Source organism: Anser brachyrhynchus (assembly GCF_964034855.1).
Source record: "Anser brachyrhynchus genome assembly, contig: SUPER_30_unloc_1, whole genome shotgun sequence".
Taxonomy (NCBI): domain Eukaryota; kingdom Metazoa; phylum Chordata; class Aves; order Anseriformes; family Anatidae; genus Anser; species Anser brachyrhynchus.
The window spans coordinates 112-132,199 of record NW_027664146.1 but is presented as its reverse complement, the minus strand read 5'-3'; the positions used below and the strand labels follow the sequence as shown (position 1 = coordinate 132,199).

At 62.5% G+C, this 132,088-nt stretch overlaps 15 protein-coding genes across 42 annotated transcripts in view; 7 read left to right on the top strand and 8 right to left on the bottom strand.

Annotated features, from left to right (window-relative positions):
• The window catches only part of LOC308184310 (uncharacterized protein), a 7,282-nt gene extending 3,045 nt beyond the window's left edge, over positions 1-4,237 (top strand). For 2 of the 4 annotated variants that reach the window (XR_013942627.1, XM_080608308.1), the window contains one exon: positions 1-688. This exon is cut by the window's left edge. The gene's annotated coding sequence lies outside the window, so the exon portion shown is untranslated. Of the gene's footprint in view, positions 689-1,844; positions 2,187-3,095 lie in introns of those variants that run through there. The other 2 variants (XR_013942625.1, XR_013942626.1) reach the window with 2 other exon arrangements.
• A 1,536-nt stretch (positions 4,238-5,773) lies between these two features.
• Positions 5,774-16,432, bottom strand: LOC308184309 (uncharacterized protein). 5 transcript variants are annotated; one of them, XM_080608304.1, is made up of 5 exons: positions 16,099-16,432; positions 11,157-11,954; positions 8,253-10,584; positions 8,095-8,134; positions 5,774-7,473 (listed from the first exon to the last, which is right to left on the bottom strand). In XM_080608304.1, exons 1-3 carry the CDS (start codon positions 16,328-16,330, stop codon positions 9,764-9,766), a joined length of 1,851 nt encoding a protein of 616 aa, XP_080464430.1. In that variant the 5' UTR covers positions 16,331-16,432; the 3' UTR covers positions 5,774-7,473; positions 8,095-8,134; positions 8,253-9,763. The 5 variants fall into 5 exon arrangements, with proteins under 5 accessions (XP_080464430.1, XP_080464431.1, XP_080464429.1 ...); XM_080608305.1 differs by having other exon boundaries at positions 8,507-10,584; XM_080608303.1 differs by having other exon boundaries at positions 8,095-10,584.
• Positions 16,433-20,146: 3,714 nt separating this feature from the next.
• GABBR1 (gamma-aminobutyric acid type B receptor subunit 1) lies at positions 20,147-36,557 on the top strand. Of its 4 annotated transcripts, XM_080608302.1 has the most exons (24): positions 20,147-20,204; positions 22,591-22,662; positions 22,794-22,863; positions 24,119-24,322; positions 24,412-24,600; positions 25,208-25,225; positions 26,467-26,627; positions 28,089-28,223; positions 28,778-28,948; positions 29,419-29,520; positions 29,839-29,904; positions 30,454-30,645; positions 30,758-31,000; positions 31,205-31,268; positions 32,269-32,346; positions 32,456-32,606; positions 32,885-33,017; positions 33,523-33,639; positions 33,716-33,826; positions 34,083-34,176; positions 34,421-34,548; positions 34,629-34,757; positions 34,910-35,053; positions 35,487-36,557. In XM_080608302.1, the coding sequence occupies exons 2-24, from the start codon at positions 22,627-22,629 to the stop codon at positions 35,733-35,735; spliced, it is 2,985 nt and encodes a 994-aa protein (XP_080464428.1). In that variant the 5' UTR covers positions 20,147-20,204; positions 22,591-22,626; the 3' UTR covers positions 35,736-36,557. The 4 variants fall into 4 exon arrangements, with proteins under 4 accessions (XP_080464428.1, XP_080464427.1, XP_080464426.1 ...); XM_080608301.1 differs by lacking the exon at positions 20,147-20,204 and having other exon boundaries at positions 33,719-33,826; XM_080608300.1 differs by lacking the exons at positions 20,147-20,204; positions 22,591-22,662; positions 22,794-22,863 and having other exon boundaries at positions 22,885-24,322; positions 33,719-33,826.
• Positions 36,558-37,380: 823 nt separating this feature from the next.
• On the bottom strand, positions 37,381-38,722 carry RNF225 (ring finger protein 225). Its single transcript, XM_080608312.1, has 2 exons — positions 38,171-38,722; positions 37,381-37,972 (listed from the first exon to the last, which is right to left on the bottom strand). Exons 1-2 carry the CDS (start codon positions 38,212-38,214, stop codon positions 37,384-37,386), a joined length of 633 nt encoding a protein of 210 aa, XP_080464438.1. The 5' UTR covers positions 38,215-38,722; the 3' UTR covers positions 37,381-37,383.
• Positions 38,723-38,814: 92 nt separating this feature from the next.
• On the bottom strand, positions 38,815-40,928 carry RPS5 (ribosomal protein S5). Its single transcript, XM_080608313.1, has 6 exons — positions 40,835-40,928; positions 39,747-39,852; positions 39,447-39,656; positions 39,242-39,370; positions 39,024-39,122; positions 38,815-38,930 (listed from the first exon to the last, which is right to left on the bottom strand). Exons 2-6 carry the CDS (start codon positions 39,849-39,851, stop codon positions 38,862-38,864), a joined length of 612 nt encoding a protein of 203 aa, XP_080464439.1. The 5' UTR covers position 39,852; positions 40,835-40,928; the 3' UTR covers positions 38,815-38,861.
• A 1,327-nt stretch (positions 40,929-42,255) lies between these two features.
• FLOT1 (flotillin 1) lies at positions 42,256-49,147 on the top strand. Of its 2 annotated transcripts, XM_080608311.1 has the most exons (14): positions 42,299-42,316; positions 42,354-42,445; positions 42,542-42,617; positions 43,201-43,291; positions 43,779-43,922; positions 44,223-44,342; positions 44,702-44,797; positions 45,242-45,394; positions 45,763-45,944; positions 46,624-46,669; positions 46,774-46,911; positions 48,441-48,605; positions 48,702-48,757; positions 48,793-49,147. In XM_080608311.1, exons 2-13 carry the CDS (start codon positions 42,403-42,405, stop codon positions 48,732-48,734), a joined length of 1,287 nt encoding a protein of 428 aa, XP_080464437.1. In that variant the 5' UTR covers positions 42,299-42,316; positions 42,354-42,402; the 3' UTR covers positions 48,735-48,757; positions 48,793-49,147. The 2 variants fall into 2 exon arrangements, with proteins under 2 accessions (XP_080464436.1, XP_080464437.1); XM_080608310.1 differs by having other exon boundaries at positions 42,256-42,445.
• Positions 49,148-49,492: 345 nt separating this feature from the next.
• LOC308184311 (tubulin beta-5 chain) lies at positions 49,493-55,723 on the bottom strand (the record flags this gene model as incomplete). Its single annotated transcript, XM_080608309.1, has 4 exons — positions 49,493-51,318; positions 51,937-52,047; positions 52,307-52,415; positions 55,466-55,723. The coding sequence occupies 4 exons, from the start codon at positions 55,721-55,723 to the stop codon at positions 50,261-50,263; spliced, it is 1,536 nt and encodes a 511-aa protein (XP_080464435.1). The 3' UTR covers positions 49,493-50,260.
• Positions 55,724-55,895: 172 nt separating this feature from the next.
• Positions 55,896-65,200, top strand: MDC1 (mediator of DNA damage checkpoint 1). Of its 8 annotated transcripts, XM_080608296.1 has the most exons (14): positions 55,996-56,017; positions 57,400-57,448; positions 57,579-57,641; positions 57,764-57,798; positions 57,884-57,929; positions 58,019-60,630; positions 61,155-61,214; positions 61,292-61,656; positions 61,760-62,053; positions 62,370-62,444; positions 63,177-63,362; positions 63,835-63,960; positions 64,093-64,203; positions 64,862-65,200. In XM_080608296.1, exons 4-14 carry the CDS (start codon positions 57,777-57,779, stop codon positions 65,174-65,176), a joined length of 4,212 nt encoding a protein of 1,403 aa, XP_080464422.1. In that variant the 5' UTR covers positions 55,996-56,017; positions 57,400-57,448; positions 57,579-57,641; positions 57,764-57,776; the 3' UTR covers positions 65,177-65,200. The 8 variants fall into 8 exon arrangements, with proteins under 8 accessions (XP_080464415.1, XP_080464421.1, XP_080464422.1 ...); XM_080608289.1 differs by lacking the exon at positions 57,764-57,798 and having other exon boundaries at positions 55,896-56,017; XM_080608294.1 differs by lacking the exons at positions 55,996-56,017; positions 57,764-57,798 and having other exon boundaries at positions 57,294-57,448; positions 61,295-61,371; positions 61,423-61,656.
• Positions 65,201-65,300: 100 nt separating this feature from the next.
• LOC308184307 (uncharacterized protein) lies at positions 65,301-69,611 on the bottom strand. Of its 2 annotated transcripts, none has more exons than XM_080608297.1 (3): positions 69,182-69,611; positions 67,749-67,903; positions 65,301-67,269 (listed from the first exon to the last, which is right to left on the bottom strand). In XM_080608297.1, exons 2-3 carry the CDS (start codon positions 67,788-67,790, stop codon positions 66,238-66,240), a joined length of 1,074 nt encoding a protein of 357 aa, XP_080464423.1. In that variant the 5' UTR covers positions 67,791-67,903; positions 69,182-69,611; the 3' UTR covers positions 65,301-66,237. The 2 variants fall into 2 exon arrangements, with proteins under 2 accessions (XP_080464423.1, XP_080464424.1); XM_080608298.1 differs by lacking the exon at positions 69,182-69,611 and adding an exon at positions 68,938-69,129.
• Positions 69,612-70,342: 731 nt separating this feature from the next.
• On the bottom strand, positions 70,343-77,073 carry LOC308184301 (uncharacterized protein). 3 transcript variants are annotated; one of them, XM_080608280.1, is made up of 5 exons: positions 76,868-77,073; positions 75,029-75,083; positions 74,784-74,928; positions 72,206-72,588; positions 70,343-70,949 (listed from the first exon to the last, which is right to left on the bottom strand). In XM_080608280.1, exons 4-5 carry the CDS (start codon positions 72,585-72,587, stop codon positions 70,516-70,518), a joined length of 816 nt encoding a protein of 271 aa, XP_080464406.1. In that variant the 5' UTR covers position 72,588; positions 74,784-74,928; positions 75,029-75,083; positions 76,868-77,073; the 3' UTR covers positions 70,343-70,515. The 3 variants fall into 3 exon arrangements, with proteins under 3 accessions (XP_080464406.1, XP_080464405.1, XP_080464404.1); XM_080608279.1 differs by lacking the exon at positions 76,868-77,073 and having other exon boundaries at positions 75,029-75,143; XM_080608278.1 differs by lacking the exons at positions 74,784-74,928; positions 75,029-75,083; positions 76,868-77,073 and adding an exon at positions 73,759-73,917.
• An 87-nt stretch (positions 77,074-77,160) lies between these two features.
• CCHCR1 (coiled-coil alpha-helical rod protein 1) lies at positions 77,161-83,991 on the top strand. The gene is made up of 15 exons (XM_080608277.1): positions 77,161-77,181; positions 78,253-78,295; positions 78,381-78,441; positions 78,962-79,175; positions 79,668-79,751; positions 80,369-80,506; positions 80,614-80,724; positions 81,509-81,594; positions 82,223-82,335; positions 82,921-82,984; positions 83,098-83,162; positions 83,271-83,338; positions 83,452-83,494; positions 83,725-83,830; positions 83,941-83,991. Exons 2-14 carry the CDS (start codon positions 78,262-78,264, stop codon positions 83,817-83,819), a joined length of 1,176 nt encoding a protein of 391 aa, XP_080464403.1. The 5' UTR covers positions 77,161-77,181; positions 78,253-78,261; the 3' UTR covers positions 83,820-83,830; positions 83,941-83,991.
• A 2,058-nt stretch (positions 83,992-86,049) lies between these two features.
• Positions 86,050-89,147, bottom strand: ZBTB9 (zinc finger and BTB domain containing 9). Its single transcript, XM_080608314.1, has 2 exons — positions 89,077-89,147; positions 86,050-87,503 (listed from the first exon to the last, which is right to left on the bottom strand). Exon 2 carries the CDS (start codon positions 87,485-87,487, stop codon positions 86,078-86,080), a length of 1,410 nt encoding a protein of 469 aa, XP_080464440.1. The 5' UTR covers positions 87,488-87,503; positions 89,077-89,147; the 3' UTR covers positions 86,050-86,077.
• Positions 89,148-90,163: 1,016 nt separating this feature from the next.
• Positions 90,164-120,636, bottom strand: SYNGAP1 (synaptic Ras GTPase activating protein 1; the record flags this gene model as incomplete). Its single annotated transcript, XM_080608288.1, is given in 24 exon segments — positions 90,164-91,906; positions 96,339-96,426; positions 98,657-98,868; positions 99,634-99,807; positions 100,565-101,323; positions 101,325-101,397; positions 102,152-102,193; positions 102,391-102,566; positions 103,016-103,217; positions 104,230-104,466; positions 104,551-104,695; positions 105,168-105,312; positions 106,320-106,874; positions 107,852-107,950; positions 108,028-108,181; positions 111,249-111,373; positions 113,329-113,426; positions 118,332-118,344; positions 118,346-118,378; positions 118,380-118,439; positions 118,886-118,973; positions 118,975-118,997; positions 118,999-119,012; positions 120,615-120,636. Coding segments are annotated over 24 exon segments (3,681 nt in total). The 3' UTR covers positions 90,164-91,762.
• Positions 116,100-117,956, top strand: LOC308184302 (uncharacterized protein). 2 transcript variants are annotated; one of them, XM_080608281.1, is made up of 2 exons: positions 116,100-117,655; positions 117,818-117,956. In XM_080608281.1, exon 1 carries the CDS (start codon positions 116,617-116,619, stop codon positions 117,265-117,267), a length of 651 nt encoding a protein of 216 aa, XP_080464407.1. In that variant the 5' UTR covers positions 116,100-116,616; the 3' UTR covers positions 117,268-117,655; positions 117,818-117,956. The 2 variants fall into 2 exon arrangements, with proteins under 2 accessions (XP_080464407.1, XP_080464408.1); XM_080608282.1 differs by lacking the exon at positions 117,818-117,956 and adding an exon at positions 117,712-117,766 and having other exon boundaries at positions 116,100-117,641.
• Positions 120,637-124,297: 3,661 nt separating the features above from the next.
• On the top strand, positions 124,298-128,619 carry CUTA (cutA divalent cation tolerance homolog). Of its 6 annotated transcripts, XR_013942624.1 has the most exons (7): positions 124,298-124,403; positions 126,593-126,759; positions 127,196-127,255; positions 127,689-127,734; positions 127,827-127,876; positions 128,012-128,394; positions 128,519-128,619. XR_013942624.1 is itself a non-coding variant. In XM_080608285.1 (6 exons), exons 1-6 carry the CDS (start codon positions 125,798-125,800, stop codon positions 128,109-128,111), a joined length of 447 nt encoding a protein of 148 aa, XP_080464411.1. In that variant the 5' UTR covers positions 125,119-125,797; the 3' UTR covers positions 128,112-128,619. The 6 variants fall into 6 exon arrangements, 5 of the variants coding, with proteins under 5 accessions (XP_080464413.1, XP_080464411.1, XP_080464412.1 ...); XM_080608285.1 differs by lacking the exon at positions 124,298-124,403 and adding an exon at positions 125,119-125,821 and having other exon boundaries at positions 128,012-128,619; XM_080608284.1 differs by lacking the exon at positions 124,298-124,403 and adding an exon at positions 126,145-126,173 and having other exon boundaries at positions 126,559-126,759; positions 128,012-128,619.
• Positions 128,620-132,088: the final 3,469 nt, after the last annotated feature.

The following is a 132,088-nucleotide window of genomic DNA, read 5'->3' as shown; positions in this document are numbered from 1 at the left end:
TCAACAAGCCCAGTGACACTTGGCAAACTTTGCTTGCAATGACTTAGAACCGTATGAGATGCTGAGGTTATCGACCCCTTCTTTGGGTTCCCACCAAGCTGGACCCATGGTCTGTTATCCCATGGATCACCAGCAGGGAAGGAAAGGATGGTGACTGGTAGATGCTGAAGATTGCATTCCCAAGTCAAGAGTTTGGGTGTGAAAGGAAATCCTGTCAAACCCCTGATCTGTGCCTTAATTCGCTTGGGGGAATCCATCCCCGTTGTGTCCCAGCGATCCCACCGAGACGACGTTGCGTATGTTTACAGTCTTTGGATTGTTTTGGGTGTATTGACTCTGTGTAGCCATACTACAAGTGTTCTTCTGTGCTTCCATAAGTTTACTACCCAACCTATTTGTGATTTTAACTGCACTGCTCCAATTACCACTTATCAAGCACTGCCAACTATACTCTCTACTACATATCGCCCCTATCCGTATGAATTTCTCCCTAATTGAACAGTAGAGAAAGGTCCAAGTCACTCAGCCAATGAAGCCCTGATAACCACGGTCATGTAAGTCTTTGCATGCCCAGATATTAATTTTAGCCCGGCATTAATAAATTATTGGATTTTCTGTTGTTTCAAGCCAGAAAATTATGCGACTGTTTCTCATGCTGTTATTTTGAAATAAATAGTTTGTTCCTAAAGCTGTTGGTCTGGTGTCTTTTACCATATCCCAAAACTATAACTCAGCAGGGCTGCCTCAAGCCCCCAGAGCCTGGCTGTGGGGAGAATTCATGGCTCTGCTAATGAGCAGGGACTCGTTTAGCCACAATAACTCTTTTGCTCATCTATCATGGTACCTCCAGCAGCCAGCCAACAGGTCTGCTAACTCTGGTTTCCATGCCAAAGCTTCCAAACAAGAATTGCACTTTATAATCTGAGCTGCATTTTTTTCTGAAGAAAAGCTAGATGCAGTAACTAGAGAACAAAACCACAATTTTATTTGACAAAATAGCTCATTATCTAGGGGGGGAAAAAAAAAAACAGGACTCACTGCAAAGTGTCATTCAACACCTCACGGGATGTTACAGTTTCATTAATTTCACCCCAAATCCTACACTTGTCACTTTGCTGAAGCAAAGCCACCCAAGGAAGAGCCCCATAGGAGCCACCAGCCCTTGCTGAGTGTAAAGAAAATAATAATAATAATGCAGCTATTCCAAAACCATCTTCAAAGTACAAAAGTAGATAGATTTTTCCTCTTTTCTAGCATGAAAAGCAAACAGAAACCTTGCAGGTAGAAAAAGCAAAATGCGCTGAGCCCCTCAGCATGTCTTTGGGTGTGATATTCCCCTGTAACTATATCCATACAGATATAGGTTCCCCCAAACCCACTCCATCCAGCTCAGAAGGAGCAGGATGAGGCCAGTGGTGCTGTCTGTGTTGGTGTGGATGCTCTGTGTGACCAGACACATATATGTATATACACACGTGTATATGTGCCTACTGACTGCATTTTAAACCTTGTTACCAGTTGGACCCTGGGGCATGGGGTCGAATCTGTCGTGATGTGTTTTCCTCTAACAACCCTCTCCCTTCCCTCTTCACCTCCAGTAAACTCAGTAAATTCCCATCTCCTCCAGTAAATGTCCTGAAATTCAGAGATCTGGAGACAAAGGGGGAGGAATTTGGGAGGGGGGGGAAGCTGCTCAAAAGAGCCCCAGAGATGCGCAGCCTGGATTTTGGCTCAGCACAAGGAACCAGGGCAGGGCAGTCGGGTGCAAGCATCCCTTCAACCCCCCACCCCACCCCAAATAATTATTGACAAAACAACAAATTATTGACACCTTTCTCTTTCAGAGATGCTCCAGTGATGCTGGGAGGAGGAACCGAGCTCTTGGGCTCTGCTGTCGCCTTTGTTTCAGGCACAGAGAGATTCTGGGCTGCCAAGCAAAGCTGCAGATGCTAATCCTGCCCTTCCAGCAAGGGGAAAACTGCGCCGTGCCCCGGCTCCTGTAGGATTTGGTCCAGGATCTGCCCTTAGGATAACTCAGGGCAAGGGGACAGCGGGGCCTGGGGGTGGTTGCAGCCCGGCTGCCTGCACAGAGGCACAGGAAGGGGCTGGGACAAAGTGAGAAGCTGGGAAGAGAAATGTGCAGCCCTGGGCTCAAACAAAGACAAGCCCCGAGCTGGAGCTTGCAGGTACTGTGGCTGCACTGGCCTCTCCTCCTGTATTTTTTTTCCCAGCTCTTTTCCCCTTTCTGTGATGCTCCGGGAGGATTTGGGGGAAGGATGTGTGTCACCAGATGGAGGGTCTGGCAGAAGAGTCGCCCGAATCCAGCTGGGTGGGAATATCACGCAGATCCTCGCTACACAAGTCCAAAGCCCCAAAACGTGATGTCGGGAGAAGAAGCAGGCCCACAAATAACCCACTCTGGTCCAGGTTCAGCCAGACCCACCCTCCCCTGCACCCCAGGCTGTCTCCAGCACCCAGCATCCATCCTTCTCACCCACACGCTCCTCGTTTACCACCCACACCCATGGGTGCAGCGTACCCACTGTATTGGGGGGCATCGTCCCCACTGTGTCACCAAATCTGGGGGTCCGGCCCCATTGATTAAAGACTTCAAGCCCAGGGCAGCTGGAGACACCCCCCCTTGGGGACACCCTGGTGTGTCATCCCCTGCTGCTCAAAGCCTTGGGGACTTCTCCCCATCCCAGGTGGCTGCTTTTGGGGATGGGGGATGGGGTTCATCCCCACCCCGTTGGGGGAAACAGCAACCATGACTCCACCAGGCAGACCCTGGTTTCAATGGGACATGGGCAACTTTTATGGGGTTTTATAGCCCCAGACCAGTGCAGGAGAGGTGAGTGGCTCTGGTCTTACTGGGTGGCAAAACCAGGGTGATCCTAATGCTCAGAGACCCCCCAAACCCTACAGGGATGCACGTAGCTCTGAAAGCCTCCAAAAGGACCAAATCTCCTTGATTTTTCTTGGCTTTCATTTTTCTTCCCACCCCCCACCCCCCCCACCCCACTCAGGGAAATGTCTGGGTTATTCACGTGCCTGCTGTTTCCCAAAATCTTCCCTCCCGTTTCCCCCTTTCCAAGCTCTCCTTCCCCTGCTGCGACTCCTCACCAGCTTCTCCTCCCTCTCTTGCGGACAATCCCAATGGAGCAGGGGGATTTGGAAGACTCACCCCAAAGGGGTGAGACCGAGGAGAGCACCGGCACGGCATGGTGCTGAGGAGGACCGAGGTGGCCGTTTGCCCGAGTGCCAAGCTAGGAGAAGACCCAGAGGAGGAACCCAGGCCACAAAGACCGAAGCGAAACCGTGCCAGGAAGGTGCAGGATAACCCCGGTGAAATCCGTTCCCAGAAAACCGGGATCGAGGCCAGGATGTGCCGCAAGGACAAAGCGTGCGGGTGCAGCAAGTGTGGGAAAACCTTCAATCAGAAGAACAACCTGAGCCGGCACCTGAGGACACACATCGGGGAGCATCCCTACAAGTGTTCCGAGTGCTGGAGGAGCTTCAGCGACCATTCGAACCTCATCTCCCAACAGAAGCTCCACCAGGGGGAGAAACCCTATGAGTGCTTGGACTGCAGGAAGTGCTTCAGCCAGAACACCAGCCTCCTGGCCCACCACCGGATCCACACGGGGAAAAACCCTATGTCTGCTTCAGCTGTGGGAAACGCTTCACCCAGAGGCAAAACCTCACCATGCACCAGAGCATCCACACTGGGGAGAGACCCTACTCCTGCCAGGATTGCAGTAAAAGATTCCGGAGGAGCTCCGACCTCATCCAACACGAGAGCCTCCATACAGGCGAACGGCCCTACAAATGCCCCGACTGTGGGAAGGGTTTCACACGGAGCTCCAAGCTGATGCAACACCAACCACCCACACAGGGGAAGCCCCCTACGGGTGCTCAGTGTGCGGCAAGCACTACAAGGCCAACGTCTCCTTGAGGTCCCGTCTGAAGCTGCACACGTGAGATGGGCTCACTGAGGGGCTGGTGGGGCCATGTCCTATGGGGAGATGGAGAGGAGGAAGGTGCTGTGGCCAGGGAGGGCCTGATGGGTGGATGGTGGTGAGCATAGGACCTGGAGGTAGATGGGCTCGCTGCTGAGATCGTTCCCGAGTAGTGATTCTTTCCCTTTTGCACATTAGCATTAAAATATTTTGGATTTTCCACTGTCTGTGTGTCAAGTGCTGGTTGAAACAAAACACCTTAGCTGGTTTTGGAGGTCCTGATTTCCCAAAACCTCCCAACCGCCACCATTTCTGCCTGAAATACACTCGGGCTTTTCTACTGCCACAATACCTTCTTCCACTTTCCTGTCGAAACTTCAAACCTGCATGTAAAACCCTCTATATCCCTCCCCTTCCAGGCAGGGCTGCCTACATAAGAAAAATCCCCTCTGCGGTTGCCTCTCCCTCCAGGAATCAAAATCTCTCCTGAGGAGCTTCAGGTTCTTCCCACCTCCCATTTTTCCACGTTCCTTGTTCCTTTTCCCAGCTGGTTTGGAGGAGGATCCGTGCATGGCCATGGACCCTATTCATGGGCTGCCTTCCCAGCTCATCTCCTGCCCATGGACCTCCCAATGCTCAGGGCTGATCCTGCCCTGCTCCCCTTGCTTTACTTAGGAGTAACTGCCCAACCCGAAGAAAAAGCATCACCCAAAGCTCTCGTGGTGATGTTCTAGTGAAAAAAAAAAAAAAAAAAAAAGAGTGGAAAAGCTTTTTCTGATGGGAAAAGCTTCAGGGGAAGGCCAGATCCTGCTGCACACCGGGAAATCTTCAGAGGGGATGAATTCCAGGGCTTCCAAATGCAGGAAGGGCTTCGGTGCTGGTGTGCATGTTAGGAATGACCCCAGTGCCTCCATGCTGCTATTAAAACCTTTTAATTAGCCATGGGAAATGGCTTGGAGCAGCCATTTGTCTGCCACGAGGATGTGAGGGCTAACGGAGCGTGCTGATGACCTGCCAGGTCTCTGAGACCTTAATATCGGGGGTCCTCATGGGGAAATCAAGCATGGGGAAATTAATGGGGCTGTGAACCAGGTGCATTTCTGCACCCACGGAGATGGCATCCGCACACTTTTGCTGTTTTCCATGCTTTTTGCACGCTGCCCAGGCACCAGATTTTAGCAAATCCAGCCCTGCCTCATCAATGCTTGCTTTTTCCCTGATGCATCTCGCACCGAGACCTCACAGCAGAAGACTTGGCCTCAAACCAAGCACGTGGGATTCACAAAGGACGGCTCCATCTGAGCCAAAAAAAAAAATACCCAGAAACTCTCTCATAGATCAGTCAGCCGTGCTGAGCTCAGCTCCATGTCGTCCCCCATCAGCTGAGTATCTAGCAGCCCAAAAACACCTATCCATCCGGATTCCTCCCAAAAGAAATCAAGGTGAGAAGGTGCGAGTGTGCATAGCCAAGGGTGCTGGGCTCACCCTTCATCTCACCCCCGTGTGCTCCCCCATCAAGTTGCTCCCCATAGAGCTGCTCTGTGCTGCCACATCTGCTGCCAACAACTCGGCGGTGGGTGGCGGGATGTCTCCTGACTCTTCTTCAGTGATGGCAGATGGTTTAGCAAATGGTTGAAATACTGTTTTTTTTCTCGATTGCTCACTAGCTTTCACTTGCTTTGAGAAAAGCCGAGGCTGGTGGTGGCATCTGGGAATCACCTGCTAAGCACAAACACCCACGCATAACCCTAGAGATGTTCTGTTGCAAAAAATAATAATAATAATAATAATAAATAAAAGCCCAAGTGGAGATTTAACGGGACTAAAAAACGGTTTTATTATTTTTAAAGATGAGTTTCAGTTGCTCCTGAACAGCCTAGCAGTTAGCAAACTGACTTTTGATGAGTAATTCCTTAAGAAAAGGAGGTGGAAAATCATGAGGTGTGCACACAGCAAACTCTTTTAGGGGAAATCAGAATTTCTGCCCAGGCTTTGTCCTGAAGATACCAATCAGAGAGGGGGTTTTATATGCATAGACCAAAAATAAGGGCTTTTCCACCCACTTTGCATGGCTCTGACTAAACCCAGCTTGAAATAAATCACTATGAATATTCAACACACTGTGGGAGTGCTGGGTCCTCGCCGCAGAGGGGCAGGAACCCAGGACAGAGTGGTGCAAGGATTTGGTGTTCAAACCTGTGCGATGGAACAAAGTTAGGTGAACCTGCCATGAACCAACGTGAAAGGTGAAAAAAAAAATGGGAAAGAACACTTAAATAGGAGGAAAAAAAATCTTTAAAAACTTTAATTCTTAGTAAGGTAAAAATGTGCTTTTCCTCATCCTACCTGTTGACCCCTTCCCTAGCCAATGTTTTAGGGAATTCAGCTGTTCTTTACAAATATAGGAAGAAGAAAAGCAGCTGAAACTGCGGTCTGGGAAATCTGTATCCCTCAACCAAGGCAGGATTTTCTTACATCAACAGCATCGCTGGTGGAGCCCTCAGCTGCTTTTTTTGTGCTGATGTACAACCAAAGAGGAAGAGGCCAGGAGGTGGTGGCAGGTCTGGGTGCAATCCAGACCCCACAAATGTTACCTGAAGAAGAGCGGGTTCCTTTCCTTATGAAGTACTAGTGGTTTAAGGTTGGACTTTTAGGTCCTCACCAGCTCCGGATGGGCTGACCCCATTCTTGCACAACACTTTCTCCTCCACATGCAGTTTCTCGTGGGACACCTTTGCTTTGTAGGTCTTCCCACACACTGAGCACTTATAGGGAGCTTCTCCCATGTGGCTCCTCTGGTGAGTGAGGCACTTGGAGCCCTTCCCATAGTCAGGACATTTATAGGGTCTCTCCCCGCTGAGGGTCCGCTGGTGCTGCACGAGGTCGGAGCTACTACAGAAGCTCTTCCTGCAGTCCAGGCAGCTGTAGGGTCTCTCCCCGGTATGGATTCACCAACAAATAATAAGGCCGGTGCTCTGGGTGAAGCTCTTCCCACAGTCCAAGCAGAGATAAGGTTTCTCACACATAAGCAGCCTGCTGTGCTGGACAAGCACAGGGCTCTGGTTGAAGTTTTTCCTGCAGCTGAAGCACACATGTGGCCACTCTGACCAGTGGATCCGCTGGTGGGACATGAGGTTGGAGCTGTCATTGAAGCTATTCTCACACTCGGGACACTTGTAGGGCCGCTCACCTGTGTGCAGGTGCTGGTGTTGGATCAGGTTGTTCCTCCAGTGGAAGGTTTTCCTGCAGTTGGCACTCTCACACGTCCGCCCTTCAGCACAGACATTTTTAAGGACATCGGTCTTCCTGGGATCCTCCAAAGTGTCTCCAGGAGCATCCAGCTCCTCCTGCCCTTGCCCAGGGCATGGCTCCATTTCTGCCTGCTCTTTTAGGGCCTCATCCTGCTTGGGATCCTGGCACGCAGCCCCTTCCTCCGTCCTCACGCTGGGGCCATTTGCTTCTGCCTGCTGAGAGTCAACTGGTTGGGGCTTCTCCTCTTTGTGGCCACCAGCACCTGTTGGTGGAGAACAGGAACGAGATGGGAGTTGGCCCACAGAAAATCAAGGGTCTCCACATCCCATTGACCTTCCCATCCCATTGGCCTTCCTACCCCATTGGCCTTCCTACCCCGTGCACCTTCCGATCCTATAGACCTTCCCCATCCCATTGACCTTCCCCACCCCACTGACCGCCTCCCACATTGAACTTCCCCCTCCATTGACCTTCCCATCCCATTGATATTTTCATCCCATTGGCCTTCTTATCCCATGCACCTTCCTATCCCACTGACCTTCCCTCCCATATTGGTCTGCCCATCCCATGCACCTTCCCCATCCCATTGATCTTCCTACATCTTTGACCTTCCCATCCCATGAACAGCTTTTACCCAATTCAACCCACAGAGGTTTGTCAAGGACAGACCCTGAGGGATCCTCAAGGGTTGGGGAACAGCACAAAGCTCCAGATGCCTCATGGTTACATGTGGGACCTTAGGAAAGCAGCTTGGGAACCATTTTCTGTGCGTGGCCTCATTCTCCCTCTTCCCACAATTCGTGACCATGATGCAGGAAAGGCTTATCCAGGGAAGGGAGAAATTTGGAGGAGAAAACACCGATTTTGAGTAAAGGACGGTTACCTAGTGAGGCCGTGGTCTCAGAGCTGTTCTGCTGGGTGTCCTGCAATGGAAATTTCAGCTTCTCAGCCTCTTCCCCACTATGGACTCACTGATGCACGATGCAGCAGGAGCTCATGCTGAAACCCTTCCTGCACTCAGGGCACTTGTAGGGCCATTACCCCATGTGCAGGTGCTGGTTTCAGGTCCAGTTTCTCCTCCAGCTGAATGAGGGCCCACAGTCAGCACATCCATAAACCTTTTTCTGGGAGAAAACTGGTGTCTGGGGCTCAGTTTCCCTAATGCTGCCTGGGCTTCCCCCTTGGTTGACGCTTTCTCCCCATCCCTTCCCCTTTTCCCTGCTCTGGTTCTCCAAGGCTCCATCATGCCCCAGCTCCTCTCCATCACCCCATATCACCCCCATGCCTTGTCCCACCTTCTCCTGGACCTTCTCAGGATTTCTCTCTTCCTTCTTGCTCGTCCTCCCCATACCTTCAGGGACCCCACAGCCATGATGTGCATGCAACCCTGCTAAAACACCAAAGGAAGGTTTGGCCAAGCAGCCCTGTGCACCCAAGGTGCAGGATGAAGCGAGTGACGGAGGAGCTGCAACCTCAAACGAAACCCTTACAGGGGGAAAAGATGGGAAGGGGCTCAAAGACCTTGCTGGATCACCCCCCCACAAACACAAATTTATTGCTTAGGCCATATCCTTTCCCCAACCCCCCAGTCAAAATTAGACAGGGTGCTTCTAGGAAGTTACACTTCAGGGGGATTTGGTTCAGTTTCTTAGGAAAACAGGGAAGAAATCAGTGTGGGTTTGCATGAAGTTGCCCACCCCAAGCCCTGGGCTGCTTCCCCAAGCAATTCCCCAACCCCAGAGGCTGCAGCTCCTTCCCTCTGCACCCCCAAAAAGGGTCAGAGTGGTCCAGCTCCATCCCCATGCAGAGCCTGTGCTGCCCACGCTTCACAAGGAAACCCATCAGGATTTTATTAAGTGAAAAAAATAAAATCTAAACATAAAACAATGATAGTGAAAAGAAGAACATTCGACCCTTTGCTTGGTACCAAGAGGGTACAAAAATGGCATCCCCCTCCCGCCATGGAGCAAGAAAATCCCCCCCACTGCCTGAGATTTCAACAATTCCTCTATCACTGAATGCTTGAGCACTGCTCGTGAGCATTAAGCCCAGCCTGAAAATGAGGGGGGGGGGGAGGAGAATTTGACTTGCAATCTGCTTTTTTTTTTTTTTTTTGGCCCAGAAATGCCCAACAAGGTCGGCTTGATCAGACAATGAATGTGATCCTTCTGCTGCAGCTGTCTCACTGGGCGTCCCTGCCTCCTCTGTCTCACGTGGGAGGACCAGCGTGACTGCCAGCAACCCTGGGGAATAGCATCGCTGTTGCCAGGAGGACAGCTTTGATAAAGATTTCCAGCGTGCTGATCTCCCTGCAGGTCTCCCAGCCCTGCAAAGGCTTCGGGAGCCACACAGACCCGCTGCAAACAAGAGGAGACGCAGCAGGGAGGATGCTTTCTGAGGGGGACTCCCTGAGCTTTGCCTTTGGCCCCATTTCTCTGCTTCTGGGAGGCTTGGGGAAGAAGAACCCTGTCCCAAATGGTGCTGGAGCATCCCCCAAAGCTTGTCCTTATAGCAAATTCTCCTTGCAGAGCACAATCTGCTCCTCTCGCATCCTAATGCATGTGCATCCTCATGTGGGACATCAGGGAGATCTTGGTCCTGTAGCAATTCCCACACTTGGAGCACCTGTAGGGAGTTTCTCCCGTGTGGGTCCTCTCGTGCTTCAGGCATTTGGTGCTCATAGTGAAGCCCTTCCCACACTCATGGCACCTGTAGGGTCTCTCCCCGGTGTGGATCCGATAGTGAATGATAAGGTGTGAGGTGTTGGTGAAGCTCAGCCCGCACTCAGGGCATTTGTGGGGTCTCTCCCCAGTGTGGAGCTTCTTGTGCTGGTTGAGGTTGGAGCGGCGACTGAAGCACTTCCCACAGTCAGAGCAGAGATAGAATTTCTCGGGTTTGTGCACCAAGCTCTGCTTTCGGAGCTTGGTGCTGTCACCGAGTTTTATCCCGCTGTCGGGACACTTGCAGCACTTCTCCAGCTGGTGGGAAGCGAGGTCAGAGCTGTCATCAAAGCTTTTCCCACACTCGGGACACTTGTGGGGCTGCTCCACCACGTGCAGCTGCTGGTGTTGGCTCAGGCTGTTGCTACAGTCAAAGGTTTTCCTGCAGTTGGCACACTCGTACGTCCGCCCTTCAACACGGATACTTGGATGGCCGCCTGACTCCTTGGGATCCTCCAAAGTGCCTTCAGGAGCATCCAGCTCCTCCTGCCCTTGCCCAGGGCATGGCTCCACTTCTGCCTGCTCTTTTAGGGCCTCATCCTGCTTGGGATCCTGGCACGCAGCCCCTTCCTCCGTCCTCACGCTGGGGCCATTTGCTTCTGCCTGCTGGGAGTCAACTGGTTGGGGCTTCTCCTCTTTGTGGCCACCAGCACCTGTTGGTGGAGAACAGGAACGAGATGGGAGTTGGCCCACAGAAAATCAAGGGTCTCCACATCCCATTGACCTTCACATTCCATTAACCTTCCCGTCCCATTGACCTTACCCACCCCATTGACCTTCCCATCCCATTGACCTTCCCCCTCCATTGACCTTCCCATCCCACTGACCTTCTCATCCCATTCACCTTCCCATCCCACTGACCTTCCCATCCCATTGACTTTCCCATCCCATTGACCTTACCATCACATTCACCTTCCCACCCCATGCACCTACCCATGCCATTGATCTTCTCATCCCATTGAAATTCCCACCCCATTCACCTTCCCACCTCATGCACAGCCCCAGCTCAACCCACAGAGGTTCTCAAGGATAGACCCATTATGGGGAATGGAGCTTTGCTCATGGGTACGTGCGGGACCTTAGGATAACAGCATGGGAACCATTTTCTGTGCATGGTTCCATTCTCCCTCTTCCCACAATTCATGACCAGGATGCAGGAAAGGTTTATCCAGGGAAGGGAGAAATTTGGAGGAGAAAACACATATTTTGAGTAAAGGGTGGTTACCTGGTGAGGCCGTGGTCTCAGAGCTGCTCTGCTGGGTGTCCTGCAATGGAGAATCCTGATGGTCAACCTTCTCCACAAGATGGACCTTTTTATGCGCGTTACAGCGGAAGTTCTGGGTGAAACCCTTCCCGCACACAGGGCACTTGTAGGGTTTCTCACCCGTGTGCACCGTCTTGTGGCGGACAAGGTCGGAGCTCTTGCGGAAGCTCTTCCCGCAGTCCCGGCACTCGTAGGGCCTCTCACCTGTGTGGACGCGGCGGTGCATGATGAGGTATTGGTGGCGGGCGAAGCGCTTCCCGCAGTCGGGGCACACATAGGGCTTCTCTTCAGTGTGCACAGACTGGTGGGCGATGAGGTGGGAGCTCTGGATGAATTTCTTCCCGCAGCTCAGGCACTTGTAGGGCTTCTCTCCCCGGTGGAGCATCTCGTGGATGAGCAGCGGGGAGCTGTCGTTGAAGCCCTTCCCACACTCGGAGCACTTGTAGGGCCGCTCGCCCGTGTGCAGGCGCTGGTGACGGACCAAGTTATGCCTCCAGTTGAACGTTGTCCCGCACTCGTTGCATTTATATGCTCCCTTCCTGCGTTTGGCTTTCACCCGTGGCTTTCTTTCACCACCTGTGCTTCCCTGCTCGCCTTCTTGCAACCCCTGCCTGGCTTCGTGTCCTTCCCAGCTTTCTGAGCCTTCGCCGTGCCCCAGCTCCTCCTCATCATCTTCTATCACCACGATGTCTTCCCCCACCTGCACATGCACTGTGTGCCTCGCCTTCCCATTTTCCTTCTTGCTCATCCTTCCCATCCCTGCGGCAACAGAGAGAAGACCTTGATGCAGCCGTGCCCGCTCCTGCGACACACATCCTTCCAGGCGCTCACTGAATCCCTCCCCAAGCCTGCCATGCCACAGCTTCCCCCACCCCATCCCCTCCGTCCTCACCCCTCCACCCCCTTAATTTTTTTTTTTTTTTTAGGGGGGGGCTCAACCCACCTGCAAGGTGTGCTTCGCTCCACACCCGCCCCGACACGCCGTTCATGATGCAAACGCGTGGCGGAGGGGGGATGCATGAAACCAACCCGTTCCCAATGGGATGGGGGGTCAGGGAGTCCTGGAGGACCCCAACCCTGTTCCGCCACCCCCCTGCTTTGCACCCCCAGACCCCCTCTCCCCAGCTCTCCACCCTCCCCCGCTGCAGCCTCCGCTCGCCCTTGTCCCAGCCCCTTCCTGTGTCTCTGCACACCCAACCGGGCTGCAACTGGCCCCGAGCAGTGCTGCAGAGGGGGCTGCGGTCATGAGGGGGCTGCGGGGGGGCCGGGCATCCTCCCTGCTTTGCTTTATCCCATGCACAAAGCCAGGCGGGAGAGCAGCTCCAGGGGGGAGAATCCTTCAGTGTGCAGCCCCCATCGGGGCTTCCTGAAAATTTTGGTAAAGAAATGAATTTAAGTGACAGCTTGCATCTCACACGGGGTTTGCATTGGTGTCTGCAAATTGAATTTGCTGTTCGGGCTGGATTTCGTGATATTTTGCTTTTAAAAGAGGCTCACAAGGGATGTCAGGGCAAGGGGGGGTGACACCAAATTCCATGAAACCAAAAGCAAAATAACAGGAGGCCTCAATTGGAGAAGCCAAAATGTGGTTGGGCTTGTGGAAATTAAACCTTGAGTTCAGTTTATTGGGATGAAACAGGAGAAGAAATCCCCCTGGGTTTGCAGGTGAGGAAATGCTGGTACTGACAGAGATTTGCTCTCATGGAGATGTTCTTTAGGATAGCCAGAGCACGGGGTAAGGCTGGTTTCGAGCTGGGAATTTTGTCATCGTGATTTCTAAAGCTGGTTGACTTGTTCTTGGATGTTTTACCCAGAGATGGGCTTGGGTTGCACACCAGCATGGGGTGCACGGGTGGGATAAAGCAATTCCCTGACCCACAGGCTGCATCTCCTCCCCTTCCCTGGAAGGGCCAGAGTGGGTAATTGGCAAGGAAACTCATCAGGATTTTATTAAATATAAGAATACATAAGGCAGTTAAGGCAAAAATAAGAGAAAGAGGAAAAAAAAAAAAAGAAGGAGGAAAAAGACAAAGAAATAATGTTCCCCTCTTTGCTCACTACAGAAGGTACAAAACCTGGCTTCTGCCGGGGAGCAAGAAGAAAATCCCCTAAATGCTTGAGATTTCACGAACTAACAGCGCCCATGAGGTTTAACCTCAGCCTGAAGCCAAGACAAGGAGAACATCACTGAAATCAGTCTTTCTGGCCCCAAAATGCCCAACGAGGTCACTAAGATGGGACTTGTGTTGGCTCCTCATCCTTGTCCTCATCCTCCTCCTCCTCCTCGTCCTCATCCTCATCTTCTGCCATTTCTTGTTCCACCTAGTCTTTGGGATTTCCCTTTCCCTTCTTGCTCGTCCTCCCCATAGCTGTGGGGATGAGAACCCTGCCTGCAGCTGTGCCCACTAAAAAGTTGGATTTGATGATCTTAGAGGTTTTTTCCGACCTAAAATTCTGTGATTCTGTGGAAATCCTGCAGGAGGGCTTGGCCATCCAGCTCCACATGGAGAAGGTGTGGGGTGGAGGGCCTGCCCCACACCTGGACCTCAAGCCCTGCTCCACCACCTGGTGTTGCTCCTGCATGGGCTCTCCCCTCCCCCCCCCCCCCAAAAAAAAAAAAAAAAAAACTCCTGGGGCTCAGCCCCACATTTGCTGCTTGATTTGGGACATCAGCATCCACTGAAAAAAGGGAGAAAGGGGGGAAAGGGGGGAAAAAGGAGTAAAATGGGGGGGCAAGGGAGAAAAATAGGGGGGAAGGGGAGGAAAGGAGGAAAAGAGAGGGAGAGAGGAGGGGAAATGGTGAATAGGATGGGAAAAGGGAAGGAAAAGGAGGAAAAGGAGGGGAAGGGGGAAAGGGAAGGGAAAGGGAAGGGAAAGGGAAGGAAAGAGGGGTGAAAAGGGGGAGAAGAGAGGAAAAGCGAAGGAAAAGGGGGGAACAAGGAGGGGAAAAGGAGGAAAAATGGGGGGAAACTGGGTAAAAAAGGAGGGGAAAGTGAGGGAAAAGGGGTAAAAGGGGAAAAGGAGGGGAAGGGGAGAAAGGAAAAAAGGTAAAAGGAGGGGAAAAGCAGAAGAAAGGGGGGAAAAGGTAGGGAAAAGGGTAAAAAAAATAGAGAGGGAAAGGGGGGAAAGAGGGGAAAAGGAGAGAAAAAGAGGGAAAAGGAAGGTAAGGGTGGAAAAGGGAAGGAAAAGGAGGGGAAAAGGGAGGAAAAGAGGAAAAAGAGGGGAAAAGGAGGGGAAAAGGGTGGGAAAAGGGAAAAAACGGAGGGAAAAGGGGGCAAAGGAAGGGACAAGGGGGGCGGAAGAAGGAAAAAGGGGGCAAAGGAGGGGAAAAAGGGGTAAAAGGGTGCGAAATGGGTTTGGGGTGGAGGGGGGCAACCCCTCTGCTTGCCCCCAGGGATGGGGGCTCCCCCCAGTCTCCACCACCCCCTCACCGGTCCCCGTCGTCCTCCGCCGCTCGCCCTTGTCCCAGCCCCTTCCTGTGCCCCCGCAGCAGCAACCGGGCTGCAACCGGCCCCGAGCAGCACTGCGGGCACGGGGGGGAGGGTACAGAGGGGGCCAGGCATCCTCCCCGCTTTGCTTTATCCCGTGCACAAAGATCCCTGGGGAGCATCCCTTGGGTGAGCATCCCAACAGCGCTTTCTCGCTTTTGGGTTAAGAAAGGGGGAAAACCGACATCCGCGGAGCTTTTTTTTTTTTTTTTTTTTTGGGGGGGGGGGGGTGGGGGGAAGTGGGATCTTTGTAACGGAGGGATGCTCCAAATTTCTTGCGTGGAGCTGAACGTGGAATAAACAGAACTGCCATAATCAAAGAGCTTGGGAGACGTGTTTGGGATTTAAGGGGATCCTCCAGCAAGGTTTGTCTCCAGCATTTAGAGTTCAGAATTGGGAAGGGTTTGGATCGAGGTGGTCATTGGGGAGAAGGGAAAGACCCCCTAGACCCCATCCTCTCTCATTTAATGACATTGTGCAAACACCATCGGGCAATAGCTGAGCCATCCCCACGTTATCAGCACTCACAAACCAAATCCACATCAGCACGGGGCCGCCAGGAGAAAAATTCTGCAGCAAAACACGTGAAAGTGAATATTTGTGTCGAAACAGAGTGATGTTTTTTGCGCTGAGTGGAAAGAGGAGGACGCTATGTTGGAGGGAAGTGAGAGTGTCAAGCAGGACTTGGAGTAAAGCTGGGAAGTGAACAGTACATGAATCTGAAAGGCTGGATGGAAAATTATTTTCAGCATTATTTTATAGAGAAAATAAAATACAGAGTGCTTCTGTTTACTAGGCAGCGTTTCCTCCGTACACCCATTCTTCTCTGCACGGACCCTACGGAGATGCTGGGAGGGTCTTGGATGTGATGGTCCCATGGGCAATGCAAGACCCCTGCCTCCCACCAAAGGCACCTAGGGCAATCTCCTACATGGCCACATCCATACTTAAGACCCAAAAACCCTCGTTCTACCCCAAGAAACACCTTCAAGGGGCATCAGCATCCCCCAGACATGTCCAAATTGCCCTCCTGAGGTCACCAGCCTCACAGGAGACCAAGGGGGGGGCACCACATCCCCGAAATTCCTCCCCCTTGGCGGTGGGACACCGTGACAGGTTGCCCAAGGAAGCCAATGGGTGGCCTCAATGCTGGAAGAGCTCAAGGTTGGACGGGGCTTTGAGCACAGAATCACACGAGATGTTGGGGTTGGAAGGCACCTCCATCTGCTCCCAGCTCAACCAGCATCAGGATGTCCACGTCCAGGTGGCCTGGAGCATCTCCAAGGTGGGAGACGCACCCGGAACAGCCTCATCATGTGAAAGGTGTGATCTTTAAGGGTCCTCCCAACCCACCCCATTCTATGACCCCACGATCCGTGGCACATCGTCCCCCCCACACACACCCTGCTCCTCACCACAGTACAGCACTCGTACAGCCGCTCTTCCTTGTGGGTGCGGAGGGGGGTGACCAGGTCGGAGAACTGGCCGAAGGTCCTCCCGCAATCCAGGCGCTTGTAGGGTCGTTCCCCGGTGTGGCTCCGCTGGTGTCACCTCAGGCTGTTTCTCCAACAGAAGGTCTTGCCGCACTCGGAGCATCAGTGTGGCTTCTGCTGGCTTCTTCTGCTTGGCTGGTGGCTTTGTGGGCATCCTCTGCACCGGCCTCCTGCCTCACCAGACTCCACTCTGGTGTATCAGTCTCCAAGTCCTCCTCTGGCGCTTGGTTGTGCTCCGCTTGGGTGCTCTGAGTGCCTGTTGGGAGAAACAAAGCCATCGCCCTGACTTGTGTGAGCAGAGCAGGATGGAGGATTGGACCTCCACGAGCAAAGGATTGAATCTCCATGAGCAAAGAATTGGGCCTCCATGGGCAAAGCATTGGACCTCCAGAAGAAAAGCACTGGACCTCCACGGGCAAAGGGCTGGACCTCCACAAATAAAGGATTGGGCCTCCACAAGCAAAGGATTGGGCCTCCACAAATAAAGGATTGGGCCTCCACAAGCAAAGGATTGGGCCTCCACGAGCAAAAGATTGGGTGACTGATCCACACCATGGTGTCACCCATTCCCTTGGTATCACCCATTCCCACAGTGTCACCCACCCCTTGGTGTCACCCAACCCATGGTATCATTCTCCTTTGGTGTCCCCCACCCCTTGGTGTCAACCCATGATGTCACCTATCCCCTTGGTGTCATCCAATCCATGGTGTCACCCAACCCATGGTGTCACCCAACCTATGATGACAGTCTCCCTTGGTGTCCCCTACTTGATGTCCCCCCCCCCATGGTGTCACCCATCACCAAGCCTGCCTGGGCAGCTCCCAGACTCCCCCTGAATTGGGGGGGGAGGAGCCCCGCCATTAACTAGGGGACACTGCCCAGACCCCCCCCCCAGTTACCAACAGGGAACTACCAAGTGCCCCCCAAATTCTAGCAGCAGCTACCCTGGACTCCCCCATTATTTCCAAATCTTGCCCAGACCCCCCCAAATAAAAACGGGGCACTGCCCAGACCACCCATTACCTATGGGGACCTATTTGGGACCCCCCCCCATTAACTATGGGGCACTGCCCAGCCCCCCCAATTACCTATGGGGGGTTATTTGGTACCCCCCGCATTAACTATGGGGCACTGCCCAGCCCCCTCATTACCTATGGGGTCCATCGGGGCCCCCCCATTACCTTCATTGCCCCCCCCGGCTCCACCCACCCGGTACCTGCAGGGAGCCCCGAGCCGCAGGCCCGCCCTCCCCCCCCGCACCTCCCGGTTGGGCTCTCCCGGCCCCTTCCCGCGGCCGTGCAGGCGCGGCCGGTCTGCACCAAGGCGGCGGGGCCGGGGGGGGCCGGGGCTCCGCGCCCCCAGCGGGGGAGAGAAACGGAATAAGGAAATTAAATTATTAAATTAAATTATTGGTTATTTCTTTAAATTTAATTTTAGAAACATAGAAAAAAATAAAAAGAAGGAAATTCAGAAATAATAAAAGTAGTCAAAAAATAACTCCCCCAAATATTAAACGATGAAAAATATAAATGAAAAAAAAACGAAGATAAAACAAAAAGAAAAAGAAAAAGAAAAAAAATAAAAACCGAAAACAAAATGTAAAAACATAATAAAAATAAAAATTTTTAAAAATGTAAATTAAAACAAAATGTAAAAATAAAATAAAATAAATAAAATAATAAAAATAAAATAAAAATGAAAATTAAATCCCCCAAATTAAAAAAATAATAAGATGAAACACCCAAAATTAAAGAAATAACAAATTTAAAAGGCAAAGAGAAAACCACAAAAAAAATAAAAATAAACAAATTATTTAAAAATAATAATAAAGAAATTACCAAATAAAAAATTTAAAAGTGTTTTTAAAAAAAATCAAATGCAAATTAAACAAATGAACAGAAACCCCCCGAAAATAAAGAAATAAGGAAATTAACCAAAATTAAAATTAAAATTTAATTTAATTAAAAGGCCTCCGGCCCCAGGGTCCCAATTTTGGCACTTTCTGGTTGACCAAAACCCCGGGTTTTGAGGCAATTCTGCCCAAATGGACACAGAGCTGCGAGGGGGGGTGGGGGGGGGTGAGAAAGGGAAGAAACACCCCAAAAGCGGGTGAATTGTCCCCAAATTTTTATTTCCTTCTGAGGGATGAAATAGCTTCTCCTCTCCCACTCTTTGGGGTGAAAACAGCCCTTTTATTGAGCGCTCAAAAATCCCCCGAATCCGGCCAAAATGGGAATTTGGGGGGGGGGGGGGGGGGTCCCCGAGTTCCATCCAGCAGGATGGGTGCTGAGCGCGGGGTGCCCCAGGATGGGAGCTGCGCACCCTGCACAGCACCCAGCAGGATGGGTGCCCAACAGCACCGCCCCCCCCCCCCCCCCCCCGCGGCTGCACCCGGCCGCATCCTGCACCCACAGCCAGGACTGGGGGAAGGTGGGTGCCCCCCCCCAAGTGTGGGGCCAGCAGGGTTCAGCTCCCCAGCTGCGTCATCCCGTGGGCAGGATGTGCCCCCCCCCCCCCCCCGGGTTGATGGGGATGAGCGCGTGTGTCAGGGACAGCAGGGGGGGGGAATGTGTGGGGATTGGGAGCTGGGCACGTGTGCAAGGAGCTGGGTGGGTGTGCAAGGAGCTGGGTGAGTGTGCTAGGCCCTGAGTACGTGTGCAAGGGGCTGGGTCGGTGTGCAAGGCCCTGAGTACATGTGCAAGGCCCTGCATATGAGTGCAAGGAGCTGGGTGAGATTGCAAGGTGCTGAGTGCTTGTGCAAGGGGCTGGGTGAGTATGCAAGGAGCTGGGAGAGTGTGCAAGGCCCTGAGTACCTGTGCAAGGGGCTGGGTGAGTGTGCAAGGAGCAGGGCATGTGTGCAAGGCGCTGAGAACGTGTGCAAGGAGCTGGGCAGGTGTGCAAGGCGCTGAGAGCGTGTGCAGGGAATCATGGGCCAAGGACTTGTGCAAGGAGGTGGGGTGCGTGCACCTCAGCGCGTGTGCAAGGAACGCGTGACACACGCCCGCACCCGCGTGACCCCGCGCACACGTGGCCGTGGCACACGCATGTGACCGCGCACAGCCCCACGGCGCCACGGCCCCACGAGCACACCCAGCGCCCCCCCCCTCACACCCCCGCAACCCCCCCACGCACACCCCCACCCCCACCCCCAACCCCCCCCTCCTCGGACGCCCCCAAACGCAGCCCCCGACACCCCACGCAGCCCCCCCAAACCCCCCCCCCACCCCCCCCCCCCCCCGCAACCCCACGGACACGCAGCCCCCCCCCCCCAGCCCCCATCCCCACGAAGCCCCCCCAAAACGCCCCCCCCCGCTCCGCCTCCGGCCGCTGCTGCGGCTGCCGGGGGGGGGCTTGGGGGGGCGGGGGGGGGTCCGGTGTCCTCCCCCCCCCCCGGACCCCTCGGCCCCGCCCCCCGCAGGCCCCGCCCCCCTCCCGCCCCCGCCCACCTGGGCCCCCCCCGGGCACCGCCCCCGCGCCGCCGGGAGCCGCGGCAGCCCCGCTCCTGCCCCGGCCTCCGGGGGGGCTCCTCCGGCCCCCCGTGACCCCCCCCCCCCCCCCCACCCTCGAGCCAAGCTCCCGGACCCCCTCCCCCAGCTCCCCCCCGCGATTCCGGACCGCCCCCACCCAGAAAATCTCCGGACCCTCCCCAAATTGCCGCTCCCCTCCCCTAAATCCCCCCCCCCCAATTTAACCCCCCCCCTCCAAATTCGCACCCCCCTCCCCAGATTTGCACCCCTCCAATTTCAGGCGCCCCCCCCCCAAATTCCCAAACCCCCCAAATTCGCACCCCCCACCCGAATTTCCCCCCCCCATTTCCAACCCCCCAATTCCCCCGCCCCAAATTCCCCCCCTCCCCAAATCCCCCACCCCAATTTCCCCCCCCCAAATTTTCGCCACCCCCTCCCCAAATCTCTCGACCCCCCCAAAACCCCTCCCGCCCCCCCCACCCCAATTTCCGTGCCTCCCCCCCCCCCCCCCCATACCTTGTACAGGCTCCGCTCCAGCTCCGCCAGCCCGGACGACCCAGGTAAGGCCATGGGAGGGGGTAAAAAAGGGGGGGGGGGGCACGGGGGGGCTCCCCGCATTACACACACCCCAATTCCCCCCCCCCTCAAAAAAACCCTTTGTAAGCGAAGCCCCCCAGGCTGGGATCCCCCCCCCTCCGCCTTCCTGGAGCCTTGCACCCCATTGTGTGCTGCCCCCCCTCCAATCCAGCTTGGACACCCCCCCCTTCCTGTGCCCCCCCCAAACCGGGACCCCCCCCCCCCCCCAATAAACTCTCCCCTATTCTGCGGCCTCTGACCCCCCTCCAGGCCTGGGACCCCCTCCCTATATCCAAGCCCACCCCGGTATATCCAGGACCCCCTCCCTTTATTCAGCCCCCCCCCATCCAACTCCCCCCCCCATCCAGGGACACCCCCCCCATTTTTAAAGAAACCCCCTTTTTCAGGGACCCCCCCCTGACATCCAGGGACTCCCCCTTGTTTTCAGGGACCCTCCCCTTTATTTCAGAGACGCCCCCCCTATTTCCAGAGCCCCCTCCCTTTTCCAGGCCCCCCCCATTTTCAGGACCCCCCCCCCTTTTTCGAAGACCCCCCCGCTTCTATTTTCAGCCCCCCCCCATATTCAGCCCCCCCATCCAGGACCCCCGCCGTTTTCATAGACCTCCCCCCCAATTTTAGCCCCCCCTATCCCAGGACCCCCCCCACCCGGGGGGGGGGGGACGACAATAAAGGGGGGGTGACCGAGGGTCCGGGGAGGGGGGGCCTGCAGGGCCTGAGCTCAGCAGTATCCAAGCAACTGGCTTAGTTAGCATCAGCCCTCATTAGTGCCCGGCTTAATTACCCCAGGGCCTAGCAATGCTGCTGGGGGGGGGGACGGAACGCTCAGGGGAAGCCCCCCCCCCCCCCCCTCAGGCATCACACCCCCAGCTTCAGGGCAGGCTCCTTTGTGCAGGCCGGGTGTGCAAAGCGGGCGTGCAAGCGGGGCGGTTGCCCGGGTGGGGCTTGCACCGCACTGCACGCAGGGAGGAGCCGGTGCGGGTGCAGCTTGCACAGGCGCGTGCACATGGAGGCGGGGTACGGCCTGCGTGTGCAAGCGGGGTGTGGTGCGCAGGGTGCGTGTGCAAGCGGGGTGTGGTGTGCACTGTGTGTGTGCAAACGGGGTGTGGTGTGCACCTTGCATGTGCAAGTGAGGTATAGCTTGCACTGACCGCGCATTAATGGGGTGCAGCTTGCACAGTGCATGTGCAAGAGGGGTGCAGCTTGCACTATGCATGTGCAAGTGGGGTACAGCTTGCACAGTGCATGTGCACGTGGGGTGCAGCTTGCACCATGCTTGTACAAAGGGGGTGCATCTTGCACCATGCTTGTGCAAGCAGGGTGCACCTTGCACTCTGCATGTGCAAAGGGGGTGCACCTTTCACTCTGCACATGCAAGTGGGGTGCGGCTTGCACTTTGCATACATAAGCAGGGTGCAGTTTGCACTTTGCACATGCACACGGGGTGCAGCTTGCACTTCCCACGTACAAAGAGGCTGCAGCTTGCACCATGCACAGGCAGGCTGCAGTTTGCACTTTGCACGTGCACCTCTAGGATTTGTGGGGTGCACCAGCAGCCCTTGGGGACCTATAGGGCCACGTGTATGGGTACCTATAGGTCGGGGAGAGCCTGCGTGTGCCGTAGGCTCTCCGTAGGGGATGCTGCGTGTGGCTGCAGCCCTTATAGAGCCCCGGGGCATGCTCTATAGGGGCTCAGCGCGTGCGTGCCCCGGGGCGGCGCTCTATAGGGGACGCTGCGCTTGTGCGTGCGCACGCGCGCAGCAGGGCGTGCTCCATAGGGGACGATCTGTTTTGTCTGCGGGCATGTGCGGCGTGGTGTGCCCTATAGGGGATGCTCTCTGCATAGGGGACGCGGGGCACATGGGGCGTGCTCTGTTGTAGAGTATATAACCTGTAGGGGACACGGGGCATGTAGGGTGTGATTTGTAGTTGAGGTACTTTATATAGGGGATACAAAGGCTTATGGGGAGCGCTCTCTAGGGGATGCAGGGCACGTGGCGTGTGCTCTATAGGGGGTGTGCTCTATAGGGGGTGTGCTCTATAAGGGATGCAGGGCATGTGGGGATGCTGTAGAGGGGATGTAATATATAGGGGTTGTAGAGCACGAGGGGCATAATTTATAGGGGATGCAGGGCATGCAAGGTGTAATCTATAGGGTGGCACTGTATTTAGGGGATGCAGGGCATGTGGGGCATAATTTATAGGGGATGAAGGGCGGGTGGGACATACCCTATATAGGGGATGTTACCCTATAGGGGATGTACCCTACATAGGGGTCTCAAGGCAGGGGGGGAGTGCTCTACAGGGGCTGCGGAATGTGTGGGGCAGGCTCTATAGGGGCTGTCCTCGCAGGTGACAGCAGCGGTGACGTCCCCACCGGTGGCCAGCATGGAGGGGACGGGACGGATCCTGCCCCACGGCAGGGTAAGGGGCCCGAGCGGCCGACCTGGGGGGAGGTGGGGGACACGGATGCCCACGGTGTCCCCACGTGCCCCCCTATATCCCCCCCCCAGCCCCATATGTGCCCCCTAAGTGTGGAGCCACTGCCCCTGCAGGTGCTGCTGGTGCTGCTGGCGCTGAGTGCGGCGCGCAGCCAGGCGGCTGTACGCGTCAACCTGACTGAAGGTAGGTGGGAGGCCAACGTGTCCTCTGCTGCGTCCTCCACCGCTGCGTCCTCCACTGCCTCCATCACGTCTCCAGCATGTCCCCGCCGTATTCCCAACAATCCCCGTGGTGTGCCCACCACATCCTCTACCACGTGCCCATGGTGTCCTCCGCCACGTCCTCTACCAGGTCCTCCACCACATCCCCATGGTGTCCTCTACCACGTCCTCCACAGTGTCCCTACAATGTCCCCAGTAACCTCCATGGTGTCCCCCACCGGGTCTTCAACCACATCCTCCAATGTGTCCTCCTCCACGTCCCCACCACGTCCTCCACCACATCCCGACCATGTCTTCCTTTGCTGTGTCCTCTGCCGTGTCCTCCACCCTGTCCTCCTCCATATCCCAACCATGTCCTCCTCCACCGCGTCCTCCAGCACATCACAACCATGTCCTCTTCTACCATGTCCTCCACCATGTCCCCCACTACATCCCCACCGCGTCCTCCACCATGTCCTCCAGTACGTCCCTACCACATCCTCCACCACATCCTCCGCTACATCCCTACCATGTCGTCCTCCACCACGTCCTCCACCATGTCCTCCAGCATATCCCCACCATGTCGTCCTCTACCATGTCCTCCAGTACTTCCCTACCATGTCCACTTCTACCACGTCCTCCAGCACATCCCCATCATGTCCTCCACTGTGTCCTCCACCGTGTCCCCCACTACATCCCCACCACGTCCTCCAGCACATCCCTACCATGTCCTCATCAACCATTTGCTCCAGCACATCCTCACTACGTCCTCCTCCACCATGTCCCCACTACATCCCCACCGCATCCTCCACCATGTCTTCCAGTACTTCCCTACCATGTCCTCCTCTACCACATCCTCCACCGTGTCCTCCAGCACATCCTTGCCATGTCCTCCTCCACTGTGTCCTCCACCATGTCCCCCACTACATCCCCACCACGTGCTCCAGCACATCCCTACCATGTCCTCTTCAACCATGTCCTCACGCACATCCTCACCACGTCCTCCTCTACCATGTCCCCCACTACATCCCCGACATGTTCTCTTCTACCACATCCTCCACCACGTCCTCCAATACTTCCCTACCATGTCCTCCTCCACCATGTCCCCCACTACATCCCCACCGCGTCCTCCACCATGTCCTCCAGCACGTCCCTACCACGTCCTCCTCCGCCGCATCCTCCTCCGCCGCGTCCCTGCCGCCTCCTCGGCCGCGTCCTCCGTCTCGTCCCCGCCGCAGGCTGCGAGATCATCCACCCGCCGCGGGACGGGGGCATCCGCTACCGGGGGCTGACCCCGGAGGAGGTCCAGAGCGTCCGCTTCCTCCCCTTCGACTATGAGATTGAGTACGTCTGCCGCCCTGACCGTGAGATCGTGGGGCCCAAGGTGCGCAAGTGCCAGCGCAACGGCACCTGGACCGCCATGGGACACCCCAGCCGCTGCTGTGAGCCTCCACCCCCCAAAGAAAAAAAAAAGAATCAGGGTTTTTATGGGGAAAAGACACGGGGCTGAGGCTTTGCACCCCTGTTTTAGTGCGGACTTGCCCCAAAATGCACCTGAGCCTGGAGAACGGGCAGGCGGTGGCACGGGCAATGGAGCGGGTGCCGGTGGAGGGGACGTGGACCGAGTACAGCTGCAACCCCGGGTTCCGCCTGCTGGGCAGCGCCCGCAGCAACTGCACCAAGCTGGGGCGTTGGAGCACCCCGAAACCCGTCTGCGAGCGTGAGTGTCCATGGGGTTTGGGGATCTCTGGGGTGGGGGTTCAGGTGTCTGTGGGGATTCTGGGATGGGGTTCCAGGACCCTGTGGGGTGTTCATGGGGTTTGAGGGGTCTCTGGGGTGGAAGTTCAGGTCTCTGTGAGGTGCCTATGGGGTTGAGGGGCCTCTGAGGTGAGGGTTCAGGTCCCTGTAGGGTCTTTGAGATGGGGATTCAGGTCCCTTTGGGTGTCCATGGGCTTTGGGGGGTCTCTGCAGTAGGGGTTCAGGCCCCTATGGGGTCTCTGGGATGGGGGTTCAGGTCCCTGCGGAGTGCCTGTGGGGTTGGGTTTCTCTGGGATGGAGGTTAAGGTCCTTATGGGGTCTCTACAGTACGGGATAAGGCCCCTGCAGGGTCTTTGGGATGGGGATTCAGGTCCTTATGGGGTGCCCCTGGGCTTTGGGGGTCTCTGCAGTAGGGGTTCAGGTCCCTGTGGGGTCTCTGTGGTGGGGGTTCAGGACCCCATGGGGTGCCCATGGGGTTGGGGGGTCTCTGGGGTGGGGGTTCATGTCCCTGGGGAGTCCTGGTCCCCATGGGGGGGTCTCTCTGTGACTCAGTTCCCCCTCCCCCACAGTTCGTCGCCCTCTCTCAGGTGAGTATGGCCCCGTGTGCCCCCCCCCCCCCCAAACCCCGGGTCCCCTCTGCCCTGGGTGGGGGCAACCCCAGCCCCCCAGCAGCTCCCCAGGGCTTCATGGCACCGGGGGGGGCAACATCCTCAGGGCCCCCTCTCCCCCCACGTACCCCTCTCCTCATCCGGGGGGGGGGGGGGCCGGGGAATCGGGAGCCCCCCCATCCCTATGGAACCCCCCCCCGAAGCCCCCCCCGCCCTGCAAAGGGGGGCGAAGGGGCGGGAGCCGCCCCTCTCCGCCTCCTCCTCCTCCTTCTCCCAGCCTCCCTCTGCGCCCCCCGCAGCCTCCGCCTCATCTCCCTCCCTCCCCGTCCTCCATCACCCATCCGCCCCCGCCTCCCGCCCCCCCCCCCCCCCCCAGCATCCTCCATCCCCGCTTTCCTCCGTCCCTCCGGCTCCGTCCCTCTGCCTCTCCGCTCCCCGTCCCTTTTTTTTCCCTCCAGCCCCCCCCCCCCGGCACCCCCAGCCCCTCCGTCCGTCCGTCCTTCCGCTCGCCCTCCGTCTGCCTCGCCGCTCTCCAGCCTCCATCCCTCTGTCCTCCCCCGTCCTTTCGTCCCCCTGCCCTCCAGCCTTCCGTTTTTCTGTTTGGCATCCCCCTTTTCGGCTTTACATCCATCCTCCTTTCTGTTTTGTATCCTTTCTGCTTTGCAACCGTCCTCTTTTTCTGCTTTGCCTCCTCCGTTTTGCCTTGCATCCTCCTTTTCTGCTTTGCATCCATCCTCCTTTTTGCTTTGCATCCTTTTCAGCTTTGCATCCATCCTCCTTTTCGGCTTTGCACCCTCCTTTCCTGCTTTGCATTCTTTTCTGCTTTGCATCCATCCTCCTTTTCTGCTTTGCATCCATCCCCCTTTCCTGCTTTGCATCCTCTTTTCTGCTTTGCATCCTTCTCTGCTCTGCACCCTCCTTTCTGCTCTGCACCCTCCTCCCCGCTCCATCCTTCCTTCTTTCCCCTCTCCACCCCTCTTCCCTTGCCACCCCTCCACTCTCCCCCCCCCCCAAAACCCTCTTTGCCATTCCTCCGGTGCCTCCGTCCCCCCCCCACCGCCGCTGCCATCCGCCTCCCCCAGCACCCCCCGCCATGGCCAGCCTGCCCCCCCCCTCGCCCTGACCCGCCATGGCGAGTGTCCCCACGGCCCCCCCCGGCTCTCCGCGCTGGCTGCTGGTGCTCAGCGCCCTGCTGGTGTCGCGCCCGCCGGGGGGGACAGGCAAGAAGGCCGTGCACGTCGGGGCGCTCTTCCCCATGAGCGGGGGGTGGCCGGGGGGGCAAGCGTGCCTGCCCGCCGTCCGCATGGCGCTGGAGGACGTCAACAGCCGGAGGGACATCCTGCCCGACTACGAGCTGCGCCTCATCCACCACGACAGCAAGGTGGGGAGGGGGCGGTGGGGGTAGGGGGGGTAGGGCGGTATGGGGGGGGGTGGGGGGAAGTGGGGATGGGGACGTGGGGAGGGGTGGTGGGGATGGGGCAATGGGGATTGGGGGCAGTGGGGATGGGGAGGGGGTGAGGGGCAGTGGGGACGGCGATGGGGACATGGTGGGGGCAATGGGGGGGAGTGGGAATGGAAACATGGAGAGGGGTGATGGGGATGGGGACAGGGATAGGGACATGGTGAGGGGCAATGGGGATGGGGACAGAGATGGGGACATGGTGAGGGGTGAGGGAGACAGGGACATGGGGGGCAGTGGGGATGGGGACAGGGTGAGGGGCAATGGGATGGGGACAGGGATGGGGACGTGGTGAGGGGTGGTGGGGATGGGGGGCAGCAGGGGATGGTGGGGATGGGAGCAGAGGGAGGGTAAAAGACATGCTGGGGGTGGTGGGGACAGGGACGTGGCGGGGGTGGAGATGGGGAGCAGTGGGGGGATAAAGGACATGGTGAGGCAGTTGGGATGGGGATAAGGACATGGTGAGGGGCAGTGGGGAAAGGGATGGGGATGGGGACAGTGGGAGGGACAGGGGACATGGTGAGGGACAGGAATGGGGACAGCAGGGGGTGGCAGGGTTGGGGGCAAAGCTATAGGGCAGGTTATAGGGACAGCAGGATGGGGCAGGGACACGGGGAAGGGTGGCCAGGATGGGGCAGAGCTATAGGGCAGGGACATGGGATGGGGTGACTGAGGTGGGACAGAATATATAGGGCAGGGTGACAAGGACGAGGCAGATAAATGGGGGGGGGGGGACAGATATATGGAGCAGGGTGGCAATGACACCACAGATATACAGGGCAAGGGCAGAGGGACCGAGGCAAGGGTTGGGCAGGGGGCTAGGATGAGGCCAGGGTATTTGGGGCACTGGTGGGAGGCTTGGATGTGCTGGGGGGGTCACGGGCATAAACCTGCCCCCTAGCAAGGGGAAGCAGTGGGGGTCCCTCTCACGTCCCCAACCCCGTCCATCTGTCCCTTATCCCAGTGTCCGTCTGTCCTGCACCCCCCCTGTTCCCCCTCCCCTTTCTGTCCCCATCCCCCCCCTTTTTCCTGCATCCCCCCCCCCCCCCCACTGGTCCAGCCCGGTTGCCACGGCAGCAGATGCTGCTGGGTCTGCCGCTGGGTTGCCGTGACAACGGCGCCTCCGTGCCCTGAATTATTCACAGCCCCCCCAGGGACGGAGCCGGAGCATCGGGGCCCCCCCCCGTGGGAACCTGGACCCCCCCTCCCCCCTTCCCTTTTATATAGGGTCAATGGGGAAGCGGATCCAACCCCACCACCAGGAGGGGAATGGGGGCGATGGGATGGGTTAAACTGGGGGAACTGGGATGGGGAAAACAGGCAGTGAGGAAGGGGAGTGGGGTCCAGCAGCTGCTTGATCCTTGTGCCCCCCCCCCCGCCCAGTGTGACCCAGGCCAGGCCACCAAGTACCTCTACGAGCTGCTCTACAATGATCCCATCAAGATCATCCTCATGCCCGGCTGCAGCAGTGTCTCCACACTTGTGGCCGAAGCTGCCCGCATGTGGAACCTGATTGTGGTGAGGGGCAACACCCAGGGTCCTGGGGGGGCACACCTGGGGTCCTGGGGGGGGAAACATGGGGTCCTGGCGGGGGGAAACACAGGGTGCTGATCTCCCCGATGCTGCTGGGGACGGATGTGGCGTGGTTGCACTGGTGCTCAGCAGTGGTCATGCACGTGTGTCGCATTGCACGCAGCAACGCGTTGTTGTATTGCATGCACGGCTGCAGCCACTGCCTGCCAAGGATGTGTGCGAGTGCTGCTATGTGCGTGATTGTTGCTCTGCGTGTGCTTCTTGCTGTCAGGTTGCTCTTACGTGCATGGTTGTTGCTTTTGGGTTGTTGCTGTGTGTGTGGTTGTTGCTTTTGGGTTGTTGCTACACGTGTTGTTGCTTTTGGGGTGTTGCTGTGTGCACAGTTGTTGCTTTCAGCTTGTTTTTGTATATGTGCTTGTTGCTTTCAGGTTGTTATGTGTGTGCTTGTTGCCTTCTGGTTGTTGCTTCGTGTGTGCTTGTTGCTTTTGACTTTTTGGGGGTCTCACGACCCCCCTCTACTCTCCCCCCTCCCCTCACAGCTCTCCTACGGCTCAAGCTCCCCTGCCCTCTCCAACCGCCAGCGCTTCCCCACTTTCTTCCGTACCCACCCCTCGGCCACTCTGCACAACCCCACGCGCGTCCAGCTCTTCAAGAAGTGGGGCTGGACCAAGATCGCCACCATCCAGCAGACCACGGAGGTCTTCACCTCGGTACGCATGCTGGAGACCCCCCCTCAAACCTGCTTCGACCCTGCTGCCACGCCCTCCACAACATCCCCAAAATCTGCTGCACCGCTGCTTGCCCCCATCCTGATGGCCCCATGGTTCATGACCTGACCCAACCCAACACAACCCGACCCCATCCAACTCATCCCGACTCGGCCTGACCCAACTCATCCCGACTCGGCCTGACCCAACTCATCCCGACTCGGCCTGACCCAACTCATCCCGACTCGGCCTGACCCAACTCATCCCGACTCGGCCTGACCTGACCGAACTCGACCCAACTCAACTTGACCTGACCTGACCCGACCCAACCCAACCTAACCCCAATCCCTTGCTTGGTGCCCCTCCGCCCTCCCCGGGCTCACTTTGCACTCTCTTTCCCTTCTGACCCCCCCCCCACCCCATCTGCCTGCCCCCTGTCTGCCTGCTCCCCACCCTGCCGGCCCCCCCGCCAGACCCTTGATGACCTGGACCAGCGGGTGAAGGAAGCCGGCCTGGAGATCACCTTCCGCCAGAGCTTCTTCTCTGACCCCGCCGCACCTGTGCGCAACCTCAAGGTGAGCCCACCTTGCCTGCATCCCCAAAGTCCTCCTTCCGGTGCCCGAAACCACCGGGGTGCTTCTGGAGTCATGCCCCGAACCCCAAAAAGGGAGCAGAGCCACCCCAGGATGCCCAAGCATCCAGGTCAAGGTGGGGTTGTGAACCTGCATCTCCTCCACCCAGATGAGGAGCCATGTCCATGACGGGCAACACTGAGTTTTAACTGCCAGCTACACCTTCCTATGCAAAGTTATGCAAATGAGGGTGGGTGGGGTTGGGTTTGCATAAGCCCCGGGAGCAGAAGTCCCACCCCAGGGTGAGTTGTCTCCCTGCAGCGCCAGGATGCCCGTATCATTGTGGGACTCTTCTACGAGACGGAGGCGCGTAAGGTCTTCTGCGAGGTGAGGGGCGCATGGGTGGAAAGGGGGGGACACCAGTGGGGCAGGCACCAGTGGGGCGTGAGGGAGGATGGAGAGCACGTGGAGTGGAGGAGGGTGGATGTAGGGTGATGGATGGTGGGATGGAGAAAAGGGCAGTGGGGCGCGTGGGTGAGAGGGCAGAAAGGTGGTGGTGGGATGGATGGGTGGAAGCGTGGGGAGATGTGAGTGTGGTAGGACAGGTGGACAGACAGATGGGTGGACAAATGGGTGGGTGGGCAAGTGGGATGGTGGGAAGAGAGATGATTGAGTGGAGGCATAGGGTGAAGAGTGGGTGGACGAAGGTCTGGATGGATGGATGGGGTGTGGATGGTCAGAGGTCTGGAATGATGGGCAGAGGTATAGATGGACAAACATCAGGATGGATGGACAAAGGTCAGGATGGACAAAGGTCTGGTTGGACGGAGAGGGTGTGTATGGACTGATGTCTGGATGGATGAACGAGGTGGGAAGAAGGGTGCTAGATGAGCAAAGGGTGACGGGATGAAAGCAGCTGCCCCGCGGCCTGCCCAGGTCTACAAGGAGAAGCTGTATGGCAAGAAGTACGTCTGGTTCCTCATCGGCTGGTATGCCGACAACTGGTTCCGCATCAAGGACCCGGCCATCAACTGCACCGAGGCGGAGATGGCTGAGGCCGTGGAGGGGCACGTCACAACCGAGATTGTCATGCTCAACCCGGAGAACACCCGCAGTATCTCCAACATGGTACGGGGCTGGGGGGGACACATCCCAGCGGGGAGGGCAGGCAGATAGCTTGGACCGCAAGGGTCTTCTCCATCGCACCTGCCACATGGCCACCTCCTTGTCCCTGTCACAGACGTCTCAGGAGTTCATCGAGAAGCTGCAGAAGAGGCTGGGCAAGAACCCAGAGGAGACGGGCGGCTTCCAGGAGGCACCGCTGGCCTACGATGCCATCTGGGCACTGGCCCTGGCCCTCAACAAGACCTCAGCGGAGCTGGTCAAGAAGGGGCTGCGCCTGGAGGACTTCAACTACAACAACAAGAACATCACTGATGAGATCTACCGGGCCCTCAACTCCTCCGCTTTTGAGGGCGTCTCGGTGCGTTACACCCCAGAGCACCCCCCAACCCTGTCCACCTTCTCCCCACCAAGGTGTCCCATGTCCCCAGCTCCTTAACCTTTGAGGGTGTCCCCTGAAACACCCCCAAAAAGTGCCAGATGGGTGAAAACTTTGCCTCCTAGCACCCGCTGGGCGCATGGTCCTGCTGCCTGACAGGTCCGTGTCCTGATGCTTGTCCCACAGGGCCACGTTGTCTTTGATGCCAGCGGGTCCCGCATGGCCTGGACACTCATCGAGCAGCTTCAAGGTGAGTGAACGCAGGTGTGCAACACGGTCACCATGTCCCATGTGTTCCCTTCATCACGAGATGCTCGTAGCAGGCAACGTTGCATCTGTTGCACACAACAAACCCTTTTGTTGGCACAAAAAATATCATACAACAACGAACTGGTGCCCCAGGTTGGACACCACAACAACCCTTTTGGCCAACAGGACACAAAGCCTTAGCATGCAACCGCTCATGCGTGTGATGGAGGGAGGTGGTCAGGAGGTAGGGGGGACAGGAAAGGACAAAGAAGGTCACCAGGAGCGGTCAGCGTGGATTCAACAAGGGGATGTCATGCTTGGCCAACTTGACCACCTCCTGCTGCTCTGGTAGTTGAAGGGAGAGCGATGGACATTGTCCAGGTGGACTTTAGGAAGGCTTTCAGCACTGTCATAGGATCCTAGAGAAGCTGTTGATGGATGGGCAGATGGTGAGGTGGATTGGGAGCTGGCTGAACCATCCAGAGGGTGGTGATCAGTGGCACCAAGTCCAGGTGGAGGTCAGTCATCAGTATGTCCTGGGACCTGGTGGGGACACCAAGTGGAACAGGAGCCAGTGATGTGCCCTTGCTGCAAGCAAGGGTAACGGTGTCCTGGACTGCAGTAGGTGAAGCATTGTCAGCAGGTCAAGGGAGGTGATCCTTCCAGTCTGATCAGTACTGGTCGGCCACACCTGTGGTACTGGGTCCAATTCTGGGCTCCCCAGTACAAGAGAGACCTGGCCACACTGGAGAGAGTCACGGAAGGATGACAGGATGCTCCAGCTGAACATCAGGAAACACTCTGCCATGGTGCAGGTGACCAAGCACTGGCACCCCAGAGAAGTTATTGGGTCTCCATCCTCATCTTCAAAAGCCACCAGCACATAGTCCCGAGCACCCAGCTCTGGGTGGGCCAGGTGGATCCAGGGGTGCCTTCCAACGTCAACGATCCCAATGGGGTCGTTGCACCTCCCGCCTGACCCACCCCCACTGCCCTTGCAGGAGGTGTCTACAAGAAGATCGGCTACTACGACAGCACCAAGGACAACCTGTCCTGGTACAACAACGACAAGTGGATCGGTGAGAGGGGTAGTGAGAGGATGTGGGGGGGCTTGGGGGGGCACCCATGGGGCTCCTGCCATGGGGAAGGGCCCCTCCGTGCCCCCTAATTGTGCCATGGGCTCTGCAGGAGGTGCTCCACCAGCTGACTACACCAAGGTCATCACCACCTTTCGGTTCCTGTCCCAGAAGCTCTTCATCTCCGTCTCAGTGCTGGCTTCGCTGGGCATCCTCTTGGCCATCATCTGCTTGGCCTTCAACATCTACAATGGGCACGTCCGGTCAGTGACACCCCCTACCCCAAGGCCGATGGCCGAGAATCAGCCCAAATGTCACCGTTTTCCCGGCGTTTGGGTGCTCTCATGTGCTTCCTACGGCAACGGGAGGTTGCTCTTGGTAGGAATCTCATCTTCCCGTGTTGCTTCGGGCGATGCTGAGGCTGTAGCACACAGTGCCCAGCATCCGTTGACCTCCCTTCATGCCTCAGTTTCTCGTGTCCTGTTGGGGTCATCTCGGCACAATGGTGACGCCCAGTGTCCCCATTGTGTGTGTCTTCCAGGTACATCCAGAACTCCCAGCCCTACCTGAACAACATGACAGCCGTGGGCTGCACACTAGCACTTGCTGCCGTCTTCCCCCTGGGGCTGGATGGATACCACATTGGGCCGGGGCTCTTCCCCTTTGTCTGCCAGGTAGGGGCTCAGGGACAGGTGGAGGGGGATGGCCAGGGGAGGGGGACAGCTGGAGGGGGAGTTTTGGGTACAACTGTGGGATGGGGACAGCTGGAAGAGGAACTGTTGGAGATAGAACCATGGGATGGGGACAGCTGGAAGGGGAATAAGCGGGGATGCAGCCATGGAATGGGGTCAGTTGGAGAGGGAATGGTTGGAGATAGAACCAGAGGATGGGGACAGCTGGAAGGGGAATAACCAGGGGTAGAACCATGGGATGGGCACAGTTGGAGAGAGAATGGTTGGCATACGACTGTGGGATGGGGACAGCTGGAAGAGGGGTTAACCAGGGACACAACCATGGGATAGGGACAGTTGAAGGGGGAATGGTCAGAAATGGAACCATGGGATGGGCACAGCTGGAGGGGGAATGGTTGTGGCTACAACCATGGGATGGGGACAGCTGGAAGGGGAGGACACTGTCTAAGCACAGCCAGGCAATGGGGTCACCGCACACCCTCCGCAGGCCCGGCTGTGGCTGCTCGGGCTGGGGTTCAGCCTGGCTTACGGCAGCATGTTCACCAAGATCTGGTGGGTCCACACCGTCTTCACCAAGAAGGAGGAGAAGAAGGAGAAGCGGAAGGTGAGTGGGGTCTGGAGGAGGGGGGGCGGATTGCCGTGGTGCTATGCTGACCCTGTGTGCCCCTGTGCCCCCAAAGCAGACCCTGGAGCCATGGAAGCTGTATGCCACTGTGGGGCTGCTCGTGGGGCTGGACGTGGTGACGCTGATCATCTGGCAGATCGTAGACCCCCTGCACCGCACCATTGAGGTGGGGGGGGGGGGTGCTGAGGGCACTGCTGGGGGGGTGTTCACGGCAGCGGGTGGATGCTCAAAGCAGCGGGGTATTGTTGGGGGGATGCTCGCGGTGGCGGGGGGGATGCTCACAGCACCAGGACACTGCTGGAGGGAAGTTCACAGCACTGGAGGGGGAGCGATGGCATCGGGGTGCTGCTGGGAGGTGCAGAGGGGGTCCCACAGCAAAGGCTTCCCCACCCATGTGCCCCCTCCCGCCCTTGCCACCCCAGGAGTTCACCAAGGAGGAGCCCAAGACGGACACGGACGTCTCCATCCTGCCCCAGCTGGAGCACTGCAGCTCCACCAAGATGAACACGTGGCTCGGTGGGCACGGGGGCGTCGGGGAGAGGTTTGGGGGGGGGGGGGGGGGCAGGCAGGAATTTGGTGATGGTAGGGGAAAGGGGTTCCAAGCAAGACTGGGGGTACAAGGAGGGTTGGGGGCGCAAGAGCATTGTAGAGGTCCTAAAGGAGGCCCAATGGGGGGCAGGTAGGGGGGTCCCCCATTCCCTGTTTGAACACCGATGTGTGACCCCCCCCCCCCTTTTTACCCTGTATTCCCCCTGGCCAGGGATATTTTATGGCTTCAAGGGGCTGCTCCTGCTGCTGGGCATCTTTCTGGCATATGAGACCAAGAGTGTGTCCACCGAGAAGATCAACGACCACCGTGCCGTGGGCATGGCCATCTACAATGTGGCGGTAAGCTTGGGGAAGAAGGGCCGTGGGGGGGTCCTTTCGCCCCATATCTCACGGGGTGACCCCCAAAATATCACCCGCAGGTCCTCTGCCTCATCACCGCGCCCGTCACCATGATCCTCAGCAGCCAGCAGGATGCGGCCTTCGCCTTTGCCTCGTTGGCTGTTGTCTTCTCCTCCTACATCACCTTGGTCGTCCTCTTTGTGCCCAAGGTGCCAGCGAGGACGGGGGCACTGGGGGGGTCTGGGGTTTCCTCCAAAAGACCACCAGAGAGGGGACGGCCATCTTGTGAGGTTCCTCCTCTGGCCGTAGGATGAGGGTGTTAGGTTTTGGGGTGAGGATCTGAAAGTCGGGGGCCCCACAGATGCGGCGTCTCATCACCCGGGGCGAGTGGCAGTCGGAGCAGCAGGACACGATGAAGACGGGCTCCTCCACCAACAACAACGAGGAAGAGAAGTCCCGGCTGCTGGAGAAGGAGAACCGGGAGCTGGAGAAGATCATCGCCGAGGTGAGTGCACCCCAAAATGCATTGGGGGATGTGCAGCACCCCACGGGTGTTGTAGCATCGGGGTGTTGGGTCACCTCGTTAGGGGTTTTGTAGCGTTGGAGTGTTGGGGACATCCCATAAAGGTTGAATGCCCCATAAAGGTGGGACACCCCATAAAGGTGTTGTAGTATTGGGGTGCTGGGGACTCCGCATAGAGGTTGAATGCTCCAGAAAGGTGGGACACCCCATAAAAATGTCATGGTGTTGGGGATACCCCATAACAGTTGGATACCCCATACAGGTTGGACACCTCCTAAATGTATTATGTCGGGGTTTTGCCACCCTACAGCTGCACCCACCCACGGTGCATCACCCCTGGGGTGCTCCCCCCATCCCTTAGGGTCAGGGGCTGTTTACCAAGTCCTGACCCGCCCCCCCTTTTCCCCCCCTGCAGAAGGAGGAGCGGGTGTCTGAGCTCCGCCAGCAGCTCCAGGACCGCCAGCAGCTCCGCTCCCGCCGCCGCTCCTCCAACCCATCCCGGGAGGCCGACAACCATTTTGCCCCGGGGCTAGGGGCCGCCCCAGCCCCGGCGCCCTTCTACCAGCCCAGCCTGCCCCTGGTGCGCTGCCTGGTCTCGGAGCAAGCCGACAAACTGGGACGGGGCAACTGCGACGGCAGCCGGGTCCACCTCCTCTACAAGTGACCCTCCGGGGGGCGAGGCTAAGAGCTGGGATGTGGGGCTAAGAAGGGTGGGGCCAAACAGGGCTGGGCTAAGCAGGGTGGGGCTGGGGAGGGAGGGCGGAGCCTCTTGGCCTTATAATTGTTATTGTTTTTAAGGCATTTTTCCCTTTTGTCTTAACCCCGGGCAGTTGCGGCCCCCGCTTGCTGCCTGCCTCCGTTTGTGGTCAGGAGGCAAAATTATGGGGAAGGGGGAGTGCGGTTCATTAATTAGGGGAGGGGTGGGCGCAGAATGGGTTACACCACCGCGCTTTCCCCCTCCAAGCATCCCCTGCTCCCCTCCTGGTCCAGCGGCCTCATCACCCTCCTCCTCCTCCCCCTCCCCAGCCTCCCCCGCCAACGCATGACGCAGCCTCCCGGCGAGGCTGGCGGGGCAGCAGGCATCTGTCTGTCCGTCCGACCCCCTCCCATCGCCACCCAGGGCCGGAATCGAGGTGGGGAGAGGCAGCACCATGCCCCCCCCCCCGGGGGGATGCGGAGGCAGTGGCTTCCCTCCCCTCTACTTTTTCCGTCGGGTTGTAGCTTACAACTGAGCGTAGTTACTCGTAGGCATAGCGCGCGACTTCCTCCGCTTGTAGCGACCGGCGTGGCGGGTCATGGCACGAGCAAGGGGAGGTGGGGGGGGGGTGTCCATGCCCACCCTCCTAATGGGGTCTGCACACCCCCCCCCCAACGCACTGTGGGGGGGGGTCTCGGTCCCGTGGGACGTTGCGCACGGCGGGGTCTGGTTCCTCGGATGTACGGTCGCACTGTAGTGGACAACCGGACCCTGGTTCTTCTCATGGTCTCTGTTGCATTGCTGAGCCTTAAAATATCCCGACATCTCCATGTGCCCCCCCTCTCCCCCCCCCCCGAGACCCTCCCCAAAATGTCCCTAAGCCCTCTGCCCCTTGGGATTTGGGGTGATGATAAAGCAGAGGGATGCGGTTGATCCCAGAACCGATACCGCCCTCACAGGGCACAAACCCTCAAGGTGACGGCTAGCACCGTGCCACCCCCCCCCCTAAAATGGAGGTTCCCCTCCCCTCTTATTTGTTTTTTGCTTTTATTTTGGTTCGGGTTCACCCCTCCCGCCCCCAAAATACACACAGCCGCGCCGGGGACGGCTCCGATAGGGACCGGGGAGTTGGCGGCGCTGCCAGGCACGGTGGGAGGTGGAAATTGGGCACCCTGCCACCCTCCTGGCCCTAAAACACCCCCCACACGGCACAGATTTGGGCGTCCCCCTCCTCAATTTAAGCCAAACTGGTGATTTGCAGCTCCTGGTTGCCCCCCGCCCCTTACAAACAGAAGGTCCTGGCTTTGTTTTTTGGGGGGAGGTGGCCTTGGGATCACACTCACTGCTGTTACAGAAGAGGCATCAGGACGCGGTATTGGGGAAAAAAATTTAATAAAGGGGAAAGGGGGCTGGTGTGTTGTCCCCCCTCCCCCCCACATCCCCAAATCTTGAGGTGCCCCCCCCCAAAAAAACCCAGAGCCACATTTGGCCAAGAGTATGAGTTTGGGGGGGGGGGTCTGCAAGGAACCCATCCCCACCAAGGGGGGAACCCCAAGACATCCCCGCCCCATAAAATGGGGAGGGGGCTGCTGATGTCGCCACAGGGGGGTCCCCGTTAGTAGGGGGGCCACCCTGGCTGCCCCCAGGTGCTGTTTGTCACCGGGCTGCCCCCCTCGCACGCCGCGGGCAGGAGGAAGAAGAGGAAGATCCCGCAGAGCACCAAGCCCCCCGCCACCATCAGGGCAACGGCGACGGCCACCGCCTTGAAGAGGGGCCACCGCACCCCACTCTGGCCCCCCGGAGGGGCTGGGGGAGGCTCGGACCCCCCCACCTCCAGGCTGAGGGTCACCGTGGGCAGCCGGCCAGGATGGGGGGTGTAGAGCAGGAGCCCCTTGGGGCGATCGAAGCGGACGAAGCCACCGGGGGTGGCGGGGAGGTCGGGGGGCAGGAGGTCGGAGCAGGTGGGCAAAGCGGGGGGCCCGCGGCGGGGGGGCACGGCTGTAGGGCGTCGGCAGACGGGGCAGAGCAAGGGGGCGCCGGGGGCTGCAATGCTGACCCTGGTCAAGCACTCGAGGCAGAAGACGTGGCCGCAGGCCAGCGCTTTGGGCAGCTTGAAGAGGCGGTCGTAGGGGGCGAAGCAGATGACGCAGTCCCAAGGGGGCCCCTCAGGGTCTCCCGGGGGGCTCGGCATGGCAGCGACGTCCCTGGAGAGGGGGGAAACAGCCGGGGGGGGGGGGGGGGTTACAAGGTGGCAATAAGGACGTGAGGACACAGGGTCAGGGACCAAAAATACCCAGGGAGGGCATCGCCCCAAAAATACCCCAGACTCAATTTGGGGTGCCAACAGATCCCAAAAAAGCACAAAAATACCCAACACCTCCCCCCCCGCAGCCCCTCCTCACCTGCCCCCAGGGGTGCCAGCCCCCATGGGGGACGCAGCACACATCCGCTCAGCTCGGTGCAGCCAGACCAGAAGGGACAGCGGCACGCCTCCCGCGTCACCCTGCCACCAGGGGAACGGTCCCAACAGCCACGGTGGCCCTGCAGGACCCGGTCGGCACCACACCTGGTTTTGGGTGCGACCTGTGGGTTTTGGCAGCTGTCCCGCACCACTTTGTCACCCCAAGGGACTGGTTTCCTCAGGGGAAAGCCTGCTGTCTCTGTCACCCCCCCGTCCCTGTCCTGGTTTTATGTATTCTGCCTTCCCTCAGCGCTGTTTCCTCCACCCCCTGGCGTGGAATCAAGGGAAAAACGGGGCACAGAGGGAATTCTGGGCACGGGGACACAGCCACCAACCTCAAATCATGTCTAGGAATGAGGAAATCCCAACGCTACGAGGTGCCAAGGTGAGCTGGGGACAGCTGGGTGGCTAGGGGACACGTGGGAGCTTACGGGACACCCCCATGCTCTGCTGGGGTTCAGCACCAAAAAGGAGCCCCCCCAGGCACCCCTTTTGTGTGTGGAAGAGGACAAAAAAAAAAAAAAACAAAACACAAACAGCACCCCCCCCCCCCCCATCCCCACGACACAGGGAGGAGCGGAGGGGCACAAAGTAGAAGCCAACTTTATTTCGGGCATGACAACGGCGGCTCTTTAACGGTTGGACTTGGCCACACGCTCCAGTTCGTCCTTCTTCTTGATGGCATACGAGTTGGAAGAGCCCTGGCGGGGGGGGAAATGTGAGAAGTCACGACATGTCGGGACAGTGAGGACGTCCTGCCACCGCCTGGTGACGGCCCCGTCCCCTTCCCTCACCTTGGCAGCGTTGATGAGCTCGTCGGCCAGGCACTCCGCGATGGTCTTGATGTTGCGGAAAGCGGCCTCGCGGGCACCCGTGCACAGCAGCCAGATGGCCTGCGAGGGGGGGGGGGGCGGGGGGAGGAAAAGGGGGGACATCAGGGACAGTGACAATGCAGGCACAAGGAGGGGGGGCGGGGGTCCCCACAGCTCAGGGTTTCCGCAAAAGGGGGCACCTGGTTGACGCGGCGCAGCGGGGACACATCCACAGCCTGTCTCCGCACGGTGCCGGCGCGGCCGATGCGGGTCGAGTCCTCGCGGGGGCCGCTGTTGATGATGGCGTTCACCAGGACTTGCAGGGGGTTCTGCGGGGTGGGGGGGTAAAAATTAGCCACTGCGCTCCTATAACCCGTCCCGGCCCAAAACCCAGCAGCCCCGCACCTCCCCGGTGAGCAGGTGGATGATCTCGAAGGCGTGCTTGACGATGCGCACGGTCATCAGCTTCTTGCCGTTGTTGCGGCCGTGCATCATCATGGAGTTGGTGAGGCGCTCGACGATGGGGCACTGGGCCTTGCGGAAGCGCTTGGCCGCATAGCGCCCGGCGCTGTGGGGCAGGTACTTGGCGTACTTCTCCTTGACGGCAATGTAGTCCTGCAGTGGGGAGGGGGGGGGGGTCAGACACCTTCCTGACACACCACGGGGGGGCCCCCCAAGGTGTAACCCCCGCCCCCCCCAAACTACCTGGAGGGAGATGTCGTTGATCTGCACATCGTCCGTGCTCCACTTGCCGAAGAGCTTGATGTCGGGGGTCTCGGTGACAGCGGGCGCCGTCTCCCAGTCAGTCATTCTGCCAAGGGAACAGGGATTGGAGCGAAAAGGGGCAACGCAGACGCACCCCTTTACCCCCCCCATCGTTGAATAACTGGGGGGTGCAGGTCATTAAAAGGAGAATTGAGCACCTATGGGTGATCGCGAGGTGAAGCGCCCTTCCAAATCACCCCTAACGCTGGGAGCTCCCAAGAGCCTTCTACCTTAAAGAGCCCCCCATAAGGGGTCAGCCCCCAGAGCCCCCAAACTCCCACCTCAGTGCCCCCACAAAGCCTGTCCCCCCCCCATTTCTAACTCAGGGACCCCCCGAAATTCCTACCTCAGAGCTCCCCCTGCCTTGAGCATCCCTCATTTCTCCATCAATGACAACCCCAAGGCCTTAGCCCCCCGATTTCTATTCGGGACCTCAACCAAAGCCTGACCCCACACACCTTAACCTCAGCTCTGCCCAAAACCCAACCCCCTCCCACCTCATTGCCTCCCCCAAAGGCCTGACACCCGCCCAAAGCCTAATCCCTCTCCTTTCCTACCTCAGTGCCCCCTCCCCCAAAGTCTTGACCCCACAATTTCTCCCTCACTGACCCCACCACTACCCTCACCCCCCAGGCCTGATGTCTCCCCATTTACTCCCCCCCCCCCGGCCTGAGAACCCCCAAATCCCCCCTGAAGTCCTGACCCCCCCCTAATTTCCACCCCAACGCTCCCAAAAAGCCTGAGCCCTCCCCTTCTGTACCCCAGCACCCCCCCCAATGCCTGACCCCACAATTTCTCCCTCAGCGACCCCACCACCCCCAGGCCCGAGCCGCCCCCCCCTCCCCCATTTACCCCCTCCCCGGGGCCTGAGGACCCCCAAACCCCCTCCCAGGCCCCGCCACCCCCCTCCTTTGCCCCACAGCCATCCCCTCCCTTGCCCCACAGTCACCTCCCACCATTCCCAGCCCCAGAGGCCCCCCAAACCCCCCCAAACTCCCCCCCCCCCCCCCCAGCCCCGCCGCACTCACATGGCGGCGGCCGCGGCTCCGGCGGGGAAAAAAGGGCTCGAACGGGGCCTCCCCGCCTCTTATCCAGGGGCAGGCGCCGGCTTCCGGCTGCGCATGCGCAGAGCTGCAGTGGGGCTCCGCGCTTCCGCCCGTTCTTCCCTAGCTGTGCCCGTCCTTTCGGGCTCGCCGGGCGGGGAGGGGGGTTGCGCATGCGCATATTAAGCCGCGCTCGCTGGCGCGGCGGCGCAAGCGCGGAGGGCGATGGTGAAGTCGGGGGGGGCATGGTGGTTGAGGGCGTCTGCCCGAACTCTGCCATGTTGTGGGATTTCTCCCTATAGCGTGCGTAGAGGCACGCGTGGGGGGACAGAGGGGATCCCTCTGCAAGGTCTCTCTCTGCTACAGCGTCAGCCACAAACTCACTCAGGTTTCCTTCCCGTCCCGCATCCAGGTCATTTATGGGACCACTGAAGAGACCTGGCCCCAAAATGGAGCCCTGCAGAGCCCCGCTTGTGACTGGCCGCCAGCCTGATGTTGCCCCGTTTACCAGAACCCTCGGAGCCTGACCCCTCAGCCAATTGTTCACCCATCACATTGTGAATTCCTTGTAGCATTTGTCTGGTTCTATGCTGGACATTTGGTCCAGGTGGATAGGGTCAGAAACCACGTTGAAATCCTTACTGAAACCCCAAAAGATCACCTCAGCTGGCTCCCCTTGGTCAACTACGTGGGTGAAAAATAAGGAAATTAAGTTTGTCAAACTGGATTTTCCCCTCACATTGGCCATGACCAGCGACTGTGCTGTTTTCCGGGCTTTTTCACTAACTCCCAGAATGATTTTCTCCATAATGTTAGGAGGCAAAAAAGTGGGGCTGAGGCCGGTAATTACTGGCTCTTAATGCTTATCTGAGGAGATTTGGGGAACCAGGGGCCACCTGAGGGAGATTTGGAATCCAGTGAACACCTGAGGGGACTTTATGGACCAACCATCTCCTGAGGGAGTTTTAGGGACCAAGGATCACCTGAGGAGACTTTAGGGACTACAGGCCACCTGACGGAGGTTTAGGGAAGAACAGCCACCTGAGGGGAATTTGTGGACCAGGGATCACCTGAGGGGACTTTGGGACCGCATGCCAACTGAGGGGACTTCAGGGACCAACGACAGATCTCCTGAGGTGACTTTAAGGATGAGCGGCTGCCTGAGAGGATTTTGGGGACCAGGGGCCACCTGAGGGGACTTTGGGGACCAAGGAACATCTGAGGTGACTTTGGGGACTAATGAACGCCTGAGGGGACTTTGGGGCACCAGGGGCCACCTGAGGGAGCTCTGGGGACCAACAAACACCTGAGGGGACTTGGGGCACCAGAGGCCACCCGCGGGGCCCCCGCCGCCTCCACGCCCCCTCGGGGCCACCAGGGGGCGGCTGCGGGCGAGCGGCGCCGCGGGGGCTGCCGGGGCCGTGGCGGGTGGGGCCGAGCCGCTGCGGGAGGGCGGCGGGGGGGGGGGTCCCGGTCCCGATCCCGATCCCGATCGCGGTCCCGGTCCCGGTCCCGGTCCCGATCCCGGTCCCCGTCCCCGTGTCGCCGCCGGGATGTTCTTCACGTGCGGCCCCAACGAGGCCATGGTGGTGTCGGGTGAGTCGGGCCCCCCCCGCCCCACAGAGACGCACCGGGGTGACCCCCTCCCCCCCCCCGGGGATCCCGGCCTACCCCGTGCCCCTCGTCCCGCAGGTTTCTGCCGCAGCCCCCCCGTGATGGTGGCCGGGGGCCGGGTGCTGGTGGTGCCGTGTCTGCAGCAGATCCAGCGGTGAGGGGACATGGGGGGGGGACATGAGGGGGACACGGGGGGGGGGGGGTCTGGGGGTGGCGTGAGGGGACAGGGGGGTGGCATGGGGGGACATGGGGGTGACGGGAGGGATTGGGGGGCATGGGGGGGCAAGGGGGGTATGGAGGGCAAGGGACAAGGGGGTGGCCTGAAGGGATATGGGGGGCGTGGGGGGACAAGGGGGTGGCATCAAGGGATAAGGGGGTGGCGTGGGGGGACAAGGAGGGGGCATGGGATGAGGGGGTGGCATGGGGGGGGCATGGGGGGACGAGGGGGTGGCATGGGGGGACGAGGGGGTGGCATGGAGGAGATCAGGGGTGATGTGAGGGGACAAGGGAGTGGCACGGTGTGACAACGGGTGACAAGGGATGGCATGGGGGGGATAAGGAGGTGACATAGGATAAGGGGGTGGCATGGGATGACATGAGGGGCACGGGGGTGGCATGGGGGGGACAAGGGAGTGGCATAGAGGGGCAAGGGGGTGACATGAGGGGGCAAGGGCGTGGCATGGGGCGACAAGGGGGTGACACGGGGGTTACCTGTCCCCTCCCTTCCCCCTCCCCAGGATCTCCCTGAACACCCTGACCCTCAACGTGCGCAGCGAGAAGGTGTACACCCGCCACGGCGTCCCCATCTCCGTCACCGGCATCGCCCAGGTACCCCCGTGCCCCCCGCGCCCCCCACCCGTGTCCCCGCAGCTGCCACCACCCCTCCCCAGGGGGCACCGGTGCAGCCCCTTTTAAGGCGGTCCCGCAGTGGGCCCCACCTGGAGCTGCTGAGGGGGTCTCTTAAAAGGGCAGTGTCATGCTGCAATGATTGTGCGGGGGGGGGGGGGGAACATCTCCTTAAAGCGGCCCTGTTGAGGTGGGCCCTACCCTAAGGAGCATATCCTCTTAAAAGGGCACCACTGTCGTTAGCCCACCCGTGGAGTTTCTTGAAGGGGCAACGGTGGTCTTAAAAAGGATGTTTTGTGGTGGACCCCACCTGCGAAAGACCACCCGCAGGGGCTGTTCTCTTAAAAGAGCGCTGTCACGGCCCACCCGAGGGCCTATAAAGACAGCAGCCTCTTCAAAACGCTTCGTTATCGGGGGGAACAAATCACTGGGGACACCTGCGGGACGCTGCGGCTTCCCCGGGGGGCAGGTGAAGATCCAGGGGCAGAACAAGGAGATGCTGGCGGCCGCCTGCCAGATGTTCCTGGGCAAGTCGGAGAGCGAGATCGCCCAGATCGCCCTGGAGACCCTGGAGGGCCACCAGCGCGCCATCATGGCCCACATGACCGTGGAGGTGAGGAGGGGGGAGTGGGGGGGAAGCCACGCCCCCGTGGGCAAGCCACACCCCTCTTGCCAGAGCCACGCCCTTTTAGAAGCCACACCTCACCATAAGCCCCGCCTCTTGTCCAAGCTCCACCCCTTGCCATAAGCCCCACCCCAAAGAAGCCCTACCCAGATAAAGGCCCCACCCACATAGGCTCCACCCCTTTTGTTGAAGCCCCTCCCTCACCTTCTGGTGCCACACCCATTGCAAGACCACACCCCCCCCCCCGGCCCCCACCCCCCCCTAAGCCCCACCCCTGGTATCCTACAGGAGATCTACAAGGACCGGCAGAAGTTTTCGGAGCAGGTTTTCAACGTGGCCTCATCCGACCTGGTCAACATGGGGATCAGCGTGGTCAGCTACACCCTGAAGGACATCCACGACGACCAGGTGGCACCGGGGGGGGGACGGGAGGGGACACGGGCGGCACTGTAGTTAGCTGTGCCTGGAGGACATCCTGCGGTAACCGGGGTGGCGTCGGGGACACGGGGATGCAGGGCGACGTGGGGGCAAGCATCAGCGTGGTCGGTGACATGGAGGATACTGCAGGGACACGGTGACATGGGAGCATGGGGACATGGGAAGAGAGACATTTGGACAGACGGACCTTGTTGTACCTTGTGGGCATGGGGACAGTGACACGCGGGTGGGGACATCGGGCGAAGGATGGGGACAGCAGAATGGAGATGAGGACGCTGTCCCAGCGTGGATCGGGGTTGTGACAGTGTCCCCGTGTCCCCTGTCCCCAGGATTACCTGCACTCGCTGGGGAAGGGCCGCACTGCGCAGGTGCAGCGTGATGCCCGCGTAGGGGAGGCCGAGGCCAAGCGGGACGCCGGCATCCGCGTGAGTCTGTCGTCTTTGTCCCCCCCCCCCAGGTCCCCCACTGCCCCATCACGTCCCTGCATGTGCCCACGTCCCCCTGTTTCATCACTGAGGTCACCGTGTCCACTCACAGCGTGCTGGTGTCATCCCCTGCTGTCCCCCCCGTGCCCCTAAGGTCACCAGATTCTCTCTGAGGTGCCCTTGTGATGTCCCCACCCCATTTTGCTGGCATTCCCCCCTATCCTTTGGAGTCCTCTGCTGTCTCCATGTCCATTTGTCCCCCGGTGTCCCCCCCACCCTCCAGTGTCCCCATCCCCCCTCCAATCCCACAGTATCCCCACGTCCCCCCCTTATCCCCCAGCATCCCCATCTCCCCACACAACATCCCCACGCTCCCCCTCCATCGTGCAGCACGCCCCCCATCATCCACTCGGTGTCCCCACGTGTCCCCGTGTGTCCCTGCAGGAGGCGCGGGCGCGCCAGGAGCAGGTGTCGGCGCAGCTGCTGAGCGAGACGGCGATGGCGCAGGCCCAGCGGGACTTCCAGGTGCAGCAGGCGCTGTGCGACGCCGCCGTCAACGCCCGCAAGGCCCAGGCTGACCTGGCCTACCAGCTGCAGGTACGCTGGGTCCCCTGTCTGGGATGTTTGGGACCCCCCCCAGGACACTTGGGACACCCCCAGGACACCTGGGTCCCTCCTGGGCACCTGGGATCCCCCTGGGCACCTTGGTCCCCCCAGTTTCTTGCCCCCCCAGAACACCTGGGACTCCCCCCCACACACCTGGCTCCCTCAGCTGGGATGTTTGGGACCCCCCAGGACACCTGGGAACCCCCCAGGGACACCTGGATCCCCCTTGGGCACCTGCAGCCCCCAGGGTCCCCCCCTGTCCAGGGTTCCCAGGGATCCCTGCAGTCCCTAGGATGCCCAGCCCCCCCCCCCCCCCCCGCCGGGTTCTGGCGCAGGGCTGATGTGTGCTGCGGGCGCAGGTGGCGAGGACGAAGCAGCAGATCGAGGAGCAGCGGGCGCAGGTGCTGGTGGTGGAGCGGGCACAGCAGGCGCAGCTGCAGGAGCACGAGATTGGCCGCCGCGAGCGCGAGCTGGAGGCCACCGTGCGCAAGCCCGCCGAGGCCGAGCGGTATCGCCTGGAGCGGCTGGCCGAGGCCGAGCGGTGAGCCCTTCCCCTTCCCCTTCCCCTTCCCCTTCAGGCCATACCCCCATATGGGGGGCCCCACAACCAGGGTGAGAACCATGCCTTTTTTAAAGCTTTTCCCCTTTAAATACCAAGCCTATCTGCTGGCCCCAACAGCGTGGCAAAGCCATGCCCTCTTTAAAAGCAGTTTAGTCACTCGGCATGCCTCGAAAAACTCAAAAACGTCGAGTTTTGCCTTTTTTGGTGGGTCCTCTTCTAGTGGGGCCGCGACCCTTTTAAGGGAGGCATTGCCCCCTTTAAAACGAAGCCCCGCCCCTTCCGCAGGCCACACCCCTCTGCGAGCTGCCCCGCCCTGGGTGAAGCCCCGCCCTGTTCAAGAGGGTCCCCGTGCCTTTAAAAAGCGTGGTGGTCCCCACCACCGTGCCCCTTTTAAGGGAGGCGGTGCCCTTTTAAAGGAGAGCCCCGCCCTCTTCCTCAACCCCGCCCCCTTCATCCAAGCCCCGCCCATCTCCCCAAACCCCGCCCCTTTCCACCACCCCTATGCCCGCGACCAATCCGGGCACCCCCTTGAACTCCTCCGCCCCGCCAAGCTCCACCCCCTCCACGAGGCCACACCCCCTTTATAAGCCACGCCCCCTCGATAAGCCCCGCCCCCCATCGCGAGGCCCCTCCCCCTCCTAGCCCCGCCCCTCTGCAGGTTGCAGGTGATGATGCAGGCGGAGGCCGAGGCGGAGGCCATGCGGGTGAGTCGAGGACCCCGAAGGACGGGGCCGGGTTTTTGGGGGGGGGGTCCCCAGCCCCCGGGGGTGTCCCCAGAGCCCCCAGGGGACGCGGACGTCTCACGCAGGTGACGGGGGCGGCGCGGGCAGCGGCGGTGGCCGCCCGGGCGCGGGCGGAGGCGGCGCAGACGGAGGCGAAGGCCGAGGCCTTCGCGCAGTTCCGCGAGGCCGCCGTGGTCGACATGGTGCTGCAGCGGCTGCCCCAGGTGCGAGGAGTTCCCCCCCCGGCGTGCGTCCCCAAGGGTTTGGGGTCTCCGCTACGGGGTGGGGGGGGTGGTTTGGGGGGGGGGGGTCCTCAGGGGGGATTTGGGGTCCCCGTGAGGCGTTCGGGGGGTCTCAAGGGGGTGTTTGGGGGTGAACTTTGGGGTTTGGGGGGGGTTGCGTGGGGGGTCGGGGGTCTCCCCCAATGGATTTTGAGGATTTGGGGTTTCTCCTATGGGGTGGGGGTGGTTTCTGGGGTCCCGGGGGGGGGGATTTAGGGACCCCTTGAGGTGTTTCGGGGTCTCAAGGGGGAGTCTCAGGGGTACGCATGGGATATTTGGGGGTTGTATGGGGGGTTTCAGGGTTTCCCCCCAGCGGATTTTGAGGATTTGGGGTCTCTTCTATGGGGAGGGGTCGGTTTGGGGGGTCCTGGAGGGGAATTGGGATCGCCATGAGGTGTTTGGGTTCTCAAGAAGATGTTTTGGGGTCTTAAGGGGGTGTCTCGGGGTGAACCCTGGGTTTTTGAAGCATTGTATAAGGGATTTTGGGGTCTCCCCCAATGGATTTTGGAGGATTTGGGGTCTCTCCTATGGGGTGGGGGTGGTTTGTGGGGTCCTGGGTGGGATCTGGGGACCCCTTGAGATGTTTGGGGTCTCAAGGGAGTGTGTGGGGGTCTTAAGGGGGTGTCTCAGGGGTACACTTGGGGTATTGGGGGTTGTATGGGGGGTTTGGGGTTCCCTCCAATGGATTTTGAGGATTTGGGGTCTCTTCTCCAGGGAGGGGTCGGTTTGGGGATCCTGGGGTGGAATTGGAGTCCCCATGAGGTGTTTGGGGTCTCAAGAGGGTGTTTGGGGGCGTTAAGGGGGAATCTCAGGGGTATACATGGGGTATTTGGGGGGTTGTATGGGGGTTCCGGGGGTTCCCCCCAGGGGATTTTGAGGATTTGGAGTCTGTTCTATGGGGGTGGGGGGGGTTTGGGGGGTCCCTGGGGGGGGGCGGGATTTGGAGGCCCCATGGGGGTATTTGGGGGCTCCACAGGGTATTTTGGGTCCCCCGAATGGATTTGGGGCCTCTCCTATTGGGTGGGGGTGATTTGAGGGGGCCCAGCAGGAATTTGGGGTCCTCATGGGGGTGCTTTGTGCCCCCCCTTCAGGTGTGGGGGCAACCAGGGAGGAATTTGGGGTACAAAGGGGCAAATTTGGGGTGAGATACGGTGATTTGGGGACAGGCAAGCGGGCAGGGGCATTCGTGGATGTCTGTGGTGGGTTTTGGGGTGAAACCCAAGGGATTTAGGGCAGTGGCCAGTTGGTGGGTGGCCAGGGAGGGACTTGGGATTGCCGTAGTGAATTTGGGATGAAATAAGAGGAATTTGGGTAAGGTGACAGAAACCACAGAGCCGGTGGGGGGATTTTTGGGGGCGACCCACACGGGTTTGGGGCTGAAACGGGTGAGATTTGGGACAGAGGGATTTGTGGGGAGGGGGCACGGTGCCGCCTGCAAGGTTTTGGGCTGAAACGCGGCGATTTCGGGCCAGGTGGCGGAGGCGGTGGCGCAGCCGCTGCTGGGGACGCGCCGGGTGACGCTGGTGGCCGGGAGCTCCGGGGACATCGGGGTGGCGCGGCTCCCCGGGGAGATCCTGGACGTCGTCACCCGCCTGCCCGCCGCCGTCGAGGCCCTGACGGGCGTCAGCGTCACCCAGGTCCGTGGGGGTCCCCTGCGGGTGACACCGAGGGTCCCCGGTGGGGGGGGACACCCGGGGTCCCCTCCTCACCCGTCCCCGCTCTGTCCTCTGCAGGCCGCCCAGAAGAAGTCAGACTGCGTGGCCTGAGCCGGTGCCACCGCGTCCCCAAGGTGCCACCAAGCCCCGGTGGCGCCCTGTCCCCAAGGTGTCCCCAAGGTGCCACCACCCTCTGGAGCCCCTGTGTCCCCGCGGTGCCACCGCCCCATGGTGCCACCACGTCCCCACCGTGCCCCCGTGGTGCCACCACCCCCACGGAGCCCTTGTGTCACCCAAGTGCCACCACCCCCACGGAGCCCTTGTGTCACCCAAGTGCCACCACGTCCCCATGGAGCCACCGCCCCATGGCGCTACCGTGGCCCCGAAGTGCCACCAACCCCCCAGTGCCACGTTGCGTCCCTCCCACCCCTTCCAGCGGGGTCCCTGGGGTGGGGGACATGTCCCCCCTGTGTGTCCCCATGCCTGTCCCCGTGTCATTAAAGCTATCGAGTCTGCGCCCTGCAGCCATTTTGGGGTGCGCCGGGGTCTTTTGGGGTTTGGGGTGGAGGATTTGAAGACCCCAGAAGGGACACGAGTGGCCCCAAAGGGGACAGGAGGGGGGAATGGAGACCCTCAAGCAGCTGTGGTGGGGACAGGGGACACAAGTGGCCCTATAAGGGGCACGGGGACCCTTGTAGGGACAGATGTGACACAGGAGACCCCCCCTCCCCCCACCCCGGGACAGAAATGACCTTCAGGGGACTTTCAGAAGGGACACAGGGACCCCAAAGTGAACCTGGGAGACCCTAGTGGGGACATTGAGACCCCACCCCGCCCCCCCCCAAGTGACACAACAAGGGACATGGCAGTGGCTTTACATCCCGGGTTTATTCCTCGCCCGGGGGCGGCTTTTCAATATGAAAAAAAAAAAAAAAAGCTCAAAAAGGGAGAAACGAAACCAAAATGGGATGGATTTGGGGGAAGGGGACACGTAGGGGACAGGAGAGCCCTCAGCCAGGGACACGGGGGACAGGGCCATCCTGGAACCCCCTGCAGCCGGGGCAGTGGTTTTGGGGAAAGAACGGGGCAAATTGGTGCCCGGGGGCTGCAATAATTTAGTGGTGCCGTCACCCCCCTGGCAGGGGGGACGTGGGGACAATGAGGGGGACACGGAGGCTTTGCGGTGACGTGGGCCTTCAGGTGACGGTGACAACGCAGGGGGGGCAGGAGGAGTGCTCTGGTGATGAGATGGCGGAGGACGGGGAGGCCCCGAAGTCGAGGACTCTCCGGTGACGATGACGCCGGTGAAGGATGAAGGCTGTGACCGCGCTGAAGGACCTGGGGGGGTCTTGGAGGACGAGGGCTCTTGGGGACCACCTGATGGCCGAGGACGATGACAAAGGCCGAGGGCTGAAGGTCTCCGAGGATGACGACGAAGGCCGAGGGCTCTCCGAGGACGATGGTGAAGGCCGAGGGCTCTCCGAGGACGACGCTGAAGGACGAGGACGCTGACGGTGAAGGCCGAGGGCTCTCCGAGGACGACGCTGAAGGACGAGGGCTCTCCGAGGACGACGCTGACGATGACGGTGGCAGTGAAGGACGAGGGCTCTCCGAGGACGATGACCAGAGGCCGCCCCTTAGGTCTCCTCTTCAGCCTCTTCGCCGAAGTCCTCCTCCTCCTCGGCGGTGGCGTCCTGGTACTGCTGGTACTCCGAGACGAGGTCGTTCATGTTGCTCTCGGCCTCGGTGAACTCCATCTCGTCCATGCCCTCGCCCGTGTACCAGTGCAGGAAGGCCTTGCGCCGGAACATGGCCGTGAACTGCTCCGAGATGCGCTTGAAGAGCTCCTGGATGGCCGTGCTGTTGCCGATGAAGGTGACGGCCATCTTAAGGCCGCGGGGCGGGATGTCGCAGACGGCCGTCTTGACGTTGTTGGGGATCCACTCGACGAAGTAGGAGCTGTTCTTGTTCTGCACGTTCAGCATCTGCTCGTCCACCTCCTTCATGGACATGCGGCCCCGGAAGACGGCGGCCACCGTGAGGTAGCGGCCGTGGCGTGGGTCGCAGGCGGCCATCATGTTCTTGGCGTCGAAGACCTGCTGGGTGAGCTCGGGGACGGTGAGGGCGCGGTACTGCTGCGAGCCGCGGGACGTCAGCGGGGCGAAGCCGGGCATGAAGAAGTGGAGGCGGGGGAAGGGGACCATGTTGACCGCCAGCTTGCGCAGGTCGGCGTTGAGCTGCCCGGGGAAGCGCAGGCAGGTGGTGACGCCGCTCATGGTGGCCGAGACGAGGTGGTTGAGGTCGCCGTAGGTGGGGGTGGTCAGCTTCAGGGTGCGGAAGCAGATGTCGTAGAGGGCCTCATTGTCGATGCAGTAGGTCTCGTCCGTGTTCTCCACCAGCTGGTGGACCGACAGGGTGGCGTTGTAGGGCTCCACCACCGTGTCCGACACCTTGGGGGACGGGACGACGCTGAAGGTGTTCATGATGCGGTCGGGGTACTCCTCGCGGATTTTGGAGATCAGGAGGGTCCCCATGCCTGAGCCGGTGCCGCCGCCCAGCGAGTGGGTCAGCTGGAAGCCCTGCAGGCAGTCGCAGCTCTCCGCCTCCTTCCGCACCACGTCCAGGACCGAGTCCACCAGCTCGGCCCCTTCCGTGTAGTGGCCCTTGGCCCAGTTGTTGCCTGCGCCGCTCTGGCCTGAGGTGGGGACACGTTGGGGGGGACGTCATGGAGAGGCTCCCCAGGGAGCACAGCCAACCTAGAACCCCTTGGGGACCCTCAACCCCACCACCGGGGGGCCTTCAAACCAGCAGGAAGTGCTTTGGGGACCTCGAGGCCACCCCACGGGACCTCCACCACCTTCTCTGGGGACCCTGAGTTCCTTGGGGACCTCCCGTGATCCTCTGGTGATCTCCATCCCACCCTTGAGGACATCTGCCACCTTCTCTGAAGACCTCCAGCCAACCCCTGGGGATAACCAAGCATCGCAGGGACACCCATTGCTCCTCATTATCTGCACTTGGAGCTCCTTGAGGACCCCAAGCTCCCTGGGGACCTCCGACACCTTTCTCAGGGACCCTTCAGCTCCTTGGGGACCACCACCACTCTCACTGGAGCACCCCGGGAACCTGTTCCTCTTATTGGAGACCTTCAACCCACCCTTGAAGACCTGAAACTCACTGTGAAGCTCTGTCACCCTATATCGGGGACCCCCAACACCCCAAAGACCTTCACCTGTACCCCTTTGGGACCACGATGGGTACCTGGGGGCCACCTAAGAGGACATCCAGGGACCCAACAGGGTCGGGGACTCACCGAAAACGAAGTTGTCCGGCCTGAAGATCTGCCCGAAGGGTCCCGAGCGCACGGAGTCCATGGTGCCTGGCTCCAGGTCCACCAAGATGGCTCTTGGCACGTACTTACCCCCTGGGGACATCGCCGTGTCACCGGGAGGGCGTGTGTGATGGTGACACCACCACATCGCCCCCCCGTAAACCCCCCAAACCCCCCAGAAACCACCCCAAAACCCCCAGACGTGGACAGGGAAGGGAATGGGTTGTGCAACGGGTGAGCTGAGGATGCCGGGTCTCAGGCAGAGAGGGACAGGGACTGGGGGGGGAAGGTGACCAGGACACAGGGGGGTGACGAGGACACCAGGGTGACATCAGGAGTGGTGGCACCGTACCGGTGGCTTCATTGTAGTAGACGCTGATGCGGTCAAGCTGGAGGTCGCTGTCGCCGTGGTAGGTGCCGGTGGGGTCGATGCCGTGTTCGTCGCTGATCACCTCCCAAAACTGCAGAAAGGGGGTGGGGTCAGAAAGGCTCCGCCCCCTCCGGAGGGGGGGCAGAGTCAGGAGGACCCTTGGGACCCCCCCCTCTCGGGGAATCGGGGGTGGGGGGGAAGATTGGAGGTGGAAGGGGCCTCTGGGAGGGGGCGGAGCCTCTGGGAGGGGCAAGTTATTGAAGATAACCCACGTTGGGGGTGGAGCCAACCCAAGAACCAGCCCAGGGGGTGGAGCCAAAGCCAGAAACATTCGGGGGGGGGGGGGCAGGGCTAACGCTGAGGCCGGGCTCCTCCCGAAGGGGTGCGGCCAACCCGAAGGGGGCATGGCATCCACAGCCCGCAGGGGAGGAGCCAAATTTGGGCTTGGCCCCTCCCCTCCCCAGAAAAAAAAAGAAAAAAAAAAACGGCCAGGGCGGGAACCGGAAACAGCATTTGAATTGCAGAGGCACTTCCAAAAAATGTTAATTTTGGAGATACCCCAAAAATGCCTTGCCTCTCCCCAAAAGCTCCACTCTCTTCGTTAAGACAAATAGAATTTACAAAATCATCCGTTTTTCCTCCTAAAATGTGCTTCGTCTGGGTGGGGTGCTTGGAACAAAGGGTGGGGGAGGGGCTGGCACCCTGGGGACCCCCCCCCAAGGTCATGGGGGGGGGGGGGGGCTCGGCCACGCCCTGGGGGTGAAAACAGGCCAAAACACTGCAATTTGGGGCTGACGGTGGAAGAATTGCTTCTAAATTTTATCTGGGGCCAAAACCCATCATTTTGGAAACTCTAAGGCTACATTTATAGCTCTTTACGGACTGTAATTTCTCCAGTTGTAAAATTACAGTTTCTGGGCAAAACGCATGTTTTGGGGCTGAGAACGTGCATTCCGCGGGTAAAAAAAAAATAATTATAGGCTGGAACGTCCATTTTGGAGGAAAAAGAGTGAATTCAAGGCATGTAAAGCTGTCCTGGGAGTGAAAAGCACTCTTTAGGGAGAAAAAGCCTCTATTTCAGGGATGTAAAAAACTAATTACAGGGAGGAAAATCCTGTTCTGGGGTTAAATATTGATATTACGGGGCTGGATACACAATTGTGGAGCAGAAACAAAGCTTTTTGGGGGGTTGAAAAACTTGCTTTTAGTCGTTCTCAAGAACAAAGACCCTATTCTGCGGCCGAAAACCTCCATTTTGGGGTTTGAAAACCATCTGGATGCACAAAGATTCTGTTCTGGGGCTGAAAGCATCCATTTTGAGATCAAAATTGCCATTTGGGAAGGAAATTCCCCATTTGGGGGCTTGAAAAAAAAAAACACAGCACAATCATTTTCAGCCTGAAAAGATGTTTAGGTGTAAAAAAATCCTATCGTACATATAAAAAACCCTATTGCCGCATGTAAAGAACATATTCTGGGGCAGAAACCATTCATTCTAGTGCTAAAAGAGCACCATTTTTCAGCAAAAAGCCCCTCATTTGGGGTTAAAAACCTACGGTTTTAAGCTAAATTCCATACACTGCAGCAGAAAAAAAGGAATTTGAGAGCACAAAGATGCTACTCTTGCGCCGAGAACCTCCATTTTAGGGCTGGAAACCTCCATTTTGGGGGCCAAAACCCTGTATTTTAGCTTTGAAAGAAAATTAAAAAAGCATCTCGGGCTGAAAAATACAATTGGGGCTAAAAAAATTCCTTTTTGTTGGCACCAGAAAAACAATTTTGGAGCAAATAAAACCTATTTTGGAGGCTGAAAAATCATTTTTCAGGGAACAAAGATCTTACTCTGAGGCTGAAATCCTCCATCTTGGGGCTAGAAACTCCCTTTGGAGGCGGAAAGCTGTCTTAGTGGTGAAAAAAAAAACAACACATTTTGGAGACAAGAAAACCCTATTGGTGTTTAAAAATCTCTTATTAGGGTCAGAATCTCTTTTTTGGGGGCAGAAAAGCCCATTTTAGTGCTAAAAATTCCATTTTGGGGAACAAAGCTCTTCGTTTGAGGCTGAAAATATTCATCTGGGGGCAGAAAACCGCAATTTTTGAGGCCCAAATCCTTAAATTTTTGAGTTGAAACGCCTTTATTTTGGGGCCACTACAAAATATTTAAGGGCTTAAAGGAAAAAAATCTCAATTTTGGGTACAAATATCCCTTTTGGGGAGTAAAAGGCTCATTTTGAAGGCAGAAGTGCCTCCTCAGACATGACACGCCCCTCTGGGTGCCGAAAACCTCCAGTTTGGGCTCAAAAAAACCCTTTTTGGCGTGGAAACCCCCCCACCCCCCATTCGGGGGCCGAACGCATCGTGGGCGGCACGCCCCGTTTTGGGGGAGGAATTTTTTCATTTTAGGGCATAAAAATACCTATTTTTATGAGTTATCTTGGGGGAGGAAAACTCCCGTTTTGATGCTTATTTAACTTATTTTCGGCTATTAAAAAAAAGCGGTTTGAAGAAAATTAAGTCGCCATTCTGAAAACGCTATGAGGGGGTGGGGACACGGCCATTTTGAGGTTTAAAAAATAATAAAAAGAAAACAATCTGAGGGTGAAAAGCGGAATTTTAAGATATAAAGAAAAAAAAACACGTTTTTTGTGTGAAAAATCTCTTATTTCAGTACTAAAATCCCGTAACTCGGGGGGGTGAACTTTATTCTCTAATAAGAGAATTTGGGCCATTTCGAGGCGGTAGCCCCGAGGGGAGGGTCGAAAAAAGGCGATTTTGGGGACAAAAGGCGCCGTTTCGGGGCCGCGGCGCTGAGGCGCGGCGGGAAGCCGCCATCTTGGGGCCGCGTGAGACGAAGGGGGGAGGGGCGGCGCGCCCCCATTTTGAGGCCGGAAACCTCCATTTTGGGGCCCGACCGCTCCGCTTCGACGCCGAGCACCCGCCGCGGCGGGGCCGCGCCTTTCGCGCCAGGCCCTCGGCGGGCGGCGGGGGGGCACGTTTTTGGGCTGAAATCGCCGCAATTCGGGTCCGCCTTTGTCTGCGCGGGGAGGGGGAGGGGCTTCTTAAAAGGGGCCGCGCCGCCGAGAGGGAATAAAGAGGGGGGGGTCCACCCCCGGGACCCGACGCCGCCCGCCCGCTGTTCACCTTGGCCCCGATCTGGTTGCCGCATTGTCCCGCCTGGATGTGCACGATCTCCCTCATGGCGGCGGTGCGCGAAGGGCTGGGCGCGGTGACGGTGCCGGAGCTGTGGGCCCCCCCCCGGTCCTGATGGGCGGTTCGGCGGCGCGGCCCCTTTAAGGCGGGAGCGCTATTGCGAGCGCGGCGGCGGCGACAATGGCGGCTCCCGCGGCCCCGCGGCGCCTCATATAGACAAAGCGGCGGCGGCCGGCCCCGCGCTCCCATTGGTCGGCGCCGCCCGTCCGCTGCGTTCCCATTGGACGGCGCGCCAGAAGCCCCGCCCCGCCCTGCCGCTCGCCCCGCCCCCTCCCTCCATGTCCCAGCGTGGGCGCTCTGCAATCCCCTCTCTATGGCAGCACCGCCCGGAGCCTCTCCGCCCCTCTCGGAGGACCTCCACCGCCCCCTCTCTATGCTCCGCGCTGGACGGAGCCAATAGGAGCGGGCGGTGGGCGGGGCCTCGGGGTGGTGGTGGCCAATGGGGTTGAGGGGGCGGGGCCTGGAGGCGGTGGCGCGGGAGGGGTGAGCGCGGGGCCCCTTGGCGGGCTCGGTTGGGGTCCCCGGGGCGGGGGGGGCTGGGGGGGGCCTGGGGCTCTTGGGGGGGTCCTGGAGGGTCGTGGGGGGCTTCACGCCCCATTTAGGGGCTCCTTGGGGCAATTAAGGCGTCCCCGGGGCAGTTGGGGGGGCCTGGGGCAATTAACGGGTCCCCGGGGCAGTTTGGAAGGTCCCTGGGGCAATTTGGAGGGTCCTTGGGGCAATTAAGGGGTCTCTGAGGCAATTTAGGGGCTCCCCGAAGCATTTAAGGGGTAACTGGGGCAGTTTGGTGTGTTCCCTGGACAGTTTAGGGGGTCCCCGGGGCAATTCAGGGCTCCCTGGGGCAGTTTAGGGGTCCTTGGGGCAATTAAGGGCTCCCTGGGGCAGTTTAGGGGGTCCCTGGGGCAATTAAGGGCTCCCTGGGGCAGTTTAGGGGTCCTTGGGGCAGTTTAGGGGGTCTCGGGGGGTTTAAGAAGCACCCTCAGCCAGTTGGAGGGGTCCCTGGGGTAGTAGGGAGGGGCGCAGAAAATTTTAAGGGGTTTCTGGGGCAGTTTAGGGGATCCTAGGGGGAGTTGAGAAGGTCCGAAGAGTTTAAGGAGCTCCGCTGGGCAGTTGGGGGGCTCCCCGGGACAGTTTAGGGGGTCCAAGGGGCAGTTTAGGGGTCCCCGGGGCAGTTGAAAGGGGTCCTGGGGACAGTTGAGAGGGTCTGGGGGGGTTTAAGGAGCACCCTGGGCTTCTTGGGGGGTCCTCGGGGCAGCTGGGGGGTCCCTGGAGCAGTTAACAGGGTCTGGGGGATTTAAGGAGCACCGTGGGGCAGTTGGGGGGGGTTCTGGTGGCAGCTGGGGGGGTCCCAGGGGCAGTTGAGTAGGTCCGGGGTGTTTAAGGAGCACCCTGGAGCAAATGGGGGGGTCCCTGGCGTAGTTGGGGAGGATTGTGGGGAGTTTAGGGGGTCCCTGGGGTAGTTGAGAAGGGTTGTGGGGCAGTTTAGGGGGTCCCCAGAGCAGGATAGGGGTCTCAGGATCAGTTCGGGGAGCCCAGGGGCAATTCGGAGGACCTTGGGGCAGCTGGGAGGGGGGCATGGGGCAGGTTAGAGGCCCTGAGGGCCAGTTGAGGGCCCTTTGGGGCAGTTTGGGGGTTCCTGGGGCAGGATACAGAGTTGGGGGGGGGCAATTTGAAGGGGCAGATAAAAAACAAGGGGGCAGTAGGAGGATGAAGGATGAAGTCGGGGGGGGGTCCTTTGGCCCCAGGGGGACAGCGGTGACGGAGGGGTGCTCGAGAGGGAAAGCTGGGGCTGACGGGGGGCAGCTTGGGGGGCATGTAGGGGCCGGGGGGGCAGTTGTTTCCATGGGGCAGTTGTTGCTGCCCCTCAGGCGATGCAGCGAAGGCGCCACGGAGGCCTCTGCACCACGGGGGGCACAGGTAGGTCCCCGTCCCCCTCCCCATATCCTGGGGATTGGGTGCAAGGGGGTTCCTGGACGCTGGGGTCCCTATCAGAGGGGTGTCCAGCAGCCCCCGCCCCCCCAAAAAAAAAACCACCTGGATCCCACAGTGCAGGGGCCGGAGCTGAGGCACCCCATCGCCAGCGACTCGGAGGACGACGAGACGTGGCGGTGTGAGTGCGCGGGGATTACGATGGGGAGGGGTCACCACGGTGTTATTATAGGACCTACAGAAACTCAGCAGCGTGGCAACTACAGTAGGGCCTATGTAAACACCAGCTTTACATTATTGTAGGATCCACCGAGGTATGGAGGCTGCGGGGGAAGAGGGTGAGGCCAGACATCATGGTCCAGGACCTCCCCCCCTCCCCGGGGTTTCTGTAGACCCTATAATAACAATGTGTGTCCCCTCCAGGCCCGACCACTGGCAACACCGCCTCACCCCAAGTTGTGCCAGAGAGGTAGGTAGGACCCCACCAGGGTCATGTGGAGGGGTCTGGACCCCTTGGTCCCTTCTGCAGACCCCGTACCCCAATATTTGCCCCCGCAGCGACCCAGAGGAGCCAGATGTGTGCCCAGACATTCGCGTGCTCCGAAAGCGCCGTCCCACCCCAGCCCTGGGCCTCCGCACAGATTTGGCCCAATCCCACCTGGATCCGGACGTCGGGGGACCCAAAAAGCGCCGTTTGTGTCCCAAAACTACCCCAGCTCCAGATGTGGGGAGCAAAACGGCTATTTCAGACATTCGGCCCCAAAATCACTCCCCAAACCCAAAAGGGCAGGTGGATCCAGATGTGAAGCACCTGGGAGGCAGCACAGTGGCTCTTGGCATTGAAAGCGATACAGATGACGAGATGCACCCAAAATCTGCTCTTTTTCACCCTAACCGTCACCAGGCCGCCCTGGAGGCAAGTGGTGACCCAAATGTGGAGAAACGAGGCCCAAATCCAGGTGCTGAAGGTGCCCAAAATGGGCGTTGGATGCTCGCGGTGGACAGCGACACGGACGTGGAGGAGGCTGACGTTCTTCCGTCTGTTGGATGCCCAAAAATGCGTCGAAAGGCCCAAAGGGTGCCAAAAGCCCCAGGTGTGGAGATGAAGCCCCCAAATCCAGATGCTGGCAGTTCGAAAAATGGATTCCAGACGCTCGTGGTGGATAGTGACACGGATGTGGAGATGGAGAGCTCAAATTCAGCTGTGGAGGATCCCCAACGTGGACATCAGGCATTCGGGGTGGACAGTGACACAGATGTGGAGGAAGGTGGAGCAAATCCAGCTGTTGGGCTGGCCAAAACCCCTCAAACGACCGAAAACACCCCGAACTCTTCAAACATAAAGATGAAGAGCCCACATTCAGCTGTTAAAGGCCCCCATGAGGAACATCCACCGCTCACAGTAGACAGCGATACTGATGTGGAAGAGGACAGAGCAAATCCAGATGTTGTGTGCCTCCCAACCCCTCAAACGGCCCAAAACGCACCAAAACCCCCAAATATTGAGCTGGAGACTCCAAACCCAGATGCTGACGGATGCCAAAAGGAGAACTGGATGCTTGTGGTAGACAGTGATACGGACGTTGAAGACAACATCCTTCCAGATGTTGTCAGCCCAAAACCCCACGCAATGACCCACAGAGACCCGGGTGTGGAGACCCGAGGTCAAGATGCTGAGGGACCCAAAATGAGATGCCGGTCCCCACTGGTGGACAGCGATACAGATGTGGATGAGGAGCCTTCGAGTGCAGAAGGCAGGGACCCAAAACCACATCAAATAACCCAAAATGCACAGAGGAACCTGGATGCAGAGATGCGGACCCCGAGTCCACATCCTAGAGAACCGCAAAGTGGGCACGAGATGGTCAAAGTGGACAGCGATACAGATGTGGATGAGGAGCCTTCCGATCCAGAAGGTAGGGATCCAAAACCACATCAAATAACCCAGAATGCACAGAGAAACACGGATGTGGAGATGGAGACCCCAAGTCCACATCCTGGAGAACTGCAAAGCGGACACGAGATGGTCAAAGTGGACAGCGATACAGATGTGGAGGAGGATGGGCTGAATCCAGATGTTGGGTGTCGAGAAACCCATAGAATGACCCCAAAAATCCACAATGACTCAGACGTAGCAATAAAGACCCCAAATCCTGATCTTGAAGGTCCCCAAAACAGAGGCCAGAACCTGGAGGTGGACAGCGACACAGATGTAGAGGGAGAAGACCTGAACCCAGATGTTCCTGGCCTGAAAAACCACAAAACGCCCCAAAATGCCCAGAAGGACCCAACTGTGGTGATGGAAACCCCGAATCCAGATGTTGTCGGCCTCCACCGTGGCTCGATGCCACCCGGCAGTGACAGCGACACGGATGTGGAGGGCCTCGAGGACATTGAAACTCCAAAAACGCGTCGGACCACACGTGAGGTTACCGGGATGGCTGCTAAGAATGCCGCTGCTCCAGATGTTGATCCTCGGTGGCACGCCTGGAACAAGGGGGGGCTAAATGTGAAGGGGACAGCCCCAAATCCAGATGTTGGTCAGCACGTGGACCTAAACGTGGACAGTGATACCGGGGTCGAGGACAATGGTGTGGTGCCAGATGTTGGGGCTGTACAAGGGGGGCAGGGGACACCTGGTGATCCAGATGTGGCGATGGCACCCTTAGATCCAGATGTTTCCCCTCCTGTGACCCCCCAGAGTGGCAGCGACACCGACGTGGAGGAGGTGGCCCCCACTCCCTACGTTCGGAGCCTCCGGAGCAAAACCCGACCCCGAAATCCAGATGTTGTGGACACCGCAATGGGCAGCGATACCAATGTGGGGCTGACGGACCCCAAATGCCAGAAACCAGCCCAAAACAGGCAGGGTTTGCCCCCCAAATCATGCAGTGACGGAGGTGTGGAAGGAGAGGTGCCAAAACAGCATGATTTAGCCCCAAATACAGACGCGGAGGACCCGAATCCAGATGACAAGGTGCAACAACACAACCCCCAGACCTCAGTGATGGGCAGCGATACAGATGTGGCGCCAGCTGGTCTGGCCCCCAAATCTCCAATTACGGCCCCAAATTTGAGCCTCGGTGGTGATGCTGCTTGGGGATCTAGGAGTGCTCAGGCCACCCCTCATGGGGACACAGATGCGGAGGTGGCAGAAAGTGAAACTGAGGGTGAGTGGGGTGGCCTTTGTCACCTCTGTCCCTTCCTTGATCACCTTGGTTCCTTGGCCACCTGGGTTCCTTCCTTGGTTCTTTTGGTCCCCTTGTCCCCTTCCTTGGCCACCTGGGTCCCTTCCTTGGCCACCTTCACCCTTTTCTTGGCCACCTCGGTCGCTCCTTGGTCCCCTGGGTCCCCTTCCTTGGTCATTTTGGTCCCCTTGTCCCCTTTCTTGGCCACCTTGGTCCCTTCTTTGGCCACCTTCATCCCTTTCTTGACCACATGGGTCCTTTCTTTGGTCCCCTGGGTCCCTTTCTTGGTCACCTAGGTCTCCTTCCTTGGTCCCCTTCCTTGGCCACTTTGGTCCCTTTCTTGGCCACCTGAGTCCCTTCCTTGGCCCCCTGGATCCCTCCTTGGTCGTTTCGGTCCCTTGGGCACCTGGGTCCCTTCCTTGGTCCTTTTGGCCCCCTCCCTGGTCACCTGGGTCCCCTCCTGGTCCCCTCGGTCCCATCTCAAGGCTCTTCCCTTCCCCCCACAGATGACCCTGACCTCTTCCTGGAGCCCACCCAGAGCTTCCTGCCACCACCGGTGACCGAAGGTAGGTGACCTTGTTGTGTCCCCCCCTCCGCCTGGGGCCCCGGCGTCACCTCCCGGGTCCCCAACGTGGCTTTCCAGCAGATGCAGCCCCGGGCTGGGACCCCGAGGAGGCCACACAGCTCTTCTGCCACCCCAAGCTGGAGGAGGAGGAGGAGGAGGAGGAGAAGGAGGAGGAGGAGGAGGAGGAGAAGAAGGAGGAGGAGGAGGAGAAGGAGGAGGAAGAGGAGAAGGAGAAGGAAGAAGAGGAGAAGAAGGAGGAGGAGAAAGAAAAGAAGGAGGAGGAGAAAGAGAAGAAGGAGGAGGAGGAAGAGGAGAAGGAGCAGGAGGAGAAGGAGGAAGAGCCCCCCGAGGACATCCCAGCCACCCGTGTCCCCCCAGCTGAGCCGGTGGTGGTGACACCGGCCCAGGAGGGAGCAGGGACCGGCGCAGCCCCCAGCGGTGACGTGAGTGGGGTCCGGGTGGTCCCACGGGACCCCAGGGGACCTGACAGGGTCCCCCCGGCCTCGGGGGCACCAGGCCCTGACATCCCCTCCCCAAATCCCGCAGGTAACAGAGGGGCCCCGCCGCAGCCAGCGCCTGGCCCGCGGCCATGGGGGCAGAGCCCCTGGAGGGGGCGGGGCCTCTGCTGTGGGAGGAGCCTCTGGAGGGGGCGTGGCCAGCCAGGCAAGGGGCGGGGCACTGCCACGGCCCACCCCCCCGCGCCGCAGCCCTCGCCTCCAGGCCTGCCCCTCCCCTGCTGAGCCACCAGCCAAGAAGGGGCGGGGCCAAGAGGAGCCACGCCCCCCGCCCCGGCCACGCCCCAAAAGGAGCGGCCACGCCCCCTCACAGAAGCAGACTCGGGTGGGTGTGGTTGGTGGGTGGAGCCTAATAGGGTGTGGTCGTGTGGGTGGAGCCTAATAGGGTGGGGTTGCGTGGGTGGAGCCTAATGGGGGTGTGGTCATCGCTGGGGTGGGAGGGGCCAATGCGTGTGGGGGCGTGGTCAGGGTGGGAGGGGCTGCATGGGGCGGGGTCTCTGCTGGGTGGGAGGGGCTTCTGAGGAGGAGGCAAGCCCCTCCCACTGGCTGCTGGTTGGTGGGGAGAGGGGGAAAGTCCAGCGGTGGGTGGGGCTTGTTGGGGTGGGAGGGGGGCCTTGTGCCATGGCTCCGCCTCCACCCAGGAGGAGGAGGAGCCACCGGAGGTCACCGGGCTCCAGCTCCGCCCTCGGGGAGGCACCGGCTCCTCCAGCCCCAAGGTACACACTGGGGGTCCCCAAAATGTCCGTGTGTCCCCCAAAATGTCCCCAAGTCCCCCAGATGTCCCCCAGAATGTCCCTGTGTCTCCCAGAATGTCCCCATGTCCCCTGAAATGTCCCCAAGTCCCCCAAATGTCCCCCAGAATGTCCCTGTGTCCCCCAGAATGTCCCCATGTCCCCTGAAATGTCCCCATGTCCCCCAAATGTCCCCCAGAATGTCCCTGTGTCCCCCAGAATGTCCCCATGTCCCCTGAAATGTCCCCAAGTCCCCCAAATGTCCCCCAGAATGTCCCTGTGTCCCCCAGAATGTCCCCATGTCCCCTGAAATGTCCCCAAGTCCCCCAAATGTCCCCCAGAATGTCCCTGTGTCCCCCAGAATGTCCCCTTGTCCCACCTCCAGTGTCCCCATAACCCCCCCAGTATCCATCTGTCCCCCGCAGGGTGTCCCCATGTCCTCCAAGTATCCCCATGTTCCCCCAGATCCTTTAGGGGTGTCTGTGGTGTCCCCATAGTGTCCCCAGAACATCCCTGTGTCCCCAACACGTCCCCAGGTGCTTTTCATTTGGGCAGTGACCACCCCAAGGATGTCCCCAACGTGTCCCTGGGTGCTTTTGACGGGGACAGTGACCACCCCAAGGACGTCCCCATGGTGTCCTGACATCCTCCCCAAGCTATTCACAGGGGCGGTGCCACCCCAGGGAGGTCCCCACCGCCTCCCCGCCGTGTCCCCAGGTGCTGTTCACAGGGGTGGTGGCCTCCCAGGACATGGAGGTGGCCCTGGGCTCACTGGGGGGGTCCATGGCCACCTCCGTCTTCGACTGCACCCACCTGGTGACTGACCGCGTCCGACGCACCGTCAAGTTCCTCTGCGCGGTGGCACGTGGCATCCCCATCGTCACCCCCAAGTGGCTCCACGAGGTCCCAGGGGACGGGGAGAGGGGCTTGCGGAGTCCCTGGGGACAGGGAGAGGGTTTGGGGACAGGAAGGGGCAGCTGGGGGACATGAAGGTTCTTGGGGACAGAGCGTGGGGTCCTTGGGGACAAGGAGAGGTTCCTTGGGGACACGGGGGTCTTGGGGGACAAAGAGGGGGTATTTGGGGGCAGGGGGTCCTTGGGGTCATGGGACAAAGGCCTTGGGGACAGGAATGTGGTCCTTGGGGACAGGGGGGTCCTTGGGGACAGCAGGTCCTTGGGGACAGGAATGAGGCCCGTGGGGACAGGGAGGTCCTTGGGGACATGGCGTTCCTTGGGATCATTGGAGGGTTGTTCCTCGGGGACACAGAGGTCCTTAGGGATAAAAGGGGGTTGTTCTTGGGAACAGGGAGGGTTATTGGGGATATGGGGGTGTCCCTGGGGGACAATAGTGTCACTGTGTTGTCCCCTGTCCCCAGAGCGCCCGCAGTGGCCGCGTGCTGGCCCCGGGGTCCTTCCTGGTGCGTGACAGCCAGCAGGAACGTCACTTCGGCTTCAGCTTGTCCCAGGCCCTCAGCCATGCCCGCCGCCACCCCTTGCTCCAGGTGACTGTCCCCAAGCATCCCCAAGTGTCCCCAGCCGTCCCCACGAGGCCCTCACGCCCCGTGGGTGGCCCTGGCAGCGTCCCCAGGGGGCTCAGGGTGGGACTGACGGACGTGTCCCCTGGTGTCCCCAAGGGCTACGAGGTCCACGTCACCCCCAGCGTCCGCCCCGAGCCCGAACAGATGCGGGACATTGTCACCTGCAGTGGTGGCACCTTCCTGCCCACCATGCCCTGCACCTATGGGGTGAGGGCACGCTGGGGTCCCATAGCCACCAGGGAGGGGACCGGGGGACATTGGGGCCCAGACCCGCTGGGGAGGAGACCAAGGGGACATTGGGGACCCAGGGCCACTGGGAGGGGACCAAGGGGACAGTGGGGGTGCAATGGGGACCCAGAGCCACCGGGGAGGGGACCAGGGGGACAGTGGGAGGACATTGGGGACCAAGGGCCGCCAGGGAGGGGGCAGTGGGGGGACATTGAGGGTCTCAGAACCACCAGGGGACATGGGGGGAATTTGGAATCTTGTTATGGGGAAGGGGTCCTGGGGGATTCCCATTGGGATTGAGGGATCCCGGGGGGGTCTGAGGGATCCCACTGGGATTGAGGGGTCCTGGGGGAGCTAGGGGGGTCCCATTGGGGTTGAGGGATCCAGAGGGGGGCTGGGGGGATCCCATTGGGGTTGGGGGCTCCCAGGGGTCCTGGGAGAAGGGGGAATGGGGGGGGGGGGAAGTGTCTCAAAGTGGGGGTGGCGCTGAGCACATGGGACCCTATTACCACTAATGGGCTCCCAGGTGGGGACACCGAATCCCTCCCCATCTCAAACAACCCCAGGGGATTTTGGGGAGGGGTCCTGGTGATGCAGGGACCCCCTCCAACTCTCCTCCCCGGTGACACCCCCACAGCCCCGGAGGCTGGTGATCTCCTGCGGGGAGGATTCGGGGTGCTGGGCACCGGCGCTGAGCGCTCGCCTGCCCCTGGCCTCGGCCGAGCTCCTCCTGACGGGGCTCCTGCGGCAGCGCCTCCAGCTCCAGGACTTCCTCCTGGCCCCCCCGGAGATCCCCCCAGGACCCTCAGGGGTCCCCCAAGATCCCCCACCAAAGTCCCCTCAACCTCCTCCGGCGTCCCCTCGGCGTCTCCGCGCCCCCCCCTCGACGCAGGGCAGGACGCGGCGGGACCCCCCCAGCACACGGCGGCACCCGCAGCCCCGGAATAAATGAGGGTTTTTGCACAAAAAAAAAAAAGGTGAAAAAAGTATGATTTGGTGGTTGGGGGGGTTGGGAATTTGGGGGTGGCATCTCCCGGGGGGGTCCCCAGTGTCAATCAATTTATCATTTTTATCAATCGATTTATCATTTTATCACTTTCGTCAATTTATCATTTTCAACAAGCAATTTACCACTTTATCACTCATTTTCTTGTTTTCATCAAACTATTTCTCTTTTTTTATCAATTTTTATCAATCAATTTATCATCACGTTTCAGTTTTTCAACCAATCACTTTCTCATTTTTGCCAATCGCCATTTTTATCGGCGACCTCAATGGGGAACTCGTGCACGGCACCAGTGAGCCCAAAACCTCGCGTCTGGTTTTGGGCCTCCCACCCCCAAAATGCAGAATTGCTCACATCTGAGGGAAAAATTAAAAAAAAAGGCAATGAAACTGGCAGAAGAACTAGAAAATGGGAATTATGAGGAGCGGCTTGAGGGAATTGGGACGGTTTGGAGGAAAGGAGGCCAAGAGGAGGCTGCATTGCTCTTGATCACCCAAATGGAGGCCGCGGTGAGGAGGCTGGGCTGACTAAGGGACGTGGCACTAGGGGACGTGGCATTAGGGGACATGGCACTAAGGGACGTGGCACTAGGGGACGTGGCACTAAGGGACGTGGCGCTAGGGTACGTGGCACTAAGGGACATGGCACTAGGGGATGTGGCACTAGGGGACCTGGCACTAGGGGACGTGGCTTTAGGGGACGTGGCACTAAGGGACATGGCACTAGGGGACGTGGCTCTAGGGGACGTGGCACTAAGGGACGTGGCACTAGGGGATGTGGCACTAAGGGACGTGGCACTAGGGGACGTGGCTCTAGTGGATGTGGCTCTAGGGGACGTGGCACTAGGGGACATGGCTCTAGGGGACATGGTTCAGTTTGGCCTTGGTGTACTTGAAGGCCCTTTTCCACCCAAAACACTCCTGCTCCATGACTCCACGGTTGTGTTGGGTGTCACCAAAGCCACCGTCCCCAAGAACCCCATTGGTCCCCGGCGAAGCCACCGTCCCCTAAGAGTGTCCCCGTGGCAGCAGCCCCGGGAGGGCGGTGGTGGCATCTTGGCAGCGCTGGGCCACAGCCGTGGCCTCGGTGGTGCCCCCGGTGCTCAGCATCCCCCGGACCACCCGCAGCGTCCCCAAGAGGTGCTCCTGGGCCAGGCGGGCGCTGGCACCCCACAGGGCCTCGGCCACCGCCACCGCCTCCGCCAGGCCTTTGGGGATGCCCAGGTCCCCCTGCGTGGCCTTGGGGACATCGGGACCCTCCAGGGCCACTGCAGCAGCCTCAGGGCTGCCGTGTCCGGCAGCCACTGTGGCCTCGATGTCCTTGAGGCGGCGCTGCAGGTGACAATAGTAGTGGCAGGCACCTTCACAGGCCACCACCAGGTGCCCCAGAAGCTCGTGGGCCACCGCCGCCTGCCGTCCCCGCTCCCTGGCCGTGACTGCGGCCACCGTTGCCTCTGCCGCCTCCTCGGTGGCCTTGCTGGCCTCCTGCAGCCCTGCCCTGGCCTCTGCCACCCGCGCATCGTGGGCTGCCACCACATCGACCACCTCAGTCGGCTCCAAGGCCATCGGCAGGAGGTGGGTGGCCAACCGGAACCCCCTGCGCGCTTCGGTCTCCAGGGCCACCGCCCCCATCAGGTGGCCCTTGGTGGCCTCGGCGGCGGCCCCAGCGGCGGCCCCGGCGGTGGCTGCCACCTCGCAGGCATCCTTCAGGCTTGCAGCCTCCACCTTCAGCTTGGCCCAGGCGGCCTCCACTGAGGCCACTGCCTTCAGCCACTCGCAGGCGATGGCCGCCGCGGTGGCCTTGGGGACGCCGGGACCTTCTGTGGTGGGTTCGGCGGCGGCAGCGGCCAGAGCTCGGCGCAGGCGGGTGGCCTCTCCGTGGCGGTGTCTCATGGCCTCGCGCACGCCGGAGCTGAAGTTCAGGAGGCCAGCCCGCAATGAGCCCCACGGCTCAGCCAGGGGAACGTCCCCGGCGGTGGCCACCAGCTTGCCCAGGGTGGCCACCACGGCCACCAGCGGCTTCAGCAGCTCCGGGGACACCTGGGGATGGGATATGGGGTCCCCCATGGTCCTTGTGGCCTCCCCGCTGTCCCCTGTCTCTGGCGGTGCTGGGGAACAGGCACGGTGGCCCCAAGACACCCCCAGGGACACCCCTGTCCCCAAGCAGGGGGACGTGGCCACCATCACCTGCTGTTCCTTGTCCCCTCAGTCACCAACCCATCCCCTGTCACCGCTCCCGACGTCACCCCCTGCCACCCTCCATCCCCTTTACCCCCCTCACGTCTCCCCAATCCTGCTCTCCCTCTGCCACCACCCTGTCCCCTTGTCCCATTTGTGCCAGTCCACGCCACCAACTGACCGCGTGCCACCTCCTGTCCCCCCTCGTGCGACCGTGTTGCCACCATCCCGTCCTCATGCCCTCGACCACCCCCTGTCCCCATGTCCCCTCTGCCACCCCCTGTCCCCTTGTCCCCATGTCCCCTCATCCGCGCCCGTGGCTGCACCGGACTTTGCCCCACCTCAGTGGCGCTGGTGGCCCCGGTGACATCCGGCGTCCACATAACTGGTGGCAGTGGGGGGTGACAACCCACAGGGCTCCCCAGCTGGTCCAGGTGTCGCTTCTCAGGCTGGCTTGCCCCAAATTCTGCGTTTTATCACAGATTTCCATAAATCCCTGCTCATAAGGACAGCTGTGATTAATGTGAAAAGCCTGGAGATGGCAAAATCTCACAAATTATTAATAAAGCAAGCACAGAAGTACCAGAATCCCACAAATTATTAATAAAGCAATCACAGAGACACCAAAATCCCACAAATTATTAATAAAGCAATCACAAAAGTACCAAAATCCCACAAATTATTAATAAAGCAAGAACAGAAGTACCAAAATCCCACAAATTGTTAAAAAAGCAAGTACAGAGATACCAAAATCCCACAAATTGTTAAAAAAGCAAGTACAGAGATACCAAAATCACACAAATTATTAATAAAGGAAGTACAGAGATAACAAAATCCCACAAATTATTAAAAAAGCAAGCACAGAGGTACAAAAATCTCAGAAATCATTAAAAAAGCAAGCACAGAGGTACCAAAATCCCAAAAATTATTAATAAAGAAATCACAGAAGTACCAGAATCCCACAAATTATTAATAAAGCAAGCACAGAGGTACAAAAATCCCACAAATTATTAATAGAAATCAATCACAGAGGTACCAAAATCCCACAAATTGTTAAAAAAGCAATCAAGGAGGGACCAAAATCCCACAAATTATTAATAAAGCAAGAACAGAGATAACAAAATCCCACAAATTATTAATAAAGCAAGAACAGAGGTACCAAAATTCCACAAATTGTTAAAAAAGCAATCAAGGAGGTACAAAAATCTCAGAAATTATTAATAAAGCAAGCACAGAAGTACCAAAATCCCAAAAATTATTAATAAAGAAATCACAGAAGTACCAAAATCCCACAAATTATTAATAAAGAAATCACAGAAGTACCAGAATCTCACAAATTATTAATAGAAATCAATCACAGAGGTACCAAAATCCCACAAATTGTTAAAAAAGCTATCAAGGAGGTACCAAAATCTCAGAAATTATTAATAAAGCAAGCACAGAGGTACCAAAATCCCACAAATTATTAATAAAGAAATCTCAGAGGTACCCAAATCCCACAAATTATTAATAAAGCTATCACAGAAGTACCAAAATCCCAGATTACTGAAGACAGCAAAAATGAAGAATTCAGCAGCGAAAATATTTGAATTAAGCATTAAAACCCCACACCCGAGCCTGTCCCGTACACCCCAGCGAACGTAGGGTTTGTTTTGGGGTCGGGGACAGCACCGGGACCGATCGGTCCCAAGGGCGTGAGCCGCCCTCGGAAATGGTCAAACGGGGCAAAACGGACCCAAAATTGGGCCGGGGGAGAAACGCGGAGGAGCCTCACCGCAGCCGCGGCTCCCGAAGGGAAAGGGAAAGGGAAAGTTCCCGGAGGCTGTTTTGGGTGGAAACGCGTGGATTTGGGGCACGCCCCGCGTGCTCGGCTCCCTTCCGCCAGCTGCCTTCCCGAGTTTCCAGCCGCCCGGGGCCGGGTTTTTCCTTTTTTGGGATTTTTTTCCCTCTTTTTTTTGTTTTTGTTTTTTTTTTTTTGTCGCTTTTTCGGACGGAGACGTTGCCGTGGGGTTCCCGGTTTGCGTCCTGATGGCCGGCGTCCCCCTCGTCCCCTGTCCCCTCCCTGTCCCTGCTGTCCCCGCTTCCCCTGGGGGCCTCCAGGGTCCCCACGGGCGGTGGCAGGGGGACACGCGGGGGCTAGGGACGTGGTGGCACTCGGATGTCCCCGCAATGTCCCAAGCACAGCCCCGGCACGGTGACCCCCAGCCCCCAATAGCCCCCAATGTCCCCAACAGCCCCCAATGTCCCCTGATGTCCCCAACAGCTCCCGATGTCCCCAACAGCCCCGGATGTCCCCCAATGTGCCCCACAACCCCTGATGTCCCCCGATGTCCCCCATGGTCCCTGATATCCCCTGATGTCCCCAACAGCCCCCAATGTCCCCCAATGTGCCCCACAGCCCCCGATGTCCCCCAATGCCCCCAACAGCCCCCAATGTCCCCAACAGCCCCCAATGTCCCCCGATGTCCCCCAATGTGCCCCACAGCCCCCGATGTCCCCCATGGTCCCCGATGTCCCCTGAAGTCCCCAACAGCCCCCAATGTGCCCCACAGCCCCTGATGTCCCCCATTGTCCCCAACAGCCCCGGATGTCCCCCAATGTCCCCCACAGCCCCCGATGTCCCCCACAGCCCCCAATGTCCCCCAGTGTCCCCGTCACAGCACCAAGGACCCCTCAGGATGTCCCCAGCGTGCCTCCAACAGCCCCCCTGTTGTGTCCCCAAACCGTTCCCCAGGGCTGTCCCCCAACGGCCCCGCTGTGTCCCCACATTGTCCCCCACGGCTTGGGGACATCCAGCCAGGGATCCTTAGGGCTGTCGGGGACAATCCCGTTCGCAGGGACAATTTGGGGACGTGTCCCCCTGTCCCTGTCCCCGGGACGGGGTAGGGACACCCCCGCCCCGTGCTGTCCCCACCCCCGCTGACAAACCAGAGGCTCCGCGCACCCTTGAAGTTTATTGGGGGGAGGGGACAGAGGACAGCGCCACCCTCCCCGTCCCCAAAGGCCACCTCAGCGTCCCCAAAGGGAACGCGGGACGTCCGGACGCCCCGAAAACGCCCGCGGGGGGACGGCCGCGTCCCCAAGGTGATGGGGACGCTACCGGCGCCCCTACACCTCCCCGGGCAGCGCCTGCAGCGCCCGCGCCAGCCTCCGCGCCCCCTCCTCGTCCTGGATCACCGTCCCCAAGGCCACCACGGCGGTCCCCAAGGCGCGGGTGCTGTCGGGGAAGCCCCGGGCCTCCGTCAGGTCCCGCTCGACGGCCTCCACCAGGTCGTGCAGGTGGTTGGCCACCTCCTCCAGCATCCCCTGGGCCACCGAGGCCGCCCGGGTGGCCTCGGTGACATCGGTGACGGCGGCGTGGCCCAGGTGGCGGTAGCGGGTGGCCTGGTGCCGCTGCCGCTCGATGGCGGCGGCCAGGTGGTGCCCGGAGCGGTCGGTGGCCCACATGGCCACCTGGCACAGCAGGAGGACGGTGGCCAGGCAGGAGACGAGGTGGCTCTCCTGGGTCACCCCCAGCGCCTCCCGCACCGCGTCCAAGGACACTGCGGGGCGGCGAGGGGACGGGGACGTCACCCGGCGTCCCCCGGCCCCCCTCCCGGTGTCCCCGTCCCCTCCCGGTGTCCCCTGGTCCCTCCCGGTGTCCCCCGGTCCCCCTCCTGGTGTCCCCGTCCCCTCCCAGTGTCCCCCGTCCCCTCCCCAGTGTCCCCTCCCCAGTACCCCCTGGTCCCCTCCCAGTGTCCCTTGATCCCCCCTCCCAGTACCCCCTGGTTCCCTCCCAGTGCCCCTTGATCCCGTCCCAGTGCCCCCTGGTCCCCCTCCCAGTGCCCCCTGGTCCTCCTCCCAGTGTCCCTTCATCCCCTCCCAGTGTCCCTTCATCCATACTGGGAACACAGCAGTCTATATTGGTCTATATAAGAACTCCCTACTGCTTCTTACTGGTCTATAGTGGTTCTTACTGGTCTGTAGGGCTCCTTGCTGGTCTAAATTGGTCAGGGCGTGATAAAACCTAATGGTTCTTACTGGTCTGTACTGGTCCTTACTGGTTTACAGTAGTTCCCGCTAACCTCTAGTGGTGTATACTGGTCTACACTGGTCTGCAGGGCACCCTAACGGTCCATACTGGTCCGTAACAGAAAAAGGGGAAGAGCCTACCGGTTTGCAGGATTCCTTACTGGTCTGAACTGGTGCCTACTGGGCCATAGCGCTCTCCACCAGCACCAGTGATCCAAATGGACCTGAAGGACTCCCTACCAGTTCCTTACTGGTTCCTACTGGTTCTTTACTGGTTCCTACTGCCTTCTACTGCTTTTTTACTGCCCTCTTACTGGTTCTTACCGGTTCCTTACTGGTTCCTACTGGCTTCTACTACTTTTTTACTGGCCTCTACTGGTTCTTACTGGCCTCTACCATTTTTTACTGGTTTCTACCACTTCTTACTGGTTCCTACCGGTTTCTACTGGCTTCTACTGCTTTTTTACTGCCCTCTTACTGGTTCTTACTGGCTTCTACTGCTTTTTTACTGGCCTCTACTGGTTCTTACTGGCCTCTACCATTTTTTACTGGTTCCTACCCCTTCTTACTGGTTCTTACTGGTTCCTACTGGTTTCTACTGCCTTCTACTGCTTTTTTACTGCCCTCTTACTGGTTCTTACCGGTTTCTTATTGGTTCCTACCGGCTTCTACTGCTTTTTTACTGGTCTCTACTGGTTTTTACTGGCCTCTACCGTTTTTTACTGGTTTCTACAACTTCTTACTGGTTCTTTCTACTTCCTCCTGGTTCTCCCCGGCCCGTACTCACGCAGGGGGGTGCACAGGAGCAGCAGCCCCAGGGCGAGGTTCCGCAGCACCACCAGGAGCTTCCTCTGCCGCCGGTTCCGCTTCTGCTCCCGCTCCAGCTCCTGGACTCCGGCGTTGGAGAGGGCCTCCAGGACCCGGTAGATGCCCTGGGCCTCCAGCCCCGGCGTCGCCACCGCCTTGGCGGTGAGCGCGGCCGCCAGCGCGGCATCCAGCCCCTTCAGGGCCTCCTCGGCCTCCGCCGCTGCCTCCTCGGCCTCGTCCCGCGCCGCCGGCACCGCCGCCGGCGTCCCCAGCGCCTCGGCCAGCGCCACCAGCGCCTGCAGCGCCCGCGAGGTGGCCGCCGAGGCCACCTCCAGTGCCGAGGCCAGCTGAGTGGAGGTCATCCTGGGGGGGGACACGAGGGGTTAGCAGGGGGACACTGACCCAAAGATGTCAGCATCCAGATAAGGACACTTTGGGGACACATCTGTCCAGTTGGGGACACCGCCCTGGGAACATTGGTTTCCATGTGGGGATATTTGGGGACACTCTGTCCAGTTGGGGACACCTCCTTGGGGACACCTCCTTGGGGACCTTAGTGTCCAGATAAGGACACCTTGGGGACACTTCTGTCCAGCTGGGGACACCAGAGTCCAGGTGGGGACATCTCCTTAGGGACCTTGGTGTCCAGGCAAAGACACCTCCTTGGGAACACCTCCGTGGGGATCTTGGGGTCCATTCGGGGACACCTCCTTGGGGACACCTCCCTAGGGACCTCAGTGTCTAGGCGAGGACACCTTGGGGACACATCTGTCCAGTTGGGGACACCTTGGGGACGCATCTGTCCAGTTGGGGACACCTTGGGGACGCATCTGTCCAGTTGGGGACACCTTGGGGACGCATCTGTCTGTCTGGGGCCATCTCCTGAGGAATCCAAGTGTCCAGGTGAGGACACGTCCTTGGAGACCTCAGGGTCCAGGTGAGGACACCTCCTTGGGGACACCTCCTTGGGGACACCAGCATCCACACAGGGACACCTTGGGGACACTTCTGTCCAGTTGGGGACACCTCCTTAGGGACCTGAGTGCCCATGTGGGGCCACATCCTTGGGGCCACCTCCTTGGGGCCATCTCCTTGGGGTCCCATGGGCCCAAAAAGGGACAACCCCAGAGAAGTGCCCCGAGCGCCCCCGAGGCTCCCAGCACCCCCGAAGGGCCACGTCCACGGGGGTGACATCGAAGTCCCCGCGGACACGTCCCCACCTGGACACTCGGTGACACGCCACCACCCTGGGGACCGCAGAGGTGACACCCCCAGGAGCAGGAACCCGGTGGCCCCGTGTGGGGTCACCCCCCGGGGGACCCCCGAACACGAGTGTCCCCACGGTGCCCAGCGGTGTCCCCACGAGTGCCACCAAAGCGCTGGCACCCGCACAGGTCCCCGCGGCGTCCCCGCGGCGTCCCCGCTCGCAGGAAGTCGCCGACTTCCCCTTCCCGCGGCACCGCCGGCGCCGGGGGCCACCACCCCCCTTCGGTGTCCCCCCCTGAGGGTCCCCAGGTGTCCCCCAGCACCCACCTGCGCCCTTCGGAATGTCCCCAAGCGGGCGGTGACACCGCCGGTGCTGCCTTGTCACCTTCCTGGCTACGTACCCGGGTCACGTGGGGGCCAGGGGCAGGACCTTGTCCCCCCCTGCGCCCGCACGCACCCCCCAGGACCCCATTTGCCCCTCATTTGCCGCCCATTTGCCCCCCTGACCCCCCCAGTCCCTAATTTGCCCCCCAGGGCCCTGCTGATGCCCCCTAGGCCCCCCAGTTGCCCCCCAGGGCCCTTGTCCCCACCCCAGCCGCGCCCTTTGAGTGCTGATTGGCTGTCGGGGCTGTCAATCCGCCCCAGCACGGCCTCCCATTGGCCGGTGCGGAAATGGGACCAGTGTGTCCCACTGGGGACACCACCTGGGACCTGCTGGGGACACGTTGGGGACACGCTGGGGACACGAGGACCTCTGGGGAACCCCGTTAGGACACACTGGGGACGTGGGGACACACCAGGGACACACTGGGGACACTTGGGGACACGTGAGGACACACTGGGGGCACACTGGGATGCACTGGGGACATGAGGACCTGCGGGGGACACCATCAGAACACACGGGGGACACTTGGAGACACTTAGGGACACACTGAGGACACGTTCAGGACACAGGGGGGATGCTTGGGGACACACTGGGGACATTTGGGGACACGTTCAGGACACAGGAGATACTCGGGGACGCTTGGGGACACGTTCAGGTCACACTGGGGACATCTGGGGACACATTCAGGACACGGGGGATGCTTGGGGACACTTGGGGACACACTGGGAATGTGCTAGGATGCACTGAGGACGCATTCAGGACACACTGGAGACAAAACAGAAGGTTTACTGGTCTAAACTGGTCCATACTGGTCGGAGCCTGTACCTCCCCACGTAAACCTGTAGGGTTTACTACCGGTCCTACTGGTTCTTACTGGTCTGTGGGGTTTTCTACTGGCGTTGCGGCTCCTTACTGGTCCCTACTAGTTCCTACTGGTTGTAACTGGCCTGTACTGGTCCGTACTCACCCGGAGGGATGCAGAGATGGCCCCAGCGCAGCTCACGCCTCAGCTCGTGGGTGCTGCCTCCGTCCCCGATGTCCTCGACGTCCCCGATGTCACCGGTGTCCCCATCGCTGCCACCAACGCCCGTGGGGACACCGCCAGGGCCACCCTGCGGGGATCGGGGGGGGTCCCAGTGGGGAGCGCTCCTCGGGGACCCGGGGGGGGGGGGGGGCGACCCCAGAACCACCCCCCCCATCCCCAGCACCCACCTGTGTCCCTGGCGGTGTCCCCAAGGTGGTGGCACCCACGGCACCAGGCCTTCACCTGGACGAGGGGACCGAGTCACGGGGGGGTCAGGCACTGACGCCCCCCCAGCCCCATTTACACCCCCTGACCCCGTTACACCCCTACACCCCACTTACACCTCCCCCAGGGCCCCGTTTACCCCCTCAGACCCCCATTTACCCCCCAGGACCTCCATTTACCCCCATCAAGGCCTCAATTTCCCCCCCCTCCGGACCCCCACTTCCCCCCCTCAAAGGCCCCATCTGCCCCCCCCCCCAACACCCATTCCCCCCCCCGGCCCCATTTCCCCCCCCAAGCTCCCATTTCCCCCCCAGTGCCCCATTAACCCCCCCAAAGCCCCCATTTGCCCCCTTAGGCCCCTCAATTCCCCCCCCCGGACCCCCATTTCCCCCCCTAAAGCCCCACTTTCTCCCTCAAGCCCCCATTTACCCGTATTTACCCCCCTCAGAGCCCCATTTACCCCCCCCCCAAGTCCTTTTTTACACCCCTCAGACCCTGTTTTACCCCACAGGGCCTCGTTTATCCCCCCCTGAGCCCCTTTTTACCCCCCTCAGACCCCCCATTCCCCCCCAGGACCTCCATTTACCCCCCAAGGCCCCATTTACACCCCCAGGGCCCCTTTTTACCCCTCTCAGACCCCCACTGACCCCCCAATTTGCCCCCATTTACCCCCCCCGGGCCCCCTTTTAACCCCTCAGACCCCCATTTACCCCCCCTGCACCCTCATTTACCCCCCAGGACCCCATTAGCCCCCCCTCAAGTCCCCTTTTACAGCCCTCAGACCCCCATTTTCCTCTCTCAGGCTTATATTTACCCCCCCAAGCCCCCTTTTCCCCCCCTAAGCCTCCTTTTACCCCCGTCAGGCCCCCATTTACCGCCCCAGAGCCCCCATTTACCCCCTCAGGTCCCCATTTACACTCCAGGGCCCCATTAACGCCCCCAGGCCCCCTTTTACGCCTCTCAGATCCCCTTTTACCCGCCTCAGACCACCATTTACCCCCCCCCAGACCTCCATTTACCCCCCCCCGCACCCTTATTTACCCCCCAGGGCCCCACTAATCCCCCCAAGTCCCCTCTTACAGCCCTCAGACCCCCATTTTCCTCTCTCAGGCTCCTATTTACCCCCCCAAGCCCCCTTTTACCCCCTTCAGGCCGCCATTTACCCTCCTCAGACCCCCATTTACTCCCCTAAGCCTCGTTTTACCCCTCCTCAGACCCCCATTTACCCCTCTCAGACCCCCATTTAGCCCCCCAGAGCCCCCATTTACCTCCGTCAGACCCCCATTTACCCCCTCAGACCCACATTTGCCTCCCTCAGACCCCCCTTTACCCTCCCAAGGCCCCTTTTTACCTCTCAGATCCCCATTTACCCCCCATTTGCCCCCATTTACCCCCCCAAAGCCCCCTTTTCCCCCTCTCAGACCCCCACTTACCCCCCTTTTGCCGCTATTTACCCCCCTGAGACCCCCATTTACCCCTCTCAGACCCCCGTTTATCCCCATCAGACCCCCATTTACCCCCCCAGCCCCCATTTACCCCCCTCAGGCCCCCATTTACCCCCCAGGACCCCAATTTACCCCCCTCAGGCCCCCATTTACCCCCCAGGACCCCCTTTTACCCCCTCGGGCCCCCATTTGCCCCCCAGGACCCCCTTTTACCCCCTCAGAACCCCATCTACCCCCACTCAGGACCCCATCAATCCCCCCAAATCCCCCTTTTACCCTCCCCAACCCCCATTTACCCCCCATTTGCCCCTTTTTACACCCCTCAGAACCCCTTTTCCCCCCCCCACCCCCCTTTACCCCCAGCACCGCCATTTCCCCCCTCAGCGCTCTCGTTCACGCCGGCTCCGCCCCCGAGCTGTGATTGGCTTCCGCCTCTGCCAATCCCAGAGGGCGCTGCCTATTGGCCGGCAGGGAGGCCGCACCTCCGCGCCGCACCGCCGCCTCTCATTGGCTGCCTCTTTCCCGCCGACGGGGCTGGGGGCGGGCTCTTTCGCTCGTTCCGCGCGCTGATTGGCTGCGCCGCCAGGAGCGGGAGAGAGGCGGTGGGGGCGCGTTCCCAGCGTGCACTGCGTGGCTGGGGGGTACTGGGAGGTACTGGGAGGTACTGGGAGGTAATGGGAGGCTTTGGGGGGGGAACTGGGGGCCACTGGGAGGCAGTGGGGGCGTGGGGGGCGGCTACTGGGAGTTACTGGGAGTGAGTGAGGGGATACTGGGAGTCACTGGGGGATCCTGGGAGGTACTGGGAGCCTCTGAGGGGGGAACTGGGAGCCACTGGGAGGCAGTGGGGGCGTTGGGAGTGGTTACTGGGAGCTACTGGGAGTGTGTGAGGGATACTGGGAGCCACTAGGAGCTACTGGGAGTGTGTGTGGGAATACTGGGAGGTACTGAGAGATACTGGGAGCCTCTGTGAGGTGAACTGGGAGCCACTGGGAGGCAGTGGGGGCTTGGGGGAGAGTTACTGGGAGTGTGTGAGGGGATACCGGGAGCTACTGGGAGTGTCTGTGGGGTTACTGGGGGATACTGGGAGGCAGTGGGAGTGTGGGGGGCAGTTACTGGGAGTTACTGAGAACCACTGGGAGTGCATGGGGGGATACTAGGAGCTACTGGGAGTGTTTGTGGGGGATACTGGGAGTTACTGGGAGCTACTGGGAGTGCATGGAGGGATACTGGGAGGTGCTGGGAGACACTGGGTGTTACTGGGAGTGTGTGGGGGGATACTGGGAGTGTGCATTGGGATACTGGGAGCCACTGGGAGTGTGGGGGGGGATACTGGGAGCTACTGGGAGTGTGTATGGGGATACTGGGAGATACTGGAAGGCAGTGGGAGCGTGGGGGGCAGTTACTGGGAGCCACTGGGGGTACTGGGAGCTATGGGAGGGGGATATGAGGAGCCACTGGGAGTTACAGGGGTCTACTGGAACTGTGATGGATGAACTGGGAGTCACTGGGGACTACTGGGACTGTTGTGAGAGGAAACTGGGAGCCACTGGGGCTTGCGGGGGGTAAACTGGGAGTCACTGGTGGTTGCGGGTGCTGGGGAAAGATGGGACTGGGACTCAGTGGGGCCACGGTGGGGAGAACTGGGAGTTACTGGGAGCCACTGGGGCTGGGTACTGGGACTGTGTAGGGGTGAGCAGGCCTGAACTGGGGGAACTGGGGCTTACTGGGAGTGTCCCCTCCAGGCAGGTGCCATGGCTGAGGTTCCCCCGGAACCGCCGGGTACTGGTGGGTACTGGTGGGTACTGGTGAGCACTGGTCGCGTGGTGCCACCCCCAGGTGTCCCCTGGGTGCCACCCCCTGTCCCCCCCAGCTCTGCGGGGTCTCGTCCCCCCGTCGCACTTCGCACTCCGCCCCCCCGGCCCCAGCACCAGGTAAGACCTCCCAGTAACTTCCCAGTTCTCCCAGTAGCCTCCCAGCTCCTCCCCAGGGTTTCCAGTAGCCCCCGGTGCTCTTCGTAGCCCCCTCCCAGTAGCGCTCCAGTATCACCAGTTGCCCCCCCCAGGCTCTGTTCTTAATGTGCTTTTGTGGTCCCAGTAGCACCCCAGTATCTCCCAGTGTTCCCAGTAACCTCTTGGCTCCTCTCCCAGTAACCACTGGCATCGTTACCCAGTTCTCCCAGTAGCTCCCACTGTTCCCAGCAGCCCCGGATGTTCTCCCAGTACCCCCATAAAGGCCTCAGGACTCCCTCACTGCCTCCCAGTAGCCCTCCCAGTAGCCCTCCCAGTAGCCCTCCCAGTAGCCCTCCCAGTAGCCCTCCCAGTAGCCCTCCCAGTAACCTCCCAGTAACCTCCCAGTAACCTCCCAGTAACCTCCCAGTAACCTCCAAGTGCTCCCAGTAACCTCCCAGTGCTCCCAGTAAGCCCCAGAGCCTGGACCCGGTCCCTTCAGCAGGTCCCTGGAGGCGGAGCTTGAGGCTGAGAGGAGGCGGAGCCAAGACCTGGGGGCGGAGCTTGAAGCTGAGAGGAGGCGGAGCCAAGACCTGGGGGCGGAGCTTGAGGCTGAGAGGAGGCGGAGCCAAATGGTAGGGGCGGAGCTTCAAGCAGAGAGGAGGCGGAGCCAAGCCTTGGAGGCGGAGCTTGAGGCTGAGAGGAGGCGGGGCCAAACGGTAGGGGCGGGGCCAAGCCCTGGGGGCGGAGCTTGATGCTGAGAGGAGGCGGGGCCAGGCCGCGGGGGCGGGGCTTGGAGCAGGAAGGAGGCCGGGCCGGGGGGGGGGGGGCCTGGTGACGTGGTGGCCTTGTCCCCGTGGCGTCCCCGGTGTGTCCCCACGTCCCCTCGGTGACACGGCGGCCCTGTGTCCGGTGTCCCCGTGTCCCCACCGTGTCCCTGTACCCAGTGTCCCCACGTCACCCCCATGGTGTCTCCATGTCCCCACCATGTCCCTATACCCACTGTCCCCAGGATGTTCCCATGTCCCCACGGTGTCCCCCTGTCCCCCCGGTGTCCCCACCATGTCCCACCCATGTCCCTATACCCAGTGTCCCCACAATGTCCCCATGTCCCCCCGTCCCCGCGGTGTCCCCACACTGTCCCCATGTCCCCACAGTGTCCCCACGGTGTCCCCATGTCCCCACAATGTCCCCATGTCCCCCCTCCCCAGCACCAGGCCCCGGAACTGCTCCAGGCCCGGCTCAGCGCCCTGAGCCACATCCTGGCCCTGCAGGAGCGGGAGCTGGGGCGCGAGGTAGGGGGGGGCATTTGGGGTGCTGGGGGGGGCATTTGGGGTGTTGGGGGGGGTCTTTGGGGTGCTGGGGGGGCATTTAGGGGGGTGAGGGGGGGATTTGGGGTGCCTGAAGGGGGCTGGAGGGGGGCTTTGGGGTGTCGGGGGGGGGATTTGGGGTGCTGGGGGGGGGGGATTTGGGGTGCTGGGGGGAAGCCTTGAGGTGGCACCAGGGGGGCCTTTGGGGTGCTGGGGGGAGGTCTTTGGGGTGCTGGGGGGGGATTTGGGGTGGTGGTGGGGGATTTGGGGTGGTGGAGGGGGCTTTGAGGTGCTGGGGGGGGTCTTTGGGGTGGTGGTGGGGGCTTTGGGGTAGTGGAGGGGTCTTGGGGGTGCTGGTGAGGCTTTGGGCGACTAGGGGGGTGCTGGGAGGGGTCTTGGGTGTCACGGGGGGAGTCTAAGGGTGTCGGGCGGGGGGCGTCTTTAGGCCCCCCAGCCTGTTGCAGGGGGGGTCACTTTGGGGGTTCCCCCCCGCGCCCTCCCCGCAGACCGGGGGGCGCTCCGGGTGCCTCGAGGGAGGTGCGGGGTGCCCCGAGCGCCCTCCCCCCTTAACCCCCCACCCCCCCCACCCCGTTATCCCCCAGCTGCCCCCCCCCGGGGTGCCCCTGGCCGTGCCCCCCCCCCGGCTGCAGGCGCTGCTGGAGCGCTGGCGGCAGAAGGTCTTCGCCCTCCTGCTGCAGCTGCGGGCGCAGGAGGAGGCGCAGCGGGGGCTGCGGGCGCAGGTGGGTGTCCCCCGTCCCCCCCCCCCCGTGTCCCTTGTCCCCCCCCCGGGGGGTTGGGGACACCCCCTGGCCTCCCGTGTGTGTGTGTGTGTCCCCCTTTCTTCCAGGTGGGGGCGCTGGGGGCGGAGGCGGCAGCGGGGAGGCGGCGGGGGGAGAGGCTGGAGCTGAGGCTGCGGGAGAGGGAGGCCGGCGCCGAGGTGCTGCGGCGGGAGGCCGAGGTCGGGGGGGGGACGTGGGGACATCGGGGGGGGGGGGGCGTGGGGACACGGGGGGAGCGTGGGGACATGGGGAGGGACTTGGGGGGGGCAGGCAGCGGGGTGGGGGGGGGAACGGGGAGCTGGTGGGGTTGTTTGGGAGGCGCTGTGGGCGTGTTGGGGACACTGGGGACGTGTTGGGGACACTGGGGGCGTGCTTGGGGACATGGGGGACGCAGTGGGGACATGGCAGGGCTGCCCAGGGGGGATTTGCTGGGGAATGGGGAGCTGGTGGGGTGGTTTTGGGGGACACTGGGGGCGTGCTGGGGACACTGGGGACATCCCAAGGGGCGTGGGGGACATGGGGGGGGGGCACACAGCAGGGATCTTTTGGGGAACGGAGACCTGCTGGGGACCTGGGAGGGTGGTTTGGGGACATAAAAGGGACACGTGGGGACATGTGTGGGACATGTTGGGGGCATTGGGGACATGTTGGGGACATGGGGGACACAGTGGGGACATGGCAGGGCTGCCCAGGGGGGATTTGCTGGGGGACGGGGACCTGTTGGGGACCCGAGGGGAGGGTTTGGGGACATGCAGGGGACACGTGGGACAGGTACGGACCCGTGGGGACATGGGGGACAGGGAGGGGACACTTGTGGGGACACCTGGGGACGTGTCGGGACACCGGGACCTGCTGGGGACACCTCGGGGACACGTCGGGGACATAAGAGGAGCGCGGGGGTGTCCCTTAAGGAGGGGCTGGGGACCTGGGGACACAGTGGGGACACGGTGGCACTTGTCCCAGCGCCTGGCGCAGGAGGTGGCGCGGCAACGGGGCCGGGCGGAGGCGGCCGAGGAGGCACTGGGGGGACTGGCCCAGGCGGCTGCCAGGTACTGGGAGCACTGGGAGGGACTGGAGGGAAACTGGGAGGGGCTGGGCAACCACTTGGGGACACTGGGAGGGACTGGGAGGAAACTGGGAGGGGCTGGGGACCACTTGGTGGACACTGGGAGGGACTGGGGAGAGAACTGGGAGGGGGAGGTTCTGACTGGGGGCACTGGGAGGGACTGGGGGGGGAGCTGGGGTAGGCTGGGAACGACTGGGTGGCACTGGGGGGACACTGGGAGGGACTGGGAAGGGAACCGGGATTGGCTGGGGACCACCTGGTGGCACTGGGAGGGACTGGGGGGAAACTGGGAGGGAACTGGGGGGGAGGAACTGGGGTGTGCTGGGGATCACTTGGTGGCACTGGGGGGACACTGGGAGGGACTGGGACTGGGAGGGGCCAAAGGCAACTGGGGAGCACTGGGGGGGGGTGCTGGCTGGGGGCACTGGGAGGAACTGGGAGGGACTGGAGGGAAACTGGGAGGGACTGGGGGGGAACTGGGAGGGACTGGAGGGGAACCGGGAGGGACAGGGGGAGAACTGGGATGGACTGGGAGGAACTGGGAGGCACTGGGCGGGCCGTGGGGGTGCTGGGCCGGGCGCTGAGCCCTGTCCCTGTCCCCATGTCCCCAGGCTGGCGGCGGCGGTGACGGGGCGCGAGGCTGCAGTGACAGCGGCCACCAGGGCCTTGGGTGGCCTCAGCGCCCGCCTGCGTCGGGCGGGGTGGCGGCTGCGGGTCCTGCGGGGTGAGGGGATGGGGACGGGGGGACAGGGGGACAGGGGGACACGGGGTTGGGGACCGGGGGACACGGGGACACGGGGTTGGGGACATGGGGACACGGGGTTGGGGACAGGGGAGCATGGGGACACGGGGACAGGGGACATGGGGACAGGGACGTGGGGTGGGGACAAGGATGAGGGGACAGGGACGTGGGGACACAGGGGGGGTGGGGAAGGGGACATGGGGACAGGGACATGGGTTGGGGACAACCAGAAGGAGACAGGGACATGGGTTGGGGATAAGGACATGGGTTGGGGACAAGGCTGGGGACATGGGGACAACCAGGAGAGGACAGGGACATAGAGAGGTGACAGGGACATGGGTTGGGGACAAGGTTGGGGACATGGGGACAACCAGAAGGGAACAGGGACATGGGTTGGGGACAAGGACATGGGCTGGGGACAAGGACAGGGACACAGGGCCGTGGGGACACAAGGACGGGACATGGACGGGGCCGTGGTGGTCCCGTGTGGCTCCAATGTCACTGTCACCCCCCTCGGGTGGCCGTCCCCCTCCGGGCAGCCAGCGTCACCCTGTCCCTTGTCCCCAGGGCTGGTGGCCCCGGTGGTGGCCCTGGACCGGCCGCGGTGGCAGCGGGAGCCAGCGGGTGACAAGTGAGTGACAGGCAGGGGGGACACCGGGGGACCGTGGCGGTGACGAGAGGTGGCAGGGGGCCCTGCCCTTGCTCTCGGGGACTCCGAGGGTGACACGGTGGCACTGTCCCCAGCCTGGTGGCCGAGGTGACAGCAGGAGCCCGTCCGCCTGCGGGGACATCCGAGCTCCGGCGCAGCGGTGAGCGGGGACACTTTGGGGACACTTTGGGGACCTGGTGTCACCTTAGATGAGTGGCAGTGATGTCCCCCGCGGTGTCCCCACGGTGGCATGACTCTGTCCCCACAGGGGTGGCCTCGGGGCTGGCCGAGGTGACACGGGACGAGGTGACACGGGACGAGGTGACATGGGACAAGGTGACACAGGGAGGGGACACCAGGAGACGTGGGGAGGGGACACAGGCTGTGTGGGGGTGCTTGGGGACAGGGGTGGCCGCTGTCCCCAATGTCCGCCCTTGTCCCCTGCCCAGGCCACCCCCTGTGGGGACAGGACGAGCGTCCCCCCCGGCAGAGGTAGGTCCGGTGTCCCCCTGTCCCCCCGCAGTGTCCCCATGTCCCCAGCTCCACGGGTGTCCCCTGGGTGTCCCCATGTCCCCTCCCCACTCCCAAACGTCCCCAAAAAATGTCCTGGGGTCCCCCCCCCCCAGCACCCAAATGTCCCCCGCAGTGTCTTGGCGTCCCCCACCCCCCCACCCCAGTGTCCCCTCCTGTCCCCCAATGTCCCCAATGTGTCCCCCCCCCAGCGGCGCTGGGCTCCCTCGTGACACAGCTGCAGGCCCTGGGCGCCGCCATCCTCGGGGACCTCGAGGACGACGGGGACATCGGGGACCCCCCCTGACCGGTGTCCAGGTGAGTCGCCCCCCCCGTGTCACCTCCCAGGTGACAGTGCCACCCCCCGGGGCCCTGTCACGCGCTGGCTCTCGCCGCCCCCAGCGATTGATTTTATTTGAATTTCACAGGTTTTGCCCCTTTTTCGCACCGTTTCGGCCCATTAAAAGCTGTGACGCCGCTGGTGGCCCCGTGTCCTTTTGGGGGTGGCACTTGGGGACAGGGACAGGAGCGTCCCCGTGGTTTAGGCTGGCAAAGGGGGGGGACATGGGGGGGGGGGTGGCGTGTCCCCAAGGGGGACAGGAGGGTCGGGGGGAGGGACACTGATGTCCCCAAGGGGGACAGGAGGGTCGGGGAGGGGGTCACGTTGGTGTCCCCAAGGGGGACAGGAGAGTCTTGGGGGGGACACGGGTGTCCCCAAAGGGACAGCAGTGTCCCCAAGAGGGACGGGAGGGTCTGCGGGGGGGGGGACATTCATGTCCCCACAGGGGACAGGAGGGTCGGGGGGTCGCATTGGTGTCCTCAAGAGGGACAGGAGTGTCCCCAAGGGGGACAGGAGGGTCTTGGGGGTCACACTGGTGTCCCCAAGGGGGACAGGAGGGTCTTGGGGGGGGACAGCAGTGTCCCCAAAAATGTCCAGAATGGGGACAGGGATGTCCCCAAGAGGGACAGGAAGGTGTGGGGGCCACACTGGTGTCCCCAAGGGGGACAGGAGGGTCTTGGGGGGGCACATCAGTGTCCCCAAGGGGGACAGCAATGTCCCCAAAAATGTCCAGAATGGGGACAGGGATGTCCCCAGGAGGGACAGGAGCGTCCCCAAGGGGGACAGGAGGGTCTTGGGGGGGCACATCAGTGTCCCCAAAGGGGACAGCAGTGTCCCCAAAAATGTCCAGAATGGGGACAGGGATGTCCCCAGGAGGGACAGGAGCGTCCCCAAGGGGGACAGGAGGGTCTGCAGAGGGTACAGGGTTGGCCCTAAGAGCGATGAGGGACACACGGGGGGGTCCCCAGCAGTGACACGAGGGGACACGGGGGACCCCCAGGGCCTGCGGCCGGGCCCAGCCGCGCCCGCCCCGTTGCCATGGCGACGCCGGGAACATGGCGCCCGTTGCCATGCCGACAGCGGGAACATGGCGCCCGTTGCCATGGCGACCCAGCTGGGCGCCTCGCTGTCCCCATGGCGAACCGGAAACCGGAAGTGGGGAGGACCCCAAAATGGGGACAAATCCCCCCAAAATGGGGACAAATTCCCCCCCCCAACTTGGGGCTGGGGCAAAGCAGTCCCTTGGTGCCCCGTGTCACCGTGCCGCAGCCCCACAGACAGCCCCCTGTGCCCTCCCATGGCCCCACACCTGCCTCAAGCCCCACAGACGCCCCCGTGTCCCCCCCCCCGTGTCCTTGTGTGTCCCCCACAGCCCCTGTGTCCCCATACCGACATGTCCCCGTGCCCCGTGTCTCCATGTGACCCCCCATCCCCATGCCACTGCGTCCCCACGCCCCCCTCCATATCCCCCAGCCACTGCGTCCCCACATCCCCCCTCCATATCCCCATCTTCCTGTATCCCCATACCCCCTCTTCCCATGTCCTCCTGTGTCCCCACACGATTCCCATGCCCCTGTGTCCTCACGCCCCCCTCTGTGTCCCCACGTCTTGTGTCCCTATAACCCCCCCCATGTCCCCATACCCACTCAAGTCCCCATGCCTACTCCCATGTCTTCCTCTGTCCCCATGCCCCCTTCCATGCCCCCTCTTTGTCCCCATGCCCCCTCCCATGCCTTCCCCCGTCCCCATGCCCCCCTATGTCCCATATCCCCCCATCATCCCACACCCCAATCCCATATCCCCATTCCCCCCCACATCCCCCCACATCCCCATGTCCCCCCACCTTCCCCCATCCCATATCCCCATTACCCCCCCTATGTCCCCATTCCCCCCAACACCTTCCCCTATCCCCACACCTTCCCCATCCCCACACCCGTCCCATATCCCCATTACCCCCCATGTTCCCATATCCCCCTCACATCCCCATATCCCCCCTACCTTCCCCCATCCCCACACCCCCATCCCATCCCCACATTCCCCCCCTCATATCCCCCTACCTTCCCCCATGCCCACGCCCCCCTCCCCTCTCCCCCTCACCCCCTCACGCCCCCATCCCCTACACCCCCCCATTTCCCCTACACCCCCCCATTTCCCCTACACCCCCCCATTTCCCCTACACCCCCCCATTTCCCCCAACGTCCCCCCCCCCAAAAAAAAACCCACACTCACTCGCAGGCCCAGCAGGCCCCCCCCCAGCGCGGCCCCTGGCAGAGCGGCCGGTGCTTGGCCAGCCCGCTGCGCAGGCGGAAGCGGCGCCCGCAGCGCTCGCAGGCGCGCCCGGCGCCCTCGTGGGTCTTCATGTGCTCCGTCAGGTGGTGCTTGAGCTTGAAGCGCTTGTGGCAGGCGGCGCAGGCGAAGGGCCGCAGGCTGAAGGTCAGCATGATGTGCCGGTCCCGCTTGGGCTTGACGGCGAAGCGCTTCCCGCACAGGCACCCGAAGCGCTTCCCGTCGGGGGCCGCCCCCAGCTTCACCGGCGCGTGCAGCGCCTGCCCGTGTGCCGCCTGCGCCAGGATCTCGTTGCCGTGCAGGTCCACCGGCTTCCACGAGGGCTGCGGGAACGCGGACGCCATGCCGCCGCCGCCGCTACTCGACGGGATGATGTAGCTGACCTCCGCCGGGGAGAAGTCGCCGTGAGCCTCCGCCGCCGGTAGGAAGGTGGCGGCGGAGGTGGCGATGGCAGCGGTGGCGGTGATGGCGGCGGTGTCGCCGGCCTCCTGCTTGACGTAGAAGACCTTGGGGGTGCTTTCGGGAGGCGCCACCACGGCCCCGTCTTCCTCCTCCTCCTCCTCCTCCTCCAGCACGATCTGCAGGGCTTTGTCGCCGTGGTGGCGGCGGTGGCGCCGGCGGCCTCCGCCCTCCTCCTCCTCCTCCTCGTCCTCCTCCACGCAGATCTTGAGGACCTCGTCGCCAGCGTCCTTCAGCAGCGAGCCCAGCGACGACGTCGCTGCCGAGGCCACGTCGGCGGCCAGGCGGATCTTGAGGACCTCGTCGCCACCATCCTTCGGGAAGGAGGCCGCCGTCGTGTCGGCCCACGCCGCTCCCTCGCCGCCCCGCGCGGGCCACGAGGCCGCCACGGCCCCGTCCCCGCCGCGGGCACCGCACGGCGCCGCGTCCCCGCCGCCGCCTCGCCCGCTCGATGACGATGACGCCGTCGCCTCGCCGCCGCTTCGCCCAGCCCAGCGGCACGGGCCCCCCTCCAGCTCCCGCAGGATCTCGGAGCACTGGTCCACCACGTGCCACATCTGCAAGCCGCTGGCCACCAGGAGGTGGCCGGGCAGGGCCTCCAGCAGCAGCGTCAGGCGCCCCGAGTAGATGAGGTGCAGGAGGCCCTCGAAAGCCTCGGGGTCGATGGCGGGGGGCAGCAGCAGGCGCCCCCCATCCTGCAGCAGCAGCTTGTCGTGGAAGAAGGGCGAGGCGGCGGCCAGGACGCTCTTGTGGGCCGGGAAGACGCGGCCGCCCACGTGCACGGCCACATCGCAGAACTTGCCCTCCAGCCGCAGGCGGTTCAGGGAGTCCAGCAGCGCCGCCGCGTGCTGCGGGAACGAGATCTGCACCCGGCCGCCCTCCGCCGCCATCCTGGGCACCGCTCACCTGAGAGGGGGGGACGGGGAACGTCACCGGGCGGCGGCGGGGACCCCGCCACGCACGGCCCCGTTGAGACGCGGACGGGGCGTCCCGTTGGCCCATGGGCTGCTCCACTGCCTTGTGGATTGCTGTTGCCCCACAGGGCGCCCTATTGCCCCATGAGGTGCCCTATTGCCCCCCGGGGTGCTGTATTGCCCCATGAATTGTTCTACTGCCCCAGGAGGTGCCCCATTGCCCCACAGGGGGTCATGTTTCCCCATGAGATGCCCTATTGCCCCATGGGGTGTCCCTTTGTCTTGTGGATCACTTTGTCATCCCACAGGGTGCCCTGTTGCCCCTTGGGGTGCTCTACTGCCACATGAGATGCCCCATTGCCCCACAGGGTAGCCTGTTGCCCTATGAGATGCCCTGCTGCCCCACAGGGTGTTCCATTTCCTTGCGGATTGCTTTCTCACCCCACAAGGTGTCCTATTGCCCCCTGGGGTGCACTACTGCCCCATGAGATGCCCTATTGCCTCATAAGATGCCCTATTGCCCCATGGGGTGCCCTATTGCCCCATGGGGTACCCTATTGCCCCATGGGGTGCTCCATTGCCTTGTGGATCGCTCTGTCACCCCACAGGGTGACACTATTGCCTCACAAATTGCTCTGTTGCCCCCAAGTCTACCAAACTGCCCCATGGCATGGCCTGATGCCCCACAAGATGCCCTGTTGACCCATGGGGTGCCCTGTTGCCCCATTAATTGTTCTAATGCCCCAGGGGGTGTCCTTTGGCCCATGAATTGCTCTGTTGCCCCATGGGGTGCCCTTTTTGCCCTTTGGCGCACCCTATTGCCCCAGGGGGTGCTGTACTGCCACACCAGCTCCCCTATCGCCCCATGAGATGTCCCATTACCCCATGGGGTGCCCTGTTCGCCCCAGGACATGTTCCATTACCCCATGAGGTCCCCTTTTTGCCCCACAGACCGCCCCCTTGCCCTATGGGCATGCCCTATTGCCCCACGAGATGCCCCATTACCCTATGGTATACCCTACTTGCCCTCTGCTGCGTTCTATTGCCCCATGGGCTATCCTATTGCCCCCCAGGGTGCCCATTTTGCCCCATAGGCTATCCTATTGCCCCACTGGATGCCTGTTTTGCCCCAAGGGGTACCTGTTTTGCTCCATGGGGTGTCTGTTTTGCCCCATGGGGTACCCGTTTTGCTCCACGAGATACCCCACTACCCCATGGTGTGCCCTGTTTGTCCTCTTCTGCATCCTATTGCCCCATAGGCCAGCCTATTGCCCAAGGGGGTCCTGTTCTGCCCCATGGGGTGCCCTGTTTGCCCCACGAGATACCCTATTGCCCCCCAGGGTGCCCTATTTGCCCTATCGGGTGCGTGTTCTGCCCCCCGTCCCTCCTATTGCCCCCCGGGGTTCCCCACTTGCCCCATGGGGTGCCCCAGTTACCCTCTGGGGTGCCCCAGTTACCCTATGGGGTGCCCCATTCACCCCACGGGGTGCCCTCTGTGCCCAATGGGGCGCCCCCCTTGCCCCACCCCACCCCGTCACGTGACCGCGCGCCCCGCTCTCGCTCACCCCCCGGCCGCCGGCGCCCTGCGAGCGGTGACGCAGCCGCGGACGCCCCGCCCCCTCCGCCCCTTACGTCACCGGGGAAGCCACGCCCCCTTCCGCCAAACCCCACCCCCCCTCCGAGCAAAACCCCGCCCACCCCCCGGGGGGCACCCCGCCTTCTCCCTGGAGGCCTCGTCCTCCCCGCTCAGACCACGCCCCCACGCTCAAGCCACGCCCCATATACGCAGACCACGCCCACCCCGCGCAGGCCACACCCCCACATGCAGGCCACGCCCTCCCCGCGCAGACCACGCCCTCTATAGTTAGACCACGCCCCCTATACTCAGACCACGCCCCCTACACGCAGGCCACGCCCCCTACACGCAGGCCACGCCCTCCCCGCGCAGACCACGCCCCCTATACGCAGACCACGCCCCCTATAGTCAGACCACGCCCTCCCCGCGTAGACCACGCCCCCTATACTTAAACCACGCCCCCTATCCTCAGACCACGCCCTCCCCACACAGACCACGCCCCCTATACGCAGACCACGCCCTCCCCACACAGACCACGCCCCCTATACGCAGACCACGCCCTCCCTGCGCTGACCACGCCCCCTATACTTAAACCACGCCCCCTATACGCAGGCCACGCCCTCCCCACACAGACCACGCCCCTCCCGGCGCAGGCCCCGCCCCGCAGGCGGCGCTTACAAGACCGATCCGAGTTTATTAAAGGCTCCGCGGGCACCGGCGGCCCCGGCCGCGGCGGGGGTTGGAGCCAGCCCAGACCCCGCCCTGAGACCGCCCGCGGGCGGCGGATTGTCGGGGGCTGCGGCGGGCCCGGACCGGGCGGGGCACCGGGGGGCTGGGGGCTGGGGGGGGGGGCCCGGTGGACCGGGGAGGAGCCCGGTGCATTGTGGGAGGGAGCCCGGTGCACCGGGGGGGGGGTCCCGGTGCGTGGTTGGGGGGCCCGGTGTACCGGGGGGGGTCCCGGTGCATGGTGGGGGGGGGCCCGGTGCACGGTGGGCGGGGGAGGGGGCGCCCGGTGCGATGTGGGAGGGGCACCGGTGGACCGGGAGGTTGGGGGGGGGTCCCGGTACATTGTGGGGGGGCTCCGGTGTGCCTGGGCGAGACCCCGGTGCGTTGGGGGAGTCCCGGTGCACCGGGAGGGGGAGCCCGGTGGGTGGTGGGAGGGGGCCCGGTACACCGGGGGGGGGGGGGCGGGGGGTGTCCCCGGTACGTTGTGGGGGGGCTCCGGTGAGTTGTGGGAGTCCCGGTGCACCGGGGGGCGGGGGGGGGAGCCCGGTGCATTGCGGGGGGTCCCGGTACATGGTGGGAGGGGGCCCGGTGCACCGGGAGGGGGGTGCCCGGTGATGCCCGAGGGACTCCCCGGGCCCGTGCAGGGCGGGCGGGGGGTCCCGGGAGGCTGGTGCTGCGTGGGGACCCCCCCTTGTGTGACCCCCCCCTCCCCCCACCCCCCCCCGGTGCCGGTGCCCGGTGCGGCCGTTGCACGACGGAGCTGGGCGTGCAAGGGGGGGAGGGGGGCGGCTCCTGGTGCACGAGGGGGGAGAAAAATAAAAGGCGGGGGGGGAATGGGGGGGAGACCCCGGCCTGGTGCACATGTGGGGGGGGGGGTGCACGAGGGGGGGGAACCGGTGCACGGGGAGCTCCGGTTCCGGTGCACGGGGGGGGATGCACGAGGAAAGTCGATGCACGAGGAGCTGATGCACGGGGAGGGGGGGGGCGGTCCTGGTGCATGGTGGGGGGGGAGGCCTTGTGCACGGCGTGAGGGGGGGGGGCGATGCACGGGGAGCTCCGGTCGGGGCACGTGGGGAGGTGGCGCACGAAGAGCCGGTGCATGAGGGGTGCTCCAGTCCCGGTGCACGAGGAGCTGGCGTTGCACGAGGAGATGGCATTGCACGAGGAGCGGATGTTGCACGAGGAGATGGCGTTGCACGAGGGCTGCTCCGGTCCTGGTGCACGAGGACCTGGTGTTGCAAGAGGAGCTGCCACTGTTGCACGAGGCCTCCCCAGTCCCGGTGCACGAGGACCTGGTGTTGCACGAGGCCTCCCCAGTCCTGGTGCACAGGGAGCTGGCGTTGCACGAGGCGCTGGTGTTGCACGAGGCCTCCCCAGTCCTGGTGCACAAGGAGCTGGCATTGCATGAGGAAGCAGTGTTGCACGAGGAGCTGGCGTTGCACGAGGGCAGCCCTAATCCTGGTGCACGAGGACCTGATGTTGCACGAGGCCTCCCAGCCCCGGTGCACGGGGAGCCGCCACCGTTGCACGAGGACCTGGTGTTGCACGAGGCCTCCCAGTTCTGGTGCACGAGGAGCTGGCATTGCACAAGGAGCTGCCCCCCTTGCACGAGGAGCCCCCCTTGCACGAGGAGCCGCCGTTACACGAGGAGCCGCCGTTGCACAAGGAGCTGTTGCACGAGGGCCCCCCCCCCCCCGGCCCCCTTGCACGAGGCCGTTGCACGAGGGCCTCCCAGTGCACGAGGGGGGCCGGAGGTGGGGAAAAGGGGGGGATGAGTGGGGATGGGGATGGGGGGGGGGGGGGAACCCCGTTTCCCCGGGGGCCGCCGGGGGGCCACCGCCATCTGCTGAGGTTGGGGGGGGGTGGTGGGGGAAATTTGGGGGAGGGGGCTTCAGAGGAAAAGGGGGGGGGGGATGCGGGCGGGGGTCCGGCGGCCCCCGGGGCGGGGGCTAGTGCTCAGCAGCGGGGGCGCGCAGCTCGCCGTTGGCCGTGATCGGGGGTGGCGGGGGCGGAGGCGGGGGCCGCGCGGGGACCCCCCCGGCCCCCCAGCTCACACCCGGGTCTGCTGCACCCACGGCGGAAAGCTGCCTCTCCTGCAAGGCACCGAGGGGGGCTTATTCACCCCCCCGCCCCCCCCATCGCCACCGAAAAGGGTCCCCGAAATGTCCCCACACCCCCCCCCCGCCCTGAGCCGCCACCCCCCCTCCCCCCATGTGTCGGGTCCCCCCCCCGCCACCACCCCAAAAATCGGGGTGCCCCCCCCCCCCAACCCCGTCCCCGTGGCACTCACCTGCGGCTGCTCCGCGGGACCCTCCGGTGCGTGGCGGGGTCACCCCCCCCCTCCCCCCCCAAAATTTGTGTTCCCCCCCCCCCCCCCATCCCCTCCAAAGACAGGACATGGCACAGGGACGCGAGTGTCACCCCCCCACACCCCCCCCCCAAAATAAAAGGGTGAGGTGAGATGGGGACACGAGACACGAGGATGGAGACGAGGTGGGTGACGGCGGGCGCCAGCGCTGGGGGGGCGGGTGGGTGCCCCCCCCCCCCGACCCCAAAATAACCCCGCCACCCCCAGAGGGGACATGGGGACACCGGTGGTGTCCCCTCCCCTGCCCCCAAGGGGCCCCAGGGGGGACATGAGAGGGACAGGGACAGCCCAAAGCCGTGTCCCCAAGGGTCCCCAGTGTCCCTTGGGGGACATGGGGACACAGGAGGGACATGGGGACACCCCAGCTTCATGTCCCCAAGGGTCCCCAGTGTCCCTTGGGGGACATGGGGACACAGGGGGGACATGGGGACACCCCCGCACCATGTCCCCAAGGGTCCCCAGTGTTCCTTGGGGGACATGGGGACACAGGGGGGACATGGGGACACCCCAGCTTCATGTCCCCAGTGAGACACGGGGACATAAGAGGGACAGGGACACCCTGGATCCTTGTCCCCGGTGGGGACACAGGGACACAGGGGGACAGAGACACCCCAGCTTCATGTCCCCAAGGGTCCCTTGGGGGACATGGGGACATGCGAGGGACATGGGGACACCCCGGATCTGTGTCCTCTGGGGGACAACGGACTCCAGGAGGGGACAAGGACACCCCGGTGGCATGTCCTAGCCATGACACGGGAGGGACAGGGACACCCTGGATCAATGTCACGGAGGGGACAAGGGACATGGGGATGCGGGGACATCCCGGCTCTGCGTCCTCTGGGACGGATCGGGACGAGGGAGGCCAGGGAGGGGACACGGTCCTGCGGTGACACAGCGGGGACATGGGGACACCCCGGGTCCATGTCCCCAGGGGTTCCCAGTGTCCCTGGGGGACATGGGGACACCCCAGCAGCATGTCCCCAAGGGCTCCCCAGTGTCCCCAGGGGACATGGAGACATAAGGGGGACACGGGGACGTAAGAGGGACGTGGGGACACCTGGCTCCATGTCCCCGTGGGTTCCCAGTGTCCACAGGGAGGGACATGGGGACATGGGAAGGACATGGGGACACACCAGCCTCATGTCCCTTAGTGGCCCTTGGGGACATGGAGACGCACGAGGGACATGGGGACAGCTGGACCCATGTCCCCAAGGGTCCACCCAGTGTCCTTTGGGGGACATGGGGACACAGGAAGGACATGGGGACATCGTGGATCCATGTCCCCAGGGGTTCCCCAGTGTCCCTGGGCAACATGGGGACACAGAAGGGACATGGGGACACCCTGGATCCATGTCCCCAGGGGTTCCCCAGTGTCCCTGGGGGACATGGGGACACGAGGAGGATGTGGGGACATCCTGGATCTGTGTCCCCAAGGGGTTCCCAGTGCCCCTGGAGGACATGGGGACACAAGAGGGACACGGGGACACCCCTGCATCATGTCCCCAGGGGTTCCCAATGTCCCTGGGGGACATGGGGACACCTCTGAATCATGTCCCCAAGGGTCCCCAGTGTCCCCTGGGGGACAAGGGGACACAAGAGGGACATGGGGACATGCTGGATCTGTGTCCCCAAGGGTTCCCCAGTGTCCCTGGAGGACACGAGGACACGAGGGTGACACTGGGGACACCCCAGATCCACGTCCCTACGGGTTCCCAGTGTCCAGGGGGACACCAGAGGGGCGCGGGGACACCCCCAACCCCATGTCCCCAAGGGACACGGGGACAGCTCAGCTCCGTCCCTACGATTCCCCCAGCGTCCCTGGGGGACACGGGGTGGGGGGATGACAACGGGGACACCCAAGGGTCCCCTGGGGCAGCGGGGCGCTACCTATGGGTGGGGGGGGGACGGGGGGGGGGACGGGGATGGGGACAAGGACCCACCTGGCGTGTCACCGGAGGCCGAGGGTCCCGTGACAAAGGCAGGGCTGGCCCGCGCTACCTGACGGACAGCTAGGACGAAGAGAGACACGGGGGGGTCAGGGCCACCGGGGGTGGGGGGGGGACGGGGACACACTCATCCCCGTGGGAATTTGGGGGCGGGGGGGCGGGGGGGTGGCACCGGGGGCTTGGGGACACGCCGTGTCCCGGTGGTGGCCTTGGAGGTGGCCCTATGTTGGGGGAAGGGGCCCCAACCCAAGGAGGGGGCCCGGCACCGGCTCCATCACCTGGGGGGGGGAGGAAGGGGGGGGGGGGGGGGGGAAGGTGGCCTTGGGGACACGTTGGTGGCCTTGGGGACACGTTGGTGGCCCTGTCCCTAGGTCGGCTCGGGGGAATGGGGAGGGGACACTGTGGCTCTGTCCCCCCCCCCCCCCCCCCGCTTCGTGTCCCTCTGGTGTCCCCCCCTGGGGTGGCCCTGTCCCCCCCCCCCCGGGGTGGCTCTGTGCCCCCCGGGGATGGCTCTGTCCCCGTGTCCCCCCCCCCCAGGGGTGACCTTGTCCCCCTGGGGGGTGGCCCTGCGCCCCGGGGGGGGGGGGGGGGGTCACCTTGTCACTTTGGGGGTGACAGCGTACCCCCAGCAGTGGCTCTGTCCCCCAGAGGGGTCCCTGTGTCCCACCCTGGAGGTGGCCCTGTCCCCCCCCACCCCTCTCACCACCCCCCCCAGGGGTGACAGTGTCCCCTTGGGGGTGGCCCTGTCCCCCCCAGGGGTGGCCGTGTGCCCCCCCCCCCGTGGTCCCTATGTCCCCCCAGGGGTGACCGTGTCCACCCCAGGGGTCCCCATAGGACGGCCCTGTCCCCCTGCAGCCCCCATGGGTGACCGTAGCCCCTCCCCATACCCCCCCCCCCGGGGTGCCCATAACCCCCCCCAGAAGTACCCAGAACCCCCAAATACCCCCCCAGGGCTTCCAAACCCCCCCGGGCTGCCAATACCCACCATGGGGGCTAACAACCCCCCAGGGGTGCCCACAGACCCCCCCCAAGATGCCCCCAAATTCCCCCAGGGAGGCCCAACCCCCCCATAAATGCCCATACCCCCCCCATAGATACCCCCAGGCCCCATAAATGCCCATACATACACACAGCCCCCCACCCCAGATGCCCATACCCCCCCCATAGATGCCCCCATCCCCCCCATAACCCCATAGATCCCTCCCAGCCCCCCACAGATGCCCACAGCCCCCCAACAAACACCCCCGTATATATATACCCCCCCATAAATGCCCATAGCCCCCAATAAATCCCCCCCATATAAACACCCCCCTATAAATACCCCCAGCCCCCAAATAAACACCCTCCCCATATATATATATATATCCCCCATAAATGCCCCCAACCCCCAATAACCCCCTGATATACATATATATTTATATAACCCATAAATGCCCCCAGGCCCCCATAACCCCCCCATATATATATATATATCCCCCATAAATGCCCCCAACCCCCAATAACCCCCCCATATATATATATCCCCCATAAATGCCCCCAGCCCCCAATAACCCCCCCATATATATATATATATATATCCCCTATAAATGCCCCCAACCCCCAATAACCCCCTGGTATATATATATATATATATATATATATATATATAACCCATAAATGCCCCCAGCCCCCAATACCCCCCCCATATATATATATATCCCCCATAAATGCCCCCAACCCCCAATAACCGCCCGATATATATATATATATCCCCCATAAATGCCCCCAGGCCCCCATAACCCCCCCATATATATATATATATCCCCCATAAATGCCCCCAGCCCCCAATAACCCCCCCATATATATATATATATATCCCCCATAAATGCCCCCAGGCCCCCATAACCCCCCCATATATATATATATCTCTCTCCATAAATACCCCCAGCCCCCAATAACCCCCCCACACCTATCCCCCCCATAATGCCCCCAGCCCCCAATAACCCCCCCATATATATATACACCCCCACAAACGCCCCCAGCCCCCAATAACCCCCCCCCCAAACACCCACATCCCCCCGCCAAACCCCCAACCCTCCTCCCTCTCCCCGAAGCCCCTTCCCACATGGGTGCCCCCCCACCCCCCCCACCCCAGGGGGCTGCCCCCCCCCCAGCGCGGCGGTGGGATGGCCGTGGGCACACGGAGCAGAGCAATGACATTGTAATTTCCACCTGAGCGTCGAGCAGCCGCCGCCGGCCCTCGGGGGGGTCGTGGGCGCCCAAGTGATCCCTGCGCAGCTCCTGCTCCACCAGCATCAGCCTGCGGGGCCAGGCTTCACCGGGGTCACGCTGCCACCCCCCCCCAAAAGCGGGGGGACGCGCGCCCCCCACCCACCCCCACCCCGCTGGCCTTTGGGTGGGGGGTGCCCTCGGGGACATTGCATGGGGCGGGGGGGGGGGAACACGGTGCTGCCACCCCACCACCCCAAAACTCACCCAGGGATGGGGACACCACAAACAGGCACAGATGGGGATACCCCAAGGGATGGGGACACCCCCCCGGGGACAAACCCTAGGGACGTGGGGACACCCCAGTGACATGTCATCCCCCTCCCCCCCAGGGGAGGGTGACATCCCTGGGGATAGACCCTAGGGATGTGGGGACACCCCAGTGGCACGCTGCCACCCCCCAGGGACACCCCTGCGGCAGGGTCACGTTGCCACCCATCCCAGGAACATGCGGGGACATCCTAGGGACACCCTGGGGAAGCCTTGGGGATATGGTGGGGGGACAAGGTGGGGACAGTCCCAGGACACAGAGGGACGCCCTGGGGCTATGCTGCCACCCCACCCTGGGGACACCCTGGGGACACGGGGACAGGGCCAGTGGGGTGGACCCTAGGAGGGGATAGGGGTGGTGGGGACAGGGACCCAGCCCATGGGGAGGGGACACCAGGGGACCACAAGCCACCAAGCACTGGGACCTCCTCATGTCCCCCCCCTTCTGTCCCCATGCACGGCCCATGTCCCCCCCAACCCTGTCCCCGTCCTGTCACCCCTTGTCTTGGTGGCCCTCCATACCTCATGTCCCCAGCCCCCTCCTTGTCCTGTTGTGTCCCCACAGAGGTCCCTGTTCCTCCATGTACCCCCATGTCCCCTGTGTCCCCATGTCCCTCTATGTCACCCATATCCTGCTGTCCCCGTGTCCCCCTATGTCCCCATACGCTCCATGTCCCTCTGTGTCCCCCTGTGTCCCCATGTCTGTGTCCCTCTTTGTCCCTTGTGTTGTTCTTTGTCCCCACATCCATCTACGTTCCCCATCTACGTCCCCCGTGTCCCTCTATGTCCCCTATGTCCCTCCGTGTCCTTCATGTCCTTCCCTATTCCCAGTGTCCCTCTATGTCCCCACAGCCTCCACGTCCCCCTATGCTCCACGTCCCTCTGTGCTTGCCATGTCCCTCATGTCCCCGTATGTTCTGTGTTCCTCTGTCCCCCATGTCCCTCTGTGTCCCCACGTCCTCCATGTCCCTCTGTGCTCCCAGTGTTCCTCCATGTCCCCATTGCCTCCATGTCCCTCATGTCCCTCGATGTCCACATATGTTCCATGTCCCTCTACATCCCCCATGTCCCACTACGTCCCCATATGTTCCACGTCCCTCTGTGTCCCCTAGGTCCCCCTATGTCCTCATATGTTCCATGTCCCTCTATGTCCCCAGTGTCCCTCTATGTCCCCATATGCTCCATGTCCATCTATGCTTCCCACGTCCCTCTATGTTCCCCATGTCCCCCTGTGTCCTCATATGTTCCATGTCCCTCTGTGCCCCCATGTCCCTCTGTGCCCCCATGTCCCTCTGTGTCCCCCGTGTCCCACTACATCCCCATATGCTCCATGTCCATCTATGCTTCCCACGTCCCTCTATGATCCCCATGTCCCCGTGTCCTCATATGTTCCATGTCCCTCTGTGCCCCCATGTCCCTCTGTGTCCCCCGTGTCCCACTACATCCCCATATGCTCCATGTCCATCCATGCTCCTCATGTCCCCACGTTCCATGTCCCTCTGTGCCCCCCTGTGTCCCCATGTGTTCCATGTTCCTCTACATCCCCCATGTCCCCCTATGTCCCCATATGTTCTATGTCCCTCTGTGCTCCCATGTTCCTCTATGTCCCCATGTCCCTCTATGCCACCCTGTGTCCCCATATGTTCCACGTCCATCTATGTCCCCCATGTCCCACTACGTCCCCATATGTTCCATGTCCATCTGTGCTCCTTATGTCCCCATACGTTCCATGTCCCTCTACTTCCCCCGTGTCCCCCTATGTTCTATGTCCCTCTAACCCTTCCATGTCCCCCTGTGTCCCCATATGTTCCATGTCCTTCTACACCTCCCATATCCCCCTATACCCCCAACGTCCCCCTATACCCATCTATCCCCCATACCACCTATGTCCCCCCTCCCATATCCTCAAGCCCTCCTATCCCTCTCCATCCCCACACCCCAACACCCCCCCGAAATCCCCCCGCCCCCCCCCGGCCGGGTCCCTCCCTCACCTGCCGATGATGCTCTTGATCTGCGAGTCCTTCTCGGCCTGCTGCTGCCGCAGGCGCTTCTCGCTCTGCTCCAGGCGGTGCTGGTACTGCAGCAGGATGCGGCTCGTCTGCTCCTCCTGCGACACCAGGCGCCGCTCGTACTCCTCCAGCTTGCGGTTGGACATGTGCAGCCGCTCCTTCAGCGAGTGGATCTCCTCCTCGTACTCCTTCACCTGCCACAGCACACACTGCAGGGCGCCTGGGTCCACCCCCCCACCGCCGCCACCACACCCAGGACCCCCCCAGAAGCAATACCCGGGCGCCTGGGTCAAACCCGTGGAAATGGTTGGGTCAACTCCGTGGGGACATCTGGGTCAACCCAGTGGGGACACCTGGGTCAACCCCATGGGGACTCTTGGGTCAACACCCTGAGGATTCTTAGGTCACCCCATGGGGACACTTGGGTGAACCCCATGGGGACACCTCGGTCGACCTCATGGGGACACTTGGGTCAACCGCATGGAGATGCTTGGGTCAACCCCATGGTGATGCTTTGGTCAACCCAATGGGGACATATTGACACCTGGGTCAACCCCATGGGGCTATATGGACACCTTGGGTCAACCCCATGGTGATGCATGGATGCCTGGTCAACCCCATGGGTACATGGGTACACAGGGTCAACCTCACTGTGACACATGGATGCCTGGTCAACCCCATGGGGACACCTGGGTCAACCTCATGGGGACACCTTGGGTCCTCAGGACCCCTGCCACCCTAAATGCTCAACCTCTATGTCCCCATGTCACCCTAAAAACCCAGACAGCCGCACGCCCAGAACCTGGCTCCATCACGGTCACCTCCTACAACCTGGGTCGCCCTAAACCCCAAACTCTTGGATCCCTGGGACCCGCCTCACCCTAAAACCCGCCCCCCCAGGGTCCTCGCCCCCTTGTCACCCCCCAGAACCTGGTGCTGGGTCCCGCGGGTGGCCCTACCCGGTCCAGCCGGCTCTCGTCCATGGACTTGGAGTACTCCTTGAGCTTGTACTCCTCGCGCTCGATGTGGGAGCTCTCGATGTCGGCCGAGAGGTGCGGCATGTTGGACACCCAGGCCACCGTGCGCTCGGCCGCCGGCATCACCGGGTTCAGCGTCGACGGCGTCTGTGAGGCCTGGGGGGAACACAAACGGGATGGGACCCCCCCACCCTGTGTCCCCATCCCCACCATGTCCCCATGTCCACCCCATGTCTCTCATCCCCACTGTGTCCCCCACCACCCCCGTATCTCCATGCCCCTATCCTATGTCCCCCATGTCCCCGTATCCCCATGTTCCCACCAGACCCCATGTCCCCATGTCCCAGTAGTCCCATGTCTCTCATCGCATGTCCCCATCGTGCCCCCCACGTCCCAGTATCCCTCCATGTCCCTATATCACCCCCCCATCCCAGTTGTATCCCATGTCCCCATTATGTCCTCCATGTCCCCACCTCCCCATGCCCCCCATGTCCCCACTGTGTCCTGTCTCCCCCCATGTCTCTGTCTGCCACATCCCAGCTGTCCCCCATGTCCTCATGCCCCCAATGTCCCTATGCCCCCACCATGTCCTCCATGTTCCTATGCCCTCCATGTCCCGGCTGTCCCCTATGTCCCCATGTCCCCCACGTCCCCATCATTTCCTCTATGCCTCTATGTCCCCCATAACCCCATGTCCTAGCTGTTCCCAATGTTCCCACACCCCCTATATCCCCCATGTCCCCATGCCTCCCATGTCTCCATCATGTCCCCATGCCCCTACGTCCCCCATAGCCCATGTCCCAGCTATCCCCCATGTCCCAGCTGTCCCCCATGTCCCAGCTATCCCCCATGTCCCCACACCCCCTAAGCACCCCATGTCCCCACACCCCCCATGTGTTCCCCCCATCCCCACCTGCTTGGTGACCGGTGGCTTCATCCCAGCCACCGATGCCTCCTTGGCCAGGGAGGGCTGCCGGGACCGGGGGGGCCCATAGGTGGGCTCAGGGGATGCCAGCAGGTTCCCGCTGGCCGGCCGTGGTTTGGAGGGCACCCCCAGGGCCGCCGGCCCCTGCCCCCCACCCTTCCCTGCCCGGGCTCCCCGGGGGGTGGGTGGCGGGGGGGCCCCGATGGTGATCTGGGGGGGGGCCAGGCTGTCCTGCAGGGAGAGCTGCCGCCGGCTGAAGTCCCCCCCTGGCCGGGCGAACTCGTCGCTATAGCTGTGGCTGTGGGTGATGTGCTTGGGGGGAGGCGCCGCCAGCTCCTCGCTCTTGCTGTACCCGTGCAAGGGGGGGGCGAAGGGCCCCTCGCTCCCCCCGCCTGCCTCGGGACGCAGGGGGCCATCGGCCGCCAGGTGAAAGAGGGGGTTCTGGAAAGAGAGGGGCACCCGCAGCTGCGGCCCCCCCGGTTCCGGCACCCCTAAACGGGGGGGAGCCAAGCTGGAGGCACTGCCCTGGGACAGGCGACCGGGACGAAGCCCCCCGCCGCCCCCTGGGGCTGGACCACCGGCAGCGGCCAGCAGCTCGGCGGGCAGGCTGGGGACGCTGTCCACGCGGCCGTCCTGGAGGTCCAGCATGGAGACGCTCTTGCCCACCCCCAGAGCTCGCCCCCCCTCCGGCTCCGTCAGGTCCGAGCTGCTGGTGCAGTAAGCGGGCGAGGAGCGGGCGAGGGGGGGGGCGGCTCAGCACCAACACCTCCGGCGGCCCCTTCTCTTGCGGCGGGGAGGGCAGGCGCGGCACCTCCATGGAGCTGGGGAGGGGGGCAGAGGGAAGGGTTGCGGGGAAGGGGGGGGACAACCACCGGGGGGGTCCCCAGGGAGGGTGGGAGGGAGAGGAGGGATGGAGCTGGGTCCTCTTGGGGTGGGGACACACCCCAGGGATAGCCCAGACGGAGGTCTTCAGGCGGTACCCATCCACGTCCCATCCTCACCCCATCTCCATCCTTGTCCCAGTCCCATCTCCATCCTATCCACATTTCTACTTCATCCCTGTCTCCAGCCCCATCTCCAGCCCCATTCTCATCCCCATCCCATCCTATTCCATCCCCATCCCATCCCCATTTCTACCTCATCCCTATGTCCATCTCCATCCCCGTTCTCATCCCCAACCCTTTCTATCCCATCCCCCTCTCCAGCTCCATCTCATCCTATTCCATCCCCAGCCCCATCCCATCCCCATTCCCACCCCCAATCCCATCTCCATCACCATCTCCAGCTCCATCCATTTCTAGCCCATCTCCAATCCCATTTCCGTCCCCATTCTCATCCCATCTCCATCCCCAACCTCAACTCCATCTCTATCCCCAACCTCAACTCCATCTCTATCCCATCCCATCCCATCCCATCCCATCCCATCCCTATCCCCATCCCATCCCATCCCCATCCCCATCCCTATCCTATCCCATCCCATCCCATCCCATCCCATCCCATCCCATCCCATCCCATCCCATCCCATCCCATCCCATCTCCATCCCCATTTCCGTCCCATCCCACCCCATCACCCACCTGTTAAGGCCCCGCACCATGTAGGACTGGAGGTCAACAGAGCTGTGGGGACAGACAACGGGTGACGACAGGGACCCCCACGGGGAGCAGGGGACACGCCGGGTGACACAGGGGGTAACCGGTGGGGACACCACAGCACCGTGCTGGGATACCGTGGCTGGGGGGGGAACGTGGGGCAGGATGTGGTGGCACCCATGGGGAAGTGGGGGGACACGGAGGGACCTCTCGGGGGTCCCCACCTGTTGAGGTCACGGACGAGGTAGGGCTGGAGGTCGGCCGAGGGTCCCCGCAGCACCAGCCCCTTGGGGGGCAGCCGCTCCCCCTGGCTCGGCTGCCGCTGCAGGTGGGGGTTGCGCAGGGCCACGCTGATGTCCGTCAGCAGCCGGGGCAGCGGGCCCAGCTTCAGCAGGGCCTCCTGGGAAGGAAGTCATCCATGACTCCCCCTTTCCCCCACAAATCCCACCCCCCCAGAACCCCAACGACCTCCTCCCTGGGAGGGCATGGGTTGATGGGACCCCCAGTGACCTCCCCTTGGGGGACACACAAGTGGATGAGACCCCAAAAGAGCTCCCTGGGGAATGTGGGCTGGTAGGACCCCAAAACGACTTCCTAGAGGGGGGCACGGGAACCCAGCATGGCCCCTGAGGGTTGCACGGGTGGTTGGGACCCCAAAATGTCCTCCCAGTGGTAGCCAGATGTCCCAGACCCCAGAACATCCCACAGGGTGGACCAAGACACCCAGGTCACCGATGACCACCCAGGAGAGGACCAAGGCACCCAGGTCCCTGGTGACCACCCAGGAGAAGACCAAGGCACCCAGGTCCCCGATGACCACCCAGGAGAGCACCCAGATGTCCCGGGTACCTTGCTGAGCTGGGACATGACCTCCCAAAGGAGGGCGTGCAGGGTGGAGAGCTCACGGCCCAAGTCGATGTAGCCCTCGAAGCTGGTGCTGTTGGTGAGGGTGTCCAGGTTGGAGATCTCGTAGAGGAACTGCTGCATGCTGGTCCATTCCAGCTCCAGGAATTCATTCATGAAGGCCATGTACTCCTCCTTGCTGCCAAACCTGCAGGCGGGCGCTCAGAGGGGTCCCCACTCTCCCCACTACCAGCTGGCCCCACCGCTGGCCCTGTGTGCCGCTCTCTGTCCCTTCTGTCCCTCCGGCTTCCAGTCGTCTGGTCATAAAGCCATGTCTGACCTTCATCCAGCTCCTCTTCCATTTTTCTCCATCCATCTGCAAACTCTTCCCTCTGTCTTCCATCCATCTTTCTTTCATCCAACCTATCCATAAGTCTTTTCATCCATACCTAAGTCCGTCCGTCCATCCATCCATCCATCCGTCCGTCCGTCCGTCCATATCATACCCATCTGTCCATCTCCCCTCCATCCACCACCTCACTCATCTTCCACGCATCATCCATCAACTCATCCATCTTCTCATCCATTCATCCATAACTCGTCCATCTTCTTTCTATCTATTCATCTTCTCCATCAACTCATCCATCTTCTGCCTGTTCATCTTCTATACTCATCCATCTTCTGCCTGTTCATCTTCTATACTCATCCATCTTCTCATCTGCTCACCCAATAACTCGTCCATCTGCATTCTATTTGTCCATTTTCTGTCCACCAACTCATCCATCTTCTGTCCATCACCCATCTACTCACCCATCCATCTTATCTCCATCTGTCTGGCTTCCCTCCATCCAGCTCACCCATCTTCTCTCTATTTGTCTTCCCTCCATCCAACTCATCCATCCGTCTGCCAAATCTCTCATCTACCTTCCACTCATTATCCATCAACTGGTCCATCCATATTCCATCCATTTACCCATCTTCTGTGCATCCAGCTCATCCTTCCATCCACCCACCCACCCATCCATCATCCATCCATCCTTCCATCCATCCATCCATCCACCCACCCACCAACTCACCCATCCATCTTCCCTTCGTCTACCTACCAATCCATCCAAGCACCATCTACCCGCAGACCTTCAGATCCACCTTCCCTCCATTCTCCACCCATCCGTCCACTGTTGCCCACCACCACCCCTCCCCGCTCCCCTCTGGGTTCTCACTTGGTGAAGTTGGCCAGGTTCTGGATGACCTTGGCGATGAGGGTGAGGGTACGGGCAGTCTGCTCGTCAGGGTACTCCTGCATGAGGCCGAAGAGGCTGGGGGACATCACGGCGGGGCAAAGGAACCGCAGGAAGAGCGAGGCACTGATCAGCCGGTCGGCGATGTCCTCGCGGCCCCGCTCGGCGCACCGCAGCCGCCATGAGGCGAAGACCTCCTTCAGCTCCCGTGGGAACACGCTGCGCCAGGGAGGGACATGGTCAGGATCCCGCGGTGGGGACACCGGGGGATGTCCCCAGCCCCGAGCAGCCCCGGGGACTCACCAGTGCGAGTTGACCACCTTGCAGAGGGCGAGCTCGCAGCACATGCGGAGGTTGGCCTGGTGGTCGGCCAAGGTGGAGGCCGAGCACTTCATAGGGTCAACCTCGCAGTTCTCCTCTGATTCGTACAATGCCCGGATGAACTCGCCTGCGGGGGAACGGGGACAACAGCAGGGATCACCCCGCTGTCCGACAGCCAGGCCACCCCGCTGGGGACATGGCCCCAAGAAGGGACAACTTGGTTGTCCCACAGCCAGACCACCCCACTGGGGATATGGCCGTGAGAAAGGACCACCATGCCCATGGGGACGTGATCTAAAGAAGGGACCACCCAACCTTTCCATGACCACGACAGTGGGGGGACAGCCGTGAGAAGGAACCACCAAACCATCCCATGGCCATGCCAATGAGGACTCTTCTATGAGCAGGGACCAGGGACCTCCCAACCATCCCATGGCCAGGCCACTCTAGTGGGGACACGGCTATGACACAGGACCATCCAACCATCCCCTGGTCATGCCAGTAGTGTCATGGCCATGTATGGGGACAACTCACCGTCCCACCGCCATGCCAACGGGGCCCTGCCTGCAACAAGGACCCCAAGCACTGGTGGGGCTCACCAATGGCATCCTTGAGGTATTTCTGGCCGATGAGTTTCAGGTACTCCTCTATGGCTTTCGTGGCGAGGGTGTTTTCCCGGAAGATCAGGTGCTCCCGGTCCATGAAGCGATCCACCTCCGTCATGGCCATGTCCGACAGGAAGTCCTGCCCATGGCCGTCAGGGCAGCCCAGCGCCCGCCCGCGCCCAGCCCACCCTCCCTGCATGTTTGTGTCCCACCTCCATCTTCTGCCCAGCCAGCCAGCCCTCCGTTCTCCATCTCTCTGTCCTTTGTCCCCATCCTTCTGTCCTCTATTCAGCTGCCATCCACCCATCCATCCATCCATCCATCCATCCATCCGCTGCCCATCCATCTGTCCTGTCCTCCATCTCTCATCCATCTGTACTCCACCTGTGCTCCATCCATCATCCATAAGCCCATCCATCCTTGCTTCATCTGACCTGTATTCATCCCTCTATCCATCTTTCTTCTACCCATCCATCCTCCATCCACTCATCCATCCTTCACGTGCCTGTCCTCCATTCATCCTCCAGCTGTTCTCCATCCAACCTCCATCCATAATCATTTTTCCCTCATCTGTCCGTCCTTTGCCATCCCTCCTCCCTCCATCTTCCATGTGTATGCTCCATCCATCCTCCATCTGCCATCGTCCTCCATCACTCCTTTGCCATTTATTTTCCATGACTCTGTCCTCCATCCATCCTCCATCCCTTCTCTATCCATCCATCCTCCATCCCTCCTGTCTGTCCAGCCATCTTTCCATCCATCCTTCATCCATCCCCCATCATCTAACCATTCTCTTCTATCCATCCTCCACCCAGCCAGCCAGCCTCCATCCCATCATCCATCCATCCTCAATCCATCCATTAGTCCTCCACACATGTCCTCTATCCATCATCCATCCATCTCCCTATGCCTCCCCTCCATCCCTCCTCCATCTTTCCATCCATTCTTCCATCCCTCCATCCCTCTTCCATCCATCCATCCATCCATCCATCCCTCCCTCCCTCCCTCCCTCCCTCCCTCCCCCCCTCCTCCATCCATCCATCCATCCATCCATCCATCCATCCATCCATCCATCCATCCATCCATCATCACTCCTCCATCCCTCCGCCATCCGTTCTCCACCCCTCCCTCCGTCCTCCACCCCACCTTAGCCTTGCCGGTGCTCTGCAGGATGTGCACCAGTGCACAGGCCACCTCCTCCTTGCTCTTGACGCTGAGCACCGGCTCAAGGACGGCACAGAGCATCCGGTAGTTGTTGGTGACGTACTCGGCGAACTCCTTGTAGAGTTCCATCGGGAGGATGCTCATGGTCTGGAAGCGGCTCTTGACGCGCAGGGCCGGGCAGCCGGCCTTGCTCTTGCTGCCGCTGGGCTGGCTGAGCGGGTACCACTGCTCGGCGAAGTGCCGCCCGGTGACGCTGGCGATGGGGATGCTCACCATCCCCACGTAGTTGCTCTTGTCCTTCTTGCGCTTCTTGTCGGTGTCCTTGTAGAGGTGCAGGCGGATGGTGCGGACGGCCGGCAGGTTGTTGAACTCAAAGTGCTCGCCCCAGAAGACGTTGTCGGTGCGCGCCTTGCTGGTGGTGCGGGCGTAGAGCATGTCGTCCAGGCACAGCTCGCAGTAGTAGCGCTTCTTGGGGGGCAGGTCCCGCGCCTCGATCACCCATAGCTTCAGCACGTTGTCCACCCGCCGGCTGTTGTCCTGGGGAGGGAAGGGGGAGGGACAGCTGGGGATGAGCAAGGCTGGGTGTGGGGCATGGGGTCACCAGGTGACCATCCTCATCTTTACCTGATGGCCAGCTCCACCGGTGACCGTCTGCACCCCCACTAGGTGACCATATCCATCCAGGCCACGTGACCATCCCCACCAGCTGACCAGCTCCATTCCCACCAGTTGGCCATCCCCACCAGGTGACCATCTCCAGCCCCACTTGTTGACCACGTCCACCACTTGACTATCTCCATTCCCACCAGGTGACCATCTCCATCCTCAACAGTTGATCATCCCCATCCCCACCAGCTAACCATCCCCACCAGGTGACCAGCCCCAGCCCCCCTTATTGACCATCCCCAGCCCCAGTTGTAGACTATCCCCACCAGTTGACCATCTCCATCCCCACCAACTGACTATCTGCAGCCCCCCTTGTCGACCATCCCAACCAGTTGACCATCCCCTTCCCCACCAGGTCACCATTTCCACCAGTTGACCATCTCCATCCCCACCAGTTGACCATCTGCAACCCCCCTTGTCGACCATCCCCACCAGTTGACCACCCCCATCCCTACCAGTTGACGATCTCCAGCCCCCGCCGTCAACCAGCCCCACCAGTTGACCATCTCCATCCCCACCAACTGACTATCTGCAGCCCCCCTTGTCGACCATCCCAACCAGTTGACCATCCCCTTCCCCACCAGGTCACCATTTCCACCAGTTGACCATCTCCATCCCCACCAGTTGACCATCTGCAACCCCCCTTGTCGACCATCCCCACCAGTTGACCACCCCCATCCCTACCAGTTGACGATCTCCAGCCCCCGCCGTCAACCAGCCCCACCAGTTGACCATCTCCATCCCCACCAATTGACCGCCCCCATCCCCACCAGGTGACCATCCCTGCCAGTTGACCACCCCCATCCCCACCAGTTGACCACCCCCACAGAGGAGGTCGACCACCCCACCTTGTTGGGCTTCACGGCCCTCTGCAGGTTCTCGATCCACTTATCCCGCTCAGCAGCCGAGCGGCACGCGAAGCACTTGGTCCCCGAGGCCGTGGTGACCTGCGGGAAGGGGAAGGGACGGTGACAACGACGTGGGGGCCACCACCGCGGGGACACCGGGGGGGGGCCGGCCTTACCTCGAAGCAGAACTCCTGCCCCAGGATGCTGCTGTGGACCGCCTTGATGATGGAGTCCTCGTCCAGGTTGAGCTCCAGCGCCTCGGCTGCGCTGCTGGGGCTCAGCAGCGACTCGTGCGAGTGCGACTCCTTGAAGCTCTGCATCAACCGGGCCCTGCGGGGACGCGGGGGGGACGCTCGGGGGGACGCGGTTTGGGGTTGGGGAGGGGGGACGGCGGATTTTGGGGTAAGGGAAGGTGGTGGCGGTGGTGGTGGGGGGAGGGAGATTTTGGGGGGGGGGGTTGGGGGGGGTGCCCGGGGTTGGTGGTGGCAGTGTGTATGGGGGGGGAGGGGGGTGGCATGCGAGTGGGGGGGTGGGGGGGGTGGCGGTGGCAGCGGTGGCGGCGGCGGGGGGGGGGGTACCTGGGGCATCCGCGCGGGACCTGGGGGCGCGTCCGCGGCGTCGGGACGGACAGAGAGAGACAGAGTCAGGGCTTGGGGAGGGGGGGGGACATGGGGGGGGGAGGATATGGGGAGAGGGGGGGGAACATGACGGTGGGCGCCCCCCCCCCCCCTCCATGGGCATCCGGAGAGCCCCCCACACCCTCCCGAAGCAGACGAGGGATTCCCCGAGTGGATGCGGGACTCCCCAAAAAGGGGGGGGGGGGGGGAAACCCAGGCACGTATCACCCCAAAACGGCCCTGTGTGTCCCCCCCCCCCCCCCCCGGCACGGTGCAGCTGGCGCAGGTGAGCCGCCCCCGGGCGCTAAATTTATCCCCGGGGCTGCGTAAGCAGCGGCCCCGCCACGTCCCCACGTCCCCGCGGCCGCCGTCACCGTCACCGTCACCGTGTCACCGGCACCGAGCGCAACGCGGGGGCGGCGCGGATAAAAATACCCCGGCGAGAGGCGGCCCCCACCACCGGCACCGACACCACCGCAAAAAAAAAAAAAAAAAAAAAAAAAACACCCACCCGGATCGCCTGGTGCAGGGGACAGGGGAGCCCCCAGGGCGTCCCCACGGGGACGAGGACAAGGGGCATCCTCCATGGGGTGAGGGGAAGGGGGACATCCCTTATGGGGACAGGGGACATCCCTTATGGGGCGAGGGACATCCTCTATGGGGCAAGGGGACAGGGGACATCCCCTATGGGGTGAGGGGACAAGGCACATCCCCTCTGGGACAGGGGACGTCCCCCACAAAGCGGGACCAGCCCCGGGGATGAGGGATGCTATCGGCAGCAGGGGACAAGGGACGTCCCCCTTGGGGACCACCCGGCAGTATGGGGACAAGAGACCCCCCCCGGGGACAAGGGACACCCCTCAGGGGCAAGGGACACCCCTGGGGACGAAGGGACTGGAGATCCCATCCCCTCGGGGCCACCTCCTGGGGACAAGGGGCACCCCAGGGGACAGAAAACCCCCTGGGGACGAGGCAACCCACCTCTGGGGACCCAGGGCCAGGAGACCCCACCTCCTGGCTGTCATCTCCCTGGGGACAAGGGACATCCCGGGGGGGGGGACACGGGATCACCGCCACCCCCCTCTCCCCGGGGCCGTACCCCATCGGTGGCGGTGACGACGGTGACGGTGACGGTGACGCTGGGCCCGGTGCCAGGCCGGATCCTGCGCCCGGCTCCCACCCACCGGCTCCGGCTATAAACGGCACCGGCGCCGCCTGCCACCTGCCCGGCCACCCGGTCCCCAAAGTGTCCCCAAAGAGGAGGGGACGTGGTAGGGACCCGCCTCAGGCAGGGACGTTGGGGACAACGGCGACATGCCCCGGATGGGGACGTTGGGGACAATGGGGACCTGCCCCACATGGGGACGTTGGGGACAACGGGGACCACTCCACATGGGGACGTTGGGGTCAATGGGGACCACTCCACATGGGGACGTTGGGGACATTGGGGACCTAACCCCCGCGGTGGGGTTGTCCCCGTGTCCAGCAGGAGGACACCCGGACCTGTCACCTCCAAACAGAGCCTGGGGACACTCAGCGCAGAGCTGTCCCCGTGCTGTCCCTGGTGCCACCAGGGGAGCGGGGCTTGTCCCCTGGTTTGGGGACACTGGGGGAACCGGACTGTCCCTACACCCACCGTGGTGCCACCCAGGGACCAAAGCTGTCCCCAACTCCACCTTGGTGGCACCCAGGGAACAAAACCGTCCCCATGCCCCAGCTGTCCCCAACCCTGGGCTGTCCCCAAACCTGCCCAGTGCCACCTGGGCAGCACAACTGTCCCCAGCTCCACTTTGGTGGCACCCAGGGACCGAAACCATCCCCATCCCAGGGCTGTCCCCAAACCTCCCTGCTGCCACCTGCACAGCGGCACCGTCCCCACGGCCACCCCCGGCGTCCCCCAGACCAGGATGGGAGCATCCCAGGGGTGGTGACATCGGGGGGGGGGTGACATCCCGGGGGGGGGTGACATCCCAGGGGGGTGACATCCCAGGGGGGTGACATCCCAGGGGGGTGGTGGTGTCCCAGGGGGGTGACATCCCAGGGGGGTGACATCTCAGGAGGGGGTTGACATCCCAGGGGGGTGACATCTCGGGGGGGGGGGGGGTGACATCCCAGGGGGGTGACATCTCGGGGGGGTGGTGGTGTCCCAGGGGGATGACATCTCAGGAGGGGGGGTGACATCCCAGGGGGGTGACATCCCGGGGGGAGGGCTATGGTGTCCCTGGGGGGGCTGTGGGGACTTGATGTCCGGGGGGGGGGGGGGGTGTTAGTGTCCCTGGGGGGGGGCTGTGATGTACCTGGGGGTGTTGTGGCATCCCGGGGGGGGGCTGTGGCATCCCAAGAGGGTGGCTGTGGTGTCCCCAAGGGGGGATGTCGGTGTCCCGGGGGGGTGTTGGTGTCCCGGGGGGGGGGGGGGGGTGTTGATGTCCCTGGGGGGGTCGTGGTGTCCCCAAGGGGGGGGGGGAGTTGATATCCCAGGGGTGCCAGGGGTGTCTGTTGGTGACCCCAAGGGGGGGGTGTTGGTGTCCCGGGGGGGGGGTGTTGATGTCCCCGGGGGGGTCGTGGTGTCCCCAAGGGGGGGGGGGTTGATATCCCAGGGGTGTCTGTTGGTGACCCCAAGGGGGGAAATGTCGGTGTCCCGGAGGGGGTGTAGGTGTCCCGGAGGGGTGTAGGTGTCCCAGGGCGGGTGGGGGGATGGATGTTGATGTCCCCGGGGGGATGTCGGTGTCCCCGGGGGGGGGGGGGGGGGTTGGGGGGGTGTCCCCGCGGTGTCCCCCCACCTGTCGTGGTCGGCGCTGCGGAAGCGGGGCAGGATCTGCCGGAAGCTGCTGGTGCGGTCGAGCTTGGGCTGGCTCTTGGTGCGCTTGATGGAGCTCTTCAGGCGGCGGCTCAGGAAGCCTTGCTGGGGTACAGGCGGCTGAGGGCTCGCGGGGGGCACCGGGGGGGGCGCCGGGATGGGGAGGGGGCGCGGGGAGCCGTGGGGACGGGGGAGTAACCGCGGGGACGCGGGTGTAAAGCTGGGCAACCGCGGGAACACGGACGGGCAACCGTGGGGACATGGATGCGCTGGGTAACCGTGGCAACAGGCGTGTAACCATGGCAGCACGGATGTGCACGGATGGGTAACCATGGGGGACATGGATGTGCTGGGTAACCGTGGCAACAGGCGTGTAACCATGGCAGCACGGATGTGCACGGATGGGTAACCACGGTAACAGGCGTGTAGCTATGGCGACATGGATGTAAAGCTGGGTAACCACGGTAACAGGCGTGTAACCATGGCGACATGCATGTAAAGCTGGGTAACCACGGTGACAGGCGTGTAACCATGGCAGCACGGATGTGCACGGATGGGTAACCATGGTAACAGGTGTGTAACCATGGCGACATGGATGGGTGACCGTGGCAACAGGCGTGTAGCCATGGAGACATGGATGTAAAGCTGGGTAACCACGGTGACAGCCATGTAGCCATGGCGACATGGGTGTGCACGGACGGGCAACCAGGGCAACATGGATGTGAAGCTGGGTAACCATGGCAACACGGATGTGTAACCACAGCGACGTGGGTGTGCATGGATGGGTAACCGTGGTGACAGGCGTGTAACCACGGCGACACGGACGCAATAGCTGGGTAACCACGGTGACACGGATGTGTAACCATGGCAACATGGATGTGCACGGATGAGTAACCACGGTAACAGGCGTGTAACCATGGAAACATGCGTGTGCACGGCAGTGACCCCGGTAAAAAGGATTCTGGGTAACCATGGCAACACGGATGTGCTGGGTGACCGTGGCAACAGGCGTGTGCAGGGATGGGTAACCACGGCAACAGGCATGTAGCCACGGCAACATGGATGTGCATCGATGAGTAACCACGGCAACAGGCGTGTAACCACGGCAACATGGATGTGCTGGGTAACCACGGCAACAGGCGTGTGCAGGAGCATGGCAACCATGGCGACGTGTGGGGTAACCATGGCGACGGGGTGAGGGTAACCACGGCAACACACGTGTGCAGGCTCAGGGTAACCACGGCAACAGGCATGTGCTTGACGAGGGTAACCGCGGCGACACGTGTGCAGGATGAGTGTAACCACGGCAACGTGGGGCCGCGGCAACCACGGCGACAGGCGTGTGCGGGATGGGGTAACCACGGCGACGGCGTACAGCCAGGGTAACCATGGCAACGGGAGCGGGTAACCACGGCGACACACGTGTGGGGGGGACACAACAACCACGGCGACACGGTAACCATAGCAACAGGCGTGTTCAGGTCAGGGTAACCACGGCAACAGGCGTGTTCAGGACGGGGTAACCATGGTAACACGTGCTAAGGATGGGGTGACCACGGCAACAGGCGTGTTCAGGATGCGGTAACCACGGCAACAGGCGTGTTCGGGACAGGTAAGCACGGCAACATACATGTTCAGGATGGGGTAACCATAGCAACAGGCATGTTGAGGACAGGTTTCCACGGCAACATATATGTCCGGGAGGGGGTAACCATGGCGACACACATGTTCAGGATGCAGTAACCATGGCAACAGGCGTGTTCAGGATGGGGTAACCACAGCAACACGTGTTCAGGATGGGGTAACCACGGCAACAGGCGTGTTCGGGACAGGGAAACCATGGCAACATACATGTTCGGGATGGGGTAACCATGGCGACAGGCGTGTTCGGGATGGGGTAACCACAGCAACACACGTTCAGGATGGGGTAACCACGGCAACACACATGTTCGGGATGCGGTAACCACAGCAACACGCGTGTTCAGGACGGGGCAACCGCGGCAACAGGCGTGTCGGGGCCGGGCACACGCGTGTGCGGGACGGGGGGGCGGGGGGGGGCTCACCGAGGGCCGGAAGGGGGGCGCGGGCGGGGCGTCCATGTTGATGCTGTACTGCTTCCCCCCGGGGACGCTCTTCCTGCGGGAGCGGCCGCCGTGGTAATCTGGGGGGGGGGGGACAGGGCCCTGAGGGGACAGCGGGGACACGGGGGGGGGGGGCACAGACACACACAGGGGGACCCCACAGCCCTCCCCCCCCCCCTCCCCCAGGGGACGGGGTGGGCACTGGGGGGGGACCCAGGCATCCTTTGGGGGGGGAGGGGGCGTGATATGGGGGGACCCAATGCGGGGAGGGGGGACATAGGGGGGGGACACACACATAGGGGGACACACAAGGGTATGGGGGGCTTGGGGGGGGGTCCCCGGTTTCTCTCCATCCCCCCCCTCCCCCCAGCTGTCACCCCGTCCCATTGCTGGGGTCCCCTTGACTCTGGTGTCATCGCCCTCCTCCCCCCCCCAAAAAAATCCCCTTAACTCTGCCCCTGGCTCCGGGACCCCCTAAACTCTGCCCCCCCCCCCAAATCCCCTTAACTCTGCCCCCTCCTCAAACTCTGCCCCCCCAAATACCCCCCCTAACTTTGCACTTTGCCCCCCCCCCCAAATACCCCCCTTAACTATTCCCCCCCACAGTACCCCCACTAACTCTGCCCCCAGCCCTGGGGTCCCCCAAACTCAGCCCCCCCCCCCCAAAACCCCCCAAAAATCTACCCCCCCCCCAAAAAAAATCCCCTGAACTCTGCCCCCCGGCCATGGGACCCCCTTAACTCTGCCCCCCCGTATCCCCTTATCTTCCCCCCCTTAACTCTGCCCCCCCAACGCTTCCCCTTAACCCCCCCAAAAAACCCCCCTTAACCCCCCCCCAAGCCCCCTTAACCCCCCCCCAAACCCCCTTAACTCATCCCCCCACCCCCCCCCAAATGCCCCCCCCCCCCCCCAATTTTCCTACCGGCCACGGTCCTGCTGCCGCCCTCCAGGCTGAGGCGGGTGCCGGGGGGGGGCCCCAGGGTGCCCCGAAGCGCCCAGGGGGGGGCCCGGCTGGGGGGGGCCCCACATGGCGCCTCCTGACCCTAGGGGCGCCCCCGGGGCCCCCCCGCGAGGCCCGCGGGTGCCCGGGGGGGAGCGGGCGGGGGCAGCCGCATCCCCGCCGGCCTTGCACACGCGCGTGCCGGGGGCACGGGGGCGCGGGGGGGGGACACCAACGACGCTGGCTGGGGTGGGGGTGGGGGGGTGGGGGGGGAGCGGGGGCACGCTCAGGCGCTGGCGCACGTGGAGCCGGGCACGCTCACCGGCAAGCCGGGCACGCTCACACTCACCCCCGGAGCCTTGCACGCTCAGCCCGGGCCATGCACGCTCACACTCGCCGCCCCGTGAGCCGTGCACGCTCACACCCGGAGCCTTTGCACGCTCACCCCCCCCTGAGCCTTTGCACGCTCACCCCCCCCAGAGCCTTTGCACGCTCACCCCCGGAGCTTGCACGCTCGCTCGCCGGCCGTGCACGCTCCCCGCAGGCCATGCACGCTCGCGCTCAGCCCCGGAGCCTTGCACGCTCCCCGTGCACGCTCCCCGTGCGCTCTCCCCGTGCACGCTCGCCGTGCACACGGCAGCCCCCCGGGCCGTGCACGCTCGCCCCAGGCCGTGCACGCTGCCTGTCACCACCGAGCCATAGCCTGCCCCGTGCACGCGCACGCTCAGCGCTGTGCACACCTCAGCCCCAGCCATGCACGCTCCCCCCCCCCTCACCCCCAGAGCCGGGCACGCTCACACTCGCCCCTCCGGCCGGGCACGCTCCCCGCGGAGCCATGCACACTCACGCCCGGAGCCGTGCACGCTCCCCGGCCCCCCCCCCCTATACGGCTTTGCACGCTCGCCACAGCCCCGTGCACGCTCAGCGCCCCCCCCCCCCCACCCCCCCCGCAGCCGTGCACGCGCCCTGTCACCCCTGCAAGCATGCACACTCGCCCTGCACCCTTGCACGCTCACCCCCTCGCACGCTCCCCCCACCCCGCACGCTCCCCCCACCTTGCACACTCACCCCCTTGCACGCTCCCCCCCCCACCTTGCACGCTCCCCCCCCCCCCAACCTCCGTGCACGCTCCCGGGGCTCCGCGCACGCTCCCCCCACCCCCCCCTCCGCTCACACTCGCGTGCACGCGCACCGCCGTTGCACACTCGCCGCCCCCCCCCCGGCGCCCACCCCCCCCGCCACCAGCTCTCCCGCGCCGCCGCCGCCGCCGCTCCCGGGCCGGTGCCGCTGCCCCGTGCGCGCCCCCGCGCACGCTCCGCCCCCGCCGCGCGTGCGCGCGCACCCTCCCCCCCCCCCGCTCCCCCCCCCCCCCGCACTCACCTCGGGCGCGCGCGGCGCCGCCCGGCCCGGGGGGGGGGGGGGGAGGAGGAGGGGGGGGGGGAGGGGGCGTGGTCCGGGGGAGGGGGCGGGGCTCGGCGCGCGGCGTTGCCATGGAGACGTGGCCACGCCCCGGCAACGCCGCGCGGGGATGGGGGGGGGGGCGGGGGGGGAGGGGGGACGTGGGGGGGACGTGGGGGGCATGGGGGGGGAAGGGGACGGTGGGGGGCGGGGGAGGGGACACGGGGGGGCAGTGGGGACAATGGGGGGGACATGGGGCAATGGGGGGGACAATGGGGGGACAGGGGGAGGGGACACGGGGGGGACAGTGGGGACAATGGGGAGGACATGGGGACAGTGGAGACAAGGGGGTGACAATTGGGGGACAGTGGGGGGAGAGGGTGAGGGGACATTGGGGGGACAGTGGGGGGGACATGGGGTACACGGTGAGGGGACACCAGGGAACATATGGGACAGTGGGGGGACAATAGGGGACAACTGGGGGGCAGTGGGGGGACAGGGTGAGGGGACAATGTGGGGGGCAGTGGGGGGACAATGGGGGGACAATAGTGACAAGGGGGGGACAATGGGGGGACGGGGGGAGGGGATACGGGGGGACAATGGGGGGATTTGGGGGGTGCTGAGTGTGGGGACACCGGGGGGACACTGGGGACACCGGGGGGGACATTGAAGGAACAATGTGGGGACATCAGGGAGACACCGGGGGGACACTGGGAGCAACGTGGGGACACCAGGGGGACACTGAGGGGATATTGGGGTGACTTTGGGGACACCGGGGCGGGGGGGGCGAGGGGACACCAGGGGTTGGGGACATCGCCCGCTGCAAGCGGCAGCGTGGGGACAGCGGGGCCAGGGGACACGTCCCTGCCGGTGCCACTGCCACGGGTCCGGTGGCGGGGACAGGGGTGACAGGGACAGGGGTGGCACTGGCGATGGTGACAGCAGTGGTGGTGGCAGTGGTGGCAGCGATGGTGGCAGTGGTGGCAGTGATGACACTGGTGGTGGCAGTGGTGGTGGCAGTGATGGTGGCAGTGATGGCAGTGACGGTGGCAGTGATGGCAGCGGTGGTGGCAGTGGTGGCAGTGATGGTGGCAGTGGTGGTGGCAGTGATGGCAGCGATGGTGGCAGTGGTGGCAGTGGTGGTGGCACTGATGCCAATGGTGGTGGCAGTGGTGGCAGCGGTGGTGGCAGTCATGGCAGTGGTGGTGGCAGTGATGGTGGCACTGGTGGTGGCAGCGATGGTGGCAGTCATGGCAGTGGTGGTGACAGTGATGGTGGCACTGATGGCAGCGGTGGTGACACTGGTGGCAGTGCCGGTGGCACCGGTGGCAGCAGCGGCAATGGCGATGACGGTGGCACTGGTGGCAGCATGGGGGACAGCGCAGGCGGCACCGGTGGCTGTGGTGGCAGTGCCGGTGACAGTGGCAATGGTGGCAGCAGTGGTGGCCCTGGTGACACCGGTGGCAGCGGCGGTGCCGGTCCCGGTGGCGGTGGTGGCAGTGGCGGTGGCGGTGGCCGCGTCCCCCCGCTGTCACCGTCACCATGGTGACGCGGCGCTGGCGCGGCCCCGGCGCTTTTTTTAACGCCGGAGGAAGCGGGGGAGGGGCGGGGGGGGGGAGGGGCGGCGCCACGAGCAGGGTCCCCACCCCCCCACCCCCACCCCCCCCCCCAAGAACCCCCAACCCCCCCCGTGACACCCACGGACACGGGGGGGGGGTGACAGGGACGGGGACGGGGAGAGGGGTGGCCCCCGGTGCCACCACCAGGGGACACGGGGTGGCCTCGGACGCCCGGGGTCCCCCCGCCAGGGGACGGAGACAGGGGACAGGTGGCCCCCGGGTGTCACCGCCGGGTTACGGGGACAGCGGTGGCACCGGACACGGCCAGGTGCCACCACCAGGGGCTGGGGACACGGGGACGGGTGCCGCCAGCGGGAATGGGGACACGGGGATCGCAGGTGCCACCATGGGGGTTGGGGACACGGGGACGGGTGCCACCACCAGGGGTTGGGGACACGGGGATCACAGGTGCCACCATGGGGGTTGGGGACACGGGTGCCACCACCAGGGGTTGGGGACATGGGGACGGGTGCCATCATGGGGGCTGGGGACACCGGGACAGTGCCACCAGCAGGAATGGGGACACGGGGATCACAGGTGCCACCACTATGGGGGTTGGGGACATGGGGACGGGTGCCACCACCAGGGTTTGGGGACATGGGGACCGCAGGTGCCACCATGGGGGTTGGGGACACGGGTGCCACCCACCAGGGGTTGGGGACATGGGGACGGGTGCCATCATGGGGGTTGGGGACACGGGGACGGGTGCCACCAGCAGGAATGGGGACACGGGGATCACAGGTGCCACCATGGGGGTTGGGGGACACGGAGACCGCGCTGTCCCCAGGTGCCACCCCCCGCTGTCCCCACGATTTATTTTGGGGGGGGGGGGGACCAAGGGGGGGGGACAGCGCCTCCCCCCCCCACACACACGGAGGGGGGGGGTTGGGGTTTCCCCAGCAACCGTTGCCGAGCGCCCGCGCGCCTCCGGGCCGGGTATTATGGGATGGGAGCTGGGATTGGGGGGGGGTCCCCAACCCCCCCCCCGAGCCATTTTGTGCCCCCCCCCCCCCCCCCGGTGCCGGTACCGTGCTCTCCCCGGCGGCCTCCCCTCCACCGGCACGCTGACGGTGCGCCCGCAGCAGCTTGCTCCGGCACGGCTCGCCCCGGCGGTCCCGGATGAGCAGCGGGTGGATCTGCGAAGGGACCCGGGGGGGGGGGGGCACCCCCCCGGCATGAGCTGGGCCCCCCCCACCCCCCAGCCAAGGCCCCAAAAGCGCTTGGATTTGCCCCAAAAGTTGCCCCCCCCCCCCCTCCCCTCCCGCCTCCCCGCTCGCCTCCTCCTCGGCCAGCACCGGCTGCCCCGTTCATGGGGGGGTGATGGAAAATTTGGGGGGGGGGGGGTGACACCCCCACGGGTTTAACTGTGCCCCCCCCTTCGCCCCAAACCCCCAAAATCGCCCCGAATCACCCCCAAAAGTCGCTCCCCCCCCCCTCCCTCGCCTCCCCCTCAGCCAGAGCCCCGGCGGCACGATGCAGAACCATGGGGGGGGGGGCACCCGCACAAGTCAAACCGCGCCCCCCCCCCCAAAACCGCCCGAAATCACCCCAAAATGTCCGCGTGTCCCCCCCCCGGGCTCACCTCCTCCTCGTCCAGCATCAGCAGCTGGTTCCCGGAGATGATGCAGAACCGGGGGTTCCAGGGGGGCCGCTCGTAGGCCGGGGGGGGGCGCGTAGGGCCCGCGGGCCAGGGGTGGCTCCTCGCACATCTGGGGGGGGGGGGGGGGTCAGATTGGGGACCCCAAAAACCCACCCCCCACCCCCCCCCAAAAAAGAAACCCACCCAAACAACCACCCCCACAGAGGCCTGGCCCCGGGGGGGGCGCGCCAGGCCCCGCTCGGCCCCGTTTCCAAGTGGGTCAGGCCCGGGCCCGGTGCCCCCCCCCCTCGGCCATGTTTGCCCCCCCCCCCCCGGTACTGGTTTCGGGCTCCTGACCGGGCCCCGGGGCCGGTGGGGGACCGGGGAGGCCGAGCCCGGGCCCGACCGGTGCCAGCGGCCCCAGTACCGGCACCCCCCCAGTACGGGCATCCCCCCGGTACTGGTATCCCCCCAGTACAGGCAATGCCCCGGTACCAGTATGGCCCAGTATGAGCATCCCCCGGTACCAGTATGGCCCAGTATGGGCAGCCCCCAGTACCGGTATCCCCCAGTATGGGCATCTCCCGGTACCGGTATCCCCCAGTATAAGCATCTCCTGGTACTGGGATCCCCCCAGTATAGGCATCTCCCAGTACCAGTATCCCCCAGTATAAAGCATCTCCTGGTGCTGGGATCCCCCCAGTATAAGCATCCCCCAGTACCAGTATCCCCCCAGTACGGGCATCTCCCGGTACCAGTATGCCCCGGTAGGAACATCCCCCGGTACCAGTATCCCCCAGTACGGGCATCCCCCGGTACTGGGATCATTCGGAGATCAGCCCAATACCAGCAGCCAGCGGTACCAGTATCCCCCCCAGCACCAGTATCCTGGTACCAGTAACCCCCCCGGTACTGGTATCAACCCCCCTGGTACCGGTATCAACCCCCCCCGGTACCGGTATCCCCCCCCCGGTACCAGTATCCCCCCCCTCAGTACCAGTACCCCACTGGTACCGGTATCCCCCTCGATCCCAGTATCTCCCAGTACCGGCATCCCCCTGGCACCAGCATCCCCCAGTTCCAGCATCCCCCGTTTCCAGTATCCCCCCCGGTACCGGCATCCCCCCCCCGGTACCGGCATTCCCCCCCCCCCCGGTACCGACACCCCCCCGGCTCCCAGTATCCCCCCCCCTGGTCCCAGTAACCCCCCCCGCTCCCAGTATCCCCCCCCACCATCCCAGTCCCCCCCTCCCTCCCACCCATCCAGTACCCCCCCCCGGTACCGGCATCCCCTCCCTGGTACCGACACCTCCCCCGGTACCGACACCCCCCCCGGTCCCATTAACCCCCCCCCCCGCTCCCAGTAACCCCCCCCCGCTCCCAGTAAACCCCCCCCGCTCCCAGTACCCCCCCCTCCCATCCCAGTACCCCCCCCCGGTACCGGCCTCCCCCCGCTCCCAGCACCAACCCGCCGCCAGCATCCCCCGCATCCCCCCCCCCCCGCCCCCCCCGGTACCGACACCCCCCCCCCGGTGCCCCCCCCCCAACCCCCCCCGGTGCCCCCCCCCCCCTCCTCCACCGCCCCCCCCCCCCCCGGTGCCGCCGCCCCGGTGCCGCCGCCCCCGGTGCCGCTCCCGGCCCCACCCCGGTGCCCCCCCCCCGGTACCGGGGGCCTCCCGGGGGTGTCGCCCCCCCCCCCCGGTGCCCCCCCCCCGGTGCCCCCCCCCCGTACCTCGGAAGGGGACATAGGACATGGCTCCGCCGCCGAGCGCTTCCCCCGGGCGCCGGTAACGGGCGGGGAAGGGGGGGGGCGGCGGGGGGGGGGCGGGGGGGGGGGCAGGCGGCCGGGGGAGGGACCCAGGAGGGGGGGGCGGGACCGGCACCGGGGGGGGGGGGGCACCGGGAGGGGGGGGGGAGGGGAGGGGGGAGGGGATTGGGGAGGGGAACGGGGGGGGGAATAGTGGGGGGGGGATGGGAATGGGGGGTAATGGGATTGGGATTGTACTGGGAACACTGGGAGGGGGGGCACTGGGAATGGGGGGGGGACTGGGAATGGGGGGGTAATGGGAATGGGGAGGCACTGGGAACACTGGGGGGGGATGGGAATGGGGGGTTAATGGGAATGGGGGGGGTACTGGGATTGGGATTATACTGGGAACACTGGGAGTGGGGGGGGTGGGAATGGGGGGGGTAATGGGAATGGTGGGGGCACTGGGAACACTGGGAGTGGGGGGGGATGGGAATGGGGGGGGTAATGGGAATGGGGGGTACTGGGAACACTGGGAATGGGGGGGACTGGGAATGGGGGGACACTGGGAACACTGGGAATGGGGGGCGGACTGGGAATACTGGGAGTGGGGGGACTGGGAATGGGGGGGGACACTGGGAACACTGGGAATGGGGGGGGACTGGGAATGGGGGGGGACACTGGGAACACTGGGAATGGGGGGCGGACTGGGAATACTGGGAGTGGGGGGACTGGGAATGGGGGGGGTAATGGGAATGTGGGGAGCACTGGGATTGGGATTATACTGGGAACACTGGGAGTGGGGGGTACTGGGAATGGGGGAGGTAATGGGAATGGGGGGGGGCACTGGGAATACTGGGAGTGGGGGGGTAATGGGAATGGGGGGGGTAATGGGAATGGGGGGGTACTGGGATTGGGGGGTACTGGGATTGGGATTATACTGGAAACACTGGGAGTGGGGGGGATGGAGAATGGGGGGCAATGGGAATGGGGGGGTACTGGGAATGGGGGGGACAACGGGAACACTGGGAATGGGGGGCGGACTGGGAATACTGGGAGTGGGGGGGACTGGGAATGGGGGGGGTAATGGGAATGTGGGGAGCACTAGGATTGGGATTATACTGGGAACACTGGGAGTAGGGCTGTACTGGGAATGGGGGGGTAATGGAATGGGGGGCGGACTGGGAATACTGGGAGGTGGGCGGTACTGGGAATGGGGGGGACTGGGAACTCTGGGAATGGGGGGGGATGGGAATGGGGGGGTACTGGGATTGGGATTATATTGGGAACACTGGGAGTGGGGGGTACTGGGAATGGGGGGTAATGGGAATGGGGGGGTACTGGAATGGGGGGGTAATGGGAATGGGGGGCGGACTGGGAATACTGGGAGTGGGGGGGGAATGGGAATGGGGAGACTGGAATTGGGGGTGTAATGGGAATGGGGGGTACTGGGAATACTGGGAATGGCGGGGGGAATGGGAATGGGGGGGTACTGGGATTGGGATTATACTGGGAACACTGGGAGTGGGGGTGTACTGGGAATGGGGGGGCACTGGGAATGAGGGGGGAACTGGGATTGGGGGGGTAATGGGAATGGGGGGGGAATGGGAATGGGGGGTACTGGGAACACTGGGAGTGGGGGGAATGGAGGGGTACTGGGAACACTGGGAATGGGGGGCCAATGGGAATGGGGAGGAACTGGGATTGGGAGGATACTGGGAACACTGGGAATGGGGGTGAACTGTAAATGGCGGGGCACCGGGAATGGGGGGGCACTGGGAACACTGGGAATTGGGGGGAACTGGAACGGGTTACTGGGAAGGGGGGTACTGTAAATGGGGGGGCACTGGGAAAGGGGGGGGGACTGGGAACGGGGGGGGGACTGGGAACACTGGGAGTGGGGTGGCACTGGGAATAGGACCAGTGGCGGCCGCTTCGCCTTTAAGGGCTGCCCCCAGTGCCCCCAGTGCTCCCAGTGCCCCCAGTGTCACTGTCCCAGTGCTCCCAGTGCCACCACTGTTCTCGTCCCAGTGTCACCAGTGTCCCCAGTACACCCAGGGCCGCTGTCCCAGTGCTCCCAGTACCCCCAGTGTCCCCATCCCAGCGTCCCCAGTGTCTCCAGTACCCCCAGTGTCTCCCAGTGCTCCCAGTACCCCCGGTGTCCCCGTCCCACTGCCAGCAGCGTCCCCATCCCAGTGCTCCCAGTGGCCCCAGTTGTCCCCATCGCAGTGCTCCCAGTGCCACCACTGCCCCCAGTACCCCCATCCCTATGCGCCCAGCGTCCCCATTCCAGTGTCCCCCATTTTACCACCTCCCAGTGCCCCCAGTGTCCCCCATCCCAGTGCTCCCAGTGCCCCCTATGTCACCATCCCAGTGCCCCCAGTCTCCTCATCTCAGTGTTCCCATTGCTTCCAGTGGCCCCCCACCCCATTCCAGTGTCTCCCAGTTGCCCCCCGAGCTCCCAGTGCCCCATCCCCGTGCCCCCAGTGTTCCCAGTGTCCCCACCCCAGCACCTCCCAGTGTTCCCAATAGCCCCAGTTCCCCATCCCAGTGCCTCCCAGTGTTCCCAGTAGCCCCAGTTTCCGAACCCAGCGCCTCCCTGGCCTCCATTCCAGTGTCCCCCAGTACCTCCCAGTCCCCCCCGGTACCTCCCAGTCCCCCCGGGCTCCCTTCCCAGTGCTCCCAGCACCCCCAGGGCACCAGTCCCAGTGCTCCCATGCCCTCCCAGTAGCTCCCAGTTCACTCCGGGGGGCTGTGAGCGTGCAAGGGGAGAGCACGAGTGTGCAGAGGGTGAGCGTGCAAGGGGCGAGCATGCAAGGGGCAAGTGTGCAAGGGGTGAGCGTGCAAGGGGCGAGTGTGCACGGGGCGAGCGTGCAAACGAACGTGCGAGTGTGGTGTGCAGACGTGAGCGTGCGTGGGGCTGAGCGTGCAAACGAGTGTGCACAGGGTGAACGTGCACGGGGTGAGCGTGCACCAGCCTGGCACGAGCGGCAGCGCGCGAGGCGAGCGTGCAAAGGCGAGCGTGCAAAGGTGAGCGCGCACAGGGGCGAGCGTGCAAGGGGCGAGCGTGCAAGGGGCGAGCGTGCAAATGTGAGTGTGCACGGGGGCGAGTGTGCAAGGGGGGCCCCGAGTGCGCGTGCACCGCGCGTGCAAGGGGGGCAGGGGGCGAGTGTGCAAGGGGGGGGGGCGCGCGTGCAAGGCGCGCGTGCCCGGCGGGGCGCACGCGCGCGTGGGAGGCGTGGCCCCGCCCCCCCGGCCCCGCCCCCGCCCCCGCGCGCCCCCCGCTCGCGCGCAGCCGCGCTCCCACGTGACCGCGGGGGCGGGGCCTCCTCCTCCTGCCCCCGCCTCCCCCGCCGGGCCCCGCCCCCGCGCGCGGATTGGCCGGGCGGCGGGGCCGGCTGTGCGCACGGCACGTGTCACGCGCTCGCCTCCCCCGCCACGTGACCCGTCCGCCCACGTGACCCTCCCCCCCCCCCCTCCGCTCGCCGCGCCCCTCCCCCTTCCCTCCTTCCCCCCCCACCCCCCCCCCACCCCCGGCCGCTTCCGGCGCGCGCTCTGCGCGGTGACGTCACGGGGAGGGGGCGGGGCCGGCGGGTCACGTGGGGGCGCGCGGCGGAGCGGCGGCGGGTACGGGCGGGAGCGGCGGGGGAGGGGGGAGGGGGGCCCCGGGAGGGGGCGGGGCCGGGCCGGGAGGGGGCGGGGCCTCGCGGCGCCGCGCTTCCGGTGGGCGGGGCCTGCGGCGGGCCCCTGCGCGCCATGAGAGCGGCCCTGGGCGTGAGTGTCGCGATGCGGGGGGGAGGGGTATCGCGATAGGGGGGGGGTGTATCGAGGCGGGGGGGCGCGCGGGGCCGTCGCAGCTCGGGCACGGCGGGGTGGGTGGCGCGGCGCGGGGGGGGGCGCGTGGGCCCGGGCGCGTATCGCAATATGGGGAGTATCGTGATATGGGAGGAGTATCGCGATATGGGGCGTGTTGCGTGGGCAGCTATCATGACGCGGCGGGTATCACGTTGCCGTGGCCAGGAGCGCTGACACGATGGGTGTCGGGACACGGGGGCAGTTGGTGGGTATCGCGACACGGTGGGTGTCACAGCGCCCAGCCAGGCATTGCGGCGTGGTAGATGTCACGACACGGGGGGTGTTGTGTGGCCAGGTATTGTGAGCGGGCGTCATGACGCGGTGGGTATCGCGACGTGGTGAGTATCGCGAGACGGTGGGTATCGCGACGCGCTGGGTATCGTCATGGGGCTGTGGGGTGGCTATCGCAACATGGCAGATATCGCGACACAGTGAGTATCGCGGTGCGATTGCTGGGTACCGCAGAACGGTAGGCATCATGGTGCCACGGTCTGGCATCACGACACAGTTGGTATCACGACGTGCTGGGTATCATGACATGCCAGCATCCCAGCGCTCCAACCAGCTGTCGCGACGTGCCGGTACATCAGTGTCCGCACTTTCACGGTGTTGTTAGCAGCTGTTGTGACGTGCCGGGTTTCACAGTGCCACTGCTGGGCAACGTGACATGCCTTATCGTGATATAGCCAGGTATTGCAACACGTTGTGTATCGCGATATGCTGGGTATCGCGACAGACTGTCACGGTGTGGTTGGGTATCACACGATGTGCCTGGTATACCCGACACATCATGGTTGCACCAGGCTGGATATCGTGACGCGGTGGCTATTGTGAGATGTCAGATAACGCACGACATGGTGGATATCGTGACATGCCAGGCATCATCATATGTCTGGTACCACAGCATGCTGGGTATCGCGACGTGCTGTGTATCATGACATGCCAGGCATCGTGACATACCGGGTATCGCGACATGCCGGGTATTGTAGCACGTCAGATGTTCTGCAGCATGCCCGGTATCATGATATGCCAGGTATCGCGACGTGTTGGGTGTTGTAACGTGTCAGATGTCCTGGATGTGCTGGGTATCTCGATGTACCAGCTATCGTGATATGCTGGGTATCATGACATGCAGGTGTCGTAACATGTCAGATACCATGCAGCATGCTGGGTACTGTGACGTGCCAGGTGTCGTGACATGTTAGGTATCGTGACGTGCTGGCTATCAATGGCAGGTATCGTGCAGTGCGATACATATCGTGACATTCCAGGTGTTGTGACATGCCGGGTTCCGTAACATTGGGTATCGCGACATGCCGGGCATGGTGACATTCCAGGTACTGTGACACGCTGCGTGCCATAACCTCGGGTGTCATGACATGCCAGATATCATGACGTGCCAGGCATGGTGAGATTCCAGGTAATCATGACACGCTGGGTGCCGTAATGTGGGGTATCATGACACGTCGGGTACGGCAAGATTCCAGGTATCATGACATGCCAGGTGCCATAACGTTGGGTATCGCGACATGTCGGGTATGGCAAGATTCTAGGTATCGTGACATGCCAGGTGCCATAAGGGGTATCACGATGTGGCGGGTATCACGACATGCCAGGTATCGTGACGTGCCGGGCATGGTGAGATTCCAGATATCGTGACACGCCAGGTGCCATAATGGGTATCGCGACATGCTGGGTATCGCGATGTGCCAGGCATGGTGAGATTCCAGATATCGTGACACGCCAGGTGCCATAACATTGGGTATCATGATGTGCTGGTATTGCAACATGTTGGTATCGCGACATGCTGAGTATTGCGATGTGCCGGGTATCGCGATTTAGTGGGTATCGTGACGTAGCGGGTATTGCGACATGCCGGTATTGTGACATGGTGGGTATCGCGATGTGGTGGGTATCACAATGTGCCGGGTGTGGTGACATGTCGGTCGATCGCGACATGCTGGGTATCACGATGTAGTGGGTATCGCGACATGCCAGTGTTGTGACATGGTGGGTATCGCGACGTGCCAGTATCACGGCATGCTGGGTATCGCGACATGCTGGGTATTGCGACGTGCCGGTATCGCGACGTGGCGCTGTGCCCGCAGGCGGTGGTGCTGGCGCTGGTGACGGTGACGACGGTGCCGCTGCTGCGGGCGCTGGGCCGCCGCCTGCTCTCCATGGCTGACGCCGACGGCGCCGCCTTCGTCCCCGGCAGCCTGGTGGCCGCCTTCGTCACCTGCCCCAACCAGGGGGTGGCCAAGGAGCTGGCCAGGTGGGGACAGCGGGGGGAGGGGTTGGGGACAGCGGGGGTGACAAGGTGGGGACACCAAGGAAGGGATGGGGACACTGGGGAGACACCGTGGGGACACTGGGGAGGGGTTGGGGACACCGCGTGGCCAAGTGGGGGACAATATGGGGACATCAGGGAGGGGTTGGGGACACCGGGGGGGACACCGGGGAGGGGATGGGGACAGCGGGTGGCCAGGTTGGGGACAATGCGGGGACACTGGGTGGGACCCCACGGGGACATCGGGGACACTGGTGGCCGGGCAGGGGACAGCTGGGAGGGGGTGGGGACGGGGGGGGGGGGAGGGGGGGATGACGCGGGGGTACCCGAAGTGGGGACATGGGGGGGGTGGGGAGGTGACACCGTGGGGACACCGCGGGGACGCCGTGGGGACACCAGGAAGTGACCGTGCGGTGCCCAGGGCCATGGTGGAGAAGAAGCTGGCGGCCTGCGTGAACGTCCTGCCCCACGTCACCTCCGTGTGAGCGGGGACACGGGGGGGGACACGGGGGGGGGACATGGACACAGGGACATGGGGACACGGGGATGGAGACACAGGTGGGGACATGGGGACGGGGACATGGGGACACGGATGCAGGGACATGGGGACACAGGGACACAGGGATGGGGACATGGGGACATGGAGGTGGGGACATGGGGACATGGGGATGGAGACATGGGTGGGGTCACGGACATGGGGACGTGGGGCCACGGGGACGTAGGGACACGGGGGGGGACATTGGGACATGGGGACATGGGGATGGGGACACAGGGATGTGGGGACATGGAGGTGGGGACATGGGGACACGGGGACAGGGACGTGGGGGTGGGGTCCCAGGGTATGGGGACGTGGGGACTCGGGTGGGGACACGGGGACACGGTTTGGGGACGTGCCCCATGTCCCCCCCCCGCAGCTACGAGTGGAAGGGGAAGCTGGAGGAGGACAGCGAGGTCCTGCTGGTGAGCGATGTCCCCCGAGTGTCCCCGAACGTCCCCGCGTGTCCCCAAATGTCCCTAAACGGCCCCAAATGTGTGTCCCCCCCCCCCCCCAGATGATCAAAACCCGCAGCTCCAAGGTGCCGGCGCTGGCCGAATTCGTGCGGTGAGTGACCGGGGGGGGGGGATTGGGGACACAATTTGGGGGGGGGGACGGGGGACATTTGGGGGGGGTGGGGACATTTGGGGACACCGCGGGGTCTCCCCCCTGACCCCCCCGTGTCCCCCCTTCCCCCCCCAGGTCCTCCCACCCCTACGAGGTGCCCGAGGTGGTGGCGGTGCCGGTGGTGGGGGGCAACGCGCCCTACCTGCGCTGGGTGCAGGACGCCGTCCCCGAGTGACACCCCCCCCCATTTTAACCCCCCCCCCCCAATTTTTGGGGACTCCCCCTTTATTTTTTGGGGACCCCCCCTTTATTTTTGGGGACCCCCCACTTTATTTTTAAATTTTGGGGGGGGGGGGGGTCCCCACGAACCACTCGGAGCCGCGTCGCCGTCGAGCTGTTTATTCCCAACCGGGGGGGGGGGCACACCCATGACCCCCCCCCCCCCAAAATATCAGCCCCCCCCCCAAAAAAAATATCGGGGCCCCCCCAAAAATATCGGCCCCCCCCCAAAATATCACGCCCCCCCCCAAAATATCAGGGTCCCCCCCCCAAAAAAATATCGGGGCCCCCCCATATATGGGGGTTCCTCCCCTATATTGGGGCGGCCCCCCCATATCGGGGTGCCCCCCCCCATATCGTGAGGCCCCCCCCATTTCGTGCCCCCCCCCCTTTTAAAATCCTCCGGAGCGATGAAAAAAAAAAGAAAAAAAAGCGCTGCGAAAATAAAAGTTTTTTGAAGCTTTTCGGTGTTTTTTTGGCGTTTTTTTTTTTTTTGGGGGGTGCCCCCCCCCCAGCAGGTTTCGGGGTCCCCCCCCCCCCCAAATAATTTATGGGGGGGGCGCTCAGAGCATGCCCCCCCCGCCCCACTCCACCAGGTACTGGACGGTGCCGTCCAGCGTCACCCTGCGGGCCAGGACGCGCGCGGGGTCCCCCCCCCGCGCCGAAATGGGGGGGGGGGGGGGCCGGGGGGGGGCTCCCCGGGGGCGGGGGGGGGCGAGGGGGGGGGGCCCGGGGGGGCGCCGCTTGGCGCGGGGGGGGGCGCCGGGGGGGGCCGGGGGGGGCGCTCGGGGCTCTCGGGCTCGGGGCTGGCGGGCGCCGTCCTGCGGGGGGGGGAACGGGGGGGGGTCGGGGGGGGGGCGGGGCGGGGCCACCCCCCCGGGGCTCCCAGTAGGAGCCCAGGTCTCCCAGTATGCCCTCCCCCCAGTTCGCCCAGTATGAGCCCAGGTCTCCCAGTATGAGCCCACCCAGTTCTCCCAGTATGCCCCCCCCCAGTTCTCCCAGTATGAGCCTACCCAGTTCTCCCAGTATGAGCCCAGTTCTCCAGTATGAGCCCACCCAGTTCTCCCAGTATGAGCTCAGTTCTCCCAGTATGAGCCCACCCAGTTCTCCCAGTATGAGCCCAGTTCTCCCAGTATGAGCCCAGTTCTCCCAGTATGCCACCCCCAGGCCTCCCAGTATGAGCCACACCTCCCAGTATGAGCCCAGTTCTCCCAGTATGCACCCCCCCAGTTCTCCCAGTATGAGCTCAGTTCTCCCAGTATGAGCCCACCCAGTTCTCCCAGTATGAGCCCAGTTCTCCCAGTATGAGCCCAGTTCGCCCAGTATGCCCCCCCCCCAGTTCTCCCAGTATAAGCCCAGTTCTCCCAGTGTGCCCCCCCCCAGTTCTCCCAGTAGGAGCCCAGTTCGCCCAGTATGCCCCCCCCAGTTCTCCAGTATGAGCCCAGTTCGCCCAGTATGCCCCCCCCAGGCCTCCCAGTATGAGCCCAGTTCTCCCAGTAGGAGCCCAGTTCGCCCAGTATGAGCCCAGTTCTCCCAGTATGCCCCCCCCAGTTCTCCCAGTATGCCCCCCCCAGTTCTCCCAGTATGAGCCCAGTTTGCCCAGTATGAGCCCAGTTCTCCCAGTATGCCACCCCCCAGGCCTCCCAGTATGAGCCCACACCTCCCAGTATGAGCCCAGTTCTCCCAGTGTGCCCCCCCTCAGGCCTCCCAGTATGAGCCCAGTTCTCCCAGTATGAGCCACCCAGTTCCCCCAGTATGAGCCCAGTTCTCCCAGTATGACCCCCCGCAGTTCTCCCAGTATGAGCCCAGGTCTCCCAGTATGCCCCCCCCCAGTTCTCCCAGTATGCCCCCCCCCCAGTTCTCCCAGTATGAGCCCAGTTCTCCCAGTATGCCCCCCCAGTTCTCCCAGTATGAGCCCACCCAGTTCTCCCAGTATGCCACCCCCAGTTCTCCCAGTATGAGCCCAGTCCTCCCAGTATGCCTCCCCCAGGCCTCCCACTATGAGCCCAGGCCTCCCAGTAACCCCCCCAGGCCTCCAGGTAACCCCCTCCCAGTAGCCCCCAGTATGGCCCTGCTCTTCCCAGTATGGCCCCAGCCATCCCAGTATGACCCTTCCCCCATCCCAGTTTGCCCCCCCCGACCTCTCCCAGTGCCCCCCAGTCCTTCCAGTTTCTCCCCACCCCTCCCAGTATGACCCCGTCCCTCCCAGTATGCCCCCCCAGTCCTGCCAGTATGAACCCAGTCCTCCCAGTACTCCCCCCCCCAGGCCTCCCAGTGCCCCCCAGTTTGCCCCCTACCCCTCCCAGTGCCCCCCAGTCCTCTCAGTTTGCCCCCCCCCCCACCTCCCGGTTTGCCCCCAGTCCTCCCAGTTTATCTCCCACCCCTCCCAGTTTCCCCCCAGTCCTCCCAGTTTGCCCCCCACCCCTTCCAGTGCCCCCCAGTCCTCCCAGTTTGCTCTCCCAGTGCCCCCCACCCCTCCCAGTGCCTCCCAGTCCTCCCAGTTTGCCCTCCCAGTGCCTCCCAGTCCTCCCAGTTTGCCCCCCGCCCCACCTGAGGCTCTGGGCGGTGTTGCCGAGGGTGGAAGGAGGCGAACATCCGGATGGGGGCGCTGCGGGGGGGGCTCAGCGCGGGGCCCCCCCAAACCCCATAACCCCCCGCACCCCATAACACCCCCCGCACCCCAAAACCCCCTTAAAACCCCCAAACCACCCCAAAACCCCACAACCCCCCTATTTGCCCCCAAACCCCCCATCATCCCCAAATCCCCCCCACCCCAAAACACCCCCAAAACCCCATAACACCCCCCCACCCCAAAACATCCCCCAAAACCCCATAACACCCCCCCTACCCCATAACACCCTGAACACCCCATAACACCCCCCACCCCATAACCCCCCCAAACCCTATAACACCCCCCCACCCCATAGCCCCCCTCCCACCCCATAAACCCCACCCCCACCCCATAACAGCCCCCACCCCAAAACCAGCTCAAAAACCCGTAACACCCCCATAACCCCCCCACCCCATAACACCCCCATCCCATAACCCCTCTCCCACCCCAAAACGCCCCCAAAACCCCAAAATGCCCCCCCAAAAGCCCCCCAAAACCCCAAAACGCCCCCCCACCCCATAACCCCCCCCACTCCATAACCCCCCCACTCCATAACATCCCCCCCCACCCCATAACCCCCCCCGACCCCATAACACCCCCCCCAACCCTATAGCCCCCCCCACCCCCCCGACCCCAACCCCCCCCCACCCCATAACCCCCCCGACCCCATAACCCCCCCACCCCATAACACCCCCCGACCCTATAACACCCCACCCCCCCGACCCCATAACCCCCCCGCGACCCCATAACCCCCCGTGACCCCATAACCCCCCCGTGACCCCATAACCCCCCCACCCCATAACCTCCCCCGACCCCATAACACCCCCCCACAACACCCCCCGACCCCACAACACCCCCGCCACTCCATAACCCCCCCGACCCCATAACCCCCCCACCCCATAATACTCCCTGACCTATAACCCCCCCACCCCCCCCGACCCCATAACCCCCCCCGACCCCATAACCCCCCCCACCCCATAACCCCCCCCTGACCCAAAACCCCCCCCGACCCAAAACCCCCCCCCGACCCCATAACCCCCCCACCCCATAACCCCCCCCCGACCCCATAACCCCCCCACCCCATAACCCCCCCACCTCTCGGGGCAGCGCGCCTCGGTGCGCCGGAAGTTGTAGGATCCTCCGGGGGGGCCCTATAGGGCCGGGGGGGGGGCACGATCAAAATTTTATGGGGCGGGGGGGGGGGGAGGAAAAAACCCCATAAAATTTTATAGGGTCGGGGGGGGGGGGGGGGGCAGCGCCTTACCTGGGCCCGGCGGGGGGGCGGGCGCCGGCGGCCCCCCCGCTGGAAGGAGGCTGCAAGA

What these genes read in the sequence shown, in the direction of transcription:
- FLOT1 (XM_080608310.1), top strand. Translation starts at nt 42,403, where the DNA reads ATGTTCTTCACGTGCGGCCCCAACGAGGCCATGGTGGTGTCGG. An exon ending in ACCTGGCCTACCAGCTGCAG is followed by an intron (nt 45,395 to 45,762) that starts GTACGCTGGGTC and finishes CTGCGGGCGCAG; the next exon opens with GTGGCGAGGACGAAGCAGCA. An exon ending in CGGCTGGCCGAGGCCGAGCG is followed by an intron (nt 45,945 to 46,623) that starts GTGAGCCCTTCC and finishes GCCCCTCTGCAG; the next exon opens with GTTGCAGGTGATGATGCAGG.
- GABBR1 (XM_080608299.1), top strand. Translation starts at nt 23,143, where the DNA reads ATGTGTCCTCCTCCACGTCCCCACCACGTCCTCCACCACATCCCGACC. An exon ending in TCTTCCCCTTTGTCTGCCAG is followed by an intron (nt 33,018 to 33,522) that starts GTAGGGGCTCAG and finishes CACCCTCCGCAG; the next exon opens with GCCCGGCTGTGGCTGCTCGG. An exon ending in CAAGATGAACACGTGGCTCG is followed by an intron (nt 34,177 to 34,420) that starts GTGGGCACGGGG and finishes CCCCCTGGCCAG; the next exon opens with GGATATTTTATGGCTTCAAG.
- RNF225 (XM_080608312.1), bottom strand. Translation starts at nt 38,214, where the DNA reads ATGTGTGCTGCGTCCCCCATGGGGGCTGGCACCCCTGGGGGCAG. An exon ending in GCTGGCACCCCTGGGGGCAG is followed by an intron (nt 37,973 to 38,170) that starts GTGAGGAGGGGC and finishes CCCCCTCTCCAG; the next exon opens with GGACGTCGCTGCCATGCCGA.
- MDC1 (XM_080608289.1), top strand. Translation starts at nt 57,403, where the DNA reads ATGCAGCGAAGGCGCCACGGAGGCCTCTGCACCACGGGGGGCACAG. An exon ending in GGCAGAAAGTGAAACTGAGG is followed by an intron (nt 60,631 to 61,154) that starts GTGAGTGGGGTG and finishes TTCCCCCCACAG; the next exon opens with ATGACCCTGACCTCTTCCTG. An exon ending in CCGGCTCCTCCAGCCCCAAG is followed by an intron (nt 62,445 to 63,176) that starts GTACACACTGGG and finishes CCGTGTCCCCAG; the next exon opens with GTGCTGTTCACAGGGGTGGT.
- LOC308184301 (XM_080608280.1), bottom strand. Translation starts at nt 72,587, where the DNA reads ATGACCTCCACTCAGCTGGCCTCGGCACTGGAGGTGGCCTCGGCGGCC. An exon ending in GCTCCTGTGCACCCCCCTGC is followed by an intron (nt 70,950 to 72,205) that starts GTGAGTACGGGC and finishes GCCGCCCCGCAG; the next exon opens with TGTCCTTGGACGCGGTGCGG.
- CUTA (XM_080608283.1), top strand. An exon ending in GTGGCCAAGGAGCTGGCCAG is followed by an intron (nt 126,760 to 127,195) that starts GTGGGGACAGCG and finishes TGCGGTGCCCAG; the next exon opens with GGCCATGGTGGAGAAGAAGC. An exon ending in GCGCTGGCCGAATTCGTGCG is followed by an intron (nt 127,877 to 128,011) that starts GTGAGTGACCGG and finishes TTCCCCCCCCAG; the next exon opens with GTCCTCCCACCCCTACGAGG.
- LOC308184309 (XM_080608303.1), bottom strand. Translation starts at nt 16,330, where the DNA reads ATGCCCACAAAGCCACCAGCCAAGCAGAAGAAGCCAGCAGAAGCCACA. An exon ending in TGTACGAGTGCTGTACTGTG is followed by an intron (nt 11,955 to 16,098) that starts GTGAGGAGCAGG and finishes CTGTTGCCGCAG; the next exon opens with GGATGGGAAGGATGAGCAAG. An exon ending in TGAGACCACGGCCTCACCAG is followed by an intron (nt 10,585 to 11,156) that starts GTAACCACCCTT and finishes CTCCACCAACAG; the next exon opens with GTGCTGGTGGCCACAAAGAG.
- ZBTB9 (XM_080608314.1), bottom strand. Translation starts at nt 87,487, where the DNA reads ATGGCGGCGGAGGGCGGCCGGGTGCAGATCTCGTTCCCGCAGCACGCG.
- RPS5 (XM_080608313.1), bottom strand. Translation starts at nt 39,851, where the DNA reads ATGACTGACTGGGAGACGGCGCCCGCTGTCACCGAGACCCCCGACATC. An exon ending in TCCACCTGCTCACCGGGGAG is followed by an intron (nt 39,371 to 39,446) that starts GTGCGGGGCTGC and finishes CCCACCCCGCAG; the next exon opens with AACCCCCTGCAAGTCCTGGT. An exon ending in CGCTGCGCCGCGTCAACCAG is followed by an intron (nt 39,123 to 39,241) that starts GTGCCCCCTTTT and finishes CCCCCCTCGCAG; the next exon opens with GCCATCTGGCTGCTGTGCAC.
- CCHCR1 (XM_080608277.1), top strand. Translation starts at nt 78,262, where the DNA reads ATGGCTGAGGTTCCCCCGGAACCGCCGGGTACTG. An exon ending in AGCGGGAGCTGGGGCGCGAG is followed by an intron (nt 79,752 to 80,368) that starts GTAGGGGGGGGC and finishes GTTATCCCCCAG; the next exon opens with CTGCCCCCCCCCGGGGTGCC. An exon ending in TGCTGCGGCGGGAGGCCGAG is followed by an intron (nt 80,725 to 81,508) that starts GTCGGGGGGGGG and finishes CACTTGTCCCAG; the next exon opens with CGCCTGGCGCAGGAGGTGGC.
- LOC308184307 (XM_080608297.1), bottom strand. Translation starts at nt 67,790, where the DNA reads ATGTGGACGCCGGATGTCACCGGGGCCACCAGCGCCACTGAG. An exon ending in GGGCCACCAGCGCCACTGAG is followed by an intron (nt 67,270 to 67,748) that starts GTGGGGCAAAGT and finishes TCCCATCCCCAG; the next exon opens with GTGTCCCCGGAGCTGCTGAA.
- LOC308184302 (XM_080608281.1), top strand. Translation starts at nt 116,617, where the DNA reads ATGGTGACAGCAGTGGTGGTGGCAGTGGTGGCAGCGATGGTGGCAGTG.